Source organism: Hippocampus zosterae, chromosome 1 (genome assembly GCF_025434085.1).
Source record: "Hippocampus zosterae strain Florida chromosome 1, ASM2543408v3, whole genome shotgun sequence".
NCBI classification, from domain to species: domain Eukaryota; kingdom Metazoa; phylum Chordata; class Actinopteri; order Syngnathiformes; family Syngnathidae; genus Hippocampus; species Hippocampus zosterae.
The window spans coordinates 31417501-31557500 of record NC_067451.1 but is presented as its reverse complement, the minus strand read 5'-3'; the positions used below and the strand labels follow the sequence as shown (position 1 = coordinate 31557500).

At 41.5% G+C, this 140000-nt stretch overlaps 7 protein-coding genes, 1 long non-coding RNA gene and 3 other non-coding genes across 21 annotated transcripts; 2 read left to right on the top strand and 9 right to left on the bottom strand.

The window, feature by feature from the left end:
• The first annotated feature begins 37380 nt into the window (after positions 1-37380).
• On the top strand, positions 37381-61755 carry LOC127597866 (uncharacterized). The gene is made up of 2 exons (XR_007961788.1): positions 37381-37503; positions 61585-61755. It is a non-coding gene; the product is annotated as an uncharacterized LOC127597866 (long non-coding RNA).
• Positions 39012-53339, bottom strand: irf2b (interferon regulatory factor 2b). 6 transcript variants are annotated; one of them, XM_052060301.1, is made up of 10 exons: positions 52891-53338; positions 50874-50936; positions 50058-50152; positions 49104-49203; positions 48006-48109; positions 46867-46913; positions 45357-45462; positions 45077-45226; positions 43483-43520; positions 39012-40928 (listed from the first exon to the last, which is right to left on the bottom strand). In XM_052060301.1, the coding sequence occupies exons 3-10, from the start codon at positions 50068-50070 to the stop codon at positions 40659-40661; spliced, it is 828 nt and encodes a 275-aa protein (XP_051916261.1). In that variant the 5' UTR covers positions 50071-50152; positions 50874-50936; positions 52891-53338; the 3' UTR covers positions 39012-40658. The 6 variants fall into 6 exon arrangements, 5 of the variants coding, with proteins under 5 accessions (XP_051916261.1, XP_051916244.1, XP_051916235.1 ...); XM_052060284.1 differs by having other exon boundaries at positions 48006-48182; positions 52795-53332; XM_052060275.1 differs by having other exon boundaries at positions 48006-48182; positions 52891-53332.
• On the bottom strand, positions 57725-67720 carry LOC127597394 (caspase-3-like). Of its 4 annotated transcripts, none has more exons than XR_007961646.1 (8): positions 67636-67720; positions 66652-66765; positions 65639-65787; positions 64865-64993; positions 64499-64674; positions 62311-62431; positions 60141-62146; positions 57725-60005 (listed from the first exon to the last, which is right to left on the bottom strand). XR_007961646.1 is itself a non-coding variant. In XM_052060392.1 (7 exons), the coding sequence occupies exons 2-7, from the start codon at positions 66726-66728 to the stop codon at positions 61917-61919; spliced, it is 882 nt and encodes a 293-aa protein (XP_051916352.1). In that variant the 5' UTR covers positions 66729-66765; positions 67640-67695; the 3' UTR covers positions 57725-61916. The 4 variants fall into 4 exon arrangements, 1 of the variants encoding a protein (XP_051916352.1); XR_007961642.1 differs by having other exon boundaries at positions 67640-67720; XR_007961644.1 differs by lacking the exon at positions 67636-67720 and adding an exon at positions 67200-67347.
• Positions 67721-67829: 109 nt separating this feature from the next.
• cenpu (centromere protein U) lies at positions 67830-73500 on the bottom strand. 2 transcript variants are annotated; one of them, XM_052060110.1, is made up of 13 exons: positions 73037-73500; positions 72162-72216; positions 71986-72064; positions 71684-71804; positions 70593-70665; positions 70366-70452; positions 70222-70285; positions 69752-69857; positions 69532-69610; positions 69347-69394; positions 68916-68977; positions 68285-68441; positions 67830-68205 (listed from the first exon to the last, which is right to left on the bottom strand). In XM_052060110.1, exons 1-13 carry the CDS (start codon positions 73039-73041, stop codon positions 68086-68088), a joined length of 1056 nt encoding a protein of 351 aa, XP_051916070.1. In that variant the 5' UTR covers positions 73042-73500; the 3' UTR covers positions 67830-68085. The 2 variants fall into 2 exon arrangements, with proteins under 2 accessions (XP_051916070.1, XP_051916079.1); XM_052060119.1 differs by having other exon boundaries at positions 69752-69854; positions 73037-73499.
• Positions 73501-73749: 249 nt separating this feature from the next.
• Positions 73750-86699, bottom strand: LOC127596675 (long-chain-fatty-acid--CoA ligase 1-like). Its single transcript, XM_052059462.1, has 21 exons — positions 86554-86699; positions 83228-83585; positions 82812-82926; positions 81780-81844; positions 81515-81616; positions 81315-81414; positions 81015-81190; positions 80733-80765; positions 80607-80658; positions 80444-80517; positions 77888-77965; positions 77521-77655; positions 77303-77437; positions 76951-77046; positions 76694-76766; positions 76525-76613; positions 76341-76457; positions 76124-76267; positions 75878-75982; positions 75399-75470; positions 73750-74784 (listed from the first exon to the last, which is right to left on the bottom strand). The coding sequence occupies exons 2-21, from the start codon at positions 83438-83440 to the stop codon at positions 74644-74646; spliced, it is 2115 nt and encodes a 704-aa protein (XP_051915422.1). The 5' UTR covers positions 83441-83585; positions 86554-86699; the 3' UTR covers positions 73750-74643.
• Positions 86700-90177: 3478 nt separating this feature from the next.
• On the bottom strand, positions 90178-103136 carry st3gal5 (ST3 beta-galactoside alpha-2,3-sialyltransferase 5). 2 transcript variants are annotated; one of them, XM_052059952.1, is made up of 8 exons: positions 102973-103136; positions 100961-101056; positions 99512-99629; positions 98255-98464; positions 97898-98034; positions 96696-96882; positions 96270-96428; positions 90178-94818 (listed from the first exon to the last, which is right to left on the bottom strand). In XM_052059952.1, the coding sequence occupies exons 2-8, from the start codon at positions 100990-100992 to the stop codon at positions 94564-94566; spliced, it is 1098 nt and encodes a 365-aa protein (XP_051915912.1). In that variant the 5' UTR covers positions 100993-101056; positions 102973-103136; the 3' UTR covers positions 90178-94563. The 2 variants fall into 2 exon arrangements, with proteins under 2 accessions (XP_051915912.1, XP_051915901.1); XM_052059941.1 differs by lacking the exon at positions 102973-103136 and having other exon boundaries at positions 100961-101064.
• A 1781-nt stretch (positions 103137-104917) lies between these two features.
• On the bottom strand, positions 104918-121401 carry polr1a (RNA polymerase I subunit A). The gene is made up of 37 exons (XM_052058767.1): positions 121191-121401; positions 120822-120930; positions 120552-120647; positions 120274-120423; positions 119918-120022; positions 119544-119629; positions 118975-119063; positions 118587-118667; positions 118306-118423; positions 118081-118222; positions 117838-118005; positions 116864-116986; positions 116204-116431; positions 115918-116025; positions 115674-115820; positions 115111-115302; positions 114818-114967; positions 114520-114703; positions 114356-114438; positions 113830-113988; positions 112016-112114; positions 111718-111870; positions 111514-111596; positions 111245-111410; positions 110638-110761; positions 110438-110538; positions 110151-110350; positions 109054-109221; positions 108826-108961; positions 108533-108693; positions 108324-108453; positions 108113-108220; positions 107390-107647; positions 107001-107201; positions 106664-106781; positions 106425-106589; positions 104918-105429 (listed from the first exon to the last, which is right to left on the bottom strand). The coding sequence occupies exons 1-37, from the start codon at positions 121265-121267 to the stop codon at positions 105329-105331; spliced, it is 5067 nt and encodes a 1688-aa protein (XP_051914727.1). The 5' UTR covers positions 121268-121401; the 3' UTR covers positions 104918-105328.
• On the bottom strand, positions 111038-111173 carry LOC127587616 (small nucleolar RNA SNORA5). The gene has a single exon (XR_007958806.1). It is a non-coding gene; the product is annotated as a small nucleolar RNA SNORA5 (small nucleolar RNA).
• Positions 113315-113451, bottom strand: LOC127587625 (small nucleolar RNA SNORA5). The gene has a single exon (XR_007958812.1). It is a non-coding gene; the product is annotated as a small nucleolar RNA SNORA5 (small nucleolar RNA).
• On the bottom strand, positions 114120-114256 carry LOC127587631 (small nucleolar RNA SNORA5). The gene has a single exon (XR_007958814.1). It is a non-coding gene; the product is annotated as a small nucleolar RNA SNORA5 (small nucleolar RNA).
• Positions 121402-121599: 198 nt separating the features above from the next.
• On the top strand, positions 121600-134410 carry ptcd3 (pentatricopeptide repeat domain 3). Its single transcript, XM_052061058.1, has 23 exons — positions 121600-121710; positions 122032-122084; positions 122364-122406; positions 123342-123387; positions 126781-126849; positions 127100-127204; positions 127324-127447; positions 128558-128661; positions 128837-129001; positions 129954-130014; positions 130324-130406; positions 130478-130622; positions 130705-130755; positions 130996-131085; positions 131265-131293; positions 131520-131626; positions 131768-131846; positions 132817-132907; positions 133081-133166; positions 133270-133415; positions 133528-133569; positions 133836-133994; positions 134076-134410. Exons 1-23 carry the CDS (start codon positions 121622-121624, stop codon positions 134119-134121), a joined length of 2013 nt encoding a protein of 670 aa, XP_051917018.1. The 5' UTR covers positions 121600-121621; the 3' UTR covers positions 134122-134410.
• The last annotated feature ends 5590 nt before the right edge of the window (positions 134411-140000 follow it).

The window sequence follows — 140000 nt, the reverse complement described above, 5'->3', positions numbered from 1 at the left end:
TAATTGACTATGCCTGCAATAAAGAACGCTTCTGCTTTTAATAAAGATACATTCTTTATTATGTACTCACATTTTATCCATTGTATACTCACTTTTATAATCAAGAATGCTTGGTGCACTGTGTGGAAGTTTAGGGACTCAGCCACCTTTCCGAGGACGTGGTTGGGAAGAGATAAGTGTTAAGACTAAACAGTGAGCAAGGGTGAACAGTGAATGGAGCCATCAACCCCAGCTGCGGCGTGATGTTTTTGTGACAATTGCACACATGTACGTAATTTACACTCACATACACACACATAGTCAAACAAGTGCCCCTACCCTTTAGGTTGGACACACCTATGTAGTAGCTTTCCCAATAAATGAGGAGGTGAAGGGGGAGATCGTTCGGGTGACGTGCCGAGAACAGAAACCGAACGCTTCTCCTCGTTCCCTCCTGGTACCAGAATCGAGTCTCCTGTCTCCTCCTTTTGTTTATTCCTGAGTGTCGAATTGGACCAACCTGACAGTTTCCATGCAGTGTTCCTGTTTTTAAGATGTCGCCTGGCATCTTTTTTCTGTGAGCAGTAGGATTTATGTGGACTTCATCTTTTCTTTTGATACGATTTAAATCATAGCCAGATGAAGTGCAATGTCTCGGTGGTTTTTTTGGCCATAAATCCTCTATTGCATTTCTTTTTTAATTCCCTCGCCCTGACTTAGGTAGCTATGGTGTGGTTCTTACATTTCAAAACTAACACATTCACATTAAGTAGTGTGTGACCTCAAAGTCCTGGAAAAAATTAACTCGGACAAAATTAGGAAACGGTCTGAAATCTGATTATTTTATGTCCGGACATGTCATGGGTGGGATGGTGCCCAGAAAAACTCTCCAAATGTTCTGAATATCAAGACAAACAATGGCAGAAGCAAAAAGATATGGCGTGGAAATAAAGTTAGGTTAAGATAACCTTTACTTGCTGATTTTATTTTTTGTTGAATTTACTCTTTTTTTTTTCAATTTTAAGTCAAGTGGTTACACAAAATAAAATTGAGTAACTTTTTCGGTGCTGTAGATATATTGTGTTAAAAGGAAAAATTTCCTGTGTAAATTTTGCAGTGCAAATGGCAATGAGGCACAGCGACGACTTGTGGGAGAAAGCTGTCTCGGAGTCTCTTCTCACTGGCCCTGATGAACTGGTAGGTCATGTCAGAAGGCAACAGGTTCAAGTCACACACACTCAAGCGCTGAAGAAAAATGTAATGAGACTGGGCCTGACACAAAACCATTGAAGCGAGTGTTTCCAGCATTGCACCGATAACACACATTCAGTGTTGTCTTGCCCAAATTGACTCATTCCAATGAGTTTAAAATCAACAGGACAAAAGTCAAACGAAAAGAAGCAATATGTTATCTTGCTTAAAAATGGTGAATTGTTTTTAATCAACACTTTTGTTGCCAAGCAGAGCTCATTTAATAGGCTCAGGTATGACTTGTTCATAAACACAATAAAAACGGCATACACGTAGGTTGTTTTAAAATTAGATCAAATAAATAAATATGGCCCTTCACAGAGCTGTGAGGTGATTAGTTGCCCTTCACAACTGCTCATAATCGCACCATGCACACATTGAGGGCCATTTATCCGACGACTCCCCTGTTAAAGGTTATTGTTAGACAAACTGTTGGCAATACTGACAGAGGGACAACATCGCGATGCTGTATTATGATTACTTCAAATTGTCTAAATGAGGAGATAAGTGACAAATAATTTGGTCAGTTTGTGAAAATACAATCACAGATAGCTGACACATGCGGCTAGTGGGAGCCCGGAAGCATGACAATCTCTAATTTGCTTTCGGATAGTTGAGAGATTTATTCTGTGTCGTTTTATGCACACGTCAACCGTGTGGATTGAAATAGTTTAATGGAGCATATTACTGGGATCATAATTTACACACACACACACACACACACACACACACACACACACACACACACACACACACACACACACACACACACACACACACACACACATTTATATATATATACGATTAACATCTATCAATTTTACTGTAGGGCGGCCCGGTAGTCCAGTGGTTAGCACGTCGGCTTCACAGTACAGAGGTACCGGGTTCGATTCCAGCGTCGGCCTCCCTGTGTGGAGTTTGCATGTTCTCCCCGGGCCTGCGTGGGTTTTCTCCGGGTGCTCCGGTTTCCTCCCACATTCCAAAAACATGCGTGGCAGGCTGATTGAACACTCTAAATTGTCCCTAGGTGTGAGAGCGAATGGTTGTTCGTTTCTGTGTGCCCTGCGATTGGCTGGCAACCGATTCAGGGTGTCCCCCGCCTACTGCCCGAAGACAGCTGGGATAGGCTCCAGCACCCCCCGCGACCCTAGTGAGGATCAAGCGGCTCGGAAAATGAATGAATGAATGAATTTTACTGTAGTTTACTGCTTATCCTCCTCAGGGTCATAAGGGATGGTGCTTGCACAAAGGCACCTCAACAGTAGTGAGCAAGCAAACTAGTGTCTCTTTTACAGAAGTAGTAAAGCTACTGACTCATACATTGTCGTACTTCTGGAGGCACGGCGCACATGGTCTGAAAACATCTGGTAAACAGAAACAAATTTTGCGAGTGAAATTGTCTCTTACTTTCGAAAGTCAGTCGCTCAGACGAGACTACAAATTGGGAAAGTCGAGAGTTTCGTCAATTTTCCATAATTGCAACAAAATCATGGCAGAGTTCAAGGCCAAAAGATTGATCGATGATCACAAACGGCTTCGAAGTCCGGCACACCCTGAACTGGAAAAGACACTTTTCAGTAGCTGACTGAATGTTTTCAGAGATGAATTAAGAACGCTACAGTTGTGTGTTTCATGTCTATTAAAATCATTTTTTTGTTATACTGCATCCACATATTTGTAAACGACATGTTTATACTGTATTACATGTTCATGTTTTTACATCTATAAATGTTCATACTGTATTACACATTGTAGTTGGGGGCCATTTTATTGGAAATGGTGACAACAAACTATCGTTACAACAGAAAGATTCATTTTGTCCCGCGAAGTACGTTGTATCGAGGTTCAACCATATGATCTGTCCTGTTGGTTTAAACACACAATTGGTGCATGTTTAAGTGTTTGAGCCACACAGCAACAAATGAGGATGCCTGCCACTGGAACAGAACCATAACTAGTACACAGGGGACACCTAGATAAAAAAGAAAAAAACCACTCCACTTTGATGACTGTCTTGGTCCCATGAGTGTGTGTATTTCGGTGTAATCATGTGACGATACACGGCATAAAAACTTCTCATGAGAGATTTGAACAGAAACGCTTGCTTTTCTCTCATAATGAAAACCACCCACCTGCACAATAAGACGTCATATCGTTTTTATCAATAGATAGAAATTTCACTGTAAATGATAGGTTGAAATGACAAGAGTTCAAAACATTAATATTTTCCACCAATGCCAAAAAAAAGGCTTTGGTTGGCACTGTGGCACGAATGGGATGCAACTTCCAGATTTGCCTAACACACACACACATACGCACAGACGCACACACAAATAATTAAAAGGAAATAAATCTCATCTTGAAATTCATAAAATATTCACGTCATTACTTCTCATGAATTTTGAAATTGGATTTACTGTGTCAAAGGACGGTTTGAGTTCGTTGAGACCTTGGCGGGAAGCTTCCGGGGAGCTTGACTGCAACCCCCCCGGCCCCCTCAACCCACCCACTCTCGACTTTACGAGGAAAGAGTTCTTTTTTGGTGTGTGAAGAAGGTTGCGAAGTCCAATTCTCATCCGTCTCCCTCCAGCAACCGCTCGACGTCCCATCTGGGGTGCCAAATTGTCTTGTCCAGGGAAACCAAGACAATGAAAGTATTGATAAAAAATGATGAGATTTATTTCGGCTACCAAAAAAAAAAAGAAAAACATGGAGAGACACCATTCACACTGTCAACATAAGTCTTCTCTCCGTCCAGATGGCCGCTCTTTTTTGATACTCTTGGGATGGGCTGATTCAGCACAATCAGCACCTTGGACAGCGACACCTTCAGACAACAGAATGAAGTGCAGCACATGAGCAAGCAACTTTGCTTATCTGCAAATAACTGGTCAACATCCAATGGTGCAAACAGTTAGTGATAAAATACATTTTAGCATTGTTAGATGTCAAATTCCCATTACACTTAATATGGAGTCCAGAGATACAGACAAAGGTACAGTACCTCGACAAGGCATTTCCAAGTCGACAACAACTGACCCGTCGTAAAAATGGCTGATTCATTCCTGATGCCATGTGGTGTGAAGACAAATTCTCCAAGAATTTGCCCCATCCGATTGGTGGCACATTGTAACGTTTGGTCATGTTGAGCGAGGAGGGGAATGTAAAGTTGAGAGCAAGTAAGAGGGGCAAGCGAGAAAAAAATATTTCGAGCAAGTGTGTGTGCGGGGGGGGGGGGGTGCGGGGGATTACTGAAGGAAAATTAGTCTGAGACTAAAAACTGTTTTTGTGTGCTCAAAATTCTTTTTTTTGTGCAGAAAATTACCCATTCCGTGCTCGTAATTGTTGCCCAAGTCTTGTCCTGTTCACATCATATGATCATATATCCAAAATATAGCACTTTTGGATACACTTGTCATCAAAATCTTACAGCACACTAAATACAACTGATTGTTTTTGAAGCGGGCGGCCCGGTAGTCCAGTGGTTAGCACGTCGGCTTCACAGTGCAGAGGTACCGGGTTCGATTCCAGCTCCGGCCTCCCTGTGTGGAGTTTGCATGTTCTCCCCGGGCCTGCGTGGGTTTTCTCCGGGTGCTCCGGTTTCCTCCCACATTCCAAAAACATGCGTGGCAGGCTGATTGAACACTCTAAATTGTCCCTAGGTGTGAGTGTGAGTGCGAATGGTTGTTCGTCTCTGTGTGCCCTGCGATTGGCTGGCAACCGATTCAGGGTGTCCCCCGCCTACTGCCCGAAGACAGCTGGGATAGGCTCCAGCACCCCCCGCGACCCTAGTGAGGATCAAGCGGCTTGGAAGATGAATGAATGAATGAATGTTTTTGAAGCAAAAATCATAAAAAAAAAAATGAGTGACTTGTGATTTTGTCAACTTTAGGTGCAAATTGCTGTTCTGTAAAACGTTGGCAAGAGCACATTAAGTTGTCAGGACTCTGACGATCATTCAAAATATGTGTGTATGTGTGTGTGTGTGTGTGTTTGCTTAGTTAGTTAAATGCTGCTATCCATCTTCATTGAGCTTCATTGAGAGGTATCTGGGCAAGGGACTCCCCTGTATCGACCACGAGCACGTCCTTCTTACTCTGTCAACGAGACTGATCGGTTGAGAGTCATGCAGTGGATGAACGCCAGCTTAATTTGCCTTGCCCAGGTGGGCAATTTCTCATCCGACTACAGCATGTCTATCTGTCTTTGCACTTCTATTCTAATGCTAAAAGAGAATAACCAAACCATTCATTCATTCATTCATTTTCCGAACCGCTTTATCTTCACTAGGGTCGCGGGGGGTGCTGGAGCCTATCCCAGCTGTCTTCGGGCACTAAGCGGGGGACACCCTGAATCGGTTGCCAGCCAATCGCAGGGCACACAGAGACAAACAGCCATCCATGCGCAGACTCACACCCAGGGACAATTTGGAGTGTTCAACCATGCATGTTTTTGGAATGTGGGAGGAAACCAGAGCACCCAGAGAAAAGCCACGCAGGCCCGGGGAGAACATGCAAACTCCACACAGGGAGGCCGGAGCTGGAATCGAACCCGGTACCTCTGCACTGTGAAGCCGACGTGCTAACCACTGGACTACCGGGCCACCCGATAACCAAACCAACAAAGTTGAAAAATACTTGCAAGCGGTGGCAAAAACACACCGCAGAAAACGTGCACTAAACAGTACAAATAATATGTGAATAGTGTAGGAAAACTGCGTTCTGGGGATCCAGGGGTTCAATTCCATCTCCGGCCTCCTTGTGTGGAGTTTGCATGTTCTCCCCGGTCCTCCGTGGCTTTTCCCCGGGTGCTCCGGTTTCCTTTTTTGCATGGCAGGCTGATTGAACACTCTAAATTGTCCCTAGGTGTGAGTGTGCATGGTTGTTCGTCTCTGTGTGCCCTGCCATTGGCTGGAAACCGGTTCAGGGTGTCCCTCGCCTACTGGCGGAAGGCAGCTGGGTTAGGCTCCAGGACCCCCGGCGACCCTTGTAAGGATAAGTGGATTGGAAAATGGATGGTATAGGAAATCCTTTACCTTCCCTGATTTTTTTTCCTGAGCAGTGGCTCATTTGCATGAGACAGGACTGTTGATGATTGTCCAACTTGACAAATCTCCACTCATTGAAGTGAGCTAGTCCTTGAACAATTTATTCAAGGGTAGTGTAACGGCTGATGCCTTGACTCATCTGTTTTACCTCACACACCAAGTGAGCAGAAGCGACCAGACAATGTTTTACCGCAAACATACAACAAGACGTAAAATTTAAACTCCCGGTAACTAGACGTACGGCACATTAACATTGCTTGATTTGGCCGGAAGCAAACTTGGCCACTGGAATGTTGCATTGAAGAGGATCACGTCAAACTTTTGTCTCGAGTCAATGAGGAAAGACATGTACTGTATGCCCCGGAGAGGAAGTGTGCAGTTTGTGTGCATGCGGCTCATTCGGGGTGCAATTTTGGAACGTTGCAGGCTTTGATGCCGCTGTTTTGTGGAACCCCTGTTTAAAAGAGGACATACTGAATAAATAGGTTTGAATCAAACCACAGGCTGAACTCACTGTGAGTGATGTTACCACCAAGGTGCTTTTAATGGATATGGAATACGGAAGTGTGTGGCTTTCCAACCAATAAGCCAGGAGACGCCTCTATTTTTCATGGGAGCAGACATCCAAGATGCACCTCCGCTGTTTTCTCTCCTTGTCTCCGCCCCCTCATTCATCTTCTCGTGCCTCTCAAAGGCTTGCCCTCCGCCTCTGCACCTCCCCACCCACCTCCGGTCTTTCTTTCTCTCTTCCTTTCCTTTGCTCCTTAGCTGATCAGGATGGATATTAAAATAAGATTCCTCTTCTCCACCCACTGAAACTTTCCTGCGTGTCTTCAACACAGCTAATACAAACACACAATGGCCTTTCGGGCAACTCTCGCGTGCCACAATAGTCACTCATAAGAATTGACGTCTCATGATTACGCTTGAAAAGGGCATATTCAATCTTTGGCTTACATAGCTCATGCGTTTGCATATTCTTAAGCACAATAAGTCGACAGCAATCCATGTTTTCTTTCATCGTTATTAAATTTAAAAAGAAATTGAATGACAATAATTACAATTAAATGATGCCACTTTGATTTTTTTAAGTGCCACAAGTGCTCACTAGAACAAAGGTGTGTTGATTTTGACAAAGTGCTCCGTCAAGATAAACTTGCGGTTAGCCTCGATTATTCTGCGGAATCTTCCAAGTTTACTTTTCTCAAAGGATTAGAAGGAGGTTGGGGGGGTTCTATTGTTTGTTTTTTTGTTTTGTTTGCTTTTTCGGGGGTGGAGGATTGGGGTTTAGAGCACTTCATTTTTTGAAATTGTTTCAGATGATCCGTTGAACTCATCCATCACAGGTGTTGTACTTTTGAAGTGTTCATTTTACTAATAATCTTCATTTGGATGGAGTAGAAGGAAATTTGGATTTTAAAAAAAAACAACGACCCAGAGTTGGTAAACATCATAAACGAATATGAGCAACTATAAATGACAACAAATTGTGTACCTCTGATGAGCAGAAACCAAAAATTACAATTTGAAAAGATTGTGCAGATTCAAGCTAACCTCACACAATTGTGGAAAACTATTTAACCAAACGAGGTGGGGCGCGGGCGGACTGTTAAATGCAAACTTTTCTCTGGCAGGAAAACACAATGAAGTCGCTGGGCGTGACTTTAAGCTGTGCTCTGCTCTTCATAGCCAGTGAGAGTTTCTCCACTGAATCTTTGGAGAAAATCAACATTTTGAAGGAGAGAGTACAATAGAGTCACAGGATTCATTTATTTGTTTTTCGGACTTGAGGCCAAATTTAAAAAGATTTTTTTTTCTAATTTGCTTTTTCTCTCCACAAGTGACGTCACAGAGCAGGAGTGTGACCCACATGAAACATTCAGTGATTGCAACATTTTTTAAATGTTTTTTTAACATTGACATTGTCATTTGATTGTCAGTCCATTGAAATACCCTCCTAGTGCAAACTTTGCTTTCAGTTGAAAAAGTTCAACAGTTTCAAGGAAAAAATCCCAACGAATATTGCGTTTGAACGCACGCGTCTTGTTTCAGGTTTGTGAACCCGATGAAAGCGATTACAGCAGTCAATTTTGTCAAGAGAAAAAGAAAATCCACAAATGGGATGAGAAATGAACTTCCTCTATTGGTTTTGCCCACAAATGAGACATTAGTTTTTCTATTCAAAAACCTACCATGTCTACATCCTTCACGCTAGTGTTTCTGAAAAAAAAAAAAAAAATCGTATTTTGATCTCGCACTCAAGCTCTTCGCACTTTTGCATTTATGTCTCTTTCTTTTTAATCTTTCCAGTGATTCTTAACGCTCGCAAGAGAGCCGATATCTGGCAAGACAAGCGACCAAAGGCCCTGACCAACAATCAGCCGATACTGTATATCTAATTTCCCTTTAGTGTTTCTGCAACGTACCTCAATAATTATCTGAAATAGTATCATCATTATTGTACTGAGGATCCTGGGCAGACACAAGGTCACCACAAATTTATTAAACAGTTCTTTGGTCGCCGTCACTCTTTTCCTATTCGCCACCAATCGATAAGAGTCCTTTGATTGAAACACTGTTTTTACAAGCATGTGTTCTCAGGAGAGACAAAGGAATTTAGATACATGTTTAGTGGTCTGTCCACATAAGAAGTGAATGCTTTGAAAGATTTTTGAAAGACATATTGGTCGACAGTTAACTCCGTCTTGCTACAAGCACTGGCAAAACTTGTTCGATACGTTTGGCTGCAGGCCGGGTCAAAAAAATATAACTTCTTCCCTGACAGCTTTTGTTATTTTGTATGCCTCACCAGTTTGCTCCTGACTTCTGAATAAGGGCCTGGGGATGTTTCTGCGTCATGTAAGCCCTCAAATTTATTTTCAGTTTTGGACAGAAAAGAGACCAGTTGCTCCTCCACCTCACTCTTGCAACTTGGACCATTGCCCTCAAATAGTTGCCAGTCCCAGGGGCGTGCAAAGGGCGGGGCAGTGGTCCCGGGCCTCCACCTTCGACCCCACCTATCGATGTTAATATAATTTGGTGCAAGTATGTGACCGATCAATAATAGCTTAATGCAAATGTTGAAGTGCCGTCCTGCTGGGATTGAGGAACTTTATACTTTGAGAAAGGTCCGGCCTCACCGCACACTCCTCCCCTCCTGTCGACGAAAATATTTCAGGTGATTCCAGCTTGCGTGGTCGGTGGGAAAAAAACACACACACACACTTCCCGTGGCTTCAAAAAGGGTTCTGAGCTGCACCGGTGGCCCAGACTTTTAGCTCAGCGGTCAGTGTTCTGGGCTGCCAAATCAGAGGTGTGGGTTTGACCTCCGACTTGGGTGGACGTCACAACAGTAAAAACGCCACCGTATATTAAAGGGATGTCATGCAGGTCAGCCCTTACATCGTTCTAAAGCTCTAAAATCGCGTAACACTTGGGAGAATACTTTTTTTTTTTTTGCCCGTGCTGCTGGCACCATCCTGTGAGCCAGTTTCCACTTGTATGCTGTATTTATTTATTTGTTTATTTTTCATTTATCTCAGGTTTGATAAAGCACATTGTGCATGCCATATTAATCAATTGCGGGGATGACTCCCAGTCCGTGCAAAAATAACCACGCGGTTATTTGTCCTGTTTGGCAGAGGCAGCGCCGAGTGTGTCTGGTTACTTGATCCGCTTTCCAATACGCATCAGCGATCAAATTTGTACCTGTTTTTGCATGTGCAAACATTTGCTGCTGTAAACCCATAATGGGCCAGACTGTTTTGCATGTGACAAAATGAACAAAAACACCAGTGGGAACCTTTCTGTAAGTGTTGAGCCGTGCACACTAAGTAGCAGCTACTAAAACCTAAAAATGTCATGAGGAATATGACAAGCAGAGACCCAAAGTAGCAGCAGTTGAAGTCTCGGTCACATTCGACTTTCGAGTCTGAGTGAGAGGTGAGCAATCAACCCCAGCAATTTGGACGACCGTTTTTTTCCGAACTGGAAGGCGCTTCGGAGTATAAGGCGCACCGTCAACGAAAACTGTTAAATATATAGGGCGTGCCGCATTATAAGGCGCACAGAATAGAAGCTACAATTGTTGCTGCGGTCGCATTATGCATCCACTAGATGGAGCTACGATGCAATACAATACAATACAAGACGGCTTTATTTATATCGAGCCTTCACAACCGCTGCAGCTGTAACAAACCGCATTTACAGAACATGTAAAATACTACGCCTAAGAAATCTGAATATTGATGCATACATAAGGCACATCAAATTATAAGGTGCACTGTCGGCTTTGGAGATATTTGAATGTCTTTAGGTGTGCCTCATAGTGCGGAAAATGCAGTAATTTTCTTTTGGCAAACATGACTTCACTGAGTGCAAAGAGCTGATACTGACGATAAATAGTAATAGATGATAGTTTGTATGTCCATGTTTAAAAAGTAAAAGAAATGGACCGGTGATTAAAAATGATAAATAACGCGAGTAAAAAAATTTTTAAAAAGTGGAGAGCAACTCGCAATGAGGCGAAGCTGCTGAAACAAGCTGCCACTGATGAAAGCTTTCCTGTTTAGCTCATGTTTATTTCATACTGTGTACACCATTGTTTTTTTGTTGTTGTTGTTTTTTTATGCCACTTGTGAGTTGTGACTGTGTCCATGCAGAAAATCAATGAGGGCGCCTGAGAAAACCACATTATTTACAACAGAGGCCATTTTTAGTGTCACATCTACAGCTTCTCTGTGCCTAATAAGATACCGAGCAGAAAAACAGTCACAGCCTCCTTGGTATGAATAAACAAACATTGGAAAGCTATATAGCGCAGCAGTGCGATGTTCGGGAACGGGAGGATGACAGGAGGTGGAGAGAAGGATTAAAGTACATGACACATTAGTTAGCTGAGAAAAACATTTTTCAGAGTTGCTTGAACAAGCAACTGCTGTGGAGCCGGCATTTTATAAACTCATCATACATCTCAGGATGACTTTATTTTAAAACGATCAATGATCCTGCAGGTTAAATATGCAAACCGACTAATCAGCCCTTTTGTGATGGCGTCCAGCCAAAGTTGGTGCTGCGCCATCTGGGAGGGAACAGAATGTAAAAGTCTGGCCTCTGGGATCGCAAGGTTTCACGTGAATTCGAGCAAGTCACTTGATGATTGGAGCACAGATGGCATGTCACAGAGTTGCATGTACATTATCCGACCTGGGAGGTTGCTTTTGTTCACTGAGGATCACATTTATTCAGCAGCATGTTTTCAGAGAGTTTACTTGAGCAAAACATGGAGAAAAGGTGTTAAGCATGCCATGATTAATGAACTATCAGCGAACGTTGAATTTCAGTTCAGTCACAAAGAGGATGATTATTATGATGTTGATGTAACCAACTTTACATTGACAGTTGTCAACGCTGTTCAAATCTTTGCAAATTGTATTGTTATAATAATGCGCGATTGTCAAAATAACAATGCTGAGGAACAAACATTGTTATAGTTCATCCATTTGTTCCATCACCTTCCAAGATTAGGAAGAGATAGAATGGATTAGGGTAAACAATAGACAGCATGCATCTCGACAAATGGTTTTCTGGTTTTCAGTGGCTGTAAATTCATTCATTCATTCATTCGTCTTCCGAACCGCATTATCCTCACTAGGGTCGTGGGGGGTATTGGAGCCTATCGCAGCTGTCTTCGGGCAGTCGGCAGGGGACACCCTGAACCGGTTGCCAACCAATCGCAGGGACACAGAGACGAACAACCATGCACGCCCACACCCACACCTAGGGACAATTTAGAGTGACCAATCATCCTACCATGCATGTTTTTGGAATGTGGGAGGAAACCGGAGGACCCGGAGAAAACCCACGCAGGCCCGGGGAGAACATGCAAACCCCACACAGGGAGGCCGGAGCTGGAACTGAACCCAGTACCTCCGGACTGTGAAGTCGACGTGCTAACCACTGGACTACCGGGCCGTCCTGGCTGTAAATTCTAATCACCAAATTGTAAAGAAAAATCAAATTGATACGAATTGAAGCATGAAAAGTTGTACTGCAGGTAGTCAATATACAATATAAAATATGAGTTTCACGTTTTGAATTGAATGACTGAAATAAATTCAGTTTTCTATGAGATTCAGAGTTATTGATTGAGATGCACTTGTATGTTAAGAATAAAACATTTAAAATTTGATTTAAAGAGCATCAATTTGCCTGAAAAAAAAATGATGGATCACATCGCGCTCACACCCCCTCACCCTCCCACCCCCCGCCCCAAGTATTGCCACCACACTATTTGAGAGGGACTTATATCATGGAATTCATTGACATGCACTTCGGCGCTGCTGTGTGTGATGCGCCGTCACAGCTGAGCTTGCAAAAAATATTATTTTACAATACAATAAAATACATGCTGATTTATATAGCGCTTTCACAACAGCGGCAGCTGTAACAAAGCGCTTTACAAAACAGTTAACATAAAGTAAAATAATAAACACAACACATAACATAAAACACGGACAGTCATGCAGTTCTAACCACTTTTCCATCACACGCTTTGTTGTTTGAAGCAGTTTGAGATGAAAGAGTAGAGAATCAAAGTGTCCTTTAACCAGTGGATCAGAGACGTCATGCTCAAAATGTGCACACGTCGGCTACAAGCTAAGTTTCAAAGTCAACAAGAAGCTGTAGCATCCATTGACGAAAAAAGAGATTGGTTCACTTCTCCTGTCCCATGGAAATCCATTTCAATTCCAAGCGGCGACTCACGGTTCCAAATACGCATCGGCGCTCTTCGCCAACGCTCCTCTCTCCTCATTCTCAACTTCAGCGGCCATCCATCCAGCCGCACCAACGCCAACTGTCCAACAGCGCTGACATAGCCACTGAACAAATCGGGGTTGTGAAAAATGCTGCCCATTACTGGCGCAAAAAACACAAGCGCCCCAGGTCTGTCCAGCACCGACAGTCAATGGCTAATAATTTTATTAGCATTACCACCTCTCGCCCAAATTTAGCAATGATAGGCTCCAGCACACCTATGACTGGAAGGAGGGTGTAAGGTAGGTATGGAAAAGAGATTTTTATTAGTATCATTTTTGTGAGATTGAAAACACTTGGTCTAGACCAGCGTATTAAACTAGAAATCCATCCACAACCTTGGGTCCCAAAACCAGGGCATATCCCAAGAGTGTCCGGGCCACAACAATGCTCATGGAACACTGATACACAACTGTGGCTGCACAAAAGTCTGTCTGTCAAAGATATACAAAGAGAGGAGTAGATTTGGTCCCATCTCATCTGCTTCATGATCAGAGTCGTCCCGTTATTGATTGGCAATAAATCCAAAATGTAACCCATTTGTTTTTGTCTGCTCGGTTTGAAAGGATGGATGGATGCTACATTACAGCGTCTATTCAAATGCCACGGCTAACCAGCTTCTATTTCGACACCAAAACTCCACAGCTACTTTATCTTTAGTACACTGATTTCTGTGGGCATGGCTTTTTGCACATTTATATGGCTATAATCCGGTGAATCCTGTTGCCTTGCAAAATTGGCTGTGACTTAAACAAACACCCCAAAAAACCCCACTGTCGTCTTACAGTCACTAATGCTAAGGGGTGTGATAATCTGACAGCCAGGGTTTAAAATTGGCTGCATTTACCGAGCAGATACATCGTGTTTATGCTGTCGTAGACAAAATGGAATTTTATATCTGCTGGACTCCAAAGAGCACACTCAGGCCCCCCACTCCCTTTCTTGCGTTTTCTCACTTTGCGATCTTGCTAAAAGAAGTGTGGGTTAAGGTTAGCTCTTAACAAGCGCACACCAATCTTCCTGGTCTAATATTTGAGGTGGTTCATTTGTCGAAATATGTCAATATTTTTTTGACAGCACATAATGGTGCTGTCAAGGAAACCTCGGGCAGAAGGCAATGACTGTACTGTCACGTACTGTATAAGAATGTACAGTGAAGGGAAATGGTATAGAACGGAATGATGTTTATAGAACGGAATGATGCTTGAATGATGACGTTAAGATCAGTTCAGCTGCTAATTAACGTGAAGACGACAAACTTTATTTAGAATGACTAAGTGTCATATTAACATTATCTAACTGGCCAAATGAGGCAGCGAGCTGGTCAGCTTCTTTCCAAACTTCCGTTTACTAGAGCGAAAGATTAAATTCAACAATAGAAACAAAGGCAATCCTACTGCGAAAGCATCTTTTTAATCCGACATTTCCCCTCTCCTTAAAACGAAGGTTATAGCTCAGTGTCCGAAGATTGTGCATGCAAGTTAATCCTGTCAAAGTCTCAACAAGAGCATTTTCCAAAGGGAGACATAACAACAACCGGAGAAAAGGTCATCATCGCTTTCCCTTCGAGAGTTACAGCTAATTCTGTACGAAATGATCCTCTTTCAATACGCCCGATAGTGGTGCCTCATCACATTCCCTTTTTACTTACCGGTACATATGGAACATCCACTGCAGAGCCTGCAGAATGAACCATCTGGTCATGTCACAGGAACACAACATGGTTTTCATTAGCACTGCTGAAACCAATCAGCCACACGTTTTAGTCAAAAACGCCATGCTATCGTTTGAATGGAATGTACGTTTTTTGCCCAAATATTCGTTAAATGGGATTCCCCTCAGAGCTCAGAATGCAGCAGTCGCAGTTTATGATACGGAAACCGAGTGCCACCCGTAGGACGTTTTCTTCTTCTCTTGGGCTGCCGAACTCACAACGCTTCACCGTGGCAAAATGCTGCATGCAAATTCTCTCATTCAAACAATGATTTTATAAGATATCCTTTATTTGTCCAACACTGGGGAAATTTACAGCTGCGTGTGAATAAAAATTAAACCCATCTTGTATGAGCAATACAGCGAATGTGATTCTCGACAAAATGTCAGCGACATGCCTTTTTTTTTCAGCGACAGAAAACTGTGTGCTTCAGGGAAACGGTAGAAGCTAAGTTGGATTTTTTAGCATCTTGATTGGGTCAAAAAAAAGAACATAGCAATGCTCATTTGAGTTACCCACTGTTTTATGGAACTTAAAGTACGCTCCCAAAACAATATTTGAAATCCATGTTTTTTTTTAAACAATGATTTTTTTAATATGCTCAAAGTTCAAATCTTTGCAAATAAAAGAAGTCAAGTCAAGTCAAGTCAACAGTATTTATAGAGCACTTTCAAACAGCCATCGCTGCATACAAAGTGCTGTACATGGAGCAATTTAACATGCACAATAAACAGTAAGACAAATCGGTAATAAAGGCGGTAGAAAGCACCAAACAGTAAAACCAAGAACAAATCTATGTCATGCTTAGTCGAATGCCAAAGAATACAATTGAGTTTTGAGGAGGGCTTTGAAGATGGGCAGCGAGGAGGCTTGCCGAATGTTCAGTGGGAGGTCATTCCAGAGAGAGAGACCAGCAACAGAAAAGGCTCGATCCCCTCTGAGCCTCAGTTTAGTTCTTAGAACTTCTAATAATGTCTAGTCCACAGACCTGAGGCGCCGGGCAGGTGTGTAGGGGCGGATGAGCTCAGAGAGGTAAGGTGGCGCGAGATTATTCAGACATTTGAAAATAAAGAGGAGGATCTTGAAAATAACTTTAAAATGAATGGGGAGCCAGTGAAGGGATGCCAGAGTAGGAGTTATGTGCTCCCTCTTACGAGTACCAGTCCAGAGGCGAGCAGCGGCATTCTGGACCAGCTGAAGGCGCTTAATGGAGGATTGGCTGACTCCAAAGTAAAGGGGATTGCAGTAATCGAGCCGGGATGTGACAAAGGCATGAATTACTGTCTCAAAGTGTTCATGAGAGAGGAGAGGTTTTACTTTGGCCAGCTGTCTAAGGTGAAAGAAGCTGGATTTAACAACAGCACCAATTTGTCGGACAAGTTTGAAATCACTGTCCAGTTTAAGGCCCAAGTTTGAGACCGTCGATTTCAGATAAGGAGACAGGGGGCCCGAGTCTACAGGATGGAATGTACAAGGGCCACTGGGACCAAACAATATCACCTCCGTCTTCTTTTCATTGAATTTCAAGAAATTTTCTGCCATCCAGGTTTTGATTTCTTCCAGACAGGATAGGAGTGGCCTTAATGAGAAGGCGTCTTTCTTGCTCAGTGGGACATAGATCTGGCAGTCATCATCATCATCATTTATTAGCTATATATGTATACACATAACAGAATTCAACAGGTGCGGACGCATGCATAAATTGCTAGGATCAAACATTACATTACTGGACTAGTCAATGCTTAAAATGCTTAAAACACGCTGTGCTTAAATCTTTGTTCAGGAGACGGACTGCATTAGGGAAAAAACTTTCGCGATGGCGACTAGTTTTACCAAGTATCGATCTGTATCTTCTACCGGATGGAAGTTCTTCAAAAAATTCGTTAGCAGGATGAGAGTCATCTTGTGTGATTGAATGAGCTCTCCGCAGTGAGCGCTGAACATAAATCTCGTCCAAAGACGTGACATCATGACCGATAATTCTGGAAGCGGTTTTAACGACTCGCTCGAGCAAGCGCCGGTCGTCGACCGTTGCACGACCAAACCAGACCGTGATCGAGAGCGATAAAACGCAGCGGCAGCTGTAACAAAGCGATAAAACGCTCTCGATCACCGCCCGGTAGAATTTGGTCAGAATGCGCTGGCCGACCCCGAAGCTCCTCAAGCGTCGCAGAAAGAACATGCGTTGCTGAGCTTTTGCTACACAGTGGCCGACATGCGCCGACCAGGTCAAGTCACTAGAGATGTGAATTCCCAGGAACTTGAAGGTTTCAACGATTTCGACGTCCGTGCCGTTGATACCCATCGGCTCCAGAGGAGCCAAGGGTTTCTTCGGATTGTCCTGACGGAAGTCGACGATTACTTCTTTCGTCTTCGAGACATTGAGCTCGAGATTGTTCTCGGTGCACCACATCACCAGTTCGTCGACCTGGCGGCGGTAGTCGCGCTCACTGGCCACAATGAACCCAGCAACGGTGATGTCATCGGCAAATTTAAAGAAGTGACAATCAGTAAATGAGGCCACGCAATCATGTGTCATCAGGGAATACAGAAGGGGAGACAGGCAGCATCCCTGTGGAGCGCCTGTACTCAGAATTAGTTCACTGGACACTGAGGAGCCGACTTTAACAACCTGCGGTCTCAGACAAAGAAAGTCATAAATCCAGTGACACAAGCATAGCAGTGGAAGGGAATACCTTAAGATGGATCCCAATGGGAGCAGATACAGCGAGAACAGCAGAGGCCCCAGAATTGAGCCCTGCGGAACACCACATGACAGGGGAGCAGTGCGTGACTCAGAGCAGCCAAGGCTGACACAAAAGGTCCTGTCAGCTAGATAGGACCTAAACCACTCAAGAGCACTGCCGCCAATGCCCACCAAGTGCTGCAAACGAATCAGAAGAATATTGTGATCCACTGTATCAAATGCTGCAGTTAAGTCCAATAAAACTAGACACACGTGGTCTCCAGAGTCATTTGCCAGGAGGATGTCATAAAAACGTGTAACAGGGCTGACTCCGTGCTATGCATCATCTTGAAACCTGACTGGAAGACCTCCAAGATGTTATGTTCATCCAACAAAAGTTTCTACTGCATGTGCACCACTTTTTCCAGAATTTTGGAAATGAAAGGCAGTTTGGAAATGGGCCTAAAACTTGACAACACATCTGGATCAAGACCAGGTTTCTTGATCAAGGGTTGGACCACAGCATGTTTATACTGTTGGGGAACTACACCACAAGAGAGGCTGCTGTTGATGATATCCAAGACCGATGCGCCAAGGGGAGCCAGATGGCTTCGTCTGGCGAACCACATCCTCCAAAAGCGCCAAGAACACAGTTTCAAAAGAATTTAGTACAGCTGAACATGGAACATGGACAGAGGGGTCAGATGCGGTATTTGAGACCGCAGTCCTAGTTGTAGAGACCTTATCAATGAAATACTGAAGGAATCTGTTCCACATATCGGGTGAAGATTCCGAGCAAGTAGGCAGAGGGGGTTTGAGTACAGAATCTAGCGTTTTAAATAGTGCGCGTGGGTTGTGACGGTTAGCTAGAATAAGGTCCGACAGATATTCTCTTTTGGCCTCTTTTACTGTGAGCTGGTAGTAAAAGTATATTATTCTTATTACTTTTTGTTTATTTTGCAGGAGACCTGGCATAGAGGAGATGGATTTAAATTGGTCTACGGTATCTGAACCGATCCGGATGCAGAATACGATGCATGCAGAATTACATTGTAAAAAATACAGGAAGTCCATTAGGACACAAGACAGGTTTTAAGCTGCAAAAAAAGATCATGCAAAAATGCACCTCGAGAAAAAAAAATATGTGATTTAGCGCATCTGCGAAAGGTGAATCGCAAAAAGTGAAGGACCACTGAATTCCTCCACTTGTATTCAATTTTTTTCTGGGAGTTAGAATGGTTGAGCTTTTCTGCCCATTCATTTTCCTGCTGCTGTGAATCAAGAGGAAATGTACTTTGCCGGTCACTGGTGAGCTCGGAAGTGCGTCAGAGACCTGGTGCACGTATTCCATTCCTTACTTTAAATGATCTTTTTTGGTCAAATCTGGCTGTAACAAACAATTGTAAGGGTGGAAAAAAAAATGTTTAAAAAAAATGATAATGATTATCGATTAATCAACAAGGAATCAAGTCTAAAATTAATTTTTATTAATTTGTTAGAATTATGAATTCCTTTTGACAATTGATTAATGGTTTGGATACTTGGATACTAAAAAAAATCTAATTGTTCAAAACCTCAGAAATTTGCTTCTCATCAGTAAACATTCTCTGATTTCTTTAACAGACTCATTCCTGAAATCCGACCGATAAAATTAAACATTTGCTTTTACTTTGAAAAACAACAATCACCGTTTTGGCAAATTTTCCATCATGTGATTGACAAAACCGGTCACTGAACATTAATCAATTCCTTTATGTTTCGACATATTCTTCACTGTCAATTTGAAATAATGTCCTGTTTTTGAATAAAGTAATGAAAATTTAAAATGTTCTCCTTTAAATCAATTTCATCAATCGACACAATAATCGAGAGATTAATCGATTGTCAAAGTAACCATTTGCTGCAGCCCCAATGCAATAGTTTCAATTTGAAGTTGACAACATGGAGAACACAATATGAATCTGGTCCAAATAAAACGAATGAAACACTTACCGGTGAGACGTGAGAATAGGGCTGGCACACAACAGCCTTTTCACACCAGGCATAAATATACTGTTCAATTTTTCAACCATCCTGCTAAGCCTCCTTATCGACTCTTGTCCACCCACACTCGCCTGTGTTGGAATATTTGTTCGAGAGAAAGGTGATTTGTACAATCAACTAAGAGGCTCCTGTAATCCAAGCCCGCCCTTTCCTCACACTCTTTTGATCCAACAGCAGCACATAATGGCATCCTCAATCAATTTCTCTGTGTGAATTCTGCCAAGTTGGATTGGGAAGTGATGAAGAAGACCAAAAGAGACGAGGAGCCACTTCTATTCTTCGGGAAAACAGCACTCGCCTAGTTTATCAAGCTCGCTTCGCTAAACCCGCGGAGAGTGGAAGAATCTATTTGTTCTGTGCAGTGGCGAGAAAGTGAGCAGAGGCAAGCGACAATGTCAAATGAATGAAACAAATGAACTCAACATGACGGTGGTCGGCATGGCGGCTTGGAGGTGAGCACGTCTGCCTTCAAGTCCCGAGGTTTGGGGTCGGAACATCAGGCGGTGTCGGTATTTGCGTCAAGATGCGCCGTCCATAAAAATGCTTAGTCCGCCATAGATAGAAGTGCACCGAGCAAAGGTCACCAAACTTTTTGAGGCTGAGAGCTACTTTACGTGTACCGATTGTGTGATGGGCTACACATCTGAAATAACATATTTGTCCAAATTACCTTTCGTAATGTGAGCACGTGTTATTTTTAGTACTTAAGGATTTTAATTTTCAGCATCTGATCATGATCAAGATGCCTCACAATCCTGTCGGTGTTTGCATTTTGACGTTGGTGACCCCTGGCTTTGAGGCTACATTATATGTGCACGTGCTGAGCCACTAAGTCGATCCCACGTTGGCTCGGGTTTCACTGAGAAAAATCTGCATAAGTGACAACAAAGAATTCAAGCCGTCCCAGCTGTGTGAATAATCATACGGCTAATGTGTGATATCTAATGGCCTTCATCTAAAGCCCCGCTCTGCCCATCTCAGCACCCGTGTTGATAAATCACAGCATTAATGAAAAATGGCTTTTCACAGCACAGCACTGGTCGGCTGGAACGTGGAGCCATTTGTTACAGCGGCATCCTGACGTTTTTCTGCCACTTAGGTTCTATGGCATCTTTTTTTTTCCCTCTGGCCACATCTTTCCATTTTCATCAGCATGAGATGTCCGTTTTGAAATCACAACTGTTTGTTCTTCCACACAACATCACTTCGGAAAATCTTCATCAAATTTGGGTTTTCCGTCACTCTCATGAAAAGTCTTCCTTACCTTTGTTGGAAGGGATACTTTAAAAATGTCGTTTTGTTACTTGATTACTTTTATCGGTAATTACTTTTTCTATGACTCCAATACAAAATGTTCTTATTAGGACCAAAATATAATCAACAAAATATATATTTTTATCAATTTGTCTGGTCCTCTCTGTCATATGAACGCTTGAATAATGGGTCGCTTGCGAGGAGGAGGAAGCCCGAGCACATTGAAATCCACAACCTTAGAACTGTGAGGCAGACTAAATGAAGCCTATCTGCTGCTGGATCCTTACAGCAGTTTGAACGCAAGCAGCGTAAAGCTGTCATGACGATAGTGATGATAAAATAGCAAAGATGATCTCGTCTCGGTATAGAAAAGCACCCAAAAAATCGTATCGAATCATATTGCACCCATTCCCGCGCTTTGGATTGATTGCCTGTTAGCATCGCAGCCGTGATTGTTTTGTTTGCGGTGATTATGTATATTCCAGCAGCATATGAAGGGAAGTGCATTCTTGTGAATGACATAGCAAGATGAATTACTGAACAGATCCCATTCAATCCAATCCAGACTGCCCTGTGCCAGGAAGGATTGGGATCAGCCTCAAAATGGCTAACGAGTTGTAAAACGGCCACGTGTGATTGAGCACAGTATCCCACGATACACTGTACACCAAAACTCACTTGTATTCTTTGGCGTTCGACTCAGCATGACTTAGATTTGTTCTTGATTTTACTGCTTGGTGCTTTCCACCGCCTTTATTACCGATTCGTCTTACTGTTTATTGTGTATGTTAAATCGCTCCATGTACAGCACTTTGTATGCAGCGATGGCTGTTCGAAAGTGCTCTATAAATACTCTTGACTTGACTTGACCAATCGAGTTTTTTTTCTTTCTTTTTTTTTTCTCACCTGAATTACATATAACGGTGTTGTCTTGAAAAATGTCAAATTCTTTTCTCGCGGGAGTTTTTCCATGCTTGCTTGCTTAAAAAATGACAAGAAAGCTAATAGACCTGCACCGCTTGGAAAGTGACCTCAGACAGCCTCTGTTGTAATTTGGAGCGATACAACAGTGCATAGTGGCAAATCGAGAAAATTGAACTTGAAACTTGCTGATCAGGCATTTGGGGTCCAGTCGTAAGATTCCATTTCTTTCCAAGTCACAACAGTAAACAGTTTGAAACAAATAAAGCACATCGCTTTTTCTTCGGGTGTCTTTTTACCAGAGTAAACATTTAGAGCCCTGGGATTGAACAAGACTCTAATTTATGTCTTTGCCCTGGAAGGAGAAGCTCATGATCCATCTCCCCTCTGCATTCGTGAGACTGTCGTGCAACCTTTTCCCCTTTATGCAAAACTTTAATTAGATCCGACTAAATTTGGAACATTTGGTGTGGAGGAACGTGAGCATTTCTCAAAGGGACAGAGAGATGCAAGAAAATGTTGAGATGGTTAATGCTCTGCTGCATTTTATTCTGTTGTATCCCAAACTTTGTTCGAAATGAGAGCTACAGTATTTCTTGGCTATTGATTATGTGAGCGGCTACCAGACTGATACACAACACTGAAATAACAAATTTGTTGAACTTGCACGAGGCAAAGTCGCTAATTGTGTAGTGGTACACTCGTCTGACTTGTGTGCGGGCGGCGTGGGATCGGTTCTCACTCAGTTATGGTGTAAGTGTGGGTGTGAATGGTTGTTTGTCTCTGTATGTGCCCCGCCACAGACTTCATCAAAATCGTCTTAATGCAAGACACTTTTTTTACACTTAATGAAGTGTTTCTGATCAAAAGAAACACTTCTTTCTTGAGTTAGTTTGACTCTATTTCACCCAACAAACAGTTGGCCATTTAAATGGCTGCTTCCGTTCTCAAAGGGGCACTGACTCATTCAGTGAAGCATGAAAAAGAACAGCAATGTCATTCACTGAGCTGCCTTCTTACTGTTTTTCCACGTACAGTAATCACTGCCTATTGTGCGTTAGAAGTGTGTTCAAACAGATTTCATTCAGCTGAATTTGCCTTCATTCAAACTATTGTATTGATTATTATTTTATTAAGATTTCATTTGCCTTTGTTGTTGTTGAAGTGTTTTCGTTGGGTGATCTGAAATGACCTGAAGTGGTACATTCGAAGATATTTTTTTCCATTTGTCAATCGTGCTTTGGTTCGAAAGAATAAAGCGGAAGTTAATCACGGGTGACTCCATGCTTGACAGTGTTGCCACAGTTACCTTGAAGAAGTAACTTAATTGTTGCACTGATTACATGACTATAAAAATAACTCAGTTACATGAATGATGACTTGATTTTAAAAGTAAATCAATTGGGTTACAAATGACTTCATGAGTTACATTGCAAACATGCCGACAACCCCGCTTAACATGAAATTGACAACCGGTTTTGGAAATACTTAATATGACGTGCGATTTAGTAGGGTTTACGAAGCCAGATAACACTTTGTGGACAGCAGAGAGCAACATACCTACAAATGTTCTTTTGCTGACACAAACTCAAAATAGAAACTGAATTTCCAACTTGAAATCTTGAAAATCTTGAAAAATTGAAAACTTGAAAAACATGTTGAATACTGTATGTGATGTCATGCTCCCGGAGGGGAGTGAGAATTGGCCGAGACTGCTTCCCTTCCGCAAGATGTTGATGGGCCATGGTATTTCTAGCCCGGATGGATAGACTGCCCTTTTTCATCAAATGAAAGCACAGAGCACCATGGATTCGTTGATCTTGAATTCATGGCCGCTTGATTTCCACGGTCCTCCGCGTAACTGATAGCTTGCGGTTCAAACTGTGCTTCGTAAGCGTGTGTCTTCGTATGTGCCTTTTTCGAGGGTCTTTAGCTTTGGCACAATATGCAAGACTGGCGACGTGCCTTCAGCGTCCTCTTTCACGCCCACCCTTCCCGCTTTAACGTCCACATTCTGTTCTCAGTCACGTCCGACTTTCCTCTCTCTGACTGGCGTGTCGGCAGAAGTCAGTCAAGTGGAGCGCTCATCAAAGTCCTGCAACATTTTGGAACACGGTGCATATAATATATATATATATATATATATATATATAAGGCGTCCTGCATTATTAGGCGACACGTCCATTTTGGAGAAAAAGTAAGACTTTTAAGTGTGCCTTATGGTCATGAAAATAGGGTAGTCATTAAAAATGGATATATTAGCGTAACACTTAACTATTATTCATTGAGCGCTTACCCAAGTAATTATTAAGAAGATTGCTTTATTTATTTATTTATTTATGTATTTATTCATTCTGCCCACCTCTGGTTATAAGTGAATTTGAGGATCTTAGTTTGAATGTGACGACTATGGCAATTAATTACTTGATTTAGAGAACAGATGTCCACGATTAAGCAGCAGAACCTTTTTGGCCCGGCATTCTGTGTTGTGTTTGTGTACGCACAGTTAGTGTTACTGTGACTAACATCACCCCTCTTATGATTCAACTACATGCAGATTAAATCATAATTGGAGTCAATGACTCACGTATGGGGTCTTTAATGACATTCCTTTGGCCGCCACAATGGGCACACTTACGTGCACACACAAATCCCTTGTCGAAAATAAATAAATAATAATAATACATGCAAAACTAAGGACTCATAAAAACCAAAATCCACAACGGTGGCACAAATATGACTCTCCGCTTTTGACTGACACCCTGATACGTTCTTTTCAACTATACGTTTGATGTGGTAGTTGTCAATTCATGTGGTGTCAAGATGTTTCTAAGATGCTTCATGTAGCTGGAAGAGCCAAAATATTATAACTCGGTATGTTTCCATGCCATTTTTTACCCTTGCCGATAACAACAATAATACCTCACTGACTGTGTCAACTGAAATTGAACATTATTACCTTTGTAAAGACATTTTTTAAGAATAATTGCTGTTATATTGGATGTCAGTGTACTGTGCCGGTGTTCATGAAGTCTGCGTGCTGAAGGAGCGAGAGAATGAGTCATATGCTGTGAATCTCTTCTTTTTGTCCTCTGTCTCCGTGGAACACCTAAACCTGGTGCGAGGGTTTAGTTTTAATGAAACACGAAGGCTGTTCTCATTCATTTCCCACAAGAACCTGTCTTATGAAACATAAACTGACTCCTAACAATGGATTGGAATCAGTAAACATGAGTCATTTACAAACATTATGAAAGCCAAATTGAAAAAAAACAATCGCAGGGTCCTTTCAAACGATCCACCATGGCACAATCAAAATGTGCCTTCTTCAGTCAGAAAAATAAAAGACACATTTAACTCTGTGTGATCAAGTTAGTAGTACTTTTTTACACACGCACACGCACACGCACATGCATCTGTTGAGCAGGGGCTTTTGGCTGCACCCGCTGTTGTACTAACACGAGATGGATAGACATTCCCAGCCACTGAAAGCCATCTCACAGTGACTGCACACTTCATAAACACAGAGTGGGAAATAATAAATCCGGTTTCATTAAGGCGCCCTGCAGTTGAAGGAGGAAGCATTTGCCTACACGGCAAAGGAATGCATTGCTTTCTGGAAGCTTCATGAATGTATTATTCAAATCTAGTCATATTGCCACATTCTTTCTTGGATGTAATCGCCACCCTCTTCCTCACCGAGAGAGTTTTCTCAAAAGCTGATGACATAGTTACGGCAAACAGATCCGCCCGGACGACTAGTGCACAGATACGGAGAGTGGTATGGATATTGGTATTGATTGTCAGTAGATGTATACTTAAAACACTGCTTCTTTTGCCATCTTAGGCTAAGGTAAAGTCCTTCCTTTCTCACCAGCACTTGGAAACAGTATTCCATGCCAACATTCCACCTCCGATTTTTGTAATGCACTTTATTTTGGAATCAGCCAGTACTCTCTTTCAAGTGTCTCCAGTTGGTCCAAAATACGGTTGCTCGCCTTCTAACTGGACCTCGTAACAGGGAGCACATTATCTCATTCCTGGCTTCCCTTCTGTGGCTCCCTGCCTGGTGCCTCAGGCCTGTGGAAAATATCCTTGTTTTCTGTATATGTTTGTATCAATAATTTGTGTTTTAATTGACTGTCTTAGCCGTCTTTTGTTGCTGTATTATTGTTATGTTATTTGTACAAGATGCTTTGTTGCAGCTGCAGCTGTTGTGAAATGCGCCGTACACATAAAGTTCTATGGTGTTGTATACTAGAGTTTCCGTTTCTCTCTCTCCTGTACGCGCTGCGACAGTTTTATTGAAGAGTAAACATAGCAGCGTCTCTGTGTCGCCACACGCTACCTACAACTTTATGTGCTGCTTCGGGCAGTCACCGTGCAGAGCGGACACGTTTTACTCCCCCTCCCCCTGTTTTGTTTTGATGGTGGCCTACCCTTCATGTCAGTGTGTTGCTTACGAGGCTTACCCAAATGCTTTGTTGGTTTGAATTCATCAATGATTCCCAAGGGGGGGAAAAAAGTGGCGTAGTTGCCAAACACAACATGTTACTGGTGTGATGTTGTATTATTTGGAATCAACAATCAATTAAAGCATGATGCATTTGGTTCTTGAGATCTTGGAGCCGACTTTATCTGACAGATTCTATTTATATAATTTCTCGATTAACAAATGTGGTACTAGAGTGTTGCCTGTGAAATTGAACTCAGCTTTCCCAAAACTGTCGTTAGTCACTGTTACAAGGGAGGTGAATCACTTTTTCACAGAGGAACAGGTAGTTTAGGATTTTTATTTGTGCCTTAATCAATTAAATTGGCATTTAGAATCTTGATTTTATATTTTCTTGAGTAGTCTGTGTGATATTAAAATTGGTTTGATAGAACTGAAACCTTTGCACGGGATAAATATGCCAAGTACACAGAAGGTGCCAAATACTATTTCACAGCATTGTATGCACTCATACATGTACATATACTGTTTGGTGCTTTACACTCTATTTAATGATCTTATGACTGAAAGTTTGTTTTAAAGTGCAATAAAAATCATTACAAACGTTTTTGTAGGTGTTTGGAGGATTTTTGGAATGGATTGATGACATTTCCACTCATTTTAATATGGAAAGATAATTTGAGACATGAGCATGGAAATGGAACAGATTCAACTCTGAAATTAAGGTCACACTGTACTAGGTTGCACCGACAAGGTTGTTGATACACAGAAACTAAACAGAGGATGTACGGTCGGGGTACCTAAACATTTTGGACCAAAGATCGACATTTTGATCAACCAACCTCCCGCGATCGACCCGTTACCGCACACACGCACGCCGTGATGAGCAACAGCCTGACACGGAGTCATGCAACGCACTTTTGCAGCCTGTTAACTACCGTCGCTCACACATACCGTTTTAAAGCACTTCCCTCGGCCCTCTAGATTCCTATTCCTTGCCCATGAAACAAACTCTGAACGAGAAGAATAATAACGATAAAAGATATAGCGCAACAGCTCTGATCACAAGTTGAAATTGCAGACTGCTGAGCGCAAACAACCTCCGGTGATGTAGGTCACGCGCCACCTTAGGTTAAAGATTTACCTACTTTATTTTATTTATTTTTTTTTATACTTTTTGTGAAATTGAGACTGATAGGGTTCAGTGTACAATAAAACAAAACATATTACGAACCTGCACAAAGTTTGTTTTTTTTTCTCCTCGACAGCCCTCGCGATCGACTTGGGACCAGTTGGCGATCTACCGGCCGATCGCGATCAACGTAATGGGCACCCCTGATGTACCCTGTTTCGTTTTGTACTGCCTTTTGTAAACAGTAACTTCCTTTCAATTTGTGAGCCTGATGAGTTTTGTTTGTTTGTTTTTTGTTTTTTTATGGCAGCTGATGAATGAATGACGATTTGAAAGGTTTCTAACCTCATTTAGATCACAACAGTTTCCAGTAATAATATAAAATAACAAATAAAAAAATCAATGACAAATAGTTTTGAGAACAGTGGGACTGTTATTGCTCATTATACCATCCTGAGAAGCATTCAAGTTCGGGTGAATTAGATCAAACTTGTTCAAATTAGTGTGACGCTTCACCTGAAGAATTTCATTATGGGAACATGATTATGGTTTTTAACAGCCAGTGGGCTTGACACTTATCAGGAAGTCAGCTTTTCTAAGCTGGTAGGAAGAGCGAAGGAGTGAGCGGTGGAAGTTTGAGAGAGAAATAGAAGGAAATTGTAATCGTTTCTCGAGGATTTTTTTTCAGGATAATGAACATATGGTATTGAAGTAACTGAGGTTTTTCAGGAAATGTTTCATACATGACAAAGAGAAAATCACAAAAAAATATGCGACTGTGTCACTTAATTCTTCATGTGCACCAATAAACATGGAAATCAGTTCGACCTAAACGTAACGTACTGCTTACCCAACGAATTATTGTATATGAAACTCGGTCATCTATGTCTTTGTACACCATACAAGGAAGACAGTGCTGTATTTTCCTACTGGTCACACCACGACACAAAAGCGTGTTTGCTTTGCCACTAACTTCCATCCAAAGTGCTGTCTCTACAACTCTACTCGTCACTGACATTTTGATGGAAAACCTTCAATTTCACACAAAAGACAAAGGGAAAAAAAATAAGACATTCAAGCAGAACTACATCCTTAAAGTATTTTGTGTCGACAACATGTGAAGTCAAATTCGTTGATGTGATTCCAAATCACAACAGATGTTATCTCGAGGCACTTTACTTTTCTATTTTATATCGCATATTAAGGGAATGTTGCAGAATTGTGGTGTAGCTGAATTTGGCTGCAACTCTGGAAGCTCGGGAGAAAGAAAAAGAAACAGCTCAGTAAACATCCAACACAGACCTGACGCAAAACACTTTTTTGACTGCAAGAATCACTTAGTGAATTTTCTGCGCATACAGTATTTGAAATAATGGCCAACGTGTTGGACTTCTGCTTCGACTTTGTTTACTGCGCTTTCTCTCTCTCTCTTTCTCTCTCTCTCGTTCTTTCATCTAGTGCTCGATCTTACTTCTCAGTCAGTGGTTGCCAGGGTAACTGACATTAATTAATATGGCCATCGATTCAGTGCTTTTCTTCTTGCTGTTTGCTTCTGTGAGCTTTTTTTTTTTTTGTCCAAACATCGCCAGTAATGCTTTGCCGTTAGTGTGCATGTGGATATATGCAGGAAAGGAAATACTATTAAAAAAATGCTGCTAATTGAAGACTTTTCATTGCCCATAAGCGTGAAGATGAATTGATATGGTTGTCAGTCACCTGGAAGTGGCTCCAAGTCATTCGCGACCCTAATGAGAACATTTTCGGCATGAAATCCTTATATCTCTTTTATGCCGAAATGCGCGTTAAAGCATCAACAACCAGAATCGTACGATCAATGTCGTATTTAGAATGGAATTGAGAGGCTTTGGAGATGAGTGGGGGGAGGGGGGGGGGTAGGTTTCCTGAGGCAAGGCTTACTGACCCACACAATAGAAAACAGACGCTCTGATTGAGAGCGAGGCATCAAGACCAATTCACTGTGGTGTGATGCGTCACACATGCATAGATATCAGCCCCCTCATCGGCTTCCCCGGTCCCCAGGACATCGACACACGAACCTGACTTCATTATCTGTGTGCTCTATGATCACAATGTCAGCTGCGGCAACCATGGTAACAAAAGCGCAAGAGACGGTTGGGGATTCGCAGCCACTTCACACCAACGCATCATTAACGTCATTTAACTCTCCCCTTGGTGACACTGCCGTTTTCTTCTCCCACACCCTCCCGTGCCCACCCCAAACCAAACTTTGTGCCTTTCGCACTCTCTGAAGCCTCTGCCGGTGAGTCACTCGATGCGGTAACTCGCCACTCTACGCGGTCTGGCACCCTCATTACAACACAGCTGCAGCATTGCTCTTCGGGAGTCTGTGCAGGGGTCAAACGTTGACATTTGCAAATTTGTCGTTCTTTATACATGAATGATTCAGTGCAACGCTTTCAACACAGAGCGAGGTAATTAGAAATAAGTAGCAGGAAATGAAGGATGGTTCTCCAGTTCAACTAATACTTGTTCTAGTATGCAGTCCGTGACTTTAGTCGCAGTAGTGTGTGTGTGTGTGTATTTTATTGTGTGGGTGTGTACACAGTCGAACATCGTAACAACGTACCTCGAGGGACATAACAAATCTGTTGTTTAACAGTAGTTCGTTGCAACCATTTGCAACAAAATGGCTGCCAACTTCGATGTATAATACAGTGTGAAATTCGATAGATATAAACACATGAACATTTAATCCAGTATAAACATGTCAATTACATGTATACGAAATGAAGAAAAAATGATTTTATATGACATAAAAAAAACAACTGTAGCATTCCTACTTCATCTCCTTGTAAGCTTTTGTTCAATTTTTAATTCTTATCATTTTATATTTGAGCATTATATTCTTTTATGTTACAGTTACCTAAATTATATTCTGTTTCATACTTTCTGAAATATTCTTATGTTGCTTACACCCTGAAAAACATACAGTCAGCAAATGAAATGTGCCTTTTCCAGTTCAGGATGTGCCGCGCCCCGAAGCCGTTTACGATCATCTTTCAATCCGTTGGCTTCGACCTATGCCATGAGTTTGTTGCCATGCTGGATGATTGTTGAAATAGTTGACTGTTAATTCGTAGTCTCGGCTGAGTTTCGTCTGGGAGACTACCTTTCATTTTCAAAAGTGAGAGACAATTGTACCTTCAAAAATAAGGAGATTTGCTTCCGTTTGCCAGACAGACACGTTTTCAAAAAAATGTGCTCCAATGTACGAGTCGGACAGTAGTGTTGCTAAGCAACAAAGGAGTTCACGATGACGTGTTCTGTTTACTTTTTTTGATGAGTTGATCTACAACCCCTTGCCAGACTCACACACACTGTGTGAGATTGTGTAAGCCCGCTCGTCGGGGATGGCACCATCAACAGAGACAAATTGCTTCAATGGCGGTGGCAGAGAATTGGTTCGCAGCCTTGACCGGGCCGGGGAGCCTTATTTTTAAGATTAAGCTGTTTTTTTAAGCACGTTGCAATGAACCAGTGACAGCTCAGACGAAAGCCAAAGTGACAGCCGAAACTGTCAGCACAGTATGAGTTTATATTCTTCACAAAAAAAGACCTTTATCTGATACAAAAAAGAAACTTTAGATTTCTTTCAACTAATAAGAAGTTAAATGAACGTCTTAGCGCGCCCTGCCAATTAAAAACCTCAGCAACACCGTCAGCGCCTCCAGCAGAAAAGTCACCGAGTGAACCAAAAGGGATTGTACGAGTCAAATGAGAGCGATCAACACAAGCCTCTTTGCCTTTCTCAGAAGGTAATGTTGATGAATGTTAATTACTGTATCAGGTTTCATCCTTCAATATTATATTAATATTAGAGTCAAATGTGTTGTGAATGACTGGCTAAGTCATCAGTCCAAATATTTTTACAATGAGTATGAATATGGAAACTGCACGGATGGGAAAAGTGTGTGAATAGGCGTGTTGCAGGCATAAGTTTTAAAAAAAGTCCATATGCCGAAAGAGTGACCTATTGAATGAACCTCGAATGTGTGTGTGTGTGTGTGTGTTGCACACATACATATCTATATATCTATATCTATATAGAAATATATATATACTTGGATGTATGACAAATTGACAAATTCATTCATATTGCAAAACGAAGGAACTCTTGATATCAAATCCAATCGGGATCCAACTGATTAGAGTTAAATCGAATCATTGCACTTTAAAAAGTGTCCTTGAATCGTATCGCACCCTATGTATTGAGATATCTCCTGAATAGTCTTTTATTGGAGAGATGCATACACTTCATGTATGGGCGGACAGCCAGGTGGATGGATGGATGGATGGATGGACAGACAGACAGATATCATTACATCAATAGCCTACACATGTTACAGCCTATATATCCACATATATGTGGGTTGGAGGCCCCACAGGTGCTTATTACAGCTACAAGCTCGGACAGATCCTGCCATGTCAGCATCAGCATGAGACAACAGTTAATTCACAAGACGATTTGCAAACCGACGGTGCTATCTGCTGGACAGTTACGGTACTACAAAACAAAGCAACACAAAAAACGGTTTTATTCACCACACTATAATAGGGCTCTTTTTTTTAACTTTCCTTTATTCAATGTTTTAATCGTTATATTTTCGATATCAATAAATTATTACAACATATTTTCCTACAATTGCATTTGATTCTAATGTTTTCTTATCATGGGCTGCAAGAAATCACATGGATTTAAAATGTGATCATCATTGAGGGGTAATGTGTTTGGCTGATTTCCTAAGACTACTGGAATGGTTTTCACAAGAGAAAGATTCTGGATGGTACACCATGGTAATAATTATATATATATTTTTTCTTTTTTATGTACTTTTAGTATGCATTTTGTCTGTACATATATATTGTACATTCATGTATTCACACATACATGCAAGCACGAATGCACAAATGCATATATGCGCGTATTTATTTGTACATACATTCTGACAAAATGTTACGGGGCCATTGATGGCTTAAGACACACATTAAATAAAACGAGATAGTACATTCTCTTATGATCGCATCTGTTGTTACATCAACCGGACTCAATAGTTCTGGCTTTGTTGCCGTTCTACGTTTCAGTGAGCTTTCTCAATATTGAGACTCATGTCTTCCTCTGTTACATAAGATGAATATTACATTTGGTTTCCTGATTCTACTGGGAAGATAAGTTATAGCAGCCGTGGTGTCAAACATAAGGCCCACGGAAAAGAACAGGCCCCCAAGGAGGTTCAATCAGGACCGCGGGATAAATTTTAAAGTTGAAAAAAATGCATGAAAGACACGGATTGAACATTTTTAATAAGATGCAATTCATCGATTATCCACACTCTTTTGATTAGAGTAGAAGACAACAGCAGTCTCAGTCTGTCACTGAGACAGACCCAACACAACAGATGGTATCAATGCGTCATCTGTTACGACGTTGTTTCTACCCTAGTCTGTATCCCTCACCTCATTAGCAAAAATGTCATTATCCAAATGGAGAAAAATAGATAGGGAGTGTAGAATCTTCAATGAAAAATGGACCACGTCCTATTTATTCATAGAAATGCATGGAAAACCTTTGTGCTTGGTGTGTTTGCAACAAGTTTCGGTTTGAAAGGAAAATAATGTTCGACACCACTATGAGAGTCTTCACAGCGAAAAATATGACGGCTTGAAGGACAACTGAGAAGAGATAAGATCAACGAATTGCAGGCAGGTCTGAGGAAAAGAGCAGTCAACTTTCATACAGAGCCGACAAGTCAGTGAAGTAGCGGTAAAAGCCAGCTACCTATGTAGTTGCTAGCGAGATAGCATGAGCATCAACGCCGTATTCTCCGACGATGTATCTGTTTCATGTATGAAGTTTACACATTAACAAGACGTGAACACTTTCTTCATTACACATTTAATCCTTAGTTTGTAAGGTGTAGGCAGGGATTAAATTTAGATTTCACATGCACATGTGTAAATGGTTTAAAAATTCCTTTCTTTATCAATCTCATTTAATCTTACAGGTTTTGCGCCTTTGTACAATCAGTGGGATCAGTTGCAATGCATATATGTGAATGATGAAAGTAAATTGTACATGTGTCTAAGGAAATCTAAGATGTTTCATGAAATGTTTTGGAAAAGATATGTTCATTCAATTTCAACATTTTCTTCATTTTCTTTTGCTTCTTTATACCAAAACAAAGGAAACATGATATTTTGGTCATTTATAGCAGAGTATGGTATCATTTTAATGCTCTGGCTCGCGTGACATCTACCGAGGCCGTTTGTGGCCCGCAATGTGAAATAAGTTTGACACCCCTGTTGTAGAGGTTGTCGTCCACCCCTCAAAAACGTACAGAAAGAGAGGTGACAGGGTGTTGTTTGAATTAGGGGAAAGTTGGAGACGTGAAGCAGGACGTTTTGGAGGAAATGGCGATCCAAATCGAGTGTGTGGAAAAGATAATGTCAAGGAAGTTGTGTCTGTAAAATAAACTATCTACCATTCTAAGAGCGAACAAACCAGTGGCTTCAAAGACGGGAAGGAAGTCGAAACATGAGAATAGTTACTGAAACTGAAACAGCAGTTACTGTTTGTTTTTAGTCAAACTGAAAGAGACTTGCAAAGTAACCTCTTCGAGGGGAAACCTTTTTTTGGTGCATCAACGGACTGTCAGTCTTGCACAAGCCAGACATGTACAAACTTGTAAACCTTTGGCACAGGATGAATCTTTTCTCACAACGCACAATGCAACTCCAACAGTAGTGACGAAAGTGTTAGTTTACCACAGGTAGAAGTTGTTTCTCCAAATCAAGCCATATAAAACTGGACTCTGACCTTTATGGGTGCAAACTCAAAGCAATATGCATCTGTTCAACATTGTAAAAATGAGGGACCAGGGAAAAAAAAACGAGTCTTTATTCAGATTTACACAGCGATTCACCATATCACGCGCAGTGTCAATAATTGGCACACTGCCCAGTTGTTCCTTCTCAAATAAAAAGTGTACTTTATGGGTGAGACAGATGGATAACTTAAATGCATTGGCGTTTCATTTGTATATTCATGGAGTACATGACACCGCTTTGTTCTAATCATTTTACAGCAGACAACCGAAGTTCACTGTTTGCGGGTATTGCCTTTGAGGCGGTTAAGAGCACTGCAAGATGGCAAACGAAGTCGGGGATTGATTCTCAAGGTCAACCAGTGAACTTACTTGCCAGTTTCAAAGCAAATCACAAACGCAATCGAATTCACATAAAGTGTGACAGACAGAAGATAAACCACAGTCCTTTAAGAAGTTGAACTCAAAAATGCATAAATTAGATTAATACTTTCAATTCACCAAAAACACTGCATTCAAAATTGTTATGGGCTCGTAAAATTATACTGCTTTCATTTAACCTCGGTCTACTGGACAGATTCGCAAGTGAGTTGATGCTGGCACATTTACGGTAAGCACAATTGGTAGAATAAATAACAATAGTTTAATTTGGTCCGTTCAAAGATTATTGCTCGTGTGCCAGTGGCGAGTAAAAGCAGAGTAACATAAATACCTGAAGAGGATGAAAACTTGCTGACATGTTTGACAAAGGAATCAAAACAAGAAGGCACGTTTGGTAAGGCTATCAGAGCTCTTAAACCCATTTCAAATTGAATTCAATTAAAAATACTGTATATATAGCAGATTTCCAATTGCATCAATGCTTCAGAGGGTTTCCAAGCTTTAGTTTCTTTGCTGCTGGCATTCAAAGCAAAGGCTTCCGATATGAGCCATGGGCAATTACTAAACATTCTCCATACAATGTCGTCGTCTGAACTTTATATTCCAAGTTAGCAAGTTGTGTCTTTTTAATAATGCCATACCTGCTTGCCTAAATACTGTGCAGAAATGTAGTCATTAAAAAGCAGAATGACAACTTTTCGTGAGCATATTTCTTCATCTGTTTCATATACAGTTGAGAGCACAAGTATTTTGACAAGTGGATTTTCTTTATTTTCTGAGTAAAATCATATTCGATTGGGTTGAGATATATTTAACATATTAGTCATGCCAAGCTTCAGTACATCTGAAGGGAGGAAACCAGGTTTGAGTCTACCCCATTTCCAAAGTAAGCTAGGATACTCTGTAAAAAACACAATGAGCTTTTTGGCAAACAGTTATTTATGTTGGACTACATTTAGAACATAAAGTATTAGCGTTTAGGTCAACAACATTAGTACAACAAAGCAAGAGAGTTGTTTGCTCCAAAACTATTTGCTGAATTGTTTGGGGAAAACACAAAACTTGCCTTGCCCAAATTGAGGTTTTGTTTTTAACAGTGTACATTCCATAACACGCGAACGAGAACTATTGTATGAACACTTGATTGATGATTGGACAACAAAAGCGGATGTTGGCAGAATACTTTCTTTGCAGAAGAAATTCTATTGTTAGGCTAGCAGCACTTGCAGGGAAAATGAAAACAAGCCATCATGGTCCAAAGAATAGTGCATTGCATGGGCACGTACAGGTGCCAATGGAGCAGACTCATTGGTGGTTCTGGATGGTGAGAGAGAGTGCTGACAGAAGTATCGGGATGATATCACAATGAAAGCTCTTCTTACATTCAACCAAAACTGCTCGGAGTCATGGCCATGCTCTGCGGTGCAGATGGACATCAACTTTCCAAAGCTCAAAAAATACAACCGGCTTTAAACTTCAAGGAGGCAGCACTGGCTCAAGACTTTCGAGTCAATTCAATGGTCGACACAAATCTTCACTGATCAAGGTGCATGGTAAAACAGTTGAAGCCCTGAGGATCCGCCATTTGAGGATTTCTTACACTCTGACCTGAGTAACTCAGTGAGCAATATTTGCAATCTTTCTTATCCTTGCAACGCTCGAACTTGCATGTGTCGTTGATTGGAGTCGAAAGCACAAATGGCTTGACAGCACACAGTGTCGAAGGCACAGATCAAGAATACACACACACACACAAAACAGAATATAAAGTGCTGAAGCAGCTTGCAAGCGCACGGGAGATACTGTATGCACATTTGCCAACAGAATCCAGAAGTGAGCATATCAGTGAATTTGTCAGTTAGTGCATTGGGGTGTGGGCGGGGATTGTCCTGAGATTGTCAGATGCAAACGTTGATGCAATTAAAGAACAAATGTGCGAGCTATGACAGTACTTTCCAGCCTCAAACCATTTGGGGCCTAATTTACTACATTTGCAACTACGCAGGTGCTAAATTGTGTACACTGTACAATTTGATGAAGTAACACACACACATATATATATATATATATATATATATATTAGAGCTGTCAAACGATTAAAATATTTAATCTAATTAAAAATGCAACTGTCATCAAAACTCAAATGAACTAAAAAATTAATCGTGATTACTCACACATTTTTTATCGTTTCTGAATTTCCTTTTACATTTTTTGTCCTATTTTTCTCCCCATTTTAATGCTCTCATCAACATGGAATCATTAATCAGTTATTATGTGCCAAATGCAAATATTTACTGAAATAACAAATTCGATTTTCAAATTTACATGAACATTTTTCACTTGGTGCAGTTATTCACACATAATCTCTCACACAATATTACTGTCCATCAATAACGGTAAAAAAAATATTTTGTCACATAACAGCTGCTTTAACAGCTTTTTTTATGAAATCAAAACAGAGCAATATAACAACAGTGCACATCTAAGGTACACTAGTACTCAGCCTATAGTGGATTTAAATCATGGTTGCATACTTCGTTTTTCTCAAGTTTGCTTTCAACACAGCAGTCTGTTTCTGTATGTTTGTTGAAGAATAACCATTCTGAAAGGGGCGGGGGGTCCCTCCCCCTAACACAGTCAGGCTATGTTGATTGTGTTGGTCCTTCTTGTGCGGAAGTCTCTCTACAGTTTTTGTGTAGACCTCATTTCGTTTTATTTTCGCTAGGTCGCTACCACTGTCAGACAAACACAGAGAAGCTCCACCCGCTCTATTTATATAGACGCAGAACACTGTAACCTTCCACACAAAATAGTTCCAAACAAGTAACATCCGCTTGTGACGTGTGCCGCGTTAATCTCGCGAGAAAAAATTTAATCCCGTTAAAATTCATTTAAATTAATGCCAATAAAAACGCGCTAAACTGACAGCTCTAATATATATATATATATATATATAGGCCCCGGTAGTCCAGTGGTTAGCACAGTGCAGAGGTACCGGGTTCGATTCCAGCTCTAGCCTCCCTGTGTGTTCTACACGTGCCTGCGTGGGTTTTCTCCGGGTACTCCGGTTTCCTCCCACATTCCAAAAACATGCGTGGCAGGCTGATTGAACACTCTAAATTGTCCCTAGGTGTGAGTGTGAGCGTGGATGGTTGTTCGTCTCTGTGTGCCCTGTGATTGGCTGGCAACCAATTCAGGGTGTCCCCCGCCTACTGCCCGAAGACAGCTGGGATAGGCTCCAACACCCCCCGCAACCCTAGTGAGGATCAAGCGGTTCGGAAGATGAATGAATATATATATATATATATTTTGCGCTTTAGGTAGCGCTGTTGGTATTCACAATGGTCAGATGTGTTACGTAATAAAGGGGTCTTTGCTCGGATGAGGGTAAAAGTTTGTAAAATAAAGTGTACGACTTGAGGACAATGGCACAACAGGAAGCAGAGTTGGAGGTGGTGGAAATGAAATTATTGAGGTTATTTCCCATTGACCAGCTTGGATAGGATGAGTAGGCACAATAGTGCAATGTATGTCTCGATCATTTTTGTTTTTCGCTTTTATGAAATGTTTGCTCGAGCGGAAAAGATTCATCCTTCCCATCACCTCATATTTCAGTGTGTTTCCTCTTCGCCACAATAACTGCAGTTTTTTTCCGCAGCTTTTCCATTACAGGTTCCAGATCGGCCTGGCCACCATTACTTTTCTATTACAAAAGGCGCCAATCAAGTGGGGCGTGATCAGCTGAACTGTGCAAGCCTTCACTACACAACGCACACTTGTGCAGGGTCCTGCCATAAAATTTCACCGTTGAATCTTGGCCCCTGGTTTTGCGGCGATTAAAATTGCTGTGATGTTAAATACAGCCAATCGGATAACTGACATTGTGGCCCTGCTCGCCTGCATTTTTGAACCACCTCAGAGAAACCTCATGAAAAGCTTTGTCATTGTCAACACACAGCCCTAAAAAAGAGTGAGATGGAAAAGCAACCACCCTGGGCCAAGTGAGGTCATTCCGTTGTGGAAACGGTACAATGAAAAAGCGGCTTTTGCTAGACACAGAAGTGCCGGTTTACATCTGCCTTTCAAACAAGGGGAATAAGTTGCAAGGCTATTTTGCCCATTTGGCAGACGCCCTCCTGGGTGCGCCCGGTTAGTATATCGGACATCTGTTGGTGTGCACAATCACTTAATTTTGCAAACACCCACATTGAGTAAATCAGGCCCTCTGTGTCTATAAAGTATTTACTTCAAGAGGCTCAAAAGTATGCAAACAAACAGCAATGATGCCATTGCATTGCACTTGAGGGCGAATTCACATCCTGTTCTTTGCTGACCATGAGACTACCTTAGTTCACTCCTATGTGCCCAGTCTTCCCTTCATATGATGCTGCATTACTGCAGCTTTCCTTATTTTACATCAATTGTTGTGGGAATTTGGAGGACATTGTACATACGGTTGTACGGTTCAAACTTTCCAGATGTACAAACTTATATTCTTCTCACAACATCATGCTCGCTAGTAATATTCGTTGTGTTCCTCAATCAAAATTGTTCCTTTTTTTTATTGGTTCTTTACAAACTACAGTATTCTCCGTTTGTAACCTTTTGCAACGACGTTTGAATAACTTTGAGTGCACCTGTACTGTAGGAGTAAATCCGTACATAAAAGTCGATCTACATCGCAAGCACGGCATGATTTCCAAGTGAGAGTAGGCGCACATACATGGAGCAAATGGGTAGCAATATAAAAAGTTATGACAGATCATATTCCCTTAATTAATTTCTTTCCAGCATACTCTACACAACAGCAACTGTGAACAATCACGCAATATTTTCACGACTTTGCAGTTAAAACTTGTACTACAAAGTGTTTAAACAAAGTGAGTTTTTGGTTGTCTTCTTAAAAAGAAAAGGGTCTTTTTTTCCTTCACATTAAGTAAAATTGAAAGAGGTTTCAAAAAGCTACAAGTGCATCCTAAAACAATAGGCAGGCGTTCACACGAACGCTTGAACAGGCTCTGCGTGCAGTTTGCTCCTGTTCACAGTGGTCATTAAAACAACTTAACGTGCTTTCAATAAAAAAAAAACAGCACAGTGCTTTGCATATCTATGAAATTGGATTTACATGATCAAGTAAGTTTTATAGAGAGAGAGAGGAGAGATATTGCTACAATTCAAATTCAGCTTGCTTGGTAATTTTAAAACCTTTCTGTGGGGAGTCGCCATGGCAGAACTGCTGTATTGAAAAGATATGAATTGTGCGATAGGCACAATTCATAAGGCACATCTTACGGTAGGTATGAACTGGAGGAATGAATACAAGCTTGTCAAACTGGTTCTATGCGTGCTGCATACTGCCACCAAACTACTGTTTTAACTCGCACGTGTTTAGAGTCGATTATTCTACCGCCTACTAACAACGTTCATGAAGCAATGGGTTGAGTCACACAGAATTTAAATTTGATGTGTTTTGGTAAGCGCATAGGTTGCTGCCAATCAGAGATTTCACAATCCTACAGCCAATCCCAAATTCAGGGTATGGACCTAAAAAAGGTTTGAGGTTACCTTTGATTGTGTGTGTAAGAGAAAGGTTGTCAACTTCAGCAAATGCTTGTTGATTCATGTTTGTTGGAATATGTTCTTCTGTTGTCTTCTTCTAATCTGCTGTTTTATTTATCATCGATGAATCAATATCAAATTCAGATTTTGGGGAGCCGGGAGAAATAGTTTCTCATTTGGATCTCGAGATCCAATTGTCAAAAAGGCTGTCGTAAAGAATGACATTCAAAATGTTTGCAAATAATGCATTCAAAAGGTAATTATGATCATAATTATTGTAACTGTAATTAATACAATGACTTCCAGCCACCTCCCTACATGAAAGATGCGCATCCACGCAGCTCCAACGGTTATGATGTAAAGTAAACCAAAATGCCTGTGCATCGTCTTGAATGCAGGCAGTGCATTTGCAGAGAATGGCAGAAGACGAATTCAAACAGGGCATCTTCGTGGCAAAGACGCAGAAACGCGGCAATGTGCTCGCCACTCAATGATGGCCCAACAATCCCTGCTTGGTAATGTCTGACTTAAATAAAACTAGGAACTTGTCGTCTTGAGGTTAGGAGGAGGTGACATCTGAGGTTTTCATAATGACACTGGCCCGCATTTCGTGAGTCTGGCTGGGTATGGAAGACGTGAGGGAGTTCTGGCTGTAGGGCGTTGGCCAGTCGTCGGGGTGATAGCTGATGAGTGGGTCGGGGTCTTGCGTGGTGGTGATTCTGCAGCAAGGCTTGCTCCCTCTAACGAAGGTGGCCATGCCAGGTAGGGAAGAGGGAGACACCCTCAGAACTGACCTGCCACGATCCTGCCTCCATGCTGGATTGACACCCTGTGAGTCACAGCAAAAGGATGAAAATGACAAGGATGGTGAAAGTACTCATACTGTGAGTAGACATACATACGCGTGGTGGGCCTCGCTGGCTTGCTGACAGACTGGGAAAACATTGTGCTGCCTAATTGTCCGGTTCAATGATGGCATGGGTTGAAACTTGTATTTTAGTTTGTAATTCTTAAATACAAGGTAGCGATGTGCCCATCACGCTTTTTAATCACCCGAGTCAGAATCTAAAATTAGGAGTTCACACGACTACCTAGTTGTTGCGTACGTCCGTGACTTGTGACATTTGAAATGACACTGTTGATTTATGACTTTGTTTAATAAATGCGACCAGGGGGAAACAAGCTTGCTTGTCACCAAATAATTTGACTTCTATTTGAAGTTATGTCACTTTGACGTGTCACACCTGTCAAACCTGTCTGTCGTGCTCTCAACTCTTCGAGGATGACATAAGGTCAAAACCGCCACTCTGCCACTGCCTGGGGAGGAGCTGAGAGCAGGGGAGGAGATGTGTTGTGTGTGTGTGTGTGTGTGTGTGTGTGTGTGTGTGTGTGTGTGTGTGTCCGCAGCTCTGTTGGCATCAACTGACTGCTCTGCTACCAATAGTTATAATAATACAAATAATGATATAAATAGATCAGAACATTGTGAAACAGTGTGTAAAAAGAAGCCACAATGTTTTTTTTGGGCAAGATGTTTGCACATTTGGGTTCATTTTGTGGGTTTGTTGAGCTTTAAATGGTTTGAAAATGAAAAAAAGCTTTTTCACTCGATAACTCGGTCAGTTCACAATCACGTGATTGGTCCTGATTTCCGATCAGGTAATCATCCCTAGCTATCTCCAGTTTAGGGTATTTTTGCTTGACTATATTCCTGACGATACGATATTTCAAGGTTATGAATCACGTGCGGCATACGAGTCACACAGCTTGAGACAGCACGCTCAGTCACAGCTGTACTTACCGTATTTTCACGACTATTCGACGCATCGTACTAATAGCCGCAGTCTCAGTAATGCGTGACATTTCTGTATTTTACACATACACAGGACGCATCGTACGAATGGGCGCAGTTTTACAGTGGTAAAACATACGCCAGCTTAAACATACGGCATGCATGCGCGCACTCTAACACGTTAGCTTGAAGCATACGGTAGCATGCCAAGACATACAGATAAGATAAAAACACGTTTTTAAAAAGGCAACGAAAGCAGAACTGAGTTTGGGTGTATTTTATTTAGCCATCGTACAATGTTCTCATGTTTTTCGATCAATCATCACCCAGAAATCCATCAAAGTCCTCATCCTCTGTATCAGAAGCAGAGGACTGCACATCTCAGTTGTCATTGAATGCATGCTAGTGTGAGTTGCTACGCATTGCCGAGAGGAAAGAAGGAGTACCAACAGCAAAGTCAACATTTCTCTCGTGTGAAGCTTTCCCACATTTGAAAGTAAAGAACAGAGCGAAACATGGTGGCAGCGCGTGTGTGTGTAGAAAGAATTGAACAATTGTGCAAGTACCGTAATCCATCAAAAACGCCGCCTCCCCCCTCGTTGTTGCGTATTGTGGCGTAACTCGCCAAGCGCTGCCTCTCACTCTTTGTAAAGTTGTGTTTGCCACCGATCATCCATTGTTCCCATGCCGTTTGTAACTTTACTTTGAACGCCCGGTTGATGCCAATGTCCAGCGGTTGGAGTTCTTTAGTCAACCCTCCGGGAATAACGGCAAGCTCAGAGTTCATTTGCTTGACTTGTTTTTTCACCGCTGCTGTGAGATGGGCACGCATGCCAAAAGCATAACCGGTGGCTTTAAGTTTGAACTGAGCTTCGTAGGCGTGTCTTTTTGTCGAATTTATTTTCAGGGGTTCTTAGAAACCAAAACCGGAGTTGTTTTGCAACAAAGCACATTGCCACACTCTATACAAGTGTTGGTACTGGCTTGAGGCGTCCACTTACACGCCCACCCTTCACCATTGGCGGACTAGCTTGTCTGTCCTCTCTCTCCCTCTCTCTCTCTCTCTCCCTCTCCATATATGTATATATACACGCCCGCCCTTCCCTGATTGGCCGACTTCTCTCCCGCATGCCTGGCCACAGTCACTTCCGCCTTTTCTCTATATAAACAGCGTGTCGGCTGTCAAGTCAGATTTTGGAACTCAGCGCATATAAAGGACGCTCCGCACCATAAGGCGTCCTGTCCATTTTGGAGACAATTTAAGACTTTTAATGGCGCCTTATAGTCGTGAAAATACGGTACTTTTTTCCATGTTTACTGTTATTATCACTTCAGCACTGCAAATAGAGAGAAATCCAATTTATGGAGAAATGGGGGTCCTGAGGGCAATTTAATCTGTTTGTGCATACCTCTGCGTGTTCCATTCGATGCAGGTACATTGGACTATAAAACAAGCCTGTTAATGTTTGATACGAGGAGTTCGTGGCCAAGGCCATCCCGTGGGTGTGCATGTGTGGGTGCGCATCTGCGCGGGCGCGTATGTGTGTGTGTGTGTGTGTGCGTTTGCATTAGTGTAGAACAGTCGACTCACCTGTTGGGTGTCCTCAATGTCGCTGTCTGTGTCGCTCCCTGTAAGGAAACCAAATTAAAATTTTGAACCAAGCACAGTGGAATAAAGAAAAAGAGAGGCAACCGGAACTCTGATTTTCCAAAACAAAAAAACAGTGACAAAAAGAATAGATTCAAACCCCGTATAGTCACCCACTAGCAATCATCAATCAGACAACATTGAAAGAAGCAGTAAGGATGGATTGATAACAGCTGGCAAGTGATCGACTCGGCTGTGCTTGGAATGACAGGTTAGATTAGCAAGCACATGAGAACTGCGACCAAAAATAGAGAAAATCAATTCGGAAATCCACTTCAGAAATGACATGGTATGTTGGGCTTCAAGAAACGACCTCAAATGTATAGTTGAGGTCGTCACAATGATAAGTTCATTTCACAGTTGGCTTATAGCTCCGAGCTGAGAACACAAAACTGCTGTTAAGCAGTTATGGTCTGTTTCACAAGCATGAGCACTCTGTTCCCAGCTTTAGATAAGATAAGACAAATGCTATACAGACTCTGCTGACATAAAGAATGAATTATGTAACTTTATAACCATGGACAATAGACCATGTTTTTTTAATTTTATTTTCCCTTGTGTTCGCATAAACAATAATACAAACCATTAAAGTGAGCCACGCGATCCGTCTCATGCATATGTTGTTAATGCTTTATAAATGAATAAAAAACAATCGAGAAACGCCACTGTCGCATCAACAGTACACTCAAGACTCACTTAAATTTGCTAATTGATTATGTGACAGTGTTTCGGAATTATTCACGGGGGTCAATCTAATTTTTTGTCACGGGCGACATTGCAGTCGCCATTTCCCTTGGAGGGCCGTTCTGTCTGTCAAACCATATCAAAAAGTCAAGAATAATGGTTTATTCAACTGTTCTTTCAGTGAGTCTAATGAGGGGTTTGGTAAAAAGAAAATTCCTACCATATCTGTTATTCATTACATGTGAGAAGTTTTTAGCAAGCATCATTGAAGTTCACATGTTGGGTTTGCTTTCGCGGGCCACATAAAACGATGTGGCGGGCCAGATCTGGCCCCAAGGTCCTGAGTTTGACACAAGTGAGCTATAATATCGCTCATTTCTCTCACTGTGCTACTTTTTCAGGATTTTGTGAAGCACTGTTCACTGGGTGTTGAACCCATCTGTCGCCTTGTCGACTTCACGACAACACGTTGACAATGAAAGTTTGAAGTCGACTAATCGATGATCAGTTTTGACGTCTCATCTACCACTCGGCCAATGTATAGACAACTTTCAACTCGGCAGTCTGCTGCCAGCACCCGAGTTTAACCCTCCGACCAACAAGGCGAAACATGCCTTCGAAAATCTGTGTGGGTCTGAGAGTATGAAAATAAGATGCTTGTGGATAAGAATAGTAGTTAGCCTCTCTAGCTTCGGCTATTACGATTGAGAAGATCAGGAACGTCGGTGAACAATATAGAGTAGTAGCATGTCTTGCTTAATTTCGGTTCGGATTCCGGAAACCTTATTCCACATCACAAATCTACTTGTCCCACAAATTTGGTGTCATGTGACGTGCCTGTGTGCCTACTCACCGCCAAATGAAGACACAGGAGAGATTTGAAAAGGGTACAAGTGGGAGGAGCTAACGGACTCCTCTTCATTTTCGGTTTTCACTTCAATTGTCTGGCAGACAAATGGTAAGAGATCGTTTGAAATCACATGTTCTTCTTCACCAGAAATATCTGCACATGGACACAGAAGATATCAGTGTGAATCTTCTTGGAAAGCAAAACTGCATATTCTGCAGATGTGCAAGTGTTCTAGATGTGGTAGGTCTGCTGTTAAAGTACAACTTAACACAAGCCGAGGCACCTTTGGTTGTGTGGGGCATCTCGACTTCATCCTGCCGTTCTTGTTTGAAGTCGTCAACTTGTACATGAAAGAGAAGAGGGGCGCTGTCAAAAGACGGAGACGCTCCCTGAGAGAGAGCGAGTAGGGTGGGTGGTGGGGGATAAAGACAGGGAGTCAGTATTTAAATGGATAAGAGTCGATTCAACTGTGTTGGCGTCATCCCGATGGATGACCGAGACGCAAGAACATCACAGTGCTGAACACTGACTGAGACAATGTAACCTGATAAAAGATAGTGACCATTTGAACAAGCAGGTCATCACGTGTCAATTACAGTTCCATATTAGCACAATCTGACTGGACATACATGCGACACTTCTGTAGCGGCGCTATTACTTGTGGTCAGCAAACTGTAGTGTAACAGTGTGTGTTCTGGATGTAATAGAAAAAGTAGTTTTGCCAGTGAGTTAATTTTCAGCATCTTCTTGGTGTATGCAAAAAAAAGACACTGCTGTCTTGACAATGCTGTGTGTTGCATGTCCAGGGTTTTTCCTGCTTTCAAAATTGTGTGGCGGCCGCCCCCAACCAGACCGATTGATGTCGCTCAACCCAGCAGAAAGCTCCCTCTGTGCTGATTGTGGGATCGATGTCCCTCTGTGGCAGCTTTGTATTTTAACTGCAGTTGCGGCACTCCGCCACTATGGAGGCGCTATATCAACAGCAATGCACAAGAAAGACCTGAAGCAACGGTTCAAGTGCCGCCCCAAAACACACCGCAAACTCAGGATGCACGATAAATGTCAGAATGACGAGGTATTGTCAATAAATCTAACATTTAAAAACTTTTTTTTTTTAAACGACGGCATTCTGAAAGCTAACGAAAACGGTGCTGTCAAGAAAATAAAAGTGCAAACCTTCTGCCAAAGAGGAGCCAGTGGCTCAAATGATACAATCTGATTTCCCCAATGATGTTGTGGGCACTTGGCGGCGACCAACCTTTTAGCATCGACTGACTTTTGCGGGCTACTAAAGCACTCGCCGCGTACAGTTTAGACTTCCGAGCCACCGCTATCTTCTACAACAGGTGGTGTCATGCGTCTGCATACCCTGACAGAAGGAAATAGGGACACGAGCCTCACTTCTGATTTATGGCCGGATGACGTTAGGTTTGCTAGCTTGCTTCAAGTCATACACTGCAGTGCTCGCTTGTGCGTTTACTCTCTTGACTTTTTTCCCCCCCTTTCCACTGCACTTTTTCACATTGCGGTACTTGTGAGTGAACTTTATGAATCCTTACCCAAGAGTTTGTGGACACTGAGAAGAGGCCTTTATTAGGCACGTTTTAAGAAACAAATGCTTCAACAAGATAACGGTCATATTCTTATTGGAACTCTTAAAGTATGTTTCCTGTCAAAGAGAGCGAGTCCGTTGAATTTATAGAATACGTTCACGTCACAACGCATGGTCAGGATGGAACCACCTCTGCCTCAATTTGAGCCAGGAAAAACCCTGATGTGTGAGTTTTAGCTACCTCTTTATTCCCTTTGAGACCACTCTCTTTGTTGCTCCTCTTCTTCCCTAAATGCATATCCAGAGGAAAACAGATATTCAAGGAAAAGCCACATCCTTTCCTTCGCGTAAAGCAAATGAAATTACAGTGAAATGCCATCGTCAAATGCACCATAGGACTTTGATTCTAGATGAGATCAGAATTTGAGAAAAGTACACCTCTAACATCACACAGAAATCCAGTTTGAACCTTTTGAACCATTAGGGGTGTTCATACGGCAAGGTTTGGTCCGGTGCTACGCCGGGGCTGCCCCAGTAGAGCGTTCACACGTGCAAATTAGCTCCGGCGTAGCCCCGGAAAACAGCTTACGCCGGTCCAAATCTGATCCACCTCAGGGAGGTGGTTTAAAAATTTGCTCCAGAGCCAATGCTCATTTGCGAAGCAGCACCGATGTAAATTTGCACGTGTCAACGCAACTGGGTTAAATTTGCTCCAGAGCAAATGCTTGTGAAGAGTTGATAACGTACGGCGAGAATGCGTTGCTTTCAGGCTGTGTCCGATTTCCGTCATGTGTTTGTTTAATAACGACACAAGACTTGGCTGGTAACATCTTTGCTTTTGTAGGAGACTGGACTGTCTCGGAGTTGTTTGTTCCTTTGTTGTGTGTTCACAACCCCCGCACCCCAATATAATTTATTTAGTGATTTCCTGTTTGGCGCATTACGTGTTTGCTTTTCTGAGTGTCATTGAAGTCATCGTTGATTTACATTTTAGGGTCACTCTCGAGCAGAAGGCACGGAGACCGAGAAGGAGAAGGACGTGCCTGTCCAGTAGTCGCTTGAGTTGCGTATACGTTTTAAAAGGAACCAACACGACAGCTCATTTGCTTTCTGTCGTTTTGCTCCGCTGCAGAAACTGCCGTGTGAACGCAAGTGGGGCTGCACCGACGCTGTGCCGGTGCTGACATGCTCAGCGGCTTTGTACGTGTGAATGCTCCACACAATTTGCTGCAGTGTAAAATATATCGCAACAAAATACATCAATGCAGCGCCGGAGCAAATGTGTGCCGTGTGAACACCCTTATTGTCACCATTTAAGTAGTAAGTGCTCACACATTAAGAAAACAGGCTAAATCTTCAATGACCAGCAGCAACACTTACCTTTCCGTATACTTCTCTCCGAAGATGACAGCATCTTATAGACTCTGAAGGCATTTGTTCCTTTTTTGTTGCTTTTATCCTTCACCTCCTCGATATCGGGCAGGCTGTTCATGGCACAGCGGAAATTTGCCTTCCAAGTCTTTGGATCTGGACGGTCTTTTCCTGGCTGGTACTTACCTGCATGTGCACAGATGAGACCATAGTATCAAGTCACATAGTCACAACTTATCATGTATTTATTCAAAATAACCATTTTCTTTTCTCCAGCTACTCCCTGAATAATTACCCCCAAAACAACCCCCCACACCTCAGACCCCTACCCCCCAATGAGTATTGTGAAGAAAATCTTGGCCCCATTACTTAATTAGGATGAAAAGTGCTTCATTCGACACCTCCCTCCCCTCAAAAAAGAGCAACAATAGTCATTTGTCTCGCATTGAATGCTATAAATAATTACAGTACTCTTGCTTGGAATACTGTTTGGTCTCCGTTTATCGAATGAATCAGTTCAACATTGCAGCAAATGGTTTTATAGCTGCTTTCGAAAAGGAACCCAGCCTTTGTCACTTAAAATGTGTGTTTGTAAACCAGGTGCCAATCAACCTTTTGAAACCAGAAAGTTACTACTTCGGTAAGGATGAACGCAAAGGGCTACTAGTTTGATTGAAACTTTTGCTCAAATCAGCTTTTATTAGGCAGCCATGCCCACAACCCTAACGAAGATAAGCAGTACAGAAAATGAATGGATGGATATTCATGGGAATAAAGGCCGTGGTCATGTTCACGATTTCTCACAATGATTATTAGCCATGAATTAAGAAAGCAAGAAACAGATACATTCCAGTATGCAACCTTTTATTGATATACTGTAGATATCTGCACCCATTTGCACTTTCAAATGATCACTTTGACAATATGCCAAGGAAATCACAATGTCCCATTACGGCCAATTTTCCATACTGTCTCCTAAAAATGTATGGTGTTTATCATTTAATTCAGGTGCTTAGCCCTAAATATGTCAAATGACATGAACATAAATGGAGTTTTGTATCAGGTTTTACTTTCAGTACCGACAAAAGAAAAAGCCAGAGGGATTACCAGTATGCATGGCCCATCCCATGAAGAGAGGAGCATCTTTCTCCAAGTCCCAGCCGTGGCGAGCAGCATGCATCCAAGGGATCTGAAAGATCCTTTTTTCCTAGAGATAAATATCACTAATCACCATCACCAAAGTTTTGAGGACTTTGTACAATGTACAACAGGAATGAACGAATTATCATTTTGGGATGTAATTTCATGTTCATCAAAGCTGTCTTTTTATTTTAAACACTGTTATCCATCCCTAGCTCACAAATCAGAAGTGGCAAGCTAATTGTGGATGCTAACCTATCAGCTCTGAGGTGGTTAAAAAAGTCAGTTTTGCTCGCCATTAATTGGTGCTACACGGTAGCCATTTGACACATTGGTGAATCATCATGCGTGTCAGACAGAATAAAGATCTTTGTTCAGAATTATCTGTAATGGTGTTAATTAAAATGTGATGTATCCTAAGTATGAGTGATATCAGTACTTGGTATTGGTAAGTACTCAAGAGTAAATACTCATATCTGTATCGGTCTGAAAAAAAGTGGTATTGAACACTATTACACATAGCTGCATATTTTTACATGAATGACAGCAAGCAGCATGTCTTGCTGTCTTGATCCATTTAGAAAACCTTGGTAAAAGGACCACATCCCTCACACGGTCTCTTTTGCCTCCTTGCATTATGAGAGTACGAGCTTTTAATGTTTTCATGCTATGATGTCATTTTCTGTCATGTTTGTAAATGTTACACCCAGTACAGAGTGAAGATTGTGCGGAAGCTTGATTTGAAGAAAATCATGAATGAAATCGAAATTGCACTACCTTTCAGAAAAGTCACAATTCAATCTTTTCCTCAAATCATTCAGTTCAATAGTACAATCGTGATTTGTCACTTCAATTGCTTTCAGTCAACCAATTCTTAAAAGCGCTTTCTCATGGAGGACGTGTGCCAATGAAGGTACTTACTTTGTTCACCCATTTGAGACCCGGTATCTGGCAGGAATTGATCTGTTCCTCCAGCCACGGCCGCATCCTCATTCTATCTACAGGCATTGTGGTATCTGAACACAGGTATACACATTCACATTGAAATGCATTGAAGGTACACTATATGGGTAGTGTAGTTGGCAATGACAAACATGAAGAATGTTCAAAATGTTCAATTCAAGGTTTTACGAAGGGCACATTTCGACCCCCATGTATTTTCAGTCAAGCTCGTCCTTATCGGGGTTGCAGGTGAGCTAGAGCTTATCCAAGCTCAATTTGGGCGAGAGGCGGCATACACTGTGGACTGGGTGCCAGCCAATCGTAGGGCACACAGGCAACCATTCACTCACCTTCACACCTATGACCACTTTTGTCTTCCATGAGCCAAACCTGAATGTTTTGGTCATGCGGGAGGAAGCCAGAGTAATCAGACGAAACCCACACAAGCATATGGAGATCATGTAAACGCCATACAGAACCAAGATTTGAATGCCAAACCTCAAAACTGTGAGGTAGACATGCTAATTAGTGATGAGAAAATAAAGATGCATGAAACAGTTGTTGGATACACCATTTGAATATAATATGCATATTATTGATGATTATCATTATTCGATTTTATTGTATTTTTTCTTGACACTTAAAGCACTGAGCAAAACTAAATACAGGTATATAACACAAATAATAACCACATCAGCCTGACTATGAAATATGAGAGTCCATATTAAAAGTGTCTGACAACAATCGAATGAAGATGTGAAAAGAGACAGAAACAGGGACTTGCCCATTACAAACCTCCTCAAGTGAAGGATTGCGCAATCTGAGGAGAGGTGAAGCTGCTTCTGGCCACGCTTGAGTCTTGCCCATGTAATGGAAAAGGAAATGTGTTAAGTTAGCAATTTGCACTGTGAAATCATGGAGATTTTTGGATTAATGATCAAAAATCAACAAACAACAACTATTGACCCCAGAACTAATATTGAAAAGATTCTTTTCTGATTCCCCTTTTCTGTATATCCCTGCTACCAATTATAAATAAAAACAATCAATTTAGGGCAGAGGGGCGGCCCGGTACTCCAGTGGTTGGCACGTCGACTTCATAGTGCAGAGTCAATTCCAGCTACGGCCTCCCTGTGTGGAGTTTGCATGTTCTCCCCGTGCCTGCGTGGGTTTTCTCCGGGTACTCCGGTTTCCTCCCACATTCCAAAAACATGCATGGCAGGCTGATTGATCACTCAAAATTGTCCTCAGGTGTGAGTGAGGGCGTTCATGGTTGGTCGTCTCTGTGTGCCCTATGATTGGCTGGCTACCAATTCAGGGTGTCCCCCACCTACTGCGCGAAGACAGCTGGGATAGGCTCCAGCACCCCCATTACCCTAGTGAGGATGAAGCGGTTCGGAAGATGAATGAATGAATGAATGAATGAATGAATGAATGAATGAATGAATTTAGGGTAGCGGACTGGTTAGCATGTCTGGTTAGCACAGCCAACACAGTGCAGAGGTCTGTGGTGCGATTCCAGCTCCAGCCTTCCTGTGTGGAGTTCGCATTTTCTCCCCGTGCCTGCGTGGGTTTTATCTGGGTACTCAGGTTCCCTCCCACATTCAAAAAACATGCATGGAACGTGAATGGAATACTCGAAATTGTCCATAAGTGTGAGTGCGGATGGTTGTTTCTCTATGTGTGGCCTGTGATTGGCTGGCAAACACTTCAGGGTGTTCCCTGCCTACTGCCCGAAGGCGACTGGCTCCAGCACATCTGTGACCCTAGTCAGGATAAATAGTTTGGATAATGGATGAATGGTTGTTCATTTTGTGTTGAAATGGTGATTTGGTGGGGAGGAAAAAAATACACTAGAATTAAATTTTTAAAAAAACTGGCAAGATACTTTAATGAGCCACAAAAACATTACTTAATGACCACAAGCCTTAAGTTTGACAAGTGCATGTAAATGCTTGTCGTGATTAAAATATAATTATGAATCAACTGGAAAAGAACAAACAGTTGTGGAGTTTAACCCCATGCACACTGAATTTGATTGAAAAACAACGTTGTTATTTTTGTGTAACGTGATCACAGTCCGTCAGGCCAGATAAGCCAGTGGCACTCCCCGCGAGTGGGACAGCATGCCAACTGAACAGGTCAAACAGGGTGAAACCCCATCATCATGGCTGCAGTGCATATATTAACTGTATCTTTTCAAAATCACAAAGCTAGATTTATAAAAGCACTGATCTTCAGAACGGCACAATAATGGTTTAACCATGAACTAACGCTTTGCTGATTTGAACCACGGCGAGTTGGCATATTGCACAATGTGGGACATTTACTTTTCTTGCAAAAGAAGTGGTGGAGATTAAATAAATACACGAGCGCAGAAGTTTCAAAAACCATTTAACTTGGCTACAGATACCGTTCATTTGCACAGGAAACACAGTAAACTCAAACACACCAGAGTTACATAAGATGTGTCAAAACAGCGGTGTGCATTTGTTTTAAATGGAAAAACGTTACTTGCAAAGTTCACATTTCACGAAATCGACAACGACACTCACAATCGTAAATAAAAATAGAGGAGTCTATATCAAGAGCAATGACTACTTAACCACTATCCGTCACTCCTCAAATGCCAGAAGCAAACAAGCTGAGCCAAAAGTGAAAATAAAAGCCAGTACACGTAAACAAAAGCGAGGGTAAAACGAGTACTTTCGCTTACAAGGCGAGCAAGGATCCGTCATGGCAAGCCCGCAAGAGAAGTCTGTCACAAGTAACAGGCAGCAGCGGTGGTGCTAATATGCGGAAATTGTGTTACCTGTCGAGTTTTGGACGCTTCTGTCAGAATAGCATATACCACTGCTGGGGCGCAATTTCAACAAGGTTGTGGGCTTTCATAGAAAAGGGAAAGTGAGAGCGCTGATAGGTTTTGTTTCTGGTCCAGAGCGAAAGCAAAACAAGGTTAGCTCGGATAGTGGGGGCTCCACTTGGAAACCCCCCTCCTACCTACCCACTCTCCAACGCGGAAGTGTGTCGCCCCTTATAGCTAATGGCAACAGATAGCTCCCTGCGCTCGTTTTTGACGTTGCACTCCAAGCGGTTTTCATCAAATATTTGTCCAAATACACGTATTGTGCCTTCTATTGAGTTAAGCTGTTCCAAAATAAAGCTGCTCAAGCGTCATCATGAGTTTATAAAAAGTGCAAAATCTCCTGCCAGATGCGCCGTCAACGGCAACAGACGATCTTTGTGCTGGATTTCATTTTCACTTCCTCAGTTGCAGTTGCTCTGCAGTAGTGATGGGAATTCCGGCTCCTTTTGGAGAGCCGGCTCTTTTGGATCGGCTCCCTAAAAAGAGCCGGCTCTTTCGGCTCCCAAATGGCTCCCAATGGCTCCTCAGTTTTTTTGTTGCTTAAATTAATTTACTACCAAAAATAACGTAATATTATGTGTAAAATGAATTACTAATGCAAAAAATAGAGAGTATATCAAATATTTATTTATACTCAACATGGAGTACAACATGGAGTGCTACAAAAATAAAAACAAAGTACAAAGACCCACCTCAAAACAAGGTCAACAAAAAGTTCCAATCTCTGAATATTTATATTTATAAGCTTTTAACTGTTTACAGTAAAACAACAAGTAAGCATTGAATACAACACAACAAATTATAACTTAAAATTTGTAAAACAAAAAGAAAAACGCAGCATCCAGGTAAAAGATTTAATATGTCTTTAGTGAAGATTGGCATTAAGAAAAACCAAGTGCCTCAGCTTTGAGGGGTTGATCCTGTTTCTCCTTTCTGTTAACATTTGCCCTGTTTTGGAAAAGATTCTTTCTGAGGGCACAGATGTTGCGACAACACACAGCCTCCGTGTCATCACATGTGTAAGACGTGGGTACAGTGAATCCTTGGCCTCCCACCAGCTCAAAGGCTCTGCACTTCTCTGGAAAAGGGGCTCCTCAAGATAGGATCTCACTTCCAGAATTGCATCTGATGAAGGATTCCGTCTTGTAGTGCTTCCAGTTACTCGTTCTTCAAAGAACCTCCAAACAGCAGATGCTTGTGGCTCTTCTTGTTGTTGCTCTGCTCCCTCTTCGCCTCCTGGCAGTGCAGTTGTCTGGCTGGCTCTTGCTGCTGCTGCAGTTATTCTTTGAAGAGCTTCATCAACCGCTCTATTGTCAGTGAAGGCCAGCTTCTTGAATCTTGGGTCAAGAATGGTGGTTTCTGACAGAACAGTGTTCCACTCCATTCTGTGGAATTTTCTGTCCATTGATGCACAGAGAGCATCCACTAACTCTTTCACTTTCCCTGTGGTTACGCTGGTCTGATGCTCAGCTGTCACTTTCTGAAGACCCTTGCACAGGATAGAGCTCTGGGTTGTACTTCTAGGCAGTTGTTGTGACATTGGAGCAGCAGCAACAGTTGCAGACACACTAGCACCTTCATTAACATCTGGTTCCCTTGCTTGTCTTTTCTCTCGCAATTGTACTGATGGGTGGACTTTTCTTATGTGCCTGTGCAGGTTATTTGTGGAGCCTGATTTATGGGATATTTTAACTTTGCAGAGTCTACACGCTGCCTTTGAGCTATCAATAACATTGAAATGAGTCCAAAATTCACTGCGTTTTCTATCCATTTCTCACCTTTTCGCTTTCCACCGTGTTCTTTTTTTGCTAACTAGCTCTGTCGTCTCCTCGTCTGTCTCGTTCGCGCGCTGCTGTGTCTCTTCTCCTCTAACCCCTCCCCCCTCTCTAAACTGTAGCGTGTGCGTGTGTGTGCGCGTGTGTGCGCGTGTGTGCGCGTGTGCGCGCGCGTGTGTGTGTGTGTGTGTGGACCCCCCCTCCCCCGTCTACCACAGATCTTGACCAATCACGTGCGGCTTTAACCGAAGGGGGGGGGAACAACTGGAGAAACAAAAAAGGCGGCTCTAAGAGCCGGCTCGTTCACGAACGACACATCACTATAACCGTCCCGTTCCGGCTCCCAATGAGGAGCCGGCTCCCAATGAGGTGGGAGCCGGCTCCCATCGTTCACTTCAAAGAGCCGGCTCTGGGAGCCGGATCGTTCGCGAACGACACATCACTACTCTGCAGCCGCACTCTGCTTTCAGGATCAATGTTGCAGGAAATGAAAGCAAGACTAACCTCCTTTTACATTTATTGCAATAATTCCCCAGCACATTCCAACCAATAGATTAGGCCCCGTGTTATGGAATGACAGCAAATACTTTAACCTTTTGTAATAATGCAAGTACAGCATACCTGTCAACTTGTACGTTTTCCCCATATTTTGTAAGTTTTTTCTCATTTCAAATCATGTACGGTGTATTACAACTTTTATACGGGGGTGAAAAACTTGTGAACTGATCTCACAAAGACCATTTTGGCTCAAATCCAGATCGTCTCACCTGCTGGTAGCCAACGACAATGCCGTCGTCGATCGCTACTATTGTCACGGCAAACCAGCAAAAGTAATCCTCAATTGTATATATATTTTTTATCGCTGCATACAGTTGGATTGATAAAGCATGATGGGCGCATGCGCGGTAAACTGTTGTACGGGTTTTTGTTGCTTTGTACGGGGAATCGTAATCATTTATAAGGACAGCTACTACCGAGGTTGACAGGTATGGTACTGTATACAGTGATCCCTCGCTATTTCGCGGTTCTTTTATCGCGGCTTCGGTACATCGCAGATTTTTTCACATTTTTTGAAGTATGCAAAAATCAGTGTTGTTTACTATGCGTGCTAGTGTGTGCACTCTGCTCAGGCGTGGAAGGTCCACGTGGGGCACGCATTGGCCACGCAGGTGAGTGTATGTGTGTTGCTGAGAGAAACGGAGACAGAGAGAGGAAGCTTATAAGAACAAAAGCAGGTCTCTTTCATCCTTAATTGTCTTAATTGACTTATCATAAACACGTCTGATGCACAAGCTGGATCTTTGGCCTGTGTGTGGGGGGGGGGGGACACTTACAAGAACAAAAGCAGGTACTCAATTGTCTGACCAACCTTAATTGACTAATCATAAACACGTCTGCTGCACTGGCAGATGCTGGCCTGTGTGTGTGTGTGTGTGTGTTCAAGTGCAAAGGCCCACATACATACATGCATATATCTATATATATATTGCGCGTCGTCCCGCACGCGGTCTGTCCTTCCATCTGTCCCTTTTCAAAACGTACCTACTTCACCGCGCCGCTGCGCGCCGCCACTGCGCCGCTCAGGCAGTGGCTCACTACGATCGCGCGGGCATCTTAGCGAAAAAATGTTGTCTACCCACAAGCATTGCAATTAAATTGTTAGTTATTTAGTAGAGCTAAACATCTCTTTATTTTCGCGATAAGCAATGAAGATGAACAAAAAGTTGAACCAAGCAACAACACTTTTGTGGGCCGAAGGCCCACCTTACCAGCCTTCCGCATATATAATATAATATAATATAATATAATATAATATAATATAATATAATATAATATAATATATATATATATATATATATATATACACATACACACACATATGTACAGTATATAAGTTAATTGGTCGCTACTTCGCAGATTTTCGTTTATCGCAGGTGGTTTTGTTCCCTGTGAACCGCGATAAACAAGGGATTACTGTACTCTTCTGCTTATGCTAAATGAAAATGTAAATGTTGTGCATTAATCAATGGGGCCAACCCAATGTGGCCGCCATTTGTCCTTCCATGTTTAATATAAAATATAATGTGACTTGTTTATCACGGGATGTACATAAAAACAATTTTGTTATTGTTTTTTTATGTACATACAAACAATTTTATTATTGTTTTTTTTAATGTACATCCCGTTCATATGGCTGCGATTGTTTTAAAGTGATCTTGCGTTGCACTGAGTCGAGTTCTTCAATAGAGATAATCTTCAAGTAGAGCAAATGAGCATTAGGAGACTGAGAAATAAGGCTTTTCTGTTATCAAGTTCCTCAAAACTGTTTTGTTTAAATACTTAAAAACTAGTTCATGAGTGTCAAATGAATTTTAATTTTGGTGAAACGATCAGTTGACATACAAACAATACTTACTTAGTTACCCCCCCCCCCAATTTTGCTGCTGTATACTGCAAATTTCCCCAGTGTGGGACAAATAAAGGTTATCTTATTTATTGAGGGGCAGGCGGACAAAGTGTGGAGATGCGACCTTCCAAATTTCTTCAGAGGGATGCAAGAACAGGAAATGTAAATTGGGTAGAAAATTATTTAATCACACATGACACATGGTGGCTCGGTGCTGGAATGGTCAGCACGTTGACCTCACAGTGCAGAGGTCGTGGGTTCGATCCCGGCACTGTGGGTTCGATCCCGGCAGTGGCCTTCACGTGTCAAATTTGCATGTTCTCTCCGTGCTTGTGTGGGTTTTCTCCGGGTACTCCGGTTTCCTCCCACATTCCAAAAACATGCATGGCAGGTTAATGGAACAACCTAAATTCTCCCTAGGTGTGAGCGCGGATAGTTGTTCATCTCTGTGTGCTCTGCGATTGGCTGGCAACCGGTTCAAGGTGTCCCCCGCCTACTGCCCAAAGACAGCTGGGATAAGCTCCAGCATGCCCCGTGACCCTTCTGAGGATAAAGCGGATCGGAAAATGAATAAATGTAAGCACGTAGAGGCATGCAGCAGTGTTTGCCAGCCTTTACTGAGCCAGGGCATTTATTTACAGTAGAAAATGTTCACACACTATTCAAATGTCAAAAAGTATTAATACTGTACTGCCCTCTTCCTCAACTGGCGGACCGCGATTCACGACCGGACCGCCGACCTCCTCTGTCCGAACCGCCGACCTCTGTCCGGGCCTCCTCTGTCCGGACCCTCGGCAAATTGTATAAAATAATTTATAAATTGATTTTTACGTTATACATTTTATATTTGTGGACTATAATCTGCGCATTACCGCGATCGCTTGTTAAAATTATCCGTTGTATTCTTTGCGTGCACTAACATATGTAATGCAGAGGACCGCGGCAGCGCGACTTTGTGTGTATGTTTGACTCCCTCGAGACCTTGCCTGAGCAGGGCATGTCGGCGATAACGATGCGCTGATTGGCTCCTCTGAACTTGAGGTGTGTCCATACATACGCGTAAGCATATACGATGCGCTGATTGGCTCCTCTGAACTTAAGGTGTGTCCATACATAAGCGTCAGCACGCATTCAAAATGGATGATTGTGTCAGGAAACAGACGCACGCGCGACGCCACAGTGTGCTCACAGCTTCACCCCAGGAGAGCCGCACACAGACAAAACGAATCGCGGGAGGTTTCGATTGTGTGCAGTTCTGCTGCCGTCTACTTTGCAGCTGTTTAATAGCAGAACACCGCAACATGGTAAATGAACATCCCAATGGCGTCCTCAAATAATATTTGCATGCCTCAGACATTGCATTCACCTATAGTGGAATAAAAGCACTGCACATTCCTGTGCTCCCTTGTGTCAGTATTTAAAATGTTTCTTAACTCCTCTTCTGATATATATTTTTAAGTGATTTCAGAAGGGATGTGAAAAGGGGAATTGTACAAATGAAAAGGATATTTTTGTTTTTATGTTTAGTATTTATTTTGGTAAAATTAGTATTTTGTTTTGTTTTTGTTAAACAGTAGTTGTAATTTTCCCATTAATTTAACAAAGTTAAAATAAAAATGTCTTATTTCCCTAAAAGGGCTATTTCTATTATTAAGCAGGCACAACTTAACAAAATAAAAGAGTTCCTGTGCCTCAACACAATACCCCTCGTTATTTGCTGTGTACTGGCAAAGTGAATAATTGTTATTTTCATGCACCCCATTATTGGTTGGTTGTGAGGAGTGTTGATTTGTATAAGATTAGCTTGACCATACTAAATGGGCATATTGCCCTGCTCCCCATGACCGCTGTGCATGGGACCGGACCTTGGTCTTATTTAAATAAAAATAAAAAAGTGGACCGACAGCATTTCTAGTTGAGGACCACTGCTGTACTGCTTCAATGAAACAACAAAGCTGGTAATCTTTCAGGAAGCCATAACTTATTCTGTTGAATGAATGGCAATGGATGGCATACATACATTTTTTGGACATTGTATTGAAAATTGACCAATGAAAATCAGGGTTTGTTTTATTTTGTGTCTTCATCCTGTCAGAATACACATGGCATGCAACTGCGTCAGAGTTTTCTGACACTGGGTAGCAGAATTCACTCAAGAGGGTGTCAATAATCGTAAAATGTCATTGCAGCCTGAATGGACGGAAGACACTTTGTGCCGGATTTAGCAAAGCAGCCCCAGAACAAAGCGAGCCTACAGTTTGCACTTATTCGCGCACACACACAGCACATGCAAAATTGTTGGTAGCCTTTTGTGAAAACCGGAAAAACCGACAATGATTACCGAATGAACTTCAAACTGATGAGAATGGAATTTTACTTAATCTTTTCATACCGGTGTGTCTGTGTACCAACCTCTTTTTGCGTTGACAATTAAAAATTTTGATTTGGCCCACCGTTGTACATTTTTATGAATTATAGTAGCTTAATGGAATACAGCATGATAAATGAAACTGAATCATGCAGAAAAAACTGTGGCAATTAATAAATGTAAAAAAGAAAAAACAACCAAAACAACAGTCAATCTGTATCCATACTTTTATTTCACATTTTATTTTTTGAGTACTTGGTGCCTGATTTTTCTAGAACATCAAAAATAAATGTTAACATTTTAGTGGACAACAGGCAGATTTCCCACTCTGAATGAATGAATGAAGTGTGTGTATATCCCCCCAAACCCAAGTATTCATTGCCAATGCCACACTTTCATCTGTGAAAACGGCCAGGTGCCTCCTTCGATACAAGGGATTTCCCAAGATTATTTATAAAGAACTTGACTTTGTCTCTCCCTTAAAAAAATAATTGTGTATATATATACTAGCCTAACCGCTTGATCCTCACTAGGGGGTTGCTGGAGCCTATCCCAGCTGTCTCCGGGCAGTAGGCGGGGGACACCCTCAATCGGTTGCCAGCCAATCGCAGGGCACACAGAGACGAACAACCATTCGCACTCACACTCACACCTAGCCCTCCGGGCGGCTCATCAGCTAGTTCCTGCGGAAGGCTGGTAAGGTGGTGGTTCGCCGCCCCTCCGGGCGGCTCATCAGCTAGTTCCTGCGGAAGGCTGGTAAAGTGTTGTTGCTTGGTTCAACTTTTTGTTCATCTTCATTGCTTATCGCGAAAATAAAGAGATGTTTAGCTCTACTAAATAACTAACAATTTCATTGCAATGCTTGTGGGTAGCCAACATTTTTTCGCTAAGATGCCCGCGCGATCGTAGTGAGCCACTGCCTGAGCGGCGCAGTGGCGGCGCGCAGCGGCGCGGTCAAGTAGGTACGTTTTGAAAAGGGACAGACGGAAGGACAGACCGCGTGCGGGACGACGCGCAATATATATATAGATCTATATATATATTGGAGCTGTCAAACGATCTAATTAAAAATGCAACTGTCATAATTAACTCAAATTTACAAAAAATTGTGATTACTCACGCATTTTTTTTGTAATTTCTGAAGTTCCTTTTATTTTATTTTTTTGTCCTATTTGCCCCCATTTTTAATGCTCTCATGGAAGCATGAATCAGTTTTCTATGTGCAAAATGCAAATATTTACTGAAATAGCAATTTCGATTTTCAATTTTACATGAACATTTTTCACTTGGAGCAGTTATTCACACATAATCTCTCACAATATTACTGTCCATCAACAACAGTGAAAATAATATTTTGACACACAACAGCTGCTTTAACAGCTCTTTTTATGGACTCAAAACAAAACAATATAACATTATAAGGTGCACATCTAAGGTAAACTAGTACTCAGCCTATCGTGTATTTAAGCCATGGTTGCATACTTAATTTTTTTCAAGTTTGCTTTGAACACAGCAATCAGGCTATGTTGATTCTGTTGGTCCTGGCGCGGAAGTCTCTCTGCGGTTTTGTGTAGACATCATTTCGGATGACTACACTTGGTTCCATGACAACACTGGAGACATTTTATTTTCGCTAGGTCGCTACCACTGCAGCGCACCGTCACTGTCAGACGAACACAGAGAAGCTCTACCCGCTCTATTTATATGGACACGGAACACTGTAACCTTCCACACAAAATAGTTCCAAACAAGTAACAATCGCATCATTGGCATACATCGTATACCTGTATGATACAGGTAACTTTGGTCTTGTCAGTGGAGCAATCTGGCAACTTTTTAAAAGTAAACTTTCCATTCATAAACTCTTTAAGTATCCGTTTTCGGTGTCTCGCGCTGCCGTGGCTGGCGTAACAGACATGGGCGTGGACTTCTGCAACGCGCTTGTTGTTTTGTTTCTGGTGTATTTATAGAGCAACGTAACATCCGCTGTGACGTGTTAATCTCGCGAGAAAATATTTAATCCCATTAAAATTCATTTAAATTAATACCAATAAAAACGCGATATACTGACAGGTCTAATATATATACAGTATATATTTGACTTACTGTATTGGCATCCTAATGGAAGAGTTTTAAATTGTGTTGTGAAATGTTCAAACCAGATTGTGACCCATAAAGAAAAAAAAACAAAAAAAAAAAACGAATGACTATGCTTTCACACATCACTATTTCCCTTTGAAGTGCAATTTGTTTAACATCAAGCTATATGTTTTGTTGAGTAAAAAGAAAAATTGGTCAAAACTATCAATGAATACGAGTAGTTTAAAATGAAAATACAGAAGCACACTGATTGGGCTCTGGTTCTCCGCTGAAATTATTTTGCGACTGCTCAGTAGTTTCAGACAATAATACCTGCCATCTTTTATTGAGGGAAGTAAAGGTCTTTGGTTAACATTGACACAATGCAGGGAATCTGCTTCTTGCCAGTAAACCCAGGAACATTGGAGTCGGATTCAAAGTGCATTGCCACCTTGTAGTTGACTCGAGTCATGATCTGCATCAGTTCTAACTCGCCTTTGAAACGTTGCAACATCTCACATAATGCCTGCATGAACCAGGAACCGTTTTGCGTGTTCCTCCATGAGTAATAGCCTGTTGGAAAGTTCTCATTGTTAGGAATGGTACTTATTCCTTTCCTTCAAGTTGTGTGTCTCTAAATTCAACATTCACATTTCTCAAAGTCTTCTCAAACATAAATCATAAATTTCCTGGCCAAAATGATATTTTGATGGTATTGGGAACACGACGAAGGTTACCTGGGGCTGTCGAATAGGCATACAAGAAGTCGGCCTCGACGGGAATCCTCTCAGACGTTTGCTCCGCCACGCTGTCAGCTTGGATTTCGGTCCCCTCATCCAGTTCGGAGCCACGGCATGCCTGAAATAGAAAACAAATTTGAATGCAGGTAAAATGAAATCACCCATAATGAGTTTGGGTGTCGTTTTTTTTTTTTTAATTGTTGGCGAGAGGGGGGTTCTGACAAAGAAGTACAGCATACGGCTTTTGTTATACTGAGCGTTGCCAACTAAGCAACTTTTTCACTCTAGAGACTTTTCCAATCCATCGACCCGTCTATTTTTTGGTTGTTTGTTTGTTTTTTGTTTTTTTTTACAAAATAAATGATTTGCAACAAAATCTAGCAAGATTTGTGGTGTTACTTCTGGAGATTCTCCCTGCAGCACAGATGTTCACCCATCCACATTCGGACTGTAAATGAATGGTGCTGGAGCAAAGTCACCACTGGCAAATTAAATATATCAATAGTAAATTAGTTAATTAGACTTGGGCGGAAGTTCAGAATGGCTGGCTCACATCCATCCATCCATTTTCTAATCCGCTTATCCTCACAAAGGTCACGGACGTGTCGGAGCCTATGCCAGCTATCTTCGGGAAGTACGTGAGGAACACCCTGAACTGGTTGCCAGCCAATCACAAGGCACGCACAGACGAACAACCATTCGTGCTCACAATCACACAATTTACAGTGTACCAATAACCTACCATGCATGTTTTTGGAATGCGGGAGGAACCCTGAACCTCTGAGAGGCTGATGTGCTAACCAGTCATCCACCATGCCACCCGGCTTAGAGACATATTTTCCAAAATAGGCAGAAAAAGTTTTCCTTCATGTTTAATTTCTCACTTGATGGGCAGAGATTCCTGAAATCCAACTAGATGAATTTGTCAGGCCTCGTTTATTTTTTTTCTTTTTGTTTTGCTTCTTTTACTGCATGTTACCCAACACCTGTGCTTGTTGTTAATATAAAATATCCATTTTTATTTTTAACCCTTCATATTGAAGTTTGTTTGCAAAACGAGGTTTGGAAAACAAACCTTTAAAATTAAATAATTAAATATATTCTCAGTACCGCCTTTGTTCTTATATTGGACAGTCTTTCTCAGGCCAGTAGTAAGTGTGTGCTGATAAATTTAAAGACAACACAGTGAGTGACTGATTAGAGCGTCGGCCTCACAATAAAGGGCTGCAGGGTTTGATTCCAGCTCCAGTCTTACTGTGTGGAGTTTGTGTGTTCCCAGGGCCTGCCTGAGTTTTTTCCAGGTACTCCGGTTTCCTCCCACATTCCAACAACACACATGGCAGGCTAATGGGAAAACTCAAAATTGTCCCCAAGTGTGATTGTGAAAGCGAATGGTTGTTTGTCTGCATGCGCCCTGTGATTGGCTTTGGCTGGCAACCTGTTCAGCATGTCCCCCGCCTACGGCCCGAAGACAGCTGGGATGGGCTCCAGCTTGCCTGCAATTTGCAAATGGATGGATGGTGGTTGATGAATTTAAAATGTAATTCTTCTGTATGGCCAGTGGAGGGGATGCACTGGCTATATAATTAAACCAGCCTTCTTTCATTTTCTCCACTTGAGGACAGTAGGCCATAGACCACATTTTTCAGAAATTAAGAATATCAGAAGTGGCAGAACCAAGCACTCAAGCATCTCCTCCAACTAGCCTGCCTTTGATGTCACCCTTTGCACCTTTATCGCCTATGTTTTCACACCCCTTATTTATTGCACTGGGCGGTGCCTATCTGAGCATGCATTGCTCCGCAAGTTATTTACCCACTTCTGCAGAATATTACATGAAATTGTTTCCTTGTCCGTAAATTGATCAATTATATGGAGAAAACATGCAAAAAAACTGAAAAGGTCAAGCGATGAATCTAGACAGAAAACCACTTTATCCAAATTGACTCAATTCAGAAATAACTTTAAGGGTTTTCATGTGTGTCAATTGGCAAAAAAATGGCTACAATACAACCAAAAGGAGCAGTTTAATGGCAACATGATATTTTTGGTATGTTCAAAGTGCAGAAGATCAGAAGAGAAAAAAAACAACCAATCCTGGGACATTTCTGTGCATTAGATCAACACATAGAAAATACTTTAGAAAAAAAAGTTGGCAGCGTAACAGCCTAGAAGATCTACTAACCTGGATAAAGAAGAGCTTTGGTTTTCCCACTAGAGTGCTACAACGATGCCCTTTGAATGGTTTGGTCAGGTTTTCAAGCAACTCATATCCATCAGTTCCAAAAATCACACCTTCTTCACCATGACTTAGCAACACACACACAAATGATGCACAGCTGCTGTGGTCCTCTTGGGATACTGCAGACAAAGAAACAAGATGAAGTGACTTGACCAGCCTTGTTTCCTACCTATTTAAAAGCACAGACTTTTTTTTTTAAATAAACAAGCAGTTTTTGCTTCTGGATTTATATGGCACTCAAATTTCCAAACACGTTATATTTAGGCTGATAACATCGGCTCAATAACGAAAATAATAAATCTCAATTACCACTCAACATAAGACTCTTCATTTGCTTTACAGTCTGATCAGTGGCCACTTTGATCTTATAACCAAGATCCGAAAAAGTCCTCACGGCAAAAGCAGCATCAACATCCGTCCCATTACGAGTGCTCATCCCTGGGAAGATACAAAAAGAGAATTACAGTCCATTTTTTAAGTGAAGGACTTGAGAAAGGGGAATAGAAAGAAGTGGATTTGGCCGAAAATTTGGAAATGTATAAATAAAGGCACCACCAATCTTTTTGTTTTTCACTTTAGTTTGGCCTTCGTGTAGAACTCCACCTTGTCCGTGACATTCTACTTATATGTGATCATTGAAGTGCTAAAAGAAATCAATACTGTACTGGCTTTTTGAACAGGACAGTGAACGGCCACCATTTATCACGCAGGTACATTCCAAACCTACCAGCAGAAAGTGAAGATCTACAATGAAGACCATGTGAAAAAAAAAATAATAATAGAAACACCTGATGTAACCCCATCCAACTGTAATGTCTACACACATCTCCATCAACTGAAACGGCATACTGTACACAGAAGGCTGTTGAAGCACTATGAAAAAAAATGTGACAGTTTCCTCTGTGCTTTTCCCTGCTTCACACTTGCCATACGGATGTCGAAAAGCAGGCCTGACTGACAGTTCGGGGTAAGTAATAAATGTTGAACCATGAATTCACAAAGCATTTGTCAAAGTAGTGATGAAGTGAATTAGACAGCCGTGGACTCATTCGTCCACCAGACAGGTTTAACGGGCATATTTACTTGTGCTGCGGTCGAAGTTCTTATTATTGATAATCAGGCAGATTCCCATGTGTGGGTAGTCCATCTTGTACTGAAAAGGGTTGTCGGCTTCTTTGATGGGTACAGAGTCTGTTTCCTCATCTTTCTTACTGGCATTGGATGGATTCTTCCTGAAAAGAGATCCACAGTCAAAGGCAGCAAACAACATGCAAGGTGATGAAGATCAGGTTGAGAAACCTGCTAAACAGCTTTCAGGTCAAATGTTCCCTCTAAATCCATTTGGCAGTTCAGCGAACCTATTGAGTGGTTTTGTCAGACAGTTGACTCAGAACAGCAGTTGTTTTTCCATTAATGGAATAGAACTTCAACCGTGGCTATACATGTACATTGTTCGTTTGGCAGCTTTTAATACACATGTGGATACACTAGCTCCAACTATTAGCAGTTTCAAGACATACAAAATTAATTGTGAAACACTCAAAAGTTATTTGAATTGAAATGGCTCAACCCCATGACTTTAATGAGATTGAGCTCTACATATGACTCAACTAGAATTACTGGTTTAATGACTTCTACATCTCTAATGTACAATATTTGGACCCTATAAGGTCTATGATTTCGTTGTTGATTAGCTTTACATTTGCTGTTTTTAGTGTGTTTATTTGAAATGTTTGATCATATGACAATGTCAAAAAATGTTTTGGCATTTCATCACATCGAGCTACCATCGATTGTGTAGACAAAAGCCAAAAGTTTCAACATTGTCACTTGATCCATGCACTGTATATGCAAGCAATGACAAGTTTGAGTACGTACATTATATGGCCAAAATACATTTGGCCACGTCAAGAAAATGCTAAAGAGCAGCAACTACTTCAAATGAACAAAGTGAGAAGGAAGTGGTTGTATTCAGATGAAGATCAGATGAAAGATCATTCGTGAATGACTTCAATTAAATAATTTCCTTTGCCTACTCTTAAAAGTGACCAACTCATGCCTGCAGAGAATTACCGGTAGTGTGCCATATCATGTACCTCTTTGTAAATAGATTGAAGGCGTCCAAAGTGTCCTCAGACCTCTCTACAGAATGAACATCTTTGGTTGCATCCATGTTTTCTTCTGACTAAAATACATCCAATAAGAGTCATCTGAAAGGTGAAAATAGAAGCACTTAATCCCTTCCTTTGCATGATCAATTCAAAATACCTTTCTTGAGTGTTCAGCTAATGATAAAAACATCAAGCGGGAATAAAACACCTGCCTTTCGTTACAATTAGTAGGGTCAAATGCTACCAAATACATTTCATTAAAAGCTTCTTACTGGTGTGAGAATGGGAAACGAGCTAGGCGTGACTACACTCCGACTTGGTTGAAATTGTGATGAAAACATTATTTTCAATCGTCCTTTACGGTCTTTTTACATTCTTCAGTGAATTAATTATTCACTTATGAAAACGCCTTAAAGTGAGTCACAAAAAAAGACCGAAACTTAAAGAAAATAAGCCGATGGTATTGCTGGGTAGGAAATGACTCACCGATGACACAAACCGAAAGAACTGCTCAGATAAAGTAAGTACATTACCGTAGAAGGGAAAATGTAAATATCTATTCGAACAGTCGAAGCAAGGTTTCCTTTTTCTGCCCTGTGCCTTGGTTATCAGAAGAGTGTAGGAAGCATTTCCTGAAGAGAATATGCCGATTCAGCAAGGTGGCTAACTTGAAATGTTCCTCGAATATTAGTTCCTGACAGGTGTCATGAAGAAAAATAGGTATGAACAATAGCTTCTAACTTAGTTAAAGTTAACATGTTCTGTGGACCAATCACCCCAAATTCGCGCATTACTTCAGTTGTACAGTAGCGGACAATCGAAAGCTTTGGACAAGAGAATGAGTAACTTTTCCTGCACACATTTCGCTGCGGACAAAACGGCTTGAAATTTTCGAGAACCCCGAAACAGTTAAGACAAAAAGCGAAATATTCACAAGTGTAAAAATACAAAAACCAAAATAGCACGCACTTACGTGATGTGACGCCAGCGAGCTCGACCACAAGGTAAGGCGAGTACAACCTGAAAAGTTCAGCCAATTAGACGCCGACATACTGTACTTCTCGACAGCTTCACTACTCGAGACATCCGATTGGACGTCTGACGGAAGAAACACATCATTGGACAACAGAGAGTCAATGAATCAATATTGGTAGGAATGAGGCTTTTCGAAATAGCAAAGTTTTTATTTTCAGTTTTTACAGAGGCAGAAAAAAACGCACACGCATTTACAATTGTAGAACACATCAATTAGGCTCATTTTACTTTTGGATTTCTTAACATACAATATGATACCACTCTCTAGTTTAAAAAGACGCATTACATTTTGGCATTTGCAAATATTACACTATCAGTACTAAACCAAGAGGATTTTGTGACTGTTGAGTTGTGTATTGCTATATGGCTCTGCAGTCCAGCACATTATATGCCATTCCCCTTCACTTTGTTCTCCAATTTTTTATTGATCTGCCTCAGCTGATCCTGTGCTCCCTGAATATTTTTGGTCTGCAGTAGTAGAGCTGGTAAACTGGATGCACCATACTGCAAGAGTAAGAAGAGAAAGAATAAGATGTGTCACTGTAGGTGCTTATCACATGTGTTCAACTGTGTGTGTTCATACCATCTCTTTCTCTTTCGGATGTGCAGTCCGGTAGTCCAGATACACTTTGTTGAGTTGTTTAATATCTTTGAGAAAAGCCTGGCTTCTTCGCAGATCTTCCAATCGGAGTTTGAGGTCAGCTTTCTCCTTTTGCAGCAGGCTCACTTGTCTCTCTGCCCTATTGGAGAACATACGGTGTTACTGTTCCGGTCAGTAAATTATTGGCTGCATGAAACTGCCATATAAGACAAGAGCTCCTGAGCAAAACAATAAATCCTCAATTTAATGAGATTGTAGAAAATTCATCCATCCATTTTCTAATCCGCTACACCCTGGAATGGTTGCCAGCCAATCGCAGGGCGCACATGGAGAAACAACCATTCGCGCTCACAATCACACCTTGGGACAATTTACAATGTTCCATTAACCTGCCATGGATGTTTTTGGAATGTGGGACGACATGCAAACACTACATAGGAATCGAACCCTGCACCTTTGCACTGTGTGGCGTACTAAAAAGTCGACCACGGTGCCACCCATTGATGAAAATGGATGGAATCATTTTCTTGATTGTTAATAATGAATCGTGTTGATTATTTGAATGGATGAATAAAATGGATGGGACGTTGTACTGTGGATGGAAATGCCTCACCTAATTAGCTCATGTTTGGCATCGAAAAGTTTCTGTGTCTTTGCACGGATCATGGAACACACCTGAAACACATATGCGTAAAAACTACAAAATGATACAATGTAGTTTACAGTCACAAAGTGGTCCTAAAAAATTATTTTCCTGTAAGTTATTCAAGGGATTTAAATTGTGAGAAGTTGCTATGGTTTTATTTAAAATCATCAATAACACTAAGGCTATAATCACATTGAGCCCACTTGGCTACTTGAGAGTGCTAAGATTCGTACTCCAGATCGGAGCATATGGCCATTCATCATATGTGAGAAAATGCAAAGCAAATTTATGATTAATGCTAAAATTCTATTATTTCAATAGAAAAGTGCTGCAAAAAATAACTGAATAAATAAATAAAAATGTAGCGTCTCAGCGATAAAACTTATTGTCATGGTTACCTTGGCGTTTTCCCGTTTCAGAACCTTAAACTCTTTATAGGAGGCAAACTGAAAGAAAATTGCAACACCAGAAAAGAAGCGTTCATTCTTGATATTCAGATAGAGCTCTTCCCGCTTGATAGAGCTCTTCCCGCTTGATAGAGCTCTTCCCGCTTTCTCCCAAAACAGGCAGAAAGTAGACTGACCTTTTCAAGTAGTTGCTCCTTGACATTGTTGGAGAAACAATCAATAGACTGCTTGATTGCATTAGATTCCACAGAATCCCTACAAAAGAAACCGTTAATATATTGCCCACATGCAATTGCGTCATAAAAACTGTAAAATGTGCAATAGCAAGTAATGGGTTACAGTTGCAGACGTTTATACGTATAAAAGTGCTCATTTGGAAGCTCTTCAGAAATTTACTTGTACTCATCACAGAAACCCAGGAAGGCCTCCATCACCACTTCCAACTCTGTTTCTCCTCCAGATCTTTTTGTCCTTTTTTTTTCAACCCTTCGGGTCTTGTCTGCTTTGTTGAAGAAAGAGGTATAATGAATGAATAAATCACAAATACCCATCACACAACTGGACAAAGTTTAAAAAGAAACAGTTTTGGTTGTCATTTGGCCAGAAGCAAGTACACAAAGGCATATGCCATGTTTTAAACATACTTTTAAGTGAATACTTTGTAGATGTAATAAATAGCAGCTGATAAAGAGAATGGGCACATTTGAAATATAACAAAAAGTTGAGACATCTTTGGTTTAGTACCCTGTAAACAGTATGCCACTATTACAGTCAGAAGTCAAAATGTGCTATCCAACAATTTGTTGAAACAAAGGTGCCATCAAACTTAATAACTGCGAAGTATAAATAAGTCATTTGCCCTTTACCTGCGGACAACTTTTTCGGGGGTCTCTCCACACTTTTTAGTTTCGCTTTCTTTGGGCTTGGGTTCTAATTAAATTAAAATGAAGCACAAGATTAGAATGAGACGACTAAACCGCAGAAATAATGATATTGACGAAAGTATGTACCCAGCATGTGTCCTCATCTGTGTCATCATCAAAGGATAGGACTTCATTTTGTCTCTTTTTGGAGCCAGTGCCAGGGTCTGATTCCTCCTGAGGACATACAGTACATTTGGCATCATCATCATCGAAAGCACACTGCAGAAACTCAAATTCTCAATGAAATACATTGTCAGTACCACAAGCACGGTACGTAAGATTCTTTTTGGAGAAGAAAGCTACTTTTACAGTACCTGTGAATCACTTGACCTTCTGTTGGCTGGACCACTCTTCTTTTCTACCTTTGCTAGCTCATTCTTCCGAGGCCTGAAAGAAGGGACTAACTGTGAGTACTGCAAATACACATACATATACAATGTTTAAATTGTAATGAGTGCTGGTCAAACAATATTGTGAATTTGACCTGAATTTGAGACAAATTTAGTTAGAAAACCATACAGAGCAGAAATAATTGCTCATGCCCATGTCAATCATTGTCATTGTTCCATTTGTTTCCACATATTGTATGCAAGTTTCATCGTAATGGGAAAATGAAGCTGCAAGATGCTTCATGAACCAGTTGTACAGCAACAACTGCTTTGATGCCTGTAGATGGCACTCTTTGTTCAATATAGGGCTCGCCATTCATTAAGCTCCATTCTTTAAACCAACTCGGCATGAAACATGATTTTTAATTGGCTGTTTTTATGCTTTCTACTATTTTTGTGATTTATTGTTAGATTGTTTTTTTATTTGTATGAATGGCTGCACACGGTCGACTGGTTCGCACGTCGACCTCACAGTGCATAGGTGCAGGGTTTGTGTTCGGCTTCGGCCTTTCTCTGTGGAGTTTGGATGTTCTCCCAGTGCCTGCATTCCAAAAACATTCAAGGGAGGTTAATGGAAAACTCGAAATTGTCCCAAGGTGTAAAGTGTGAGCGTGAATGGTTGTTTGTCTTTGCGTGCCCTGCGATTGGCTGACAACCAGTTCAGGGTGTCCCCCGCCTACTGCTCGAAGACAGCTGGGATAGGCTCCAGCAAGCCCGCGACCCTTATGAGAATAAGCAGATCAGATAGTAGATGGAAGTTGTATCAATTCTTTTTACTCCATGCACAGGACTTTGTATACAGTGCCAGTTGTTTTAAAGTGCCCTTTAAGTACAGCTGAGTTGGGTTAAAAAAAATTGATTTAATTTTGTTCTGTCGCATATTCATCATTATGCTGATCTTGAGAGCTGAATGACGGTTAAAAAATGCTTGAAACCCTTTGGTTTGTGCATATGTCAATGTGTAATTTCAATTTACATAGTGATCTGCAATCATTAGTTTACATGGCAGAACCTACCTGGTTTTGCCGATCTTTTTTACTTTCTGTGTGATGTTCTTCCCCATTTGACTTTTTGCCATCTGGGACACCTTTGGCGAGCTCAGATCTTCTTCTATGGCAGTACTGTGCAAAGGGTTACCTCGGGAACACATGGCAGCATGAGCCTGTTATTCATTCTGGGTGCTTAGATGTTGGTCCATACTGTAAATTTTGGGGCACTGTTCTCTTGATTTCACTGCTGCACATCTCAGCAATACTTGGCTGGTGGAAAGACGCACACAATTTTAATAGTGACATGGAATTACTTTTTAAATACTTACCACTTTTTTGTTGTAGCCCTTCTATGAAACTGGCACAACCAATGGCCGATTGGTTGTCATAATCCAGAGTGGATGTTTTCTGGATGCCAAACATGGGGGGGAAAAAAGACTTTCTTGCATCATAAAAAAATTGAGTAACAGATTTATTTGAGTATTATCGTGTATTTCTATTGCACCTTGTTGCCAACTGGTGCAACGGGCACCACAGTGACTCCTCTGCCCTTTCTGGTACTGTGGAAACAAGGTGTTTATTTCCAGTACTTCTCATTCATACAATTTCGCATTCAAAGTTCAGGGTTTGGTTAAGTAGGCAATGTTTAAAATTATAGACAATAAAAAGGGCATTTTAAAACAAAAACTGAAATTAGTTAATACATTTGCAGCACATGTATCTACTGTGAGCTCATCTGGCGGGGTCTGAGAGAAATTATCAAATTAAATGCTCTGCCACTGGATGTCTGGCTCAGCGGGTACATAATTAACCTGTGAATCCGCTTTTTGAGACGTTTTTGTTCGTGCTGTGGCTGAGTTGTTTCTAATTCAGTGATTCCCAGCCGGGGGGATTTGAGAGCGGTGCCATAAAATTTCACTTCATTTGTCACAAAAAGATTAACCATCTTCGCCAGCGATGTATAGTGAAATCCGGAACCATTAAATGTTCTTCTATTAGATACAATAAACCCGTTACGATTCATGTAACTGAAAAATCAAAATATGTTGCTAATCAACATGTGGCTTCCACTACACAGGAAAATACAGCATTACGCCTGTTTGTCTCACTTCGATTAGGTGACATGATTATTCAATTTTTCAATCATAATTCATTTTTATGCAGCACATGATGAAAACAAATATCAAAAGTAGTAGTAACTAAAAAAAAACCAAAGCAGTAGTAACTAAAAAAAGCCAAAAGAACCACAGGCATTCCCGTCATTACTGAAAAGAAAACTATCAAACATTACGTTGGCATTTTTACGAGGGGGTGTCAATCTGCGTGGGTATTAGTCTGTTGTCAGTCAAACATAACGTCCTAATCGTAAATATATCTCACCTCATCTTGGAGTTTAAAATGAGTTTGAAGGACTGATGTAGGGAAACAAAATTCCATTCAAACTGACAAATCTTCCCGCAAAATGACTTGACTTCCGGGTTATACCATTCCTAATAATCGCCGGGTGAGGGCAGAAAAAAATAACATTCTAACGTTGAATTGTTTTAAATCATTAGGCATGGATCTGTATAATATGCATGTCATTTTGTCATAAATATAATATTTGGAGGAGGGAAGAAAGTTGTACATGAAAGCCAAAATAAAATGCATGACTGTATTTCAAAGTCAAAATGTAACTGACATAATATGGCATTAATTATTCCTTCCCCGAAATAGGTTATGAGCTTTAAGATAGACTTGGATTTCCTTTGTAAGATTAAAAAGGTATTTGACTCTAGAAAAAGGTGCAACTTGAAATCTATGTCGGTAACAGCAACTGTGCTTGTTGTGACGCGGAAACGTCCGTTTAAAATGGGTCCTACTCGGAACAATGACAGAACTGCAGAAGCCGCAAAGTTAGAAAGACTTGAAAGACGCAAACAACTCGATTAATTTGTTTTAATTAAAAACTTACATTGCCAATACATGTAAATATAGTAAAAATAATTATATCAAGCATGACTCATTTCGATTACAAATAAATTTAATAATTATATAATTCAATTACAAAGAAATCTTGACACATTTATATCACATTAGTTACAATTTGTTGAAAAATATATATATTTTCCCTTTGTCCTGTAATTGTTCCCTTCCCGAGGTTCACGAGGTAAAATTTTTTTTGGGTTTTTTCTGTTAGTTGTTTCGTAAATCAAGCTTAGTCATAATATATCCTAACAAAAAAACAAAACAATAATTTACTACAAATGGAATTTTAGTAGTGCAAGTGAATAATTGTTCAAAAATATGCAACAGTGGCGAATTTCCAGAGCACAGCCCATTCCGTGTTTCTCATTTTTTACAAGCAACAGATGGACTACACTGAGTAAAACTCAATGTCAAAGGCAAAAGGTAAGAAGAATAACACTGTCTTGTTGGCTGCACAGATTCACACTAGCTTCTGATAAGTGGCACTTATCAGTACTCAACTGTTTGGTTAAACTGAAGGGAGATATTACAGTTTGGCAGCATGTCCACATATGCACATCCCTCAACTACACTAACCCCCCCCCCCCCCCCCCCCCCGCCTCTACAGTAGTTTGCTGGCGTCTTGCATGCACTTTTAGACCTGAGGTCAAGAAGCTCTGTTCCTAATAGCCAAGGTAACAAAAGCTGTAAGGGATTGCTCTCAGAGTAACTCAAACAGAAGACTTCTTCGCCGAATGCTAAAAATCGATTTGTAGTGTTTTACAGTATAATTCTTGATTCTTGAGTGTTTTGACAAAATCATATCACAGACATACATTTAAGACATCGGGGCAAAGGTAATTGTGGGAATAATTAATGTCTTTCGTTAAAAGCTACATCAAAGCCCATGAGGTCTGAAGTTAAAAAAAAAAAAAAAGTAAGAATTTGGAGTGAAATGGCATATTCCAATATTTGGTGTGCGTGTTCCTGTTCCTGCTTTGTTCTCGGCCATCTTTCCAGTCATACTTCTTCCTGATCTTCTACATCTTGATGCCAGCATATAGCTCATCGATCTGCGATCTGAAGTATTGTCTCAATTCGTTCCTCTTGGCTTTCAATGTTGGCGTGAGCAGACCATTGTTGACAGAGAACAGCTCAGTATGGGGATATATGGCCTTCACCTGAAAAACACAAACATAAAAATGTGGTTGCGAAACTCAATCACGTCAACAAAACAACGACAAGGCATACCGGTTAAATGCAAACATCAACTGTCATGAGGGTCCATAATTGTCATGATTCAGTTTCTGTTAGTCTCCAACAGGTGGTAGAGGTGTTCTGGTCTGTCCAGCTGCAGACCGGTACCCATCATGATGAACAGATTAATTAAGGACTTTCAAGCTGATAACTGACTCTCGGAAAATTCGCCTTGCTTAAGACATTGTTCATGTGCAGTTTTGCTCCGTTTTTCTCGTTCCTGGTTTATTGCTCTCAATTTTCTCGTCAGTAGTCATTTAGTTTGGTATGTTGTTTTCGGTGGGTATTTGTTGTGATTTGATTCTCTTGTCCTTTTGAGCAATTTCAATTTGCATTTTCCTTGCCTTTTGCAAATGCTTTTTGTTTATCTCGTTTTGTCCCGGTGTGTTGACCAGCGTCATTATTTGTACATTGTTAGTCTTGCATTGGTTAATAAACCTTGATTGGACCATAATCTTGTCCTTATCTATGCATGTGGTATTGACCCCTATTTGGCTAATTCCGGATCATTACAATCATGAATTGATTAGTTTTATACCTGCTCAAATGACTTGAGGCCTGCTTCCTTGCCAAGTCGCACCATGTCCTCCAAGATGGCTGCCTTGACATCCTGCATAGACAGAAAAGAAGTCTCAATCAATACAGTAGTACAATCAAGCTGCTACTGTGGTAAGAAACATTTTTTGACTGAATAGTAATACGCTGTAGCGAAGGGGTGGGCAAATCCAGTCCTCGAGGTCGATCATTTGTGAATTAGGTATGTTGGAGGAGGGAGACATTTAAAAGATTCACGAATTCCGCTTCGAGGAGCGGAATTGACCACCCCTACTGTAGCGGTTGGTAAATGGAGGGCACATGGTCGTCACCATATTACTTTTGGAGAGAGAGAGAGAGAGAGAGAGAGAGAGAGAGAGAGAGAGAGAGAGAGAGAGAGAGAGAGAGAGAGAGAGAGAGAGAGATCACTCACTCCTCATGAGAGGATACTCCAACTGCCACTGATACTATAAACAAAATTACCGCTCTACTGCAAAGTGCATCATAGCTGCCCTCCACTCCCATGGTCCTCTTGGTCCAGTCACAAAGAAAGTCATGGTCTGGAACCACCACTGCTACTAGAAAAGCCTATGGAGTACAACAAGAATACACTTTTGCAAGATGAGATGATGCAAAGGTTTTGGAATGACTACATGAAACAGAATTGGTGGAACATTGGCACGTGAATTATTATATTGTGTAGTGATCATTTGACCAAACTTCACTTACTTGTAGACTGTCCCCATGCACAAAAACCTGTGCCACTGAGTCACTTCTCACATAGACATTCTCTATCCTCTCAGGAGCTATATATTCCCCCTGAGCCAGTTTGAAGATGTGCTTCTTCCTATCCACAATCTTCAGTGTGCCGTTCTGCAAACAAATATTTCCATTACTGGTCCAGACCATCAGAAGTACTGAAAGGAGAGTAGATTCCAATTCCTACAGGAAGCCATTTCCCAATGTCGCCAGTGTGAACCCATCCATCAGCATCGATAGCCTCCGCAGTCTTCTCCGGATCCTTAAGGTAACCCTGGAACACGTTGGGACCTTTCACGCACACCTAAAACACACACAAACTAAGTTAGAATTGGGAATGCAGGTTTGGTAAGATTTGACGAGTCTCTCACCTCTCCTTCGCCGTTTACAGCCAGGTAGTTCATCTCTGCCACATCCACCAGCTTGATGGAGTTACAAGGCAGAGGTGCACCAACGTGACCTAGAAAATGCAAAAACAATTCTCACTTTTCTGCTGATGTACAGCCATAGTTTATTGTGAACTATGAAAGAGTGTTACACCTCCAGTCCAGTCACCAGGCATGGTCATGGTGCAACCAGCGGTACACTCTGTCTGTCCATAACCTTCGTAGAACTGAGATTGAACAAAAGTGTGATTATTGCTACCGCCGTAAGAGTAATTTTGTATTGCTCTTAATACTGTAATAATAGAAGATCATGTTAAACAGGGATTGTCATTGTGGTTGGAACAGACTAGATGCCAGAACTTGTTGCACTTGGTCCACGCGAGAGAATTTTATGGGAGACGGAGTTGTCACCTGACATCCTAACGCAGCTCGGAGAAAAGTGAGGACAGTCGGCGAGATGGGAGCAGCCCCTGTTATCATCAGACGTACGCGACCCCCAAGGCTAGCCTGGATAAAGCACAAGGCACTATGCTATTAATAATCAATATCCCAATAAGTGGAAGTCAAGTAAAAATATATATATATTTGCAATAATATGTTCTATGTGCCCCCACTAGTCTTAACGGTATTCTGATCAATATGAAGACTCAAGAAGATAAGTGTGTTTGATTACAGCTATCTCAAGGCGTAGCCATTTTGACCATCACACTGCCCTCTGCTGTCAGCTGGGATTAAAGCGTAAAACAAAAGAAGCTCAACTCACCTGAACCTTTCTGAAGATCAATGTGTCCCAGATGCTGTCTCTCCTCACAATGCCCTTCATCATCTCTGCCTCCTTCTGACTATATGCAAAATTCAGCAGCCACCGTTTTACAGAAGTATTGGCCTGCCCAAAGATCTGAAAACGTCCATTTCATTTGAGGTTATATTAAATAAACAAAAGTTTATTAATAAATAAAACTTATGAATAAGTTCACTCACCTTATCATACATTCGGTTTAGAAGTCGAGGTACTGCAGGAAACACAGTAGGTTTAAGGGTACAGAGATCATCCATCAGAAGACGAATATCTCCCTGGAAATATCCTATCCTGGCTCCCTGAACCATCATCACTCCCTAGACATCCAAATTAAGGATGCAGAAGAACAATGTGGATGAAAAATAAAATGGAAAGATACAGTGCTTAAACACAATAATTACATCTGTCATTATAAATGATAAACAATTTGGGCTTTCATGCAGACTCTTGAATTGGGTACGTTTGCGATCTTTCACTATTTGAATAAAAATCAGAGGTCAATACAGTCGTCTGTTCTAGTTGTGTGTAATAGAAAATTACAAAACATACCTGTACAACTCTCTCAAACATGTGAGCTAAGGGAAGGAATGAAATATGGACATCCCTGGGACCCAATGGAGAGGTGGCCTAATACGAACAAAAGTCAAGTCAAGTCAAGTCAACAGTATTTATAGAGCACTTTCAAACAGCCATCGCTGCATATAAAGTGCTGTACATGGAGCGATTTAACATAAACAATAAACAGTAAGACGAATCGGTAATAAAGGCGGTAGAAAGCACCAAGCAGTAAAATCAAGAACAAATCTAAGTCATGCTGAGTCGAACGCCAAAGAATACAAGTGAGTTTTGAGGAGGGCTTTAAAGATGGGCAGCGAGGAGGCTTGCCGAATGTTCAGTGGGAGGTCATTCCAGAGACAGGGACCAGCAACAGAAAAGGCTCGATCCCCTCTGAGCCTCAGTTTAGTTCTTGGTACTTCTAACAAAGACTGGTCCACAGACCTGAGGCGCCGGGCAGGTGTGTGGGGGCGGATGAGCTCGGAGAGGTAAGGTGGCGCGAGATTATTCAGAGATTTGAAAACAAAGAGGAGGATCTTGAAAATAACTCTGCCAGAGTAGGAGTTATATGATCCCTCTTACGAGTACCAGTCAAGAGGCGAGCAGCGGCATTCTGGACCAGCTGAAGGCGCTTAATGGAGGACTGGCTGACTCCAAAGTACAGGGCATTGCAGTAATCCAGCCGGGATGTGACAAAGGCATGAATTACTGTCTCAAAGTGTTCATGTGAGAGGAAAGGTTTTATTTTGGCCAGCTGTCTCAGGTGAAAGAAGCTTGATTTAACAACGGCACCAATTTGTCGATCGAGTTTGAAATCACTGTCCAGTTTAAGGCCCAAGCTTGAGACCGCTGATTTCAGATAAGGAGACAGGGGGCCCAAGTCTACAGGACGGAATGTACAAGGGCCACTGGGACCAAACAATAACACCTCTGTCTTCTTTTCGTTGAATTTCAAGAAATTTTGTGCCATCCAGGTTTTGATTTCTTCCAGACAGGATAGGAGTGGCTTTAATGAGAAGGCGTCTTTCTTGCTCAGTGGGACATAGATCTGGCAGTCATCTGCATAGCAGTGGAAGGGAATACCATGTTTCCTTAAGATGGAACCCAATGGGAGCAGATACAGCGAGAACAGCAGAGGCCCCAGAATTGAGCCCTGTGGAACACCACATGACAGGGGAGCAGTGCGGGACTCAGAGCAGCCAAGGCTGACACAAAAGGTCCTGTCAGCTAGATAGGACGTAAACCACTCAAGAGCACTGCCGCCAATGCCCACCAAGTGCTGCAAACGAATCAGAAGAATACTGTGATCCACTGTATCAAATGCTGCAGTTAAGTCCAATAAAACTAGACACACATGGTCTCCAGAGTCATTTGCCAGGAGGATGTCATTAGAAACGCGTAACAGGGCTGACTTCGTGCTATGCATCGTCTTGAAACCTGACTGGTAGACCTCCAAGATGTTATGTTCATCCAAGAAAAGTTTCAACTGCATGTGCACCACTTTTTCCAGAATTTTGGAAATGAACGGCAGTTTGGAAATGGGCCTGTAACTTGACAGCACATCTGGATCAAGACCAGGTTTCTTGATCAAGGGTTGGACCACAGCATGTTTAAACTGTTGGGGAACTACACCAGAAGAAAGTCTGCTGTTGATGATATCCAAGACCGATGCACCAACACTCGGGAGAACCTCCTGAAAGAAGCGTGGGGGAAGAGAGTCGCAAGGGGAGCCAGATGGCTTCGTCTGGCGAACTACATCCTCCAAAAGCGCCAAGGACACAGTATCAAAATAATTTAGTACAGCTGAACATGGAACATGGACAGAGGGGTCAGATGCGGTATTTGAGACCGGAGTTCTAGCTGTAGAGACCTTATCAATGAAAAACTGAAGGAATCTGTTGCACATCTCGGGTGAAGAATCCGAGCAAGTAGGCAGAGGGGGTTTGAGTACAGAATCTATCGTTTTAAATAGTGCGCGTAAAAGGGGCATACACAGGCATTCCCAATGACACAGACACACACGCACAAGCAATTTGATCAATTCAAAGCAGTGTTGAACCTCCAAAGCAGTTAACCCTCTTCAACTTGAGGACCAAAAGCAAAAATGAAAATCTGATAAACGGTAGCTAAATCGGTTTGGCAATAGGAATGCGGGCAGTTTGGGATCTGCTACAGACCAAAAAATGATAACAAGTGTTCATTTCCTGAGTCACAAGTACGGTAACTGTGTACTGGCTACTTCAAAGATAACACACCACGCCAAGTACCGGTAAGTGAAATATTCTCTAACTCAGGCACATGCCAGGAACTTGTTGCTCATTAATAATGCTATATGTCCCATTATAGTCATTTGTCAGGAATTATTCTCAACACCAACTGATATCAATTTCTACTCTTCCCCAACTCCCTCTATTACTTTTTGATGTGCGCTAAATTGGGTGAAAATGCTACAGAAAGCCATATATTACTGCATCCCTATCTTTCATGCAATGAGATTGATGAATAAGTGGCTGCTAGTCATTCATGTCAAATGTGACGTTGGTGCCTCACCTGTGTTATTTTAAGGAACGCTGAGCAGTTGGACACAATATTCCGATGTGACAACATCGCTCCCTTTGGGTTTCCTGAAAGCGCACATGCATATAATAGCATATCTATTGAATACGGATGTGTGTGTGTGTCTGTTTGTGTGTGTGTGGAGTATGAGCATCACCTGTTGTTCCACTCGTAAAACAGATGACGCCCAAATCTTCAGGTCTGGGAGGCTGAAGACATTGGATTAGTTAGTTGAAAAAAAATCCACAGTCATATATCCTTATGATTGCTAATAGCCGCTTACCACAGGTTGGTGATAGTTAGCCTTTCCAATTGCCTGCCCAACGAGAAAAAAATATATCAATCAAATCAAAATACAAGCCAACAGAAATAGGTAAGTACTCATAAAAAATGAAGACAACAAAAACAACATCAGCAAAAGGAAAATGAGTTGAAAATGAGCATAAACTAAAAACATTAAGTGCCAAGTGGAAAGAAATGTCAGCAACACATGTATGACATTTCCAAAAACTAAACATGAGAAAGGTCCAAGCAAGCTAAGAGTGAAGAGTAGCACTTTGCTAACCTCCATCTCGCGCAGGCTGAGGATGTCGATTCCAGCTTGCTTGCCTCTGTCCACCAGCTCATCGCTGGGAGTCTCCATGACAACAATGGTTTTCACAGTGTGTTTCCTGTCCTTGACGCAGTCTAGGACCAGGTTGACTTTATCTGCCACGTCGCATGCTATGGTTGAGATGGAGGCTACAGGAAACATCAACAAGGAAAACAAACACGATCAAATCACAGGCACAATCTACCGCATATACCAAAACATTTTTAAAAACTCTTAAACCTTCCTGTAGTTTCTCTGATTAATTTCTATTACCTTTGTCTATAATGTAGTTGATGGCTTCCGCACCAAGGGTGTCATAAAGCGGGACAGAAACCAGGGAATAGGTGTAGCATGCCAACTCCGTGAGAGTCCACTAAATTCCCCATACAAAAAAGGGGGCGACAGCAATATGACGATTAACAATTTTTAATTTGCGTGACATTTGAGTTGTCGCCAAGCGCAATCATTTTTACCTCAGGTCTGTTTTGAGAGAAGATCCCAATGTTGGGGTCAGTGGTGTTGGAGTGTCCTTTATGAAGAAAAGCGGAGCCAAGATTTCCCGCTCGCTCCATGACCTAAAATACGCACATTAAGGGTTTCTTTTTGCTCATAGTGACTCCATTGTGCAGTGCTATTGTACGGTGCATTTTGAGTAGTCATGAACGTGACAGCATCTGCCTCAACAGTGATGTCACTGTCACTGCCTTTCGGCTTTACTGCTGTCAAGGCATGTCTTACCTCTTGGTAGGACATCCATTCATAGGGACCTTTGGGTTTTCTGGAGCCCAGGAAAGGACCATTATCTCAAGGAAAAAAACAAGATGAGACCACAAAATAAGAGATGCAATTTTGAACCGAAAAGTGAAGTTTACAACGTAATCCAATCATCCGTCATTTCTCTCTATTCTGCCGTTTCAAGACTCAAGTTTCAAAGCACCTGATCTAGATCTCCTAAAACTTCAGAATGGAGGAGAATAATATCAATAGCTACATACAAACTATCTAAAGACAGCCTCATTTGGTGTCAAAATTGTAAACAGGTCACATAACAAATACGGCATCCAAATAAAATGGCGTTGACACAATGTCTCAATTGTGAAAACCTGAGTAAATTTTGAAAGGCAACATGCATACATTTCCATTTTATTAAACTAGTCTCCTAATACGACCGAGTTTGGGAAAACCATGTACATGCCTAAAATACTTGAGAGGAAGAGTCAACTCATCACAATTGTTACCATCGATGATTTCAACAAACTATTTTATTTTTGAATGCAGCTGCTTTGAATCATGTGTGTGCTCTGCTGTTTTATGTCAGCCAACTTCCTCTTCCCAGGGGTCGGGTCATGAGGGCAGTAGCTTAAAAGGGGAAGCCCACATTTGACATTTGCGCTGTTGTCAAACTTCAGAAATGGTGGAGAATTTGGTTGTTGAGTTTATGACATCTCTCCAGAGTAATTCACTACAAAAAAAAGGGTGCAAGAAGAAGTGCTTGTGACCGCACTAGAGTTCCCATAGATAACAGTTAGCGTTGCTTCCTCTTCTTCTCCTTCTACAACTACTTTTTCTCCTTTGTGTTTTCCGACATTCTGGACACATGGGTTGAGAAAGGAGACCCATGGTTATTGGTGGAGGTATTGTAATAGTCATCTTACATGCAGTATACTACACAGCGTAACAGCAATAAGAACGCGTGTCCAACTTGTTATGTGCTACTTTATCGCAAGAGTGATGTGTGGTCGTGTCAGTTGGATACATCACATCACTTACTGGATACTTGAGCGCCCCTGAGGAAGAATTCATACATTGTTTTGGCATCATCATAAAAATGTGTCAACAGATCGTCACCCTTTAGCAGAGTTGATTGGTGCACAAACTCTCCACCCTGTGCAAAAATAGCAAACAACAGTTCATCATCCGGTAATTCCCAAATTGGATCTGTTTATGCATTCGCTTCAACATTTCATTCATAAACAAACAACAGTTATGGGTTATAGTATTGGAGCTGATCCCTGTACCAGGTGGAATAATATTCCACATGAAACGAGACCACAGTGAAGAGGTTCCGCTTACAAACGTCAGAGGGCAAGAACATTTTCAAATGCAGCAACAAGCCTTGGCTTTAAACAGAATTTTAAAAAATGCAAGTGTTTATTTGCACCCATACAGAGTGACCCCAAACTCACCGGAATTTCGATTGACTGCATCTTGAGATCACAGATGGGTGGCAATGCCTTTGGTCGCGTTGCCATGTAGAGGGTTGTTGCAGCTGTGATTGCCCCCATGCTAATTAATGTGGATGTGGACAGACCTCTGAAGTACTGACTGACAGAATCCAGATCTGGCAATCTCAGCTTCTGCAAGAACTCTTGGCTTGGCATGATTTCTGATAATGACATATCAGATGGTGCTGTTTAGGGTTTTCACTTGGTGGAGGTGGTGTGGTTGACGAGTGCAGGAGGAATTTGGACTCTGAAGCCCGGAGTGGTCTTAGGACACCCTGAGGTAGAGGAGTGTATGAAGTGCTTTAGGCCAGGAATGTACCTGAAATGAGGAGGAAATTAGTCAATGTTCCTGTGCATAATACTATTATAAAGTCCTTGCTGAGTTTACTTTCGATGCCAGTTTGTGATCAATTTTTGCGGCACACCTGATGATCTTTTATCATAGCACAAATACATTTAAACAGTAATGTAAAGCCTTCATGTAAAGCTTGAGAATGAAAAAAAATGCCTTGAAACCAGATTCAGAAATAACAGAACAACCACGGACAAGGACAATCAAAATAGCTTCGATCAATCAGGAAACTGGTGACAATCTCAGGAAATTGTCTCAAAGAAGAAAAAAATAACAATGAAAATAAAAATGACTGGTCTTGAATTATTCAAAGACAGCCACTGCAGTTTATTTTCAGTAGATCCATTTGTAACATTAATTCTACAGGATACATTACAAATCTAATTTGATTGACTCCCACATGTGACACAAAAAAGTAATGAAATTATCATTGGACACCACTGCAATTATAAAGTTTCACGAGTGCATTTCTCAATCTACAGGTGTTGTATTGTGGACCTACACATTTGTTGTCACTTTACAAATGGGTTTTTTTCAGATAAGAAAAGCAGAACTTCCTAAGATAAGTGCTTTGCACAACTTGAAACAAGTTGCTCTGTCCACTCAACTTTAGTCCAGTGGCCTCTGACCTCTGTAGTCAGCTGAGATGATTAAACTGAATGAAGTAAACACTGATGCTAAGGTGAAGCATTACCCTGAGTGACGTAACTAACCCAGTACAGACCTTTTTGAGGACCATTTCATTGAACATGTAACAGCATTAAAGCGCCACCCAAACTCTTGTGAAAAGCATTCTGCTTTTCAATCAAAACTAGTAACTATGTGTTAGTTACTGCAGGCGTTTGTGTGTGTGTGTATTCATTTTTGCCAAGTCATACGATACCGACTTACCTACTGCTATACAGAAATGCAAGGTGAGGTCCATGAAACCATGTTAATTGCTGACTTAGGCAAATTGGTTGCTCACACAACACTTAAGTATTCAAAATCAAAGTCCAACTCTGCAAAGTACTGTTTCACAATCGCTGCATAATGATTTATGGACTTCCCGGCTTTTTCTCTCCAGCCATGATTGTACAGACGTGTATTATTTTAAAGATCAGTGCATCCTTGATGCAGGCTGAATGCTGTGACATTATTACACCATTTCACACTGCGCGCAGAGACACAACGCTGTATTCTTGTGACGAACTGATTATTTGTAAAACAAACCGGGTTGACAGAGCGGCTAATTTAGAAGGCAGGCAACACTGACACACATCAGTTACATCCCAACAGGATACAGTTCAATAAAGGCATGTTAGTAAATACATGTTAAAAATGTCATCATGGTAGAGTTTCAGTTTTGCAACAATGTTATTCAATGACATGTGAAAAAATATTGGACTTTATAAGGGATGTTCAATACCAATTTTTTTTTACAGATACTGATACAATACCAAGTACTGACACCACTAGTACCGGTACTTTTGAAAATGGAAACATAATTATCTGTCTGCGATTGGCTGGCAACCAGTTCAGGGGTTACCCCGCCTACTGCCAGAAGACAGCTGCAGCTGCGTGCCCCGAGACCCTTGTTTGATGAGTGGATCAGAAAATGGATGGATGGATAATTATCCGTCTTTATGAATAAAGGCATTTCTTTCATCCTGACACACACGATGATCTGTCAACATTTCAAACTGCAACAGTGTAGCACCAACTTCTGGCAAGAAGGAATTACTTAATGTCAGATTTTCTTTCCTTTTGCCTTAAATCATGCCTATATCAGTAGCGTTCAGGAGTATCGTTGAATAAGGGCAGTATCTCATTGCTACTGATACCTGGTATCAGTATTCACACATTCCTAGACATAATGTAGCACCTTGTATTATGGAAAACGTGACCGGAATGTCAACATGTGTCCTAAGCCTGACCAAAATTAGTCACACTTGTGTATTACCCTTTAGTGCACGAAAACACCAAAGAGTTACCAGTATTGACAACTTAGCAGTTTTGTCACTATATTTGACCACTTTTGCAGCACTTCGAGCACCAATTTTTACAACAACAAAAAAGAAAAAAACAGACCTAAGAAGAAAATACATCCACAATCAAATCATGGAATGCCGTTTCAGCATTTCTTGGATATCATTGATATCCCGACTAAGTAAGGTCCATTTACTAGTGCACTTTTTATCACTAGTATGAGAACGTTGGCATCATAACACAATTAGATAACACTAGTGCCGCAAAATTACAAATGGTGATTTTGGTGATACTAGTAGAATCCAGGAGGCTACTAAGGATTAACATATGACTACTAGCAGAGCCTAGTAGTGATTTAATTGTTTGCCAACAGACAAAGGCAGCACCATTGGTGGGAAAAACAAATCTTTTTAGACACGGTACTTGTAACGTGTAGCATACCATATACTGTACTAACAAGCTAAACAAATACATTGCACCTCATTGTAGACCTCTGAAAACCAAAGCGTTTATTCTTGACGACTCAATTACACCTGTAATTAAAACGGCACACCAATGTAAGGCAAGCTTCACTGACTGCACCGTTTCCGTGAGGGAACGCTCAAGAACTAGAAACTAAGCAGCTCAAACGTAATGAAAAGGTCCGGAACAAGTTATAACGCTGCGTTACAAAGTCATGTGAACAGCAGAAAAATAGAGTACACGAGGAAAAAAGTGTCTCTGATTTTACAAATTCTCAAAAGGGCTGTTAAAATGACAGCGCGTGTGTAGCATCGCAACTATGTCCTGCCCTTACAACACGTGTGTTGCGATCCATCGGTTTGTATTTGACAAAAAAGTGTGAAACAATTTTTTAAAAGTGTAGTTTCACAATAAAATACATGAGGTACAATCGCGACTAGTTGACAACATACTGTTTTTGTTTCGGTGGTGGTTAAAAAAATACAACTTTAACGGAACTACCCACCTGTTTGCAGCAGTCCTCCGCCCGGCTTCTTCTTCTTTTCTCGCTGACCACGCTTACTCTAAAAGTGATGGGCGTGACAAAAAATACAACTTCCGGTCAAATGTTCAACGGTAAACTGCATTTTCCGGCTGGATGTTATCAAATGCATTGCGTAACAGTAAACAAATAAGTTTAAAAGGGCAAATGAATGCAATTGCTGATTGAATTTCAATTAAGCAGCTTTAGCAAAGACACAAAACGCTCACGTAATGCTACGAATAACTTATGTTTATTTCTGCTCATTTTAAATTATGTCATTTGTAATTAAAATAAGCAGCACAGTGATCCAACGGTGAGCGCATCCACCTCACAGTGCACAGTGGTTCACATCTGGGCTCTGGCCTTCCTGTGTGAAGTTTGCATGCTCTCCCCGTCCCCATCCCTGCGTGGCTTTGCTCCGGGTACTCCGTTTTCCGCCCACATTCCAAAAACATACATGGAGGTTAATTGGACACTATATTGAAACCTCGATATGATTGTGAGTTCAACTGGTTGGTGTTCGTCTGTATGCGCCCTCCGATTGGCTGTCGAACAATTCAGGGTGCCCGAAGACAGCTGCGATAGACTCCTCCATGTCCGCAACCCTCGTGAAGAGAAGCAAGCATTACAGATAATTAATGGATGTATAAGTAATATAAGTGATACAGTATATAATACATTTTGAATCCCTAAGATTTAATTTAACAAAAACATGTTAGTAATATATGTGAATTGGTCAAAATGAATTACATTATCAAATGAGATCAATGAATAAAAAATAATAATGAGAATTAATATTACAAGTAGGGCGGCCCGGTAGTCCAGTGATTAGCACGTCGGCTTCACAGTGCAGAGGTACCGGGTTCGATTCCAGCTCCGGCCTCCCTGTGTGGAGTTTGCATGTTCTCCCCGGGCCTGCGTGGGTTTTCTCCGGGTGCTCCGGTTTCCTCCCACATTCCAAAAACATGCGTGGCAGGCTGATTGAACACTCTAAATTGTCCCTAGGTGTGAGTGTGTGTGCGAATGGTTGTTCGTTTCTGTGTGCCCTGCGATTGGCTGGCAACCGATTCAGGGTGTCCCCCGCCTACTGCCCGAAGACAGCTGGGATAGGCTCCAGCACCCCCCGCGACCCTAGTGAGGATCAAGCGGCTCGGAAGATGAATGAATGAATGAATATTACAAGTCTCTTGATAATATACATGAATGCTCGTGGGCCAAATAAAGAACCTCGTTGGCCGCAGCCAGCTTGCCCAGGAGTAAGATAAGATAACCTTTCTTTGTCCCACACTGGGGAAATTTGCATTTATGCAGTATGGGGGATCGAAGAAGAAAGTACCACCGAACAGAGGACACGCTTTCTCCCTTGATGGAGGTCAGCGTTTGTTTGCTCTTTCGATCTGAATTCTTCCATCCATTCTCTTTCGTCTCCTCATGAAGATCACCGGTAAACTGAATGCCTGTCCCAACTGACTTTGAGTGAGAAGAGTGTAACACCCTCAAGTGGTCGGTAATCCAAACCAACCATTCACACAAAACCATAACTCTGGCCAATTTAGTCTAGTCTATGCCTTGTTTTAAATGTATCACTGTTCAATTAGACACGTTTGACTCAGTCAGTTCCAGGTTCCTGAAATTTAAAACTGGGACATAAGTCAGACCGCAATGTTTGGCGCTTGACATTTGTGTTGCTTAATTTGACAGCTAATACAGCCTTGAGTCATTTTGAGAATGCTGATAAAAGGTTTTATATTCTCTCCAGTTTGCACCTCCTGAGCACACTTGGCAAGCTTTCCATCTATAGATAAAAATTTTTTAAAAATACAAGAAACTATTCGTTCCAGGGCTAAAAAGTTGGTGGCCCATTCTTCTCATGATACTGAAACATCAAACAGTGGTTTGATACTTGAGTCAGACTTGTTATGGCGATCTTGAAGTGGGAAGTCATTCAATATAGCCATCCATCCCATCGATCCATCCATCTCAACCGCTTCATTCTTAAGAGGGTCTTCCAGCTGTCTTTGGGCAATAGGTAGAGAACACCCTGATCTGGGTGGCAGCCAATTGGAGGGCACACATAGACAAACAACCATTCACACTCACAATCACACTTAGGGACATTACAGAACACACGTGTCAAACTCAAGGTTCGCCACATCATTTTATGTGGCCCGAAAAAGCTTATTATGTGCATTGGCTTCATATTTCATGTTAAAATACCAAAATTGGAAATTGTCTTTACTTTTAAAAATGTTGAGAACATGCAAGCATTTTTTGTGAGCAACCCCTCCCCCCTTTTAAAATAATTGTAATAATATTTGAACAAACAACTATAAGTGGCCTCTGGTTATTCATCCATTTGTTGTGTACAGTACCGTATATACAATTTGAGGCGATCATACATCTATTTGGGTTCACAGCCATAACAGGAACTCTGATGTTCTTCATCACAAGGGTGAAAGGCAAACATGCAAACTCCATACAGGATATAATACTGTACAGTTTTTTTTTTTGTCAGTGTAATCAACTAGCTCATAGTTTAGCTGAACTGGTTTAACATTTCAGAACTGAAAAGTGTTAGCACAACAATTTTGTCATAGGTCTTACAAAAGGAGCATGATGGCCCTCGTCAGTGCTCTCATGGGCCAAGTCCGGGAAAGAGTGGATGTGTAATCAACTTACCCCATGTTACAGCAAGAGCAATTTTGCTTTCAGTGGAAGAGGTCAATGGTCCACTGCTAATCAGTGATTGTTTCATGGGGACCCTGTTATCAAGCGGCAGGGTGGCAACTGGGAAATTCCGGACAACTCCTGAATGGTCCTTTCCGGACCATCAAGACACTGCGATTTTCATTATTATTAGCATTATTTTGTGAATAGGCCCTTTTTACTTTTCAATTTTCAACACACAGCTATTATTAATAAAACATTATTCCAGACTCTGGGCGGCCCGGTGGTTAGCGCGTCGACCTCACAGTGCAGAGGTACCGGGTTCAATTCCAGCTCCGGCCTCCCTGTGTCGAGTTTGCACCTTCTACCCGGGCCTGCGTGGGTTTTCTCCGGGTCCTCCCGCATTCCAACAACATGCATGATTTAACGCTCTAAATTGTAACCCTAGGTGTGAGTGTGAGCGCGGATGGTTGTTCGTCTCTGTGTGCCCTGCGATTGGCTGTCAACCAGTTCAGGGTGTCCCCCGCCTACTGCCCGAAGACAGGCTCCCGCAACCCTTGTGAGGATAAAGAGGTTTGGAAAATGGATTACCGGTATTTCAGACTGCTGTTAACTGTTTTATCGACTTTATTGAAGTATATTGTACTGTTACGTATAGCAATATGATCAAACAGATCATTCTTTCATCCCTCTAAAATGATCATTTGCTGAGAATCAATGACCAGTTAGCGAAAATCAAAAGCTTTTTCATGATCAAAAAATGGTTTGGTAAAGGACCAGAGTTGCTCCCGGGGAACCAGTTGTGTGCACAGCTCTAACCTTTTCCCCTTTTTCTTAAGGCAGCGGTTCCCAACTTTTTTGGCTCACGTTTTTATGAAACCATGAGTACCTCCTAACTCACACATGTTGGTGAATCTCAAAAAGTACAAGGTAACACAATTGAGTATTAAGTGAAGATCATTTTATTTTGTTTCCGTAATTTGAACATTTGATTCTTCTGCATTTTCTTTTTTTTTTAAACTCAAACACAATTGCCTTGAAAATAAAAATACATTTAAAAAAATGAATGAAAATGAACCAGCCTTTGCGATACATACTCTTGCAACATTTACCACAAGAAAATGAAGTCCCCTTTAAACAGGTATTTAAAATGTAAATATAGGAAACAAAACACTGATCCAAAATAATATTCAGACACACTATAGCGATTTATCTTTCTCTTCATCAGTCATCTAAGCTTCAATGAGACGCTTGAGTAGACACGTGGGTGTTAAGATAGTGGCGTGGCTGTGCCACAGGTTACTGATCTGCCAAATAAATTATTAAATGTTTCCCCATGTCACCTACGCACACCTGGTTGGGAAACACTGCCTTAGAGGCATACACAGCTTATCTGGGGAAAAAACATTTAAACATCATTATATAATTATAACATAGTTTCACTTGTAGGACAAAAAAAGTTTCTTTTATATAACGCCACAAAGCAATCACAACATTTAGAAGTTATGTCATTTATTGGTGATAAAAAGAACCAACAGTGTATAAAGTGTGTGACAAAATAATTCTGAGACATATTAACACATTGTAATCAGTGCATGCAAGTGCGTTAGTCTCTTTTCATTCTAAGCTATGTGCTCATGAGACCAAGGACATTTTCAGGTCCTAACAGAGTAAAGCTACAACATAATAGGCTTTGTGGTAGCTTGGATTTTATGAAGGAAAACATTTTTAAAAAATCATCCGTCTCCCTGAAGTTTAAAGTCACAGAGCCCAATAAGAGTACAAAATAAAGACAGCAATAAATTAATATTAATTTAATGGGTAATCTGGTTTTCACACACGCACCTATTGCAAACACTTCTTGAAAGGTAAATGTGTCATTTGACATCATAGCAAATGGAGTCACAAAAAATAAAAAATAAAATAAAAAAATCTAAAGTAAAATATCGTGACACCATAGTTGTAGTGATGTCCTAGTTGGCCGTTTGCTCAGAATATTCTGTACTTAACAGGGTACTGAGAGAATGCTTTTAAATTAGATTTCACACAAATTTGCCTTTGCAGTAGCTAAACATTAAACTCTGCGTTGCAGATTTGTACAGTGTCAATATACAGTAATAATTTACTTTGTCAAAGCATTTTACATAGTGATATAAAAAATAAAACTCTGGCTCCATTTTACTTAAAGAGAAAAGTGACTATTAGGATCTATTACAAATACCAGTTCATAGACAAATACTGAATTACAAACTAAAATTAATTTGAACATTAAAATATAGTCAAGTTTGTATAACTGCTGTTGAAATATAGGCAGCGAGGAGGATATCTGCTGAAGGAATGTGTTCATGCACATACAATACTTTTACACAAAGGAAAAAAATTTTGGTCGCTTTAAAATTGGTCATGGTTAAAAATGCTGTAAACTAAGGAAAAGCAAAGAGTCTTTTTGTTCATTTCAACAAGCACTTTCAGAAAACACATTACAGGAACAATGTTTCTCACATACTTCCTTGCCTAACGCTTTGCTGAAACATCTCAACAAAGCAATTTAGTGTTTCTGTTTCGGAATGTTGTCCATGCAACACCAGTGTTACTTAAAATAATTCTTGAGAGTGCTGCGTATATACAGTCCCCTCCAAAATTATGTGAGCGGCAAGGCCAGTTCCTTTTTTTTTTGGTTCTATACTGAAGACATTTGGGTTTCATATCAAAAGATGAATATGAGGCAAAAGTTCAGATTGCCATTTTTAATTTATGGCGCTTACATCTAAGTGCGTGAACCAACTCCGGACAGAGCACCATTGTTTTCATGCCACCCATTTATCCAATGAACAAAAGTAATGGAACATGTGACAGATGGTCGATTCTAGTTGCTCAGGAGTTGGTTGCCTTTTTTTAGATTGACTATTTATACAATAGATAGTGCTTGTTTTTGCCTTTGGATTTCACCTGTGAAAACTGCATTTGCTGCTAAGCAAACACAAGGACAAGAGAGCTGTCCATGGGAGAAAAGCAACACGTTTTGAAATTGAGACAAGAAGAGAGAAAATCGATCAGAGGTATCGCACAGACATTGGACATAGCCAATTTGGAATGTCCTTAAAAAGAAAAACCACTGGTGTACTGAGCAACAGACATCGTGCAGGCTGGCCAAGAGCATCAGTGGGAGTTAATGACAGACACATTGTGAGAGCTGTGAAGAAACACACAACATCACTGCCAACCTCCACAGGGCAGGGGTGAAGGTTTCACAATCTCCAGGTCGAAGGCGACTTGACTTGGAGAGAAGAAATTCACAGGGCATACCACATGATGCAAACCACTCATCAGCAACAGCAAGAAGAATTGGAAGGCCATATTGGATTTTGAAAAGAAGCAACGAGAAATGCCGCCAACGTTTTCAAAGAAACTTATATAGACTGACGAGACCAAGATTAACGGCTACCAGGGTTTTGATGGAAAGGCCAATGTATGGAGAAAGAAAGGATCTGCTTCTGACCCAAAACACACAAGCTCTTCTGTGAAGCATGGTGAAGGTTATGTCATGGTTGGGCTTGCATGGATGCTTCCGAAACAGGCTCATTAGTCTTTATTGATGATGTAACTCGTGTTAGGAGGAGCAGAATGAATTCATCATGCAAGATTATGACCCAAAACACATCGCCAACACAAAAAAGAAGAACGAAGGTCTTAAGACTGTTCAAATCAATCACCAGATCTTGACTGTACAGAGCAGGGGCGCCCAACCAGTCGATGGCGTTTGACCGTAGCTAGTGGACTGGTCCCAAATCGATTGCGGGGGTGAAGTGGGGAAGGAGGAAGGAAAAAAAATGTTTTGTGTGGCTGTGTGCGTGTTATTTTTATTTTATGTTTTGGTGTTAGGATGCTCAGGGTGCAGTGTGCACTATAAGTCTCACCTTCACAAAAGTATTTAAAAAATAAAATAAAATAAAATAAATCACCTTTAATCTACGGTGGCCCGTGACCTGCATAACCGGAAGTTGTCGAAATCACCAGTCTGCAATTTCTGCTTGCAATCAGAGGTGTTGCGCTATACATTTTATCGTTATTATTCTCATTCAGATTTTGTTTCATGTACAATTCACCAAGGGTACTGGCAAAGAATGAGAAGCATTTTAAAATGGTACACGTGAGCTACGGTCATTAAAACGCGATTAAATTGCAACCCATGCCTCCACGTCAGGTCTCTACTAAGGTAGGCAGTGATTTTCTGTTCACAAACTCTTGTATCTACTCTATTTTTCTGTTTCGTTTATGTTAGGAGCCATTTTTTGTTTTTGGCTTGCTGTGTGGTTCTCAGCGAAGCCGGACGCTTTTTGCTCTCCTCCTGCAAATATTAAATAATATTCACTTTTAAGTTACTTTAATCATGTCCATTCCAAAACTTTCACTCATTTGAAAAGTGAGTGCCTTCAAACAGAAAGTGCTTCTATTTTAACATATCAAGGCCCTGTCCAGATACCCACACTAGGCCCCACGGTCCTCAATGAAGTGTACACCTAATAGTGCACAAAGTGTTCGGGAGCAAAGGATACAAGTGTGTAAAAATTGCAGAATTGGGAGAGTGCGAGTTACGTCACCGATCTGCCCCACTGCGATATGCATCATCAAACATGTCCACACCAGTTGTTGTTTTGGCAATTTTGCTGCTTAAAATGCAATTAAAACTGCAGTAGAGTAGTAGTAAAAGTAAAAACTTGGGTTTGGGGTCCCATTCGATGGCAGCAATGGCTCCAAGCCTGGATTTGCGATGCAGTATTTGCGGCCTCCTGCACAATCTACGGAAGGTCGCTCAGTATGGCAACCGAAACAGGGCAAAATACACAGGCGACTTTAAAGCTTTGATTGAAATTACACACGTACAAATGATAAACTATTTAATATGTCGATACTTAGACTTCAAATCACGCTTTTTAGGCCACATGCACAAGAATTCTACCATTGTTTTGGTCAAATCCACAACTAATTATGGATTAAATGCTTCGGCTGAGGGCGCTGGGATGCGGGCTCAGCCAGAGTGTGGACCAGAGGCGCAAAAAGGGCGAGGTAACAGAGCACTTTAGAGAGTTAGGAAGCCTTACACACGCGCACCCTCAGTGGGAACACGCAATTGAGGTGGAAGTGTGAGCATTTGATCACAGCTATTGATGTAAATACCATAAAACAAAAGTGGAATCCTGAACTTATCTCTCATATCCGTTCGTCTTTTGATCTGTGAATTATAACATCTTCAGTATAGAACAAAACAAAAGACTTGACCTTGCCGTTCCAACGCTTTTGCGGGGGACTGTAGTTTGGAGGTAATCAGGGGCAGAAGGAGCAGTGAACACCCCCCGTCAGGTCAGTGATGGTTCCCTCTTTGATGAGACTTTTAAGAACTTTGGTCTCTTCATTCACATTGTGCATTTTCTGCCAAAGCATGAAACTCATAGGCAGCTGATCATAGTAATGCATTGGAATCCTTTCCTGGGACAGGTTGTAGCCAAAGCCAGCGAGGCTCACCTCGTCACACAGCAAACTAGCTAAATCCAGTGCAGAGATGCCCAGGGTGGGTACATTCTACGGAACAAGATGAGAACAAAGAAGAAACATCATTCCAAGGATTCAATCAGTGTCACAGATCTTTGGGAATTGATCAACGTATCAAATATGTTGGAGTGCTCCGCTCCTTCAGATGGCACCACTTGCAAGAAATTATTTAGATTCCTACAAAATGTCATCAGGTGCCAACTTACTGCCTTCATGTATTGTGAAATTGAAAAATGGCTTTGATAACTGGAGATTGGATTGGATACAACTTTTTTTGTCAAATGTGCTGTATGCAATGCAATCATGCACAATTGCAATCATGGACACTTTGACGCACCTTTGCGGATGCAGTGTCAAATGCTTATTATCAGATATCCAAGTAACATAAAAAGGAAAATAAATCTGAAATGAATGCAAAACTATTTTTAGATTAAGAGGAACAAGAGTTGGTATGTAATAGCGAGCTGTTTCAGTCATATCTGTCGAATAACTGGTGGGATGTGAATAATGGGGACTACTACTACTACTACTACTAATAATAAACTTTTCGAGAAATGCAAAAACACAAATAAATGTACAGCTAAAATGGTGACAATTTCTCTTCATAACACTACAAAGAATAAAGATCATTCAGAAACAAAAATTACAGTGTTTAATAAGTTATTCATTCATCTTCCTAACCGCTTGAGCCTCACTAGGGTCGCGGGGGGTGCTGGAGCCTATCCCAGCTGTCTCCGGGCAGTTAAAGTTAAAAAAATTCAACGTGACGTGTAGCTTTCCATTTTTCTGGCCTTTGGAGGAAAACGTTTGGATACCCCTGCTCTCATGGCTCGTTAATCTATACTATACACTTAATATTGTCTTAATCATGCTCCATCCATCGATCCATCCATCCATCCATCATCTACCGCTTATCCAGGGCCGGGTCGCGGGGGCAACAGCTTTAGCAGGGAAGCCCAGACTTCCCTCTCCCTAGCTACTTCTTCCAGCTCTCCCCGGGGGATCGCGAGACGTTCCCAAGCCAGCTGGGTGACATAGTCTCTCCAGCGTGTCCTGGGTCTTCCTCGGGGTCTCCTCCCGGTGGAACACCTCACCGGGGAGGCGCTCAGGAGGCATCCGAATCAGATGCCCAAGCCACCTCCTCTGGCTCCTCTCGATGTGGAGGAGAAGCGGCTCGACTCGGAGCCCCTCCCGGATGACCGAGCTTCTCACCTTATCTCTAAGGGAGAGCCCGGACACCCTGCGGAGAAAACTCATTTCGGCCGCTTGTATCCGGGATCTCGTTCTTTCGGTCACGACCCATAGCTCGTGACCATAGATGAGGGTTGGGACGTAGATCGAGACGTAAATTGAGAGCTTCGCCCTTTGGCTCAGCTCCTTCTTCACCACGACAGACCGATACAACGTCTTAATCATGCTATTTAAAAAAAAAAATCCTTATCTGACGAGAAATATATCGCTGTTCTGAAAAGTGTCTTTACCTGGTCCCAGCCCCACAAGCGTGTCGTAGGTGGGGAGAATTTCAGTAAATCTAAAGCCGTTTCTTTGATGACGAGTGGATTTAAGAGTCTGAACCTGTTCCGTTCAAGGGGGATTTCCTCTGGAACATTCTGCCAGAAGAATAGCCAGTCCCACAATGACTGCAGCAGAAAACAAACATATGTTGTTTCTTAATCACAGATGCTGCAACAGTGATAAATAGATGCACACAAGTTGAACACATGCACCTGCAAACTCAATGCAACTAAAGGATTTGTTTAACATGGTCGAAAAAAGACAAACAAACTACTACTTCTTGCTAACGCCGACACATTTACTATTAAAATGTACTCTCCCTGACATAAAGAAATAAAGAATTGAAACAAAAAAAGAATAATATAACTCAAAGTACAAACACCAGTCCTCACCACGGTGAGCTTGTTAATCATTGCAGAGATCCAGCTGACATCTACACTTTTATAGACCACAGCTACAAACACGGTCTCTGGGTCTGTGTCAAGCCAGTGAGTGGGGGTGCCTTCTGGATAACTTATCCTGAGGCTGGTTCGATTCCCAACGTCAACACTGAACTCTCCTAGAGGACCGCTGTTCAACCTGGCGATTGCAGGACACAAGGAGGAGGCAGGGTCTTACATTTGCAACACATCAATTCAGTCACACAGATACTCAAGGGTGTCTCTAAAGTAGCCTTGACAGGCAACTGTGATAAATTCAATTGAAAAAAGGTCAATGCATGTCTAAAACGTGCATTAACCTTTAAAGGTGAAGTTAATTTGACCGCTAAAGTTTTGAGTGTGCATGACCAACTGTTCAATTTTTCAGTACATTTTACATACCGGTAGCTTGTTGTTTTATAAAAAGAAGCTGAATGGTAAAAACCGCAATGAACCTTCTATACATTCCTGTGACTCTTTCCGTCTCTCGATAACAACCTGCTGAAGTGACCCATCCATTGATTAGAAATTATTATTTAACTTTTGGGGTGGGGGTACTAAGATGTTTCCTTTATTACAGATACCTAAATAATTGCTGCTCGGCACCTGCAAATTCACTTACATTGATCTACCTTGTTTTCAATATTTTTTTTTCTCCAATTAAAAAACAAATTCTCTTTTTTGGGGGGTTGAACCCATTTCTCGTGGGAAATTTCTTGGTATTATTATTTTTTTTCTTCCCCGAGGCATTTCACTCTGACAATTCAAGACATATTTTCGCGATTCAAAATGAGTCCTTGAACTTAATGCCGGTTTGCTGTTCAGCAGCTTTTTTTGTATGGGCACCGGAACCCCCCCCCCCAAAAAAATCTATTTGTACTTATTTTTTTAATTGTTCAAACCCATTTTTGTTGAAGGCTCATTCTTTTATATAATACATGCATTGAGAAATAAATTTTGAAAAATTATTAACAACATGTATTTTATCCACATTTAAAATTGTATATTTGTGATACATCTGGTTAGGAAATGCGTGGTCATACGTGTCCATGTTGAATTTAAAGTTCAAATAGATTATTATTTGTAAACCTTAATTTCTTACAGCCAACCCAATATCGTATGGAAACAATATCCAAACAATCTGATAGAATAATTTTTGGGGGAAGTGTACCAACCTTATAATTGTGTCGAAACGATCAATGAAAGGACCCAGCTCCAGGCCTTTCAAAATACCTCCATTTCCAATGACCACACAGCGCCGACATGTATCAGGAGCCGTTTTAAACAAGGGTGCTTCGTTGGACTCTGGTAGCTTTGAAAATGAATTAGCATTTTTAAAAATGTATACACAACACTTAGCTGCACAAAAAAAATCATAATATATCTTTTTCAACAAAGTCATTCCCCAACAGTGCAATAAACACGACAAACTGTTTGGAATGATTCATACGCAATCATTAAAGTGCTGATCCCCAAGTGGAGGATATGTAAAATAAATGAGTATTGTATTGGAATCGAAAAACACAGATCACCTGCTGAAGCAGAGAGGGTATTTTTCCCCGAAGACCTCTTAACCCAAAGGGGGGTGGATACTTGAAGAGGTTGCTTGAAAGTGGCGTGTTCTTCCACAGGAAGGGTTGGGTCATGTGACTGGAAGCAGGGAGTCGAGCAAAAAGCCCCTGCCTGGTGCTTCCACGATGACATTCACGCTCCAGTACTTTTTGAACATGCTGGTGCACTAGCTACAACGCAGGAAACTTTAATTTAATCACAATCGCAAAGACAAGATAATTACGACGACAAGCCACTACATGAGGAAGACTTGCACAATCTAAAGAGACACGGTCTTACGAACCAGTTGTTTATTATTGTAGTTGTAGCTGCAGTAATCTTGAACTGTACTACATCGTGCTGAGAGCTGTTCTTAATGGGTTTACTCTAATTGTGTAAAATCTTGTGGGGAAGGTAGAGGCTATGGGTGAACGTCGCTCCCTTGTCAGTCACCACAAGGTATCAATTTGCTTGTCACTAGCACATAGGAGCATTACCTCTCAAGGCAATGTCATTAAATGGAGCTCCAGAGGTCTCAAAGAAAGACCTTGCAGTGAACTTGTACCTGTCCGTAGTTCGCTGTTCAGGATTTCATCCATTTGGGGGTTTTTTTCTGTCAAACTATTCTGAGCTAGCTGAAAAACTCCCCGATTCATGTATTTTGTGCTCTTCCTGTCACTCTGTAAAATACCACAAAGCTCTTTTATCATAAAAGCTGATACCAAGGCCCTGGTCAACAGGAAAGTACTACAGTTATTACCCGTTATATTGCGGTACCTAACGTAGTACCACAATGTCACTATTTTATGTGAAAGTTTTCAATTTTCTATGCGGGAAATTCTTTGTACAGTACACTGCAGATAGCTGGAGTCCATAAAAGTTTTTTAAGGGGGAACAACACACTCCCTGACCGAAAGGAGAAGCCTGTTGAGACCTGCGTCCCAAGACAGCATGAAAAATGGTTGGGCATCTGACGTTTAAAAAAAAAATTGCCTAACAAATCATGCAAGCTACTTGTCCCGGTGCCTCCTGATGGACAAGCCAAAAGTAATAACATTCATTGCGGTTACCATACATTGCCTGTTTTAATTGAGAAAAATGTGTCTGATATCATAGAATGCAGATTTGTGGTGAATAGATTGGCACATTGAGATTGTCTTTCCGTCAGTTATTCCCATGTATCCTACATAAAAGTCAATCTGCTTGAACGTTGAGTAGGAACAACATTGAATACTCACCTTTTTATACTCAGGGCTGACATGCCAATCCAGAGGTTTCAGTGTGTCTTTCCCAGACCGAGATGAAAGTATCACCAGACACAGCACACAGAAAACTCCCACCAATAGAAAGGCACGTCTAGACAAACAAGCACACACAAAACAGAATTTTACTTTGCATTACCTCAATTTCCTTGCCAAACTTGATTTTAACATACATTAATGTAAAAAAGTGCTACAAAAACATCACCTAAAGAACACAACAACTGTCACGAGCAATGCAATGAGACCGTAATTCAAGACAATTTTAGATTTTACAGTTATTTTCAAGATCCTCCTCTTTGTTTTCTAATGTTGCGCCACCTTACCTCTCTGAGCTCATCCGCCCCTACACACCTGCCCGGCGCCTCTGGTCTGTGGACCAGACTTTGTTAGAAGTACCAAGAAACTAAACTGAGGCTCAGAGGGGATCAAACCTTTTCTGTTGCTGGTCCCTCTCTCTGGAATGACCTCCCACTGAACATTCGGCAAGCCTCCTCGCTGCCCAACTTTAAAGCCCTCCTCAAAACTCACTTGTATTCTTTGGCGTTCGACTCAGCATGACTTAGATTTGTTCTTGATTTTACTGTTTGGTGCTTTCTACCGCCTTACTACCGATTTGTCTTACTGTTTATTGTGCATGTTAAATTGCTCCATGTACAGCACTTTGTATGCAGCGATGGCTGTTTGAAAGTGCTCTATAAATACTGTTGACTTGACTTGACAAATACAACAGATAATAACCCGAAATTCAAAAAGTCAGAAGTGGTTGAGGAACATTCCTGACATTGCCTCTGCTCTCTTCCTGAGTACGTAATATGTTACTTTAATTAACACCGCTCGCATCCGGCGTGTTTTACTGACAGAATCATAATTGAACTAGACACACCACAATGCCTTTCGAGTGTAGCTACCTGACCACATTCCAACTACTGGTCCGCAACAGGTTGAAAAGACTGGCTCGGAAGGGAAATACGAAATGAGCCATGCGTGTTCAGTAATCCTACCAATGGAATTGCTCACACCTAAATCAAAGTGTTAGAGTCCACAGAAAGTGCTTAAACAGCTCGATATAGCCAAACTGAATTCCTAACTGAGAGCATTGAGAATCAAAATGGAGCTCACTTTAGAGGGGAAGTAAAGTCAAGCATTTTCTTTGCGATAATACAAAGTATGTTCCATGCGCACCGTCTAGTCTAAACATGGCATTCTGATTAATATTGTTTTCATGGGATAGGTATTAAGCAGCAAAATCCACTACTCGATAATTTCACCTTGTTAAAACTGGCTGATATTTGTGTATGAAGTAGCCTGGTGGAAATAAAACGATGATTGATCATTTTTCTGTTATTCATGTTCACATTCATTTGTTGTTTTATCGATTTCTATTTGAAAAGTACCGGTAATTTAATTGCGTGAAATGCATCTCACCTGGGTGCAACCCAGCGTTTTGGGAGCTTCATGTTCCCGGAATTCACACCATAATAGGAGGTGATCTGCTTTGCGTGATGAAGCAAGGATCTTGTTCTGTACATGGGAGAATTACATTTTCAACTTGGTAAAGAAGTTAGTAAGCCATGCACCCATTCTGTGCTGCTTATCCTACTCTAGTTGAGAAGTGCGGTCAACTCCGGACTGGTCTCCAATCAATCACTGAGCACATATAGGCAGGCAACAAATCACTCATGTTCACACCCTCTGGAAATTTAAGAGTCTTCAATTAACCTAGCAGTCTTTCTTATTCTTCATTTGGCAGTAAACCACAGTGAGTAGACAAAACAAACCCACACATGCAATAACATGAAAACTCTGCAGAGCGAGGTCAGTCAACATTTGTCAAAGTTTTGACCGTTGACTGTGAAGTAGACTTGCAAGCCACCCAACATAACTGTACCAAAACTCAGACTCCAGCTCTCCCTCATCTCATTTTATACTTGCGTTGCCGTTGCTTCATGTTAGAAATATTTGATGTGGTGCTCATCGGGTATGTGAGAGCTTTTTCCCCTCCTAATTTGTTTTGCGAAGCAAGAGTGGATTGGGGGCTGAAGTGGATTTCACAGACAGTAATTTCGTGTGAAGACAGTAAACAGTCGACCGTAAAAATACAAAAACTTGTGGGAGAGCAGCGGCAGCCAGACACACCAGCATTCACTCAACCCGGAAGTTGAAAAAAATGGCTGTCTGTATGCTCATATTCAGCTTTTTAAAAACCTTATTAAGACCCCTGGGTTTACCCAAATAGCTCTACACCCTTAGCAGGGTCTTCGAGAGTACGTGGGAGCTCGCCCAACCAGTCTATATGTGCTTTGTGGACTTGGAGAAGGCATCCAACCCTGCCCCTCGGAAAGTTCTTTGGAGGGTGCTTTGAGATACCAAACCCCCTTGACACAGACTGTACGGTCCCTTATCCACCAATGTAGAGTTTGATTCGCATTGCCGTCAGTAAGACAGAATCGTTTCCAGTGAGGGCTGGACCGCGCCAAGGCTGCCCTTTGCCTCCGATTCTGTTCATAACCTTTATGGACAGAATTTCTAGGCGCAACAGAGGCATTGAGGGGGCATCAGTATTGCATCACAGTTTTTTGCAGATGATGAGGTGCTGTTGGCTCCTTCAAGCTCTCACTGGAGCAGTTCGCAGCCGAGTGTGAAAGGGTTGCGATGAAAACCAGCACCTCCAAATCTGAAACAATGGTGCTCAGTTGGAAAAGGGTGGCGTGCCTTCTCCGGGCCAGGGTTGAGTTCTTGCTCCAATTAAGGCATTTGACCTCTAAAAACGGGAGCAGTACGGTGGTGGGAGTCATGCTGAATGGGAGTTGGAATTCGTTTTCACGGATGGGATTGTTTTTCTCTATGAGTGGGATGGGATAGGAGTGAAAATGCACTACCGTGTCAAAATGCTTCTCTTTGCTCTTACTCGTCACTAGACAGCCGCACACTGCTTCACAGAGACTTTCCTAGTTTTGTCACGGGCCAATCTACGGTATTGTTTTCAGTTCAAAACGGTCGTTTTAACCGCTTTCTGGTGCCTTCAAAATGTCACAATTTCCTCAACATATTGACACAATTTATACAGAGTTTGCATCTTCTTGGAAGCTCTTTTCAATGACACTCGTCTTGCTTATATATATGTACAGGATATATAAAGAGTAGACCATAAGCACAGCACAATGAAAGGGTCATGTATGAAGTTGTGTTTAACTACCCGCGATTACAATTCCCGTCGCAGATTTGTCACGACTTGGAGGGCGAACACGAACAAATCTTCGGAATCATATTCAAACCAGGTTGCGTTTCAAATCTTCGGCAAATGTGTTCCAATAGCTCTATCTAACATCGACATTTTACTGCCGCCATCCTCATTTTTGTCCTTGCAGATCAACAGATTACCTTATATAACATAATTGAAGGTTGAGCACGTGTCTTCAGGTTTTTGGGGGGCTTACCTTACTCTCACTACTTCATCGTGTCGTGGATGTTGCGATTCGAGATCATTTTTTGAAATTGTATTGATCCAGAAACATTCTCACGTCTATGCTCGTCTTGGTCGATTCCCGCAGTTACAATGGGGCGTCGAGCACACATCCAAACCACACAAAGTCACGCGAGATTATAACAAGTCCTGAACATTATTTTACCTGCGTGAAATGCGTTGCAGATTTTATTCTGACTAGTAATACTTACAGTTCAATATTTATTTAATTCACAATAATTCAAAATATTGATACGGAGCTCCGTATATCGACACGTGCCTTTACAATACTTAATTCAGCTTTAAAGTGGGCGAAATCAAGATCTCTGTTACTGGAATTGTACTGGAGATAAGACAAACTAGGCCAGGGGTCTCCAACGTGGTGCCCGCGAGCACCAGGTAGCCCGTGAGGACCACACCAGTAGCCCGCCAGTGCTAGGATTGTGATTTGCTCGTAGAAATTATGATTTAAAAATGCAAACATGGGCAGTATTATAGATTCTATAGCTACCTATTTAGCTATCTAACTAGCTAGCTACAGTATACGTCTAGCTAGCTAATGTTCTAATATTATTAAATTTAATTTGTACAAATGTTATTTCAGACGCGTATCAATTTGGTAGCCCTTCACACAATCAGGACACATGAAGTAGCTCTCACTCTCAAAAAGTTTGGTGACCCCTGAACTAGGCCATTCATTCATTCTCCGAACCTCTTGATCCTCACTCAGGTCGCGGGGGGTGCTGGACCCTAACCCAGCTATGTCTGCGCAGTCGGTGTGGTACACCCTAAACTAGTTGCCAGCCAATCGTACTCAACTCAACTGTAATTAGAGAGAACTTTCAAACAGCCATCGCTGCATACAAAGTGCCGTACATGGAACAACTAACAAATACAACAGTAAAGCAACAAATCAGTAACAAAGACGGTAGAAAGCACTGAACAGCAAAACAAAAAACTAATCTGAGTCAAATGCCAAAGAATACAAGTGAGTTTTGAGGCGGGTTTTAAAGATGGGCAGCGAGGAGGCTTGCCGAATGTTCAGTGGGAGGTCATTCCAGAGAGGAGGACCAGCAACAGAAAAGGTTCGATCCCCTCTGAGCCTCAGCCTAGTTCTCGGTACCTCCAATCATGTCTGGTCCGCAGACCTGAGGCGCCGGGCAGGTGTGTACTGAAATAAGAGGATCTTGAAAATAACTAAAATGTATGGGGAGCCAGTGAAGGGATGCCAGAGTAGGAGTTATGTGCTCGCTCTTACGAGTACCAGTCAAGAGGCGAGCAGCGGCATTCTGGACCAGCTGAAGGCGCTTAATGGAGGACTGGCTCACTCCAAAGTAAAGGGCATTGCAATAATCGAGCCGGGATGTGACGAAGGCATGAATTACTGTCTCTAAAGTGTTCATGAGAGAGGAGAGGTTTTACTTTGGCCAGCTATCTAAGGTGAAAGAAGCTGGATTTAACAACGGCCCCAATTTGCCGGTCGAGTTTGAAATCACTGTCCAGTTTAAGACTGTTGACTTAAGGTAAGGGGACCGGGGGCCCAAGTCTACAGGACGGGATGTACAAGGGCCACTGGGACCAAACAATATCACCTCAATTGTAGAGCACTAAATGCAAATATGTCGTCCCTACAATTAAATACAAAACCTCCTGATTTATATAGTGCTTTCACAACAGCTGCAGCTGTAATAAAGCACTCAACATCAAGTAAAATAATAAGAACAACACGTAACATAAAACAGACAGTCGTGCAATCCTCACCACTTTTCCCTCATACGCTTTGTTGTTTAAAGCAGTTTGAGATGAAACGAGAGAATCGAAGTGTCCTTTCACCAGTGGATCAGAGACATCATGCTGAAAATGTGCACGCGTCGGCTACAAGCTAAGTTTCAACGTCAACAAGAAATACAACCGAATGGTACATAAAATAATTACTTTATGAATTAAAGAATACAAGTTCAAGCCACTGTAATGAAGATATGATGCAGTTTTCAACATTCATTCAAAAAAGCGGTGAAAGAAAAAAATATATATTTTACATTTATTGTTAACAGACAAAACAGAAAACATTAATCTTGGGTAACAAACTGTGCTGTATAAATTCACCTTAATCTAGTGATTCAGGCTAATTAGAGAATATACATTTCTAATTATGTATTCATTAATTTAGTTTCATCCAAATATGTCATGATACCCCTGTCTCATGTACTTGAGACGTGAGGTCAATAATAGTTTTTTTCATGCAACCAGAACATGAATATAGTCAATTGTCCAATGAAACGCATGACTCTCCAAAATGTGTACAATTATTTCACAAAGCAGCGTCTCCTCTACTGCAGGGGTTGTTTGAGCTCAAAAAGTCCTGTTCCTCCTTTGACAACCTTCCCCACCACCAGGCAAGCTGATGGCGACACGAGCTGATCACAAGAGCCTGGGGAGAAAAAATAAGTCAAGAGCATAAAATATGACTACAGACTTCCTGTGTTTAAACATATTCGGTATTGTAGTCCACAGCATGTTGCTCTTTTTTTATTAATCATAAATTAAATTAAGTCATAGTGAGCAAGGAATCTACCAACACTGACATTACCTATGTTTCACTGTTTTATATCTATCTATAGATGGATAGATAGATAATGGGTTTTTTTAAATAATGACCTGAAAAATTGCCCTAAACATATCGTCAGGATGCCACCTCAACAAATTAAACAGATCAGATTGAAATTATGAACATCATATATTCAAAAGTTAGTCCATTTTTTTGTGTTTTCAGAAAAAAATGACTTAAGATACAGGCTATCACTTTAGGAATGTAATGATATGTTATTTATATAACAGTTTTCAGTTTATTGTATTGTTACTGCCAAAATCTTTATGGGTCCTGAAGCAGAATTTCAGTGACCACACAGCCTCACATTTGTGCTTGACTTCTATGGATTCAAGTGTTATACTTCTACAAAGCGTTTTGCGTTTGTGACACCTCAGTCATTTGTTGAACGCGTTTTAAAAAATGATCACACTTTTTGAGGACCTCTTAGTGTACCGGTGCCTCAGCCAGCTCTGGCTGGACTAAGCTACTTGTGTCAGCATATAAAATTCCTTTGGCTCTTTGACAACATTCACTGTTTTGCTGCTTTTAGCTTCTTTGGCCCGTTCACCCATTTTGTCAAAATACTTTTGTGTATCATACAAATATTGTCATAGTTTTTTTTTTCCGCAACACATGATAATATACTGAACACAATTATTTTTGGAATATTACAAATATTTGATATTGATTGATATTGATTGAACCAATGTCACTTTCTACATTCTTTCGGGTAACCTATATTCCTAGGCTTGAACTATAGGCCCATGAGGAAGAAGTCGTTGGAAACAACAATTACGTAGCATTTTCTTTTGTCATTTGTATTAGAAAATGCTCACCAAGCATGGTAGCCTGTTTGAGGAATTTGTAGCTGGTCTCAAAAGTCATTTGCTGCAGAGGGGAGGAATTGGACCTAATGGCATGGCGGTTCAGTGGCTTGTATACCCCTTCAAAACACATGTAGTCTGCCACAAGTGACAAATGTCTAGGATCCACCTCGATACCTAGAAGGAGAAAAATCGTGAGCCAGAGTGGTTCTGAACTTGACAGGGGTTGTGCAGTGAGTGGGTATGCATACCATAAACAGCAAAAACATCTTTGATTTCTTTCTCTATGACTTTGAGAGCCACTTCAATCCCGTAAGTGTTCGCCATGACATGGACCTCATTGGAATAGAGCCTGTTAAGATCCAGGATCTGGAGGAGAATACAGTCAAAAAGATGATCACACTAACAAAGCAATCAGATCTTAGGAATTGTAATTGTATATTGACATCAATTAAAAAAAAAAGATCAATCGGAACAACACAAGGTAAAGCATATGTAAATAGAGCAACTATCACTTTGAAAATCCCCAAATGTCTTTTAACAAATATGACTGCAATGCGTAGCCACAAATATCTTGGAATCACATACATCACTGTATTCAAACATTTTGTGCATGTTGATGCCCTCCGTGTTGAGAATCATCTCTTTTTCTCCAGTCTGAGTTGTGGTCTCACTCAGAAGGCATCGAGTTAGGCCCCTGGTTTCCATGATGATGGCGTCTTGGGCCAATGTTGACACAACTGACGTCAGGTCAAGGTGCATTTTGTTCACTGGCAAAGCCAGGTCCAACTGTCAACGAGAGCAATACCGAATTCTGTAGGTTTAATGACATGATTGGTGAATTCATTTGACTGCCGCTTCGCACCAAGGTTGTTTGTCTCTAGTTATAAATGGGAGCGGCTCGAACAGAAGAGGAAAGCATGCAGAAAAAATTGTGCTAACAAATACAAGACTGTATTGACCGAATGAAAACTTACTTCACACCAGAGTTCATATTTGAGGTCGTAGCAGTAGCCCTCTATTGCTGGATGGGAATTCAGAACGGCGTTCACTCTCATCTGATCGAGAGACTCCTGTCCTCCCCCACTTGGTGGTTGTTTCTTTCGCGCCTGCAATTTCACACCCATGGACTCCATTTGGGAGTCCTCCACACTCATCTCTGCATTCTCTTGCGCCTCATCTTCCTCCTCCACATCGTCCTTATCCTCACCTTCCTCTTCGCTATCATAATCGACCTAGAGAGGAAGAGAGTAGTGCAGGTGTCAAATGGCAAATAGTCTCTATAAGCTTCACAGTCATTCCTGAATGTATTGTAAATAGCCAGCAAGAACTGTAGCGAACAGTTTTTTCATGACTGTACAATATGCAAATGCACCCGACTACCGTAATAAACGGAACAAATCGGGTTCTTTCAAGAAGAAAGAGGCTCTGTAGCCATCTTGATGTTATTGAAGCAAATATGAAAGATTGTAAACAATGGCGCCCTCCAAACAGTGTGCATTAATGCTGATTTTAGAACTATACCGTTTATTTCTTAAAATACTGTATGACTTTTCTTCATGGGAAAGAAAATGATTATTTGTTGAACTGAGTGTTAGAGTCAAAGACTGATGAAGGCTCCTTCAAGAATGATATTTTCATCCCAGAAGTGTTCTAACGCTACAGTTTAGTACAGTACATAGGTTCATTTATCCTCTTACTTCCTCTTCTTGCTTGTCTTTTCTCTTGGCATCTGAGGCGTCAGCGTCGCCTTCATTCGCCTGGTCATCAACAATTTCTCTCTCTGGGTCTTCCTCCCCATCTCCCCCCTGACAACAGAAAGATGATAACATGAAGAAAAGATAAGCAGCAAGAAGTAAAAAAAAAAGAAGTGAAACATATGATTAATATACTTTAGATGTCAAGCTATACCCCTTCTATATCAGCCACTTGATTGTCATCATTGTCTTTGTCCTTGAGGGTGGCCCTCCTGGTCTCCACAGCAATAGATGCGAGCTTGGCGCTGCGTTTTTCAATGGCTTTTAGGAGAAGTTCAAAAAATCTGAGGGAAGCGTCATAAACAAAGAGATTAGGTGGTTTTAATTAGCACCGTCTTCAATGGTAAGACATTAATGGTGAACCTCGTTTCCATGTAGTGGAGGATCTGTTGGGGTGAGAGCTGTTTATCTCCAGCATAATGGTCAGGCTGAAGAAAGCTAAAAGTGATTTTGAATGTCCGCATCTTTGACTGAGGGAGACGATCGATGCGCAGTGTCTCGACCACATCGACTTTGTGCAGTACCTGCTCTCACACACAGTTCACAAAGTACAGGAGAAAATAGAAAGGGGCAAGTGAAGCCAGCAACAAGACAAACAAATCAATGAATGCAAAAAGGCAAAAAAAAACAAAAAAAACAACAAGATCCGTTCTTACCTCAGCCAAGCAGACTCTGGTCAGTTTTCTGCGGAGTTTCTGAGCTCTCTTTAATGCCTTCTTGCTGTTCAGCACTGGAACACTCATCATGGGAGTTTTGATGTTGGAGCTGGCCACCATCAGGATCTCTCTCAGTCTGTGACACAGCCAATGATAACCATGATCAAATTCTCTTTTAATGCATACATACATTGACTGCAACTGACAGCCATAACATCTTGACATTACCGAGGTATTCCCAATGTGACATTCATCTCTCCCCTGCCAGCAAAGTGGAAGGTGTTCAGGGTCATTTGGGTAGAGGGCTCACCGATGGACTGAGCTGCCAGCAGACCCACCGCTTCCCCTGGATCACACAGTGACCGTTGCCACTTGTAATGCAACAGTTGTCTAAGTCTGAAAACAAATAATACAGAGAACAAGAGCACTGAGACCAAGACAAGAAGCGTGCTTTGCACACACCTCTGGCGGGAGTTCAAATGTATGCATCATACGGACAAAAGACCAAATACCTTCAGCACAAAATAACAATAGACCTACTCAACAAACATAGTGTACTTTCAAAAGACATAAGTATGTTAAAAACTTAAATGTACAGTATGAAAAGGTTGAGAAATTACAAAGATGGCACTGGTAAAAGTGCTCAACTCTCTATTTCAGGGGTGCCAAAACTTTATGGACCGAAGATAGACTTTTCAATCAACCAACCTCCCGCGATCGACCCATTACCGCACACACGCACGCCGTGATGAGCAACAGCCTGACACGGAAGCATGCGACGCACTTTTGCAGCCTGTTAACGTTCGTAGCTCACATGTACCATTTTAAGGTGCTTCCCTGGGCCCTCTAGATTCCTATTCTTTGCCCATGCCCTCGGTGAATTGTACACTAAACAAACTCTGAATGAGAATAATGATAACGATAAAAGATATAGCGCAACAGCTCTGATCACGAGCTGCAATTGCAGACTGCTGAGCGCTAACAACTTCCGGCACGCGCCACCATAGGTTAAGATTTACCTGCTTTATTTTATTTTTTAAATACTTTTTGTGAAAATGAGACTGATAGGATGATTAGGGTGCAGTGTACATCAACAAAAATATATATATTACTAATATGCACAAAGACACACAAATGGTTGTTTGCTTTTTTTTTTCTCCTCTACAACCTTCACGATCGACCTGTGACCAGCCCGCGATCTACCGGACGATCGCAATCGACATAATGGGCACCCCTGCTCTATGTGTTTACATATTTGTCTAAGATGATGATACAGATGAGGTGTCCAAAATAAGACCGCTCATCGCATTATCAACGTTGTTTACCTGTCTGCATCCAAGCCTTGTTGACATATTGTGTCTCGATTCTGCAAGTATTTCTCAGTGATGTTGTGAAAACTTTCAGAAACAGATCCAAAGCTGAGATCAGGCCTAAACACGCTGAGGCAAGGCTCAGGGCAGCGGGAGGACTTTCTTGTGTATTTTGATTGTCCAGCTTCATCAAGAGCACGCCACTGTTCTATCAGCTGGAGGAAGATTAACGGTGGCAATGAAAATGTGCAAATAGGATCACGTTTAAAGTGTTAATCCTAAAAACAATGTGACAGGAATACCTTCAGAACAGCTGCATCTCTGCCACACACATTTTGCATTGCACCTTGTTCAGTCCGCTTCAGTTTGGCCATCTTCTTTTGGGAAAACAATAGGAATGCTCCTGTAACAGATTACAATACAATTGGAGGATTGTAGTCAGTAGTGGTAGTGACATGAGGCGAAATAAGTAACATTTGAAGTGTTGACATAATTTATGTACCTCTGCGAGGACAAGCCACCTCTCTCTTTGCTTTCCAGCGCTGTATGGCTGAAAAATGGTGACTGGCACCTTGAGGGTCCAACTTTGCTAACACCTCATCCAAGCCCTGGGACTTCCGTATTACCTACAGCAACATCAAATTGTTTATTATGTTGCAATTATACAAAGAGTCCCAGTAATTTATTAATCCAAGCGTGTTTTTTCAACACTTCATGAAAATGAGAAAAATAACTCTCAGATTTTAGCTCCCTACTTATCAAGTGGAATGCTACATAATGTGCAAATGCCGTAATGCACTCACATTTGGGAAGACCTAAGTTATGCAAAGACATTTAAACAATATTCCAAAACCTCACATATTTGCCATAAAGAATGGATTACAAAGTATTTTAGCTACAAAATCTGTGTGTAGTAAAATCTATCCCCGATGGCCATATTACAGGACAATGGGGTCCATCTACTACATTTTCACTGTGGCAGCCATTTTGGCCAGTGGCATTCAATGAGGAGGATGCACTGAATTTGACAAGGCTGCCGTTTTGTTCATTTAGTACTGTCAGAAAATTATTAGTCGAGCATGGCTCATTTGCAACAACTGCAGATTCACCTCATAATTGTCCTCTATGAACGGAAACTGCCTGGGCTGCAGGAACTGTGTCTTAGGGATATCAAGCCCATCTTCACCATACAGGAACTGGACTACAGATCCATCACTGTCCCTCACTGTCAGATCATACTGGACTACCAAACCCTCCAGATGCTTTATAACACACCTACAGAGGCAAATAAAAGAATACATGAGATAAAATGAGAAGTACAACAACATTAGTGGAACCTTTTCTTTCTTCCATTTCTGCCTCTCAAGGGTTGATTTACCTCTGCAGGTATCCTGATCTGGACGTTTTTACAGCAGTATCCACGAGTCCTTCTCTGCCAGCCATGCAATGGAAGAAAAATTCCTGATGGTAGCATGACCACAAAGTTAACAGTAACATTAAATGCTTAGCTTGCAGTCATTTTTTCCAATTGGGGGGGGGGGGGGGGGGGGAAGAAAACCTAAGCTTGGATACAAACACACACCTGTGGTTTGATGCCTGTGAGGAACCTCCCAGAAACAAAACCCCCAGCACCGGGCGCTGGGTCATACGGCTGGAAGCAGGGTAATGATTTTCCAGACGGCATGAGTGGAGGTCTACGACCCTCTAACTCAATCTGACCTAGTAGACACGAGATCTGACACATGCACACAAATAATGAAGCTTGCAGGGTCAATCGTTTACAACAGTATATATATAAATATTTAACATTATTTTGTTCCCCCTATTATTCTCATTCAAAGTTTGTTTCTTCTGTAATTCACCGGAGCAGGCATATATACCTGCATGGTGTTGACGGTGGAACCCTTGGCACCTGACTGGACCATCAGTTGGAGGTTATTGTCGGGGAAAGACGTGTGGAGGCCAACTGGCATACACACCTACAAGGGACAAGATAGACTCATTGGAATTAAAGAGCCCTGCAATACACACTTCAAACTGGGTGTGGCGGTTTATTCACAACTCCCACATATTTGCAGTTTGTCACAGCTATTTTCTTTTAGGGGAAAATATTCTCCATTATTCATTGACAATGTCATTTATGTACCATGGGTTCATGATGGTGTGCATGCTAAGTTTTGTTGTGCTACATGATCCAATTCCGTTTAAGTCCTTTGCCGTCATCGTGTGTCATTAATACGCAATTAGAAACTTTTGGGGAATTATTTGTAGATTTGTAGCCGTGTTTGGTCACTATGCAACACAAATTTTGGGTATTTATCACTGTTCTTCTACATTGTAGATGACTAAAGTACTATACCTATACTATACTATACCTACAAGTACCTAGGTGTTCTTCTGAACAACAAACTGGACTGGTCTACAAACACGGACACCCTGATTAGGAAAGGACAGAGCCGACTCTTCCTACTCAGGAAGCTGAGGTCTTTTGGGGTTCAGCTGTCGCTCCTTAAGACTTTCTATAACTCTGTCGTGGCCTCGGCCATCCATTATGGCATTGTCTGCTGGTCAGGCAGCATCTCAGCCCGGGACAAAAAGAGACTGGAGCGACTGGTCAGGAAGGCCAGTTCTGTCCTGGGTTGCTCCCTTGACACTCTGGAGGAGGTGGGCAACAGAAGGATGCTAACTAAGCTAAAAGCTATGATGGCCAGTCCCTCCCACGCCCTCCAGCCCGCCCTTACAGCACTCGGTAGCTCCTTCAGCAAGAGACTGTTACACCCGCGCTGCAAGAAGGAGAGATACAGACGCTCGTTCCTACCGACTGCTGTCAGGCTGCTGAATAAAAATAACAACAATAGTAATAATAGTAATAATAATAATAATAATAATAATTAAATGATGTGAAAAACAATTGTAAATAGCACTGCGATTGATCCATTTTGTATGTATATTGCACTTAATTGAACGGTGTTTGTTTTTTCTTCTTTCTACCCACATTCTTGCTGCTGGAGGCTGTAAATTTCCCCAGTGTGGGACAAATAAAGGATATCTTATACACGTTGATACTACCTACAAGCACTGATTATTAGCTAAGCTTGGAAGAGTATGGACAACTCGCATCAAATAAAATATTTTAAACAACACTGACTTATTATAGGTTTCCAGCTAAAGCATTTACTGTTTGTGTGTAGCACGTATTTATCCCCACAGCCCATGTTGGAGCACAACGGGGCCCACGAACTACAACTTTAATGTCGCAGCCATTTTGGCCAGTAGCACTCATTGGGAAGGGTGTACTGAATTTGACAAAGCTGCAATAGTTGATAATGTGGCGGCTATGATCTTGTCCTTGATCGCATACCCGTGACTTCGGCACTGCTGACTATGTTAGTGTGACATAACAGCATGTTTTAGATCTGTCCCTCCTCCAACACACCTTAACCAAATGACCAGCTCACCAGCATGCTTTGTAGAAGCCTGATAACAACCCTGATCAATTGAACCAGCTGTGTTGGAGGAGGGAAACATCGAACACACGCAGGATGGTGGCCCTCGAGGACCCGATTTGGATACCCCTGTCTTGGAGTCTTATGTTTTGAATCTGATGATAAGTTACGTTGTCGAACTAAAACAACAGTAAACAAAAAAATAAATAGTGGTGATAGCATGAATAGTTTAAAAGTTGATACGTTACCTTGTTTATGTCATTGTTCACTTGGTTGGCGACTTCTTTGAATTTGTGGTCAGCCATGCTAAAATCTCGCTGGTCTGGGTTGAGATGAGCATCCTGCCAACGGCTCTTGGCCTCTGCCTCATCCACGTCAGGGGGGAGGTTGAATGCTGCCTGGAGGGCCTAAGAAATGAATAGAAGGATAATTACCATGTCAAAACTGAAATCTCTCCCCGAGAAGGACTGTTGTTGTTACCATTCTTTGAAACACATTCTGTATTAGACCAAAGCAAGTGTAAGCTTTCACATTTAGTGTTTGTGTGGAGTACATATTTATGCCCAGAGGCCATGATGGAGCACAATGGGGCCCACAAACTCCATCTTCACTGTCGCAGCCATTTTGGCCAGTCGCACCCACCGCGGAGGATACACTGAATTTGACACAGCTGCGGTATTTTGCACTGCTCTGTTTGCAGTTTGACCGATAAGAGTAAAGATGTTGACCTTTTGAAGCAAACAACAACGATGAGGAGTAGCTGCTTGAACTCACTCTTGTGCCGATTTTCAGTGATTCTTGGATAATCTTTTTCCTCTTTTTGTTGGCACCAGGTTTCACAAGAATATCCTCAACGCCTCATAGAAAGAAAAAAAACATAGCGGAGGTAAAGATTTTGAAAAATCTCTGTGGGAAAAGAAAACAATGTCTTAATTTACCCAGCGTGAATCCTCGATACAACTGAAGGTAAGCAGTAAAGAGCCTGGCCAGACAGCTGAGCAGTTTGCCGCTGGTCTCCCCTCCATAAAGTTCATAGCAGCAATGGACCAGACCATATGCAGAGGAGCCGTAGTGAGCTTTGTCCAGAACGCCCACTAACAACTCACCCTGACGGATAACCACCTAACAAGTACAATAAATTTTTAAAGTAATCCATTCAATCTCATTTTCATAACTTGCTGCCATGATTAAACTCCTGAAAGCAACAAAAACAGGTGTGTGCATGTGTGTATCCACCTGTGAGTCACACATGGTGTCAGGTTGATATCCTGGAGTCGCTCGTGGGGGAACTTGGATCCATGATTTACTGGGGATTTTTGATTTCCCGACCAGATTTAAAGGCACAGCCTTTTCTGGAATAACATTGAGAAGCAGGGTGGACACCACCTATAAAAGGGCAAGGCAATGTTCATCTCCGCTTTCCATGATCACTTCATAGCCATTAAGCTAACAAAGACTTCTTTTCCCTGTTGCACAGAAATGTGGTGTAATCTTTGTTAAAAAGTCAAGGATCACAGATGTCACACTACCTGCTTCCCTGTCCAGAGTTTCTGTGGCTTGAGTAATGCAGGTTGGAGCAGTTTGACTCGGCCTGGTTTGTCAGTCAGTCCTCTGTACACAAGCTCAGTGTACTGATCTCTTGTAAAGAAACAGCCTCGAATTGTCATGCGTGCACCGGAAACCATGTGATCCTGGATCAAGCCAGCCAGGGGCTTTCCATCCTGATGAAAGAAAGAACAAACTAGTGATAAGTATGTAATGCAATGTACGTATGTTCCATGAACCTGCCACGCATGCTTTTGAAATGTAGGAGGAAACCGGAGGAACCGGAGAAAACCGACACAGGCATTCAAACACGGCACATGAAGGCCGGTGCCGAAATCAAACCCTGCGTCTCTGCACCATATGTGCTAACTACCGGTAGTTGCCCACTGTGCCAGTCTGTAAAAGATTAACCATCTGAAACATTTAAGTGTGATGAATATGAAGGGCGGGGGTGGTACCTTTTCACAGCATTGTAAATCAATCAACATTAGAGCAATTAGTTCACCAACTGTCAAGGTGAACTAATTGCATGCATGCATCAATCTACCTTTGGCACAAGGTACTGTTGGTTGGTACTGACTAACGTGTAGGCCTCAGCTCGACCAAGCTCACTCTGAGGGAAGTGGGCATTCATCTCATCTCCATCAAAGTCTGCATTGTAAGCTTTGCAGTTAGCATAGTGGAGCCTCAGGACCTGTTGCACAAAACAAGTAAACCCGTCTACATGAATAATGTAATAGAGTCCTATGGTTGACAGTGATTAAAACCGTTCACTAAATAGGTGTACAGACCTTCTCTCCTGGCAAAATGCGTGCACAGTGAGCCTGTATTGACGGTCGGTGCAACGTTGGCTGTCTGTTCAACAACAAGACATCTCCGTTCTTAATATGACGGTTCACCTTGAGAAACAAAGACAGACCACCAATTGACGATGGTACAACAGTTTGCACGGTATGCTTAATCTTATGTCCACATGTCCATGTCCATCGACATGTTTGTGTCCATAAAGCCACGTTCAGGTAGCGGCTTGTCCAACACAATGAGCGTAAACATAGAAATTCCTTTTCACTGACTCACTAATTTCATTGGCATCCTGTGTGGACCTGGACAGGGCGTGAGCAGCTGCTTAGCAACCGCTTCTCTTTGTGCAAAGTCACTTGGTGACAAGATGGTTCTCCTGCCATCTTCGCTAATGACCATAGTGGCACCTGGGTGGATATTTGGCCCATTCATGACAGCCTGACGAAGCTCCTTCACATTCCACGGCGTGACAGGCTGTGGGTAGGTCAGCTTTGTTGCAAACACCTGCACAGACACGAGGAACCGGTCAACAAATTTGTACTCCCTTTTTCATCTAGCACATCAGGTTTTCATAATAGTAATAATAATTACTATTATAGGATATTTAATATACTTAATGGAATGTTGGTTTTTGTCTGGAATGTCATCGTTCTAAATGACATAGCATGAAATATCTTCTGTATTGTGCAAGATTTTAGAGGTAAAAATTGAAAAACAAAAAATTTAAATATCTCCAAAACACGATGTGCTCGAAAAAAGTAAAGACACTTTTAAAAATACTTAGGGACACATATGCAATCTGATTAAAATTAGCTATTGACCAGTAATGACAGTCATGAAGAAACTCAACGGTACTATTTACTTGTGCCTATTTTCCACCAAAAGTGCATTTATTTATGGGGATATATTTTTAAAAAAGGATTGACTCAAACATACCATTGGAATTCCAATCTCATTGGTTCCGATGTACATATCCGGACAGATGACAGACCTTGCAGCATAATCAACTCTTTTGCCCATCATGTGTTTACGGAATAATCCATCCTTTTTCTCCAGGATCTACAAAGGAAAAATAGGACACTTAAAAAGTCAGGAACATGACATTAAAAAATTTGAAATGATGACGTAGTCAGCCCACTTTTCTTTCAAGGTGACAGGAAAGCATTGCAACACAAATAATAAATTGTTCACCTGAGCAATCATGTAATTATACAGTGAATTATTAAAATTAGTCATTGACATTAAAAGCTAGAACAGATGGAAATTGTTTAGGGTATCAGATCTGTGCTGCTTGAGATTTGATCACATTTCGTATGCTTTATAACCCTCCATCCATCCATTATTTGAACCGCTTGATCCTCGTGAGATTCTAAGCCGTGCTGGGGCCTATCCCAGCTGCCTTCAAGCAGTAGGCGGGGGTGACTGTATGAAACTGCATGTAAGACAAGAGCTCCTGAGAAAATGCAAACATCAAACCCTCAATTTAATGAGATTGATGAAACCCTGATCTATGCCCTGCGAGGTGGACATGCCAATCTGTCGCCCATCGTGCCGCTGGCTTTATAACCAAGACAGAATATAGAATATTGTCATTATTAGTCACACCAATATCAAATTTGTTGCGATTTATTCATGATTCATGGGACCATACAAGTTTATTTGGCTTCCCTGGTTGTAACTGTGCGAATGACAAACTGTTTGGGTGAATGATCATTTTAATTATTCCTAAAAGAATAAAATAACTAAATGAAAATGTTATTACAGTATCTGCACTCTACTATTATTATAGTAAATACCACATTCCCTCAAGTAGTGGGTACGGGCAGATATTTATTATTGTAAATGACAGACTTAAGACAGTTTGTGTTTAGGTTTGGTCGCTGATGTTTGGCTTCTTTTGCACAATGTACCTGTCTGATTCCTGGGTACTTTTCCGACATAATTTTGTCCATGTCACTGTCAAAGACAATGTTGATGTGGGTCTGAAGGCGAATCCACATGTTGTAAAGTTTATCCGTTAATGTCGTTCCAGGAATCTCTGCGAGAAAAGATCGGTCTGCCGCTTCAGCTGCCTGGGACTGATAAAATAAGGCAAAGGCAAAATGAAAATGCATCATTTCTTCTTAAATTTAAACATACAGACAAAATCTTACCTCATCTTCCTGAGTATCTTTCTCTGAAGCCATGAGAGAAAGCAGTTTTCTTACGATTGTACTGTCCTTCATGACGGCTTGCATGTTGACCGTCTGACCGTTGGTAAACATCTGGTCACCCAGTCGATTGATTGGCCGATACCTGAAGAAAAAAGAAAGACTTTATAGTCACACATCTTGAAGCAAAACCATGCACAGATTTTCGTGAAAATGGCTGTGTTGTACCTAGAAGGTGGAACCACCATCAGCTCCAGAAAGAAGAGATCCGGAGAAAAACCTAACTCCTCTCCATCTGATCCGGAGTTGACCACCAACCCAGAAAATAGACCCCTCAGGAAGAAGCCTGGAGAGAAAAGAGAGATGAGTGATATCGGTAAAACCATTCAATCTCCCATCTCCGTTGGCTAAGTCTTGTGGAATGCCAAGACATGGGCACATAATAACAATAGCTGGCAAATTATTTCAAATGCCCTTTATCTAGTCTAGCCCCCTCAAAAAACACTCGCCTTCATTCTTCCACAGTTTGCTGATGTGTTCTCTGGCAGTACTGGCAGTCAAGTATGCTCTGTCTCCAGTCATCAACTCTCCTTTAAAAAAAAAAAGTACAATCAAAATATTGGTATCTATGTTAATGTCTTCCTTTATCTGAGATCCTGTTCAGGGCAGGGGGGTGGAGATAACAGCAGTCATCGAATCAATCCTGTGTTCTTACATCACGGTTTGGTTAGGCCAAGAAAGATGATTCTGAAAATGCCAGATAGCACTCATAATTCACGAGAAAAATGCGAAACAAATATGGCTTTCAACTCTGAGACTTTTATCTGACCAAACACACTAAATTAAAAAGGTAGAAAGTACAATACTGCACGAGACTTAAAAAAAAAAAAGACTCACCATCAGGTTTGAGAATGCTTTGCGTGTCAGGGGGCGGCGTGACAATCAGCTTACTGTTGTGCTCACGTCGGATGGTGAACCGCTTGCTCCTGTTTGCACACAATGTTTCATTAACATGTAAGTAATGCAGCACAAATCCCGACACAATGACAATTGAAAATTTCATTCATTCCAACTGGAAGGGAAAACATCTCCAGCAAAGTCACGCATTATTATGTACCCAATTCCAATAAAGTTGGGACCTTGTGTTAAACATAAATACGCTTTTTGGAACATGTTACAACCATGAAATTGTAACTTAATGAATATTTGCTGAAAACGAAGTTTAGCAGTTTGAACATAAAATATCTGGTCTTCGTCATGTATTCAATTAAATATAGCTTGAACATGATTTGCAATTCATCGTATTCTGTTTCTATTTATGTTTCACACAACGTCCCAACTTCATTGGAATTGGGATGGTAATTATGAAAATAATTCAAAAGGGGGAATAATAAGGGACTGTGATGCTCTTAAAATAGTGGTCCAATACAAGAGTTGGTTATGGTAAGCCTTTGATGTAGTATTACCTGCAATTGGGACATTTCCGACTTTGCATGTGAATTTTCCAGAAATCATTTATTAAACTGGCTTTTCTTTCGACAAGGTGTTTTATCTGGTGAGGGAAAAAATGGTTATACATGAATGAAAGAAAAGGACAAAGGGGTAGACCCAAATTGGTTAGGTTGTTATGTTAATCCGAATAATAACTCCACTTGTATGATGTGGAACTCTTTATTTTGCGACCGTCCACCTTAACCCATAAAAGGAACACCCCCCACACTCCACAAAATCCGAACAGTTATTCGTGTGAATATTCATTTATCACAATTACATGTTCATCATCCACCCTAAATAATATACTGTATAAATCTATATGTAGAGAGTGAATGTTTTTACTGACCGGCTTGCTGTTTCCTGAGATTTCAGATGTGACAACTGAATCTGTGAATTCTTTTAACTTCGATGCAATATCATCACCAGTGGGTTTTCCTTTCTCTTCCAGAAACTAGCAGAACCATATTCACAAAAAAACAAAAACAAAAAACACCAGTGGTATCGTGGTCAGTATTGTGAAATCGTACATCAAGAAAAACCCTGAATTTATTCATATTACAATACATATTTGAATAATAATCCATGCATTGTTTAGTGGATGAAATGTACAGTATGTATTGATTTAAAATGTATCCTTCTTGTGATTCATGAAGGTGAAATTCAACATGTTGTTTTGTTATAAATGTTAAGCTTAAACCTCACCTGGCTGAGAACTTCCTCTATCTGGTAAACGTGCTGTAAGGCTCCATAGTCCAGTAATTTCAGTTGGTTCAACAGTAGGTGGATGGCTGCCCGTGGACATGTTAACATTTGGCACGTCAGACACGACCCACGAATCAACAGGTAGAGTTTCTGAAAAGGAGCAAGAACACAGGAAGAAAATAGAAAGGATATATTTTATGAAGCCATCGCAAGACAATTTCCAGCAACGGCAGTGTGTAAAAGTGCATGGGGCAACTGTGTGTGTGCATGATTCTTACGTCAAAAAATAGTGGGTTGTAAACAGGAAGAGGCAGCTCTACATGTCCCAGGTGTCCTGGACAGTGGCTGAAGTCCTGGCAGCAAGTTGAACATGTCTGATGGAACAAAAATAAACAAACAAACAAAATAAAGAAATAAATAGCAATCCTACTATTTCAAAGGTAATTGTCGCTACTGTCATTCATACCCACAACAACATTATTGGCTGACTTTTGGTCATTTTTGTTGTAAATAATATGAATGACAGCCATGAACACATCTACCGGTACCTCTTTGTTGTCTGCGGGTCCCAGGGCCAAGTCATAGAGGCTATTTGGGAGCGTATTCCCAACACCATCAAGCATCCTTGAGTTGGTGATCGTCTTTACGCTCAACTTCCTAGACAAGACCAAAACATCCAACTTACTCACAACATATATTGACTGCACTTGATTTAGTTACACTTCAGATCAATATAAATTCCAATGCTAAAATTTCAAATGTGACATTCAAAGGAAGCAGCAAGGTGGTTGTAAAAATTTTAAAATGGTGAATGACATGTTGCTCAATAGATTTTAAAAAACAACAATTATAGTATTTAGTTTACATTAACTTTTGAACTTCAATTTTAGCACGAAGCCAAAAGCTAACAAGCTTACCTGATCTCTTCGGCAGAGTACATGCCAAAAGACATGCCTTCCAATCGCCGCCATGGCACTTCTTTTCTAAAGAACATATTCGATGATTAAACAGATTTGGGAAAGTTTACAACTAGAAAATAATTCCGAGGTTTTCTGACCACATGCGACATGAGGTCACGGTACTGCTTTCTCCCACGTGCCTCGTAGGACCCACGAACTCTCCAAAGTAGGTGGGGGCCGCACATATTGGATATAATTTAAGACATGGAATTTTAAACCAACAAAAAAAATTGATGTAAAAAATTTAAATACTATACTAGAAATTAAATTCTCAATACTGGCGCCATATTCCAAAAACAAACATACAAACAAAAACCTAAATTTTGACAACCCCGCATTGAAGCCTCCATGGTTCCTTCCACCGAGACGTCTTTGCTGTCGTGTGCAACATGGCGGCGTCCGGGTGGCATGCAGGAAAGTACATTTATAAAAACAATCGAATTTTGTTGACCAACATCGAGAAAATGTTGTTTCATAGGTAAGATAAATTCCATATTTGTGTCTCTTCAAATGTTACCCAGACGAGTTTATTCGTTTATCTTTTTTTCATTAACGCTAGCATCCTTGAGCAGGAGGTCATCATGCCACTGTAACTCACTGCAGGCTGTCAAAATAAATGCATTTTCTATACGGTATATCCTTATTATGATTGTGAAAAGTCATCAATCGATTATGTAGGCTCCTTCTTAGAATAAATACCCATTTCTGTTTTTAAATTGTATGTACGTATGTATGTAGGCCACTGAATGTTTACATTTCAAATGTTTTATAATTGCTTTATTTACTTTCTTTTAAAAAGGAATTTTGCTGCGAGCTCAGCTTTACGCCAACAAGCTGTAGAAACCAACAAAGGCAAGTAGAAAGGAGGGTATTTTTTCGACATTTTCATGTTAATATTTTATATTTCATTAAGTAATACAACAGCCTTTAACAATGTATTTATCTTACATTTATTTATTACATTTATTACATTTATTTGAATTGAATGTGTGTAGATTTTGTCTTTCTGTCCTCCTTTTTAATGTACCTTTTGTGTGTGTGTGTTTTAAGTTTTACCTTTTATTTTGATTTGTGTTTTAAGCTTTCAATCGTTTAAATAAATCTACAACACATTTCTGTATTTTGTTGTAGGAGACTCCTTGGAGACAATCACCATACCCAGAAAGAAAGTATGGTATGTGTTTGTACCATTAGTTTATAGGGAAGACATATACAGTATCTATACCGTCAGTGTTTGAATTTTAATAGCTAACTAATAACATTTTCTAACAGATTTTTTCCTCAGTCATTCATTTTGTTAATCACTACATTATGTAGTGTTCAGTTTCTTCAAAATTCTGTGTCCAATTCATTTTAAAATCCCATTCAGTGCGTTGTAGATTCGATCACGGGAGCTGGCATCTTGGAGGTGAAAAACCTAATTAAATGTTTTGCTGCTGTATGAATTATCTACAATTTGAGGGTGCTAAAATGTGCTGGACCTTGAATGAGTGCTTCGTTGGCCACGTTTGCCTAGCGCCCCCTAGCCGACCAAGAAGTGGCATTTGAACAAATGTTGAATTTGAAGCTAAAGATGCAAAATACTTGAATTTGAAATTGAAGCTGAAGTGGGCACTGAATTTAGAATTTTTGAAGCTGAAACGTCTACACTTTTTGATGGAAAAAAAAACAGTTGAAGAAATTTGGTAGTGAAGTAATTCAGTGCAAATGGTTCAAATTCGAACTGGTAGTGCAGGTGTACTTCCATAATTATACAGTTGCAAGAAATAGAATGTGAACTATTTGGAATGACATAAATTTCTGCATGAATTGACTGTAGAATGTGTTCTGACTTCTGATGTTCTTCAAAGTCACACAATAATAATAAAGAATGTTTAAAGTAATACCACAAAAAACAATTACTGCATTTCCATGTTTTTATTTCTTTGTGAGGTATGTGTTTTAAGAACATAAAGTGAATGTTGATTATTTCAATTTAATATTTTAATTTGACTCCAAAAGGTTCACATACAGTCAATTTTCTTACAGCTTTAATGACGACATTTATTTTTAAATGTCATATCATTTGAAATAATAACTGCTGTTTTATTTTTTTCACTGGAAAAAAAGGAGCAAAGAATCAGTATTGGAGGCCTTGGCTGTGACCGTGCGCAGGGTGAGTTTCCCTATTCTTTCTTTCTGTCTATTCATTCATATTTGCAGTACAGCTGTGGCAGAATGATTTGGAATGCTGGCGCAGCAAGACACTCAAAACACTGGGGTGGGGGGGGCTCCTTGGGCAAAAAAGTCAACCCTGCTTTTAGTATGCTCTTCACGAGTGTGATTGCGTTCCGTGGAGTACAATTTTGCTGTGCTTTGGTCTTACCCTTACCCCACCTGTACTGCTGATGAACTTCTAATAACAGACCACTTCCTCATTTCATTTAACATTACCCTCCAGCTCTCAATCGCCAAATCACCCCATACCTTTGCTTACCGTAATTTTGAAGACATCAACAATGACTCTCTCACTTCATGGATCGCCACCATGACTCTGGACACAGATTCCACTCCTGACGATTTGCTTTCCTGATATAACTCTGGTCTCATCAACATCCTCAATACGCTCGCTCCTGTCAAGTCCCACTCTCTTTTTTACCCGGTCTGCCCCCTGGTTCACCCCTCATCTCCGTTCCATGAAATCCAAAACCCGGCAGTTTGAAAGACTCTACAGGAAAACTGGTCTCACTGCTCACAAGGACATCTACACAGCTCAACTATCCGCCTACAAGGACATCTACACAGCTCAACTATCCGCCTACAAGGACTCCATCTTGCAAGCGAAATCACAATACAGTACTACTCTGGACTCATCTGCTCCAACGCTGGAAATACGAACACTCTCTTTTCTCTCTGGAACAGAATCACTCAACCCCCTGTCTCCCTACCACCTCACTTTTATTCCTCTGACACTTGCAACACTCTCCTCCTATTTTTCAATGAAAAAATCAACAAAATCCACCAGCACCTGGGCTCCTATGTACCACTCCCCTCCACTGACCACCCTAGCCCATGCCAACTGTTATCCTCTTTTGAACTCCCCCATCCCTCATTAATCTCAGATCTCATCATCAAATCCAAGACGTACTCCTGTCAGCTAGATCTCCCCACAGATCTAGTTAAATCCTGCTTACCCTGTGTGCTTCCATTCATTTCAGCCATTATTCATTCCTCTGTCCACTGGAATTGTTCCTATCCCCTTCAAAATTGCAGCTGTCACCCCAATCCTGAAAAAAAAAACAGTTCAAATCCCAATGATTTCAATAACCTACGCCCCATCTCTCACCTTGCTTTCAGCTCTAAAATTCTCGAAAAAATTGTTGCCTCTCATCTCCACTCCCACCTCACCTGCAACAGTCTTTATGAACAATTCCAGTCCAGCTTCCGTCCCCGTCACAGTACAGAAACAGCCCTCATAAAAATCACAAATGATCTTTTTACACATGAAATCACAAATGATCCCCTGTCAGAAGGAGTTTCAACTCCCACCTCCGACAGAGCTTTTCCCATGCTCCGGGGGAGGCGGGGGGCATTGAGCCCGAGTGGTGGAGATCTTGCCCCAAGTGGAGGAGTTCAAGTATCTTGGGGCCTTGTTCACGAGTGGGGGCAGAAGGGAGCGGGAGATCGTCTGCTGTGATGCGAACGTTGTATCGGTCTGTCGTGGTGAAGAAAGAGCTGAGCCAAAGGGCGAAGCTCTCAATTTACCGGTCGATCTACGTTCCAACCCTCATCTATGGTCACGAGCTCTGGGTCGTGACCGAAAGAACGAGATCCCGGTTACAAGCGGCCGAAATAAGTTTTCTCCACAGGGTGTCCGGGCTCTCCCTTAGAGATAAGGTGAGAAGCTCGGTCATCCGGGAGGGGCTCAGAGTCGAGCCGCTTCTCCTCCACATCGAGAGGAGCCAGATGAGGTGGCTTGGGCATCTGATTCGGATGCCTCCTGAGCACCTCCCCGGTGAGGTGTTCCACCGGGAGGAGACCCAGAGGAAGACCCAGGACACGCTGGAGAGACTATGTCACCCAGCTTGCCTGGGAACGACTCGGGATCCCCCCGGGAGAGCTGGAAGAAGTAGCTAGGGAGAGGGAAGTCTGGGCTTCCCTGCTAAAGCTGTTGCCCCCACGACCCGGCCCCGGATAAGCGGTAGATGATGGATGGATGGATGGATGGATGGATGGATCTTTTCATGGCAGCAGATTCTGGCTTAGTCTCCATCCTCATCCTCCTTGACCTGAGTGCAGCATTCGACACAATTTCTCACCCCATCCTCCTTAATAGACTCTCCACCATAGGCATCCCCCCCCCCCCCACTAAGTTGGTTCCACTCTTGTCTCACTGGTCGCTCTCAGTTCATCCAACTCAATTCCTTCACTTGACAATCCCTCCCTGTCTCCTCTGATGTACGTCCTGGGCCCCCTCCTTTTCATCATCTACCTTCACTCCCTTGGCAATATTTTTCGCAATTTTGGAATACACTTTCACTGCTTCGCGGATGACGCCCAGCTCTACCTCTCCAGCAAACCCGACACCTCCCTCCCACCCTCCTCCCTCTCCAACTGTCTCTCAGAAATCAAATCTTGGTTCACCCATAACTTCCTCAAGCTAAATAGCAATTAAACAGAACTCCCCCTCGTCTGTAGCAAATCCACCCTACACAAAGTCGACAGTTTTTCCCTGACGATTGATAATTCCACTTTATCTCCTTCCCTCCAGGTCAAGAGCCTGGGTGTCATCCTCGACAGCTCACTATCTATCCACTCGCACTTCAATAACATTACCCGGTCCGCATATTTCCACCTCCGTAATATCAACCGTCTCCATCCCTCTCTCACTCCTCAAACCACTGCTATCCGTGTTCACAGTCTCGTCACCTCGACGATTGCAATTCACTTCTTTTCGGCGTCCATCACAAATTCCTCCATAAACTTCAACTTGTTCAGAATTCAGCATCCCGGATCATCACGAGAACCCCCTCCTTCCATCACATCACCCCCATCCTCCGACAGCTCCACTTTTAAAATACTTCTCTATACATTCAAAGCCATCCATAACCTTGTCCCCCACCCCCTATCGTCAGATCTTCTTCAGATTTCCATTCCCTCTCGCTCACTCAGATCCTCATCCTCCCTCCACCTCTCTGTACCCTCTGCCCGTCTCAGTACAATGGGGTTCAGAGCCTTCAGCCGCTCTGCCCCCAAACTCTGGAACTCACTTCCACCCAATATTCGTAATATTGACACTCTTCCCACATTCCAAACTGAGCTCAGAACCCACCTATTCAGACTTGCATATTCAACTTAAATCTATCTCTTCTTTTATTTATAATTTTATCTGTGGTTTTAATATATCTCTTGGTTGTAAAGTGTCCTTGAGTGCTGTGAAAGGCGCTTACAAATAAAATGTATTACGGTATTATTGTTTTTAGGTGAAGTTAGTTACAACAAAGATAGTGATTCTTCTATATTTCACATTCCAAATGTTAACATAAATGTTTCTTTTTTTTTCTACCAGGATCATACAGCTTATCCCTACCAATTCCAGGATGATCCTTACCTCTCCCCGAGGAACGCTGCCGAGTTTGTGCGAAACATTCAAACTCCTACACAAACCTTCACTGTTTTTGTTCAACCTCTGATTGGTCTTTGATGTCATTTATCACACTTCTGGTCTCTACCATACTTTTGTCTACCATAAAGATGTATTTCTTCACTGATAAAACAACATAAACGTTATAAACTTTATCTCAGAGGACAAACGTACCCTGCAACATCTGAATGTTCATTGTGTCTCTCTGTCGCTATCTCTCTTACTCTCTCGCTCTGCCTTGCAGAAGTTGTACTCTCTCTCTCAAGAGTCTGGCAGATCTGCAGCGAAATACTTTGTCAACAATCATCCAAAGTTCTTCACCAAAGATTTTGCTGAACCGCATATACCTGTAAGAGACATGCATAGCATAATAAATATAGACTTGTGTCTATAGTTATGAAAAGTAAAATTTTATCACACTGGATTGTCAGTGTAAATGGAATGAACGTGTTTGCTTGGTGTATGTAGTGTCTCATGCCAGATACGATATCACTGCGCCTTGAAGAAGTGAGTGAAGAGTCACTGAAAGAAAGGATCAGCTTGAGAAAAGTTAAGGCTGCTGTCGACATGTACGATCAACTGCTGCAAGCCGGTAAGTGCAATATGCATACAATCAATAGCAATGGATATCTTCTAGACCTGGGGTGCCCAAACTTTTTGGACCGAAGATCACAAGCTCAGCGCTGATCACAAGCTGCAATTGCAGACTGTTGAGTGCTAACAACTTCCGGTGACGTAGGTCACGCGCCAACGTACGTTAAAGATTTACCTGCTTTATTGTATTTTTAAAATATTTTTTTGTGAAAATGAGACTGATATAATGATTAGGGTGCAGTGTACATTAACACAAAAAACATATTACTAACATGTACAAAGACACACAAATGGTTGTTTGTTTTTTTTCTCCTCTACACCTCTCAGATCTACTTGGGAAGTGTCTTAGATCTACCGATCGATCAGGATCGACGTAATGGGCACCCCTGTTCTAGACCAGTGATTCTAAACCTTGGTTCAGTCAAACCCAGAGGTTTGATGGAGCCTCTGACGTTTAGGTTAAGACACACCTGATTCAAGATGTCAATTAGTTATGACATGCCCGCTAGGCCATCACTGGCTGCAGATGATCACATCACATGGCATTGCTTGTCCATTCAGTGCTGTAGGAAATTTCGTTCGCGCGCGTGTGTGTGTGTGTGTGTGTGTGTGTGTGTGTGTGTGTGTGTGTGTGTGTGTGTGTGTGTGTGTGTGTGTGTGTGTGTGTGTGTGTGTGTGTGTGTGTGTGTGTGTGTGTGTGTGTGTGTGTGTGTGTGTGTGTGTGTGTGTGTGTGGAGGGTTTGGTGAATGTGCATATTAACTGGTTGGGTTTGGTACTTCTAAGAACGTTAAGAACCACTGTTCTCGACCCACTGTTATTGGGGGTCTTTCCCTCATTTAACTTTTCCACACTGAAAAGTGCAATGGTGACTACTTTCCTTTTCCTCACAAAAGGTCATTACATTTGAGGAACCCATTATAAAAAAAACACGGCAGATTTCTGCAAATGTATTGGGGATTTCCGCAACAGACTTGCATGTTGCACAAAAAAAGTCTACAATATTGCGGGGCCGTGAACGATGAACATGCAAATACCCTTAGCAAGTGTGCATCCTATGTGCAGTATCATTTGTTTGTGCAAATTTATAGCCTCAACTCTATTTTCCAGGGACGTCTGTGTCAATGGAGACAACCCACAACCTGTTAGACTTGATTTGTCTCTTTTGTGACAGAGACCCTGTCCAAGAGGATGGGCCACAGACAGAGGACATGGTGAGTCACCGCTGATTCAGTCCTCTCTGTGACAACATTGGACGAGAAATAGAAGACCCTTATTATACTACAACTAAATGTCACAAAATAAAAAAAAATTAAAAGTTGAATACGGACAGCTTTATCTGAAACTGTAAATGAGAACAATCAAATTGATCCGGGTTTCCTATTTTAGGAGGAATCTGTAAATGACGTGAAGAAATGGAAAGGGAAAGTCCGTCGCCCCTCAGCCTTGCTCAAGTTTACCTGGAAGGAAAATAACAATGCAGAAAGAATATTTAACCTAGTGCCGGAGAAAGATACCCGATGTTACTCTGCTCTCATCAGAGGGATGGTGAAGGTAGGCTTTCACGTGTACCAGGAACGGTTTATTGCTTATACAAGTATTGCTGCACGAGACACATGGACCAACCACAAAATTGTCACAGTGGAATGATCTCCAATGTAAAAGGCAGACGTACACTACTTGTACGTCAAATGTTCTTGACTTGAAAAAAAAGAAAGAATGTTCAGTTTTGGTTGACATTTTCTGAAAATTATTCATTTACCGATATACGGCTGCGTACTGAACCTTATTTTCAGTCACGCTATGAGTGGCTGTTGCAGATAAGCTAGGCCATCAATCAAACAAAAAAGACATCTGTGTTTCTTTATATTTTGATGTCTTTGTGATAAGCAACTCAACATTAGCATTTCACAACAGGAATGGCTATGATGAAATAAAAACGAAATATAAAAGTTTCCTTTTAGAAATCCAAACTTCAAATGACATCTTGATGGGCGGGCACGGCTCCCTAGGGCCCGCCCTAGAAGACGGGTCTGGCATGTGGTGTGGGATGGGGACCAAGGGGAATACAAAACATAGCCAGCTTTCTTAACCGACTGGATCGAATTATTTACAACTGTATAAGTGTCAATCAAGATAGCATTTAGTGGCCAACACAACCTCCGTCGGTCACCAGACTGACTGGCGATGTGTAAACATTTTGGGATGGAGGACGAGTGCTCCTCTTGTCCGTTTGGAGCAAAGTGAAGTCACTCACTGCTAACGCGGTGAACATACGAGACATGCGGCGCATGGTGATTTTTCACATTCGGTCGAGCGATATCAATTGCTCTGGCTGGGGGCGGCCTCCACGCAATTTTGAACGCAGGAAAACCCCTGGATACATTCTGTATTGACGGTCAGGATATTATTTAAGGGGTCATATTGTTGTGGCGAGTTGGTGTATGTCTGTTAAAACTTCACTGTATCAGGGATCCTTGCATTTTACACTTGTATGTGTCTTTAGCACGGAGCCTATGCAAAGGCGTTCAGCGTGTACACAGACCTGCTCAACAAGAGACTCACTGGTAAGTTGCTCGACGTAGCTGGATCAAAATGGTCGAAACATTCGCCGTTACTTTGGAAAGGTAAAATGGAACAAAATCTTGATTTGATTCTAGTTTTAGTCTAATCGTGATGTGGTTCCAAAGAGATAAATATCAATCCATTCTCCATTATCTCATCCGATTATCCTCACAAGGGTCACGGGCGTGCTTGAGTCTATAAGAGATCAATGTTACAGTTGAATATAAATAACTTTTCAGTTATGGAGCACAATGCATATCGTAATTATTAGTCATCTCCAAGCAGCCACCAACCTTCGGCTCTCTTTCCAGCTGACGTCCACATTTTCAACGCCTTGATCTCAGCTGTTCCAGAAGTCAGAGACAAATACATCGAAAGATGGGACCTCATTGCTGTAAGGCTTCAGACAACCTAGCAAATATTACATCTCATCTTCTCTCTCGTTCATGTTGTTTTTGTTTGTAGGAGATTTTAAACCAGATGAGTCGACAGAAAATCCATCCCAACCTGCAAACCTTTAACAGTGTTCTTAAAGCCTTGAGACGCTGTGGCTCTTTGGCCAGAACGTTGGCATTACAAACTCTGAGCGAGATGACGGCTCTCCGTATAGGTAATTCTCAAGACACACCTTTTTTTACGAAGCATTTCTCCTGCTTGCGGTGTAATGCGATGTCATTTGTTTGTGTGTGTAGCTCCCAGTCTGGCCACCTTTGACCATGTACTGGCTATATTTTACAAAGCAGGTGAGCACAGTCATTAATTTGTTTCTCTCTAAAAATATGAGGTGAAATGATCATTATATTATGTCTTCCTCGGAGAAAAAAATTACATGTTACTCACCCAAAAAGGAGGTTGTGAACTGGTGATTAGCATGCCAAAGGTGCTTCAAATGTACCAAACCAGTCAAAAGGTTTTCCTCATCCAATTTTGCTGGCTTTTGTGACTACGGTGCTCTTGTCATAAGACAATGTTTTGTCATTTAGCATCAGCTGGCCAGGGCAACACTGACATTTTGCAGGAAGTGATGTCGGAGTTGGCAGGGAAAAGCTTCATCTGCCAGGATCCCGGTGACGGTAGGTAATACGCGTGTGTGTGTGTGTGTGTGTGTGCGCGCGCGCGCATGTGTGTACGTGTTTAATCGCCAAATTGTCCTATAAAACAATTTTGTGTGATATGGATCTCATTAACAAAGTGGAGAACGATTCCCAGTAATTTAAAGTACCGGTATGCCTTTTTGTCTTTTTCTCATCAGTTCTATTCTTCTCTAGTGCCATGAGGATTGTAAGTCACTTTTTTTAATAATGCATTTCTTTAACACAAATTCTTTAACACGAATATTTGCCACTTAGAGCATTTGTTTTAATTGTAATAATGTAAGATATTATCCTATCTGCTGTTCATAAATTGGATTTAAATGACATCCCCATTAGAATTTAACTGTGTTGTTTTATATATTTTTTGTATGTGTTGTTTCTTTTTTTGTTTTTCCCCACATTTATCATTGCAGTGTCTGGATTATAAAGATCTGGATCTTGGATATAAAATCCAAAATCTGGTAGAGGTGGGGGAGAACTGGAGGCTTCTGGGTGATTCCTACCACCGGAGTGTTTATTAGTAAGAGATGTCCTCATGAGTGAGCTGCTTATGCTACTGGATGCAATTGTGTTTGCACAGAAACTGTATTCCTAACCTAGCACGACTGTTTATTCGGGAGCAAAAAATAATTAAAGTGGTCTTCCCCTGTTTCCTCTTTAGTGGGCGCTTCTTCAGCCTGTTGTGTATGATGGAACACATTGATGTGGTGCTGAAGTGGTATAAAGAGCTCATTCCCTCGGTGAGTGCCTCTATATCTGTACGGCTAGAACAGGGGTGGGCAAACTTTTTGGCTCGGGGGCCGCATTGACTTTCAACATTTGACAGAAGGGCCAGATCAGCACGAGCTATGGTACATTAAAAAAAACTGCATTTGTTGACAGTCCATATCAAACATCAACAGAACAACAGCATGAAAGTGCTGTATTAATATTCTTTTTTAAATGACAACAGTGTTGTTGATTACCTATTTTAGCCTGTGCATTGCTGCAGATGGGTTGTGATCAAACCAGTAGGAGTAGAGCGATACAGAGGTCGAAAAGCCCCCCCCCCCCCCCCCCCCGTTCTGCAACTTCAAGTCAATGCGCCACCTGGAGGTGAAATGCCTATCATTACAAGTCCAATTGAAATGAATGCAAGCATTCACATTGAACCTTAACTGTGGACCAACCTTAGGCGGGACGGATTAAAAGACCAGCGGGCCGTATTCGGCCCGCGGGCCGTAGTTTGCCCACCTCTGGGCTAGAATGTGCTAAATTGTGTTTAAAATCTTATATCATTCGCTCTAACCAGCATCAGATAGATTTTCTAATCACAAGGCCACAGTGCTATCCCCAATTGACGTTTAACATTTACAATGGGCTGAAATTGGATGACCTCTGAATGTTTTCATCTTGTTGTGGTACAAAGATTCAGCCCAAATTAATGAGTAGGAATGTCCAATGTACTTTTCATGGCTGGACATTTTACAAACCCGGACATATTTTTTACCTTTGGAACAATATTAGATGTGAAGGGGGGATTTTTTTTTTTAAACGTATGTTTAAGAACTCACTCATTAAAAAATTAGTGAAGACATTTAAAGCTGTGGACAGGTTTTGCGGAGGATAATTTTGTTACTCTCGCAAGGCATCAGTCTATTTCTTTGTGAAACTGGAAATTAGCATTTGCCAACACTGACACATTTTCCTGGCTATGTTTTATCATTCTAGTTGTATTACCCAAACTCACAAGGACTGAGAGACCTCCTGCAGGCTCTGGACACAGACAGTCGCTTGGACATGCTACCTACTATATGGAAAGGTTGCTAAGAGATGATATTACTGTTGTCCTGTATTATCTGTCGTAATACATTGGTCACTTAATGCGTCTGGCCTGGCACACCGACCCTGAACAGAGACGGACATAATTTTGGATTATGGCAAAAATAAATAAACAGATGAAATGTGACCAGATTGGATCTTCTGTCTTTCTAGATATCCGATCTCTGGGTCATGACAATAAACTCGAACTGATTGAGGAGCTGCTCAACTTAATGGCCAGAGAGAAACACAGTCCTGAGGTCAGCAGTCAAGATGATATCCGGTGTTGACATGATGATTTCCATTTTTAGTGTATCCACTAAAGATATTTTGTAAATCATCTCAATTTTTAATGTGCTAAAGGTCCAAGAGTCTTTTGCTGCGTGTGCACTCGATATAAAGAGTGTATTTGATCGCAACAGAAGTAGGACCAGCCTGGAGTGGAACAACACCACCCTCTCGCATGTTACTTCTCTCCTGCTGCGAGCCAACAAGATCCCAGAGGCTTGGTGAGAGACGCACTGTGTTTCTCTTTCTCTTATTTATTGTGCTGGTAACAATCTCTCAAGCGTAAATTTCAGAAGAAACTTAACTTACGAGTGGCTTCTCTGTTCTCTGCAGGGAGATGCTCCAGGTTTTCAAAGAACAGAACCGAGTTCCTTCGTAAGTCGCAAATGATTGCATTCAACTTCTTTTCTCCATAAGTAACAAAAGTGTCTAACTCCGGCTGAGGTAAAGTTCAATCAGATGTCAAACGGCAACACTCAACGCCAACATTAAGTACAGACAGAACTTTTCCAGAGCTCTGATCTACACAATTATTTTGCCACATGCAGGAAAAGGGAACTATAGAAGTTAGACAGATTACAGGCTACGTCTACCATTTGATGTTTCTATCAGATTTTGTTTTCTGCTCTTTAATTCATCAGCGCTGAGCTGTTGGAGGACTTCCTGTCCGTGTGCCGGAGCGAGGGCTCTGCCCAAAGAGCCGTCCAGCTTGTTCAGCTTTCGGCTGCCTTTTGTCTGCAGGCGACACAGAAACTGGCAAAGCTGACGCTAACTGGGTTTAATTTGAGTGAGGAGCAAAGGTGAGGAGGGCAGCGAAAAATATTTTAACACATTTTAGGGTTTTCATTGAGAAAATTAAGTTGTTTTTTTCTTCTATCCAGAATCATATTGTCTGAGCTGGAGAGTGTCACAGAGCCCACAGACTGAAGAAATGGGCCAGCATTCATTAAGAAAAACTGACTCCTACAATCAATTATTCAGTGAAAAATGTGAAAACAAGAGTATACCAGCTACGTATCCATGTAAGAAAAATGGGGCAATGGCAAGCTGTGCCTCCATTTATGGACAAAGATGTACAGTACTGTACTTCAATTGTGATGTTTTATTTGTCCGCCAGAGGTCACCATTTCCTCTCAAATGACTACGTTTTGGCGTGGTCTGCTGTATAGTAAAAAACAAAAGTGATTATCACAAATAAAGTGCTCTAAGTGCATGAGCAGCGATGTTTTTGCGCTCTGCTTTCTGATTCAAATATGTGTTTTGTCATGATAAATATTAAGGCCCAATTCTTTATTCCCGATAACAGACCAACTTCCTGACAATAGAGATTAGCTATTTCCTGCAGAATGTCGAAATAAATGTCGTTGGTGTGTCCCGTCATTTCTGTTGCCTCGAAAGCAAGCAAGCAGTGTCAAAGCTGCATAGTTCCAAAATCTTTGGATTTTACTTTTAAAGCATTTTATTCAAAATATGGTTTAAAACTAGGGTTAGGATTTCAAGAAAATCATCATCACCGTTTTTCAGATTTTTCCCCCTATTTATTCTTTCAATAAAACCAACGCAACCATGTTGTCCATATTATCTGTGAAACATATTCACAACAAATCTGTTCTTTTTTTCTGTTTACTTTTTATTGTACATCTAAATTTGATCTCGACCAGTTATCATAGCAGCCACCACAGCTAACGTGTAATCCACCAAAAACTAACATTAGGATTGATATGGAACTCTGATGTTGGCATTAGAGTACAGTAATACTAAAATGCATTAGTATTCAAATAATTTATAGTTAATATGTATTTATTTAGAATACTTAAAAATGTGTTTCTCGGGTGCCCGAGTACTTGTTTGTAACCATGTGCCAATGTAGCGTGCAAAAAGTGTACAGCTGATGAATCATATTGTTGCTTGAAAACATATTAAAATGTTGGTGCCTAAATTCTTTAACGTCCCTTAAATTGCGTGCACTAAAAACTTTACGTAAACGTTGCATGTGTTGTCCTTCGAGCATGAAGACGTCTGCTGTGTTCTATCGAATAGCGAGTCCAGCTGTTCATCAGCACACAAAAAAAGTTGACAAAAGCTCCATCGGATGTGTGTGCGTGTGTGCGTGTGCGCGTGCGCGTGAGCACACAGGTGTGAGTCTCAAAGCCGATGACTTCCGTCATGCACCAATCAGGAGCCGATCTGACGGCACAACCAAATAAGGGCATGCGGTCGACTGAGGGCGCTGGCAGCCTGGCATATTTTTTAGATGGATGCAGCGTTGCGCTCTACAGTGTGTCAAACTACGTTTTGGGCCAAACAGGAAGTTAGGGGGGGGGTACTCGCAACTCTACTAGCAAGCTCGCAAAAATTGTCGTTTTGACCAACATTCCTTTGTTCTTAACTGCAGTGCTCGGCGCACGGAGGGTCGCACAAACACAGGATGTGATGCCACATCCTCCTGCGCTTTTAATACCTCTCCCACGTGTTGATGTTCTCTCGGTACTAGCGGGAATTCAAGAGTAAACAAAAGCAAACGAGATTAGCTATTTGTAAAGTCACTTCCTGAAACTGAGGAAGGGAAAGGGGAGATAAAGAAGCACAAAAATGAAGGTGGGAATTTTTGCGTGGAATGGGATAAGAAATATGATGTGATTGCAATGTATGATCAGTGGACCCACACAAGTTACAAAAGTCATTGTGGCACCACAATTTGTTATCAATGCTACCTGGTGGGGCCACATAGGACCGTGCACTTCCCAAGTCGATGTATGACAAAAATTGTATTTTAATTAAGTTCAAAGTACTGGATGCCCATATGAATGTTACTTTTTCTATTGATTCAATATACTGAAGAGTATCTTAATATATTTTAATGCTCAATGCGTAATCCCCCCCCCCCCCCCGCCCAAAACAGCATACTAATTTTCTGTCCAATACATGTTTGTAACACTATTAAGCTTTGAATATATATGGATATACTCGTCTCCAGCTAACGTTTTTCCGTCCATCCATCCATCCATCATCCATCCATCTTCTACCGCTTAACCGGGGTTGGGTCGCAGGGGAAGCGGCTTTAGCAGGAAACCCCAGACTTCCATCTCCCCAGCCACTTCTTCCAGCTCTTCCCAAGGCATTCCCAGGCCAGCTGGGTGACAGTCTCCCCAGTATGTCCTGGGTCAGCCCCGGGGCATCCTGCCGGTGGGACATGCCCGGAACACCTCACCAGTGAGGCGTTCAGGAGGCATCCTAATCAGATGCCCGAGCCACCTCATCTGATTCTTATCGATGTGGAGGAGAAGCGGCTCGACTCTGAGCCCCCCCTTGATGACCTTTTTATTTACCGTATTACATTTACCTGATTTCGATGCAAACTCTCAAATTAAAGTTGAAAGTCTGCAGTTAAAGCACAGTTTGTTTTATTACGAATCCAATGTCAGGGTGTTTAGAGACAAAGAGAAGACAATTTTGCAGATCCAATATTCATTTTTAGTAGAAAACAGTCTCCCGTAATACGTCCCCCTTAAGAAGCAGACAATGATCACATTTTATTTGAGGGAAAATAAATACATTCACGATCTGTGCGCTCATGTTTGGATTCTATTATCGTTGGAAATACAAATAAACAATCATTTTCTTTATTTAGCTCACACACACACACACACACACACACACACACACACGCACACACACACACACACACACACACGCACACACACACACAGGTAGATGTGTAACATCCATTACCATTCATGGGAGTCTTAATTTTAGTCTACAATAATTAAGATTAAGATTAAGAAAACCTTTATTAGTCTCGCAATGGAGAAATTCCAGATTCACAGCAGCAAAGTTATGAAAGGAAGAAGTAGAACAACAAAAAAATAGGAGCTGCTGGAAAGGCAGCCACTCTCGCGGCGCCATTTTGAAGTCAAAATAACAAAAAATAACACAAGACAACACACAGGACAGAGACAGTCGTGCAATCTTCACCACTTTGCTGCATACACTTTGTTGTCTGAAGCAGTTATAGATGAAAGAGGAGAGGATCAAAGTGTCCTTTCACCAGTGGATCAGAGACATCATGCTGAAAAATGTGCACACGTCTGCTACAAGCAAAGTTTTGAAAGCAAACACGAAGCTGTAGCGTCCATTGACGAAGAGATTAGTTCACTTCTCCTGTCCCACATAATCCGCTTCAAACTCCAAGCCGCGACTCCCAGCTCCAAATCCGCATCGGCACTCCGCGCCAACGCTCCTTTCTTCTCATCGTCGGCTCCTCAAGACCTCCATCCATCCAGCCGCAGACCGTTCAACAGCACTTATCTCTCCGCTGAACAAAGCGGGGCTGTGAAAAATGCTGCCCATTACAGGCGCAAGACACAAGCGCCCCGGGACTGTCCAGCAACGACAGTCAAATGGCGCCGACATTCCTCCAGTCAAAAACAGTGCTGGTATACCCATGCTGCCGAGAAGGCGCAACCACCAAGCACAGAGTCTCCTCCTTGATGAATGTCGTGGCCAAAAAATGCTGAAAAAGGTCCACATCCAGTCCACACGACGTAACAACAAACAAACAGCTTTGACTTTTCTGTGTCCATATACATTTGATTACTAAATCATGTAAGTGTGTGTTTTAAAGATGTCCTGAAAAGAGCCCAATTGTCACTGTGATATAATGTCATATAAACGTTTGGCCACTTAATTTGTATAAACTGGGCAAATGCAATTGTTAAATGTGGCGCAGACTGTTCAGCCATCACTTTGGTGCCTGGAATACCAGAGTAAATTCTTCAAAAAATCATGATTGGAGGTTGATTATAAACAACAGAACTCGCTGCCAAATAACATCAAAGTAAGAGTATCATAGAATGCATCGAGAAATGAAACAATTGGGACAAAACAACGGCATTGCCTTAAGAAAAATCATAAAGTTAATGGGAACAAGCGCTGCTCTGAAGCGTAACATTTGCACTCTGGTGCGATGGAAAAGGTCATGTGAAACAAGATTTAAAAGCACATCAGTGGAAGAAGACAGGCAGATGAAGCCAAACAGCAATTGTGCTTGAATGCCATCCATCCATTTTCGATAGCCCATCTCCCTGTTAGGTAAGCGGATGAGCTGCAGCCTGTAGCCTATTAGCATAATTATCCAATCCATTTTCAACATATTGTCACAATGTCAATTTTAAAAAAAAGAAGAAAAAAAAGAAAAGAGGGGGGGTTGTGTGTGTGTAGATTGTCAGTCAATAGGTGTGGCAATCGAGGCTACCGGGCACTTGTTTTTTGAATTTCTTGTGTTTTCATGTCATCTGAAAACATTCACTGGCAATGATGCTGTTAGATGAATTCCATGGTAACAACTGCAATCATCCGAGCTCCCATGTGCTTGAATGACTGAACAGAATATAAATGATTGAGTTTGATTGTATTTTCAAGGACACAAATTAGTGCTTACTTTCTGAGCAGCAAGGACAATTTTTAAGTGTCATGAGCGTAGTGGACAAATTTGTGCAAGAAACACATTCCAATTATGGAGTGAAACCCACCAACTTAAAAGCAAACATGTACAAAATAAGGCCTTCTCAAAACTGTTTAGTGGGAATCTGCCACAGAAGAGGAATTTACTCTGACAAGATTCAGCACATCGCTGGCGAGGTTGGTGGTGTTATAGGGAGGAGGTTGAATAGGGAAAGGGCTTGCTTGGAAGGTATGAGGAGCGTAGGGATGAGGAATTCATGCATGTAGAGACTGGTAGAAGGAGCAGGAAGTCCTTGCAAGCCCATGGTACAGTCAAAGAAGATTAACACAATGTCACTTTGTAGTAACTGTCTTAAAACTGTGTGTTATTTAGAACTTGGTCGACAAATACTTTAGCTATTACACACTTAACATCGTTGCACAAGAAAGCCATGTTTGATTTTAAACATGTATCAGAGACTGTGGCTCTTCTTTCCTGTATCAAGCCATAAAAAATGTTTGTTTTAAACTACAGATTCCAATACAGACGGGAATTTCCCCAACACACAACTGGATATTTGTGACAATAAAAATCTGCATTATAGTGGCTGTGCAAATGATGAACTTTGATACAGCAAATGTGTACTGGTAATACAGTAAAAGACAAAGCCAACACAGTCGATTTATGCAGGATCAACTTAGGAAGTAATCACTGTTAGTGTAGGAAAATACAAAAATACAAATCAGCAGTACCACAATTTAACTCACTTTTACATGGCCAATAAACTAAATCACTCATCACTCCTCCAATTTTGAAATTGAATTTGTAATTAAACATGAAAACATTTGCATATTCCTTTCAAGGAAAGTTAACCCCATTTTTTTCTTTACAATATAATGTTCTGTGTAGCCCCATTAGTCTAAAATGCGCCGTGTGATTAATATTACATTAGCAGAGATTGAGTTCAATAATAATAAAATCTACCTGTTTTTGTCCATCGGGGGCCGGGGGGGGGGGCATATTGACACTTTCAGTCGACTGAAAATGACGTCAGAGTTGCTCAGGGCTCAGCTTCAGAAAAGAGGTGAGCCGTGATTAGTTGTTAATTTATGACCTTAGCCCTGAGCAACCTTGATATCATTTTCAGTCGACAGAAAATGGGACAATGGCCGCCCCCTAAAATGGATTTACAAAACTGTGCTTTTTGCTGCTTAACTCATTGTCCACAGACACAATATTAATCGGAATGCCGTGTTTAGAATACTAAGGCTGAATGAAAATTATTATTTTCAAGATATTTGGGGGTTGACTTCCCCTTTAAATAAAACATTGTAAGTCAAAGTACAATTAAGTTGCATGTTTT

Coding starts and splice junctions, on each gene's coding strand:
- irf2b (XM_052060292.1), bottom strand. CDS start 50,144: ATGCCTGTAGATAGAATGAGGATGCGGCCGTGGCTGGAGGAACAGATC. Junction 45,227..45,356: donor GATGCCCCACACAACCAAAG/GTGCCTCGGCTT, acceptor GTCCATGTGCAG/ATATTTCTGGTGAAGAAGAA. Junction 40,929..43,482: donor ACATTGAGGACACCCAACAG/GTGAGTCGACTG, acceptor TGTGACTCACAG/GGTGTCAATCCAGCATGGAG.
- LOC127597394 (XM_052060392.1), bottom strand. CDS start 66,728: ATGGATGCAACCAAAGATGTTCATTCTGTAGAGAGGTCTGAGGACACT. Junction 64,994..65,638: donor GAACTTCGACCGCAGCACAA/GTAAATATGCCC, acceptor GTATCTTCCCAG/GGATGAGCACTCGTAATGGG. Junction 64,675..64,864: donor GAAGAGTCTTATGTTGAGTG/GTAATTGAGATT, acceptor CTTTGTCTGCAG/TATCCCAAGAGGACCACAGC.
- cenpu (XM_052060110.1), bottom strand. Junction 71,805..71,985: donor AGGGCTACAACAAAAAAGTG/GTAAGTATTTAA, acceptor TGTGTTCCCGAG/GTAACCCTTTGCACAGTACT. Junction 69,858..70,221: donor CCCGAAAAAGTTGTCCGCAG/GTAAAGGGCAAA, acceptor TCTTCAACAAAG/CAGACAAGACCCGAAGGGTT.
- LOC127596675 (XM_052059462.1), bottom strand. CDS start 83,440: ATGTCATTATCAGAAATCATGCCAAGCCAAGAGTTCTTGCAGAAGCTG. Junction 80,659..80,732: donor CTAACTATCACCAACCTGTG/GTAAGCGGCTAT, acceptor CAATGTCTTCAG/CCTCCCAGACCTGAAGATTT. Junction 75,471..75,877: donor ATGCACTTTGCAGTAGAGCG/GTAATTTTGTTT, acceptor CTGTCTATGCAG/GATGTCAAGGCAGCCATCTT.
- st3gal5 (XM_052059941.1), bottom strand. CDS start 101,064: ATGTACAGAACAAGATCCTTGCTTCATCACGCAAAGCAGATCACCTCC. Junction 96,429..96,695: donor TGATTAACAAGCTCACCGTG/GTGAGGACTGGT, acceptor TTTCTGCTGCAG/TCATTGTGGGACTGGCTATT. Junction 94,819..96,269: donor GCTTGTGGGGCTGGGACCAG/GTAAAGACACTT, acceptor CTTGTTCCGTAG/AATGTACCCACCCTGGGCAT.
- polr1a (XM_052058767.1), bottom strand. CDS start 121,267: ATGTTCTTTAGAAAAGAAGTGCCATGGCGGCGATTGGAAGGCATGTCT. Junction 111,597..111,717: donor TCACAGGCATCAAACCACAG/GTGTGTGTTTGT, acceptor TGCTACCATCAG/GAATTTTTCTTCCATTGCAT. Junction 108,221..108,323: donor AAGTGGCTGATATAGAAGGG/GTATAGCTTGAC, acceptor TTCTGTTGTCAG/GGGGGAGATGGGGAGGAAGA.
- ptcd3 (XM_052061058.1), top strand. CDS start 121,622: ATGGCGGCGTCCGGGTGGCATGCAGGAAAGTACATTTATAAAAACAAT. Junction 130,756..130,995: donor GGCTATATTTTACAAAGCAG/GTGAGCACAGTC, acceptor TTTGTCATTTAG/CATCAGCTGGCCAGGGCAAC. Junction 131,627..131,767: donor TACCACCGGAGTGTTTATTA/GTAAGAGATGTC, acceptor TTTCCTCTTTAG/TGGGCGCTTCTTCAGCCTGT.